The 138,781-nt window shown below is 48.2% G+C and overlaps 4 protein-coding genes, 1 non-coding gene and 2 pseudogenes across 28 annotated transcripts in view; 6 read left to right on the forward strand and 1 right to left on the reverse strand.

Moving 5' to 3' along the window:
- The first annotated feature begins 4,312 nt into the window (after positions 1-4,312).
- Positions 4,313-17,167, forward strand: CERCAM (cerebral endothelial cell adhesion molecule). Of its 3 annotated transcripts, none has more exons than XM_043469721.1 (13): positions 4,313-4,731; positions 7,136-7,246; positions 7,401-7,518; positions 8,181-8,315; positions 8,453-8,657; positions 11,912-12,031; positions 12,347-12,423; positions 12,522-12,628; positions 13,772-13,904; positions 15,225-15,352; positions 15,534-15,737; positions 16,121-16,373; positions 16,649-17,167. In XM_043469721.1, the coding sequence occupies exons 1-12, from the start codon at positions 4,358-4,360 to the stop codon at positions 16,371-16,373; spliced, it is 1,965 nt and encodes a 654-aa protein (XP_043325656.1). In that variant the 5' UTR covers positions 4,313-4,357; the 3' UTR covers positions 16,649-17,167. The 3 variants fall into 3 exon arrangements, with proteins under 3 accessions (XP_043325656.1, XP_043325657.1, XP_043325658.1); XM_043469722.1 differs by lacking the exon at positions 4,313-4,731 and adding an exon at positions 4,918-5,178; XM_043469723.1 differs by lacking the exon at positions 4,313-4,731 and adding an exon at positions 5,495-6,474.
- LOC122442776 lies at positions 6,323-6,418 on the forward strand (annotated as a pseudogene).
- Positions 17,168-17,413: 246 nt separating the features above from the next.
- LOC122442528 lies at positions 17,414-21,077 on the forward strand (annotated as a pseudogene).
- A 13,466-nt stretch (positions 21,078-34,543) lies between these two features.
- On the forward strand, positions 34,544-64,458 carry ODF2 (outer dense fiber of sperm tails 2). Of its 6 annotated transcripts, none has more exons than XM_043469727.1 (22): positions 35,017-35,698; positions 35,911-36,144; positions 37,503-37,593; positions 38,449-38,565; positions 38,777-38,902; positions 43,182-43,352; positions 44,271-44,431; positions 45,148-45,277; positions 45,828-45,959; positions 49,837-49,908; positions 50,972-51,043; positions 51,178-51,294; positions 51,914-52,099; positions 52,626-52,735; positions 54,402-54,537; positions 56,845-56,955; positions 57,109-57,213; positions 58,146-58,304; positions 59,620-59,720; positions 61,354-61,516; positions 61,924-62,049; positions 62,514-64,458. In XM_043469727.1, the coding sequence occupies exons 2-22, from the start codon at positions 36,113-36,115 to the stop codon at positions 62,700-62,702; spliced, it is 2,607 nt and encodes an 868-aa protein (XP_043325662.1). In that variant the 5' UTR covers positions 35,017-35,698; positions 35,911-36,112; the 3' UTR covers positions 62,703-64,458. The 6 variants fall into 6 exon arrangements, with proteins under 6 accessions (XP_043325659.1, XP_043325661.1, XP_043325660.1 ...); XM_043469729.1 differs by having other exon boundaries at positions 38,777-38,845; XM_043469724.1 differs by lacking the exons at positions 35,017-35,698; positions 35,911-36,144 and adding an exon at positions 34,544-34,787.
- Positions 64,459-65,861: 1,403 nt separating this feature from the next.
- GLE1 (GLE1 RNA export mediator) lies at positions 65,862-91,396 on the forward strand. 2 transcript variants are annotated; one of them, XM_043469732.1, is made up of 16 exons: positions 65,862-66,093; positions 71,242-71,463; positions 76,464-76,574; positions 78,503-78,651; positions 78,900-78,960; positions 79,145-79,399; positions 80,899-81,046; positions 81,703-81,815; positions 81,981-82,050; positions 85,257-85,399; positions 85,501-85,691; positions 86,263-86,392; positions 87,184-87,288; positions 88,405-88,487; positions 89,379-89,442; positions 91,044-91,396. In XM_043469732.1, exons 1-16 carry the CDS (start codon positions 65,995-65,997, stop codon positions 91,110-91,112), a joined length of 2,013 nt encoding a protein of 670 aa, XP_043325667.1. In that variant the 5' UTR covers positions 65,862-65,994; the 3' UTR covers positions 91,113-91,396. The 2 variants fall into 2 exon arrangements, with proteins under 2 accessions (XP_043325667.1, XP_043325665.1); XM_043469730.1 differs by having other exon boundaries at positions 65,863-66,093; positions 80,815-81,046.
- A 9,775-nt stretch (positions 91,397-101,171) lies between these two features.
- SPTAN1 (spectrin alpha, non-erythrocytic 1) overlaps positions 101,172-138,781 on the forward strand; it is a 59,487-nt gene continuing 21,877 nt past the window's right edge. For 4 of the 16 annotated variants that reach the window (XM_043469735.1, XM_043469742.1, XM_043469744.1 and 1 more), the window contains exons 1-30: positions 101,172-101,321; positions 112,290-112,529; positions 113,531-113,656; positions 117,374-117,514; positions 117,699-117,845; positions 119,166-119,299; positions 119,466-119,610; positions 119,693-119,847; positions 120,636-120,771; positions 122,147-122,248; positions 123,110-123,247; positions 123,733-123,843; positions 124,529-124,606; positions 124,715-124,870; positions 125,086-125,290; positions 125,806-125,987; positions 126,340-126,583; positions 126,775-126,897; positions 127,425-127,642; positions 128,379-128,471; positions 129,054-129,188; positions 130,268-130,416; positions 131,491-131,550; positions 132,645-132,843; positions 134,233-134,337; positions 134,770-134,793; positions 135,334-135,369; positions 137,459-137,506; positions 138,236-138,327; positions 138,641-138,781. The exon at positions 138,641-138,781 is cut by the window's right edge and continues 4 nt beyond it. In XM_043469735.1, coding sequence (XP_043325670.1) covers positions 112,293-112,529; positions 113,531-113,656; positions 117,374-117,514; positions 117,699-117,845; positions 119,166-119,299; positions 119,466-119,610; positions 119,693-119,847; positions 120,636-120,771; positions 122,147-122,248; positions 123,110-123,247; positions 123,733-123,843; positions 124,529-124,606; positions 124,715-124,870; positions 125,086-125,290; positions 125,806-125,987; positions 126,340-126,583; positions 126,775-126,897; positions 127,425-127,642; positions 128,379-128,471; positions 129,054-129,188; positions 130,268-130,416; positions 131,491-131,550; positions 132,645-132,843; positions 134,233-134,337; positions 134,770-134,793; positions 135,334-135,369; positions 137,459-137,506; positions 138,236-138,327; positions 138,641-138,781 — 3,860 coding nt within the window. In that variant the 5' untranslated portion in view covers positions 101,172-101,321; positions 112,290-112,292. Of the gene's footprint in view, positions 101,322-104,003; positions 104,056-112,289; positions 112,530-113,530; positions 113,657-117,373; positions 117,515-117,698; positions 117,846-119,165; positions 119,300-119,465; positions 119,611-119,692; positions 119,848-120,635; positions 120,772-122,146; positions 122,249-123,109; positions 123,248-123,732; positions 123,844-124,528; positions 124,607-124,714; positions 124,871-125,085; positions 125,291-125,805; positions 125,988-126,339; positions 126,584-126,774; positions 126,898-127,424; positions 127,643-128,378; positions 128,472-129,053; positions 129,189-130,267; positions 130,417-131,490; positions 131,551-132,644; positions 132,844-134,232; positions 134,338-134,769; positions 134,794-135,333; positions 135,370-137,458; positions 137,507-138,235; positions 138,328-138,640 lie in introns of those variants that run through there. The other 12 variants (XM_043469740.1, XM_043469734.1, XM_043469739.1 and 9 more) reach the window with 5 other exon arrangements.
- Positions 119,899-120,000, reverse strand: LOC122442747. The gene has a single exon (XR_006269741.1). It is a non-coding gene; the product is annotated as a U6 spliceosomal RNA (small nuclear RNA).

The following is a 138,781-nucleotide window of genomic DNA, read 5'->3' on the forward strand; positions in this document are numbered from 1 at the left end:
ATATATGAGTGTCAGTAAGAATACAGGTGCTTGATCAGCCCACCCTAGTCAGTAACATCATATTTCTATTGTGAGCCCACCCAATGCCTGGCTAGCCCTACTGTAGGGCTGGGATAAGTGGTGAAGAAGGCAGACAGGTCCTTGCCTCAGAACTCACAGCCAGGCAGGTCTGGCGTGTGATCTTTCCACCTGCAGGTCTGATAAAAGGCAGTTCACAACAAGGTCCAGTGCGGAACCTGGTTTCACATTCTACTGCCCCTGCATAGATCTTCCCCATTCAGTCCCAGCCCACATCACACACTGTGAGTCACCTGACTCCTCCCTCCATTTCTCACATCTAACCCATTGTACATCTCAGTCCTGCCCATCATCAACTCTCCTGGTTACATGCTTTCCTGGGCTTCCATCTTTGCCCCCAGAGTCCACCCTCTGAGCTGCAGCCAAAGTGATCTTTTTAAGACAAACCATGTTACTCCTCTGCTTACACTCTCCAATGTCTTCCTATTGCACTTTGCACCGACTACCCTGGTCTCCTTGCTTGTTCCCACCACAGGGCCTTAGCCCCTTCTCCATGTGCAACAACGTCTCCCAGATCTCCTCTTGGCTGGCTCCCTCCTCCGGCTGGCTCCAGAACGTCTTCACTGACCTCTCTATTCAATGTTGCCTCCCACCCTCAGATACTCTCTGTTCTCGTTAACTTGTTTTACTTCGTTCATAGCATTTACTGTTCTCTGAAGTTATTTATTCATTTGTCAGTTTGCTTGTCTCCTGTCTGTCTTCCCTCATCAGAATGTGAGCACCCTAGGAACAGAGACCGAACCTCTGTATCCCCAGTACCTAGAATTCTACCTGCACATGCCATGTGCTCGATAAATATTTGCTGAGTGAATGGGACTATATAGGATGCAATGCAGGGGTAGGTCCCCCAACATGACATTGGGGAAGGCTTTCCAGAGGGCCTGGAGGAGTTGACCAGAAAGAGAAAGACCAGTATAAGCTGAGGAATTTTTTTAAAAAAAGGACATGGGAAAGTCTTAAAGCATGGAATGTTCTGGAAACTGTACATAGTCCAGTTTGGCTGGGGCAGGAGATAGGGAAGAGGAAGTCAGAGAAGATGGAGAAGCATCAGGCAGGCCATGAAGGATCTCCTTGTTCCTAGAGGAATCTGAGCTCTATGCTGAGGGCAGTGGCCGCCCCCAATGGGTGCAACATCATGTCGTTTAGAAAGGACTACTGAGGGAATTCCCTGGTGGTCCAGGGGTTAGGACTTGACTCTTTCACTGCAGAGCGAGGGGCCCAGGTTCCATCCTTGGCTGAGGAACTAAGATCCCTCATGTGAAGTCACTCAGTCATGTCTGACTCTTTGCGACCCCATGGACTGTGCCCACCAGGCTCTTCTGTCAATGGGATTATACCAAACAATTATACTGGAGTGGGTTGCCATTGTCTTCTCCAGGGAATCTTCCCGACCCAGGGATGGAACCTGGCTCTCCTGCATTGCAGGTAGACTCTTTACTGTCTGAGCCGCGAGGGAAGCCTCTCATGCTGTGCGGTGTGGCCAAATTTTAAAAAAAGAAAAAGAAAGGACTGCTCAGTGCAGAACGGTTTCCAGGTAGAAAGCCTGGGGTAGGGGTGTGAGTGCTGGGAGGTGCAGTGGCCCGGGGGAGTGGTGCTGACGCTCTGAGCCACACGTGTGCCCACATGCAGGAGACACTGAGGTGGTCTGGCCACAGCGAGAGTGTGGAGTGGGCGGAGAGAGAGGCACTTATCGTTAGGTCCCCAAGTTGGAGGGAGGCCACTGGAGTGGGAGCCAGTTTGGAGGAAAGACTGGGGTTCTATTTTAGACAGATGGGTCCAGGTGGGAAGTGGAAACACATGTCAGTTTTGCAGAAAGAAGGAGTGGTGTATGAGGTCAGGTGTCGGAGGGAGCTCTCCTGTATGAGGAGGAATTCCACTCCGGGAGGGGCCAGGAGGAATGCAGGTCTTGGCAGGAGCAGTTTGGCTGGAGAGGCCTTGGTGTGTGTCAGGCAGGGAATGAAGGTGGGGAAGTGAGACCAGAAGCAAAGCATAGGTCACATCCCCCTTTCCAGAGGTTTGGAGGGAAGGAGACAGATAGGGCTGCCGCTGGGGGCCAGCAGGCAGCTAACTGTATTTCATATTTTAAGTTGGGGGAGCTTTAAGTCCTTTGGAATGTTGAAGGAAGGATCCAGAAGAGAGGGGTGTTGGTGATCCAGGAAGGGCAAAGGGATGGCTGTTTTTCTGAAGTCCAAGGATGGTTCTGTTATGAGAAAGGGGTGCTCTTCCACGATAACAGGTGGTGATAGAAGAGACGGGTTTGGTGGCAGGGGGTGGAAGGTTTGGAAGCTGGAAATGAGAGTTCACAGGTGATGGCTTCTCTCTCTTTTATTAAAAAAAATATATATTATTTTGGGTCACCAAAATTATTTTGCTGCGCGGACTTTTTCTGTCATTGCAGTGAGCAGGGGTGCCTCTCTAGTTGCGGTGTGCAGGCTTCTCATTGCGGTGGCTTCTCTTGTTGCAGAGCAGGGGCTCTAGGGCGTGCGGGCTTCAGGAGTTGCAGCTTCTGGGCTCGGTAGTTGTGGCTCCCAGGCTCTGGAGCACAGACTCCACAGCTGTGGGGCACAGGCTTAGTTGCTCTGTGGCATGTGGGATCTTCCCGGATCAGGGATCCAACCTGTGACTCACGCATCGGCAGGAGGATTCTTTACCACGGAGCTACCATGGAGGCCCCCCTCACTCCAAAAAATATTTATTTGGCTGCCTGGGGCCTTAGCTGCGACAGACACCAGACACGCAGGCTCTTTGTTGTGGCTAGTTTTCTTTGTAAACCTAGTTTGGCCTGGAGGCATGTGGGATCCTAGTCCCCCCACCAGGAATCAAGCCCAGGTCCCCTGTGTTGGAAGGCAGACTGGTAACCACTGGACCACCAGGGAAGTCCAAGGTGATGGCTTCTCTTTTCTCCAGGAAGGGCAGGGAGATGTTCACTGGGGTAGGGAGAGGAGAGTGAGGGCGTCAGAAGATCAAGCTGGTGAAATACCACTGGGCGGGGTGGGGAGGCGGGAGGGAGGGCAGGAGCCCAGGGAAACCGAATTGTTGGGCTCAGTGCAAGGCCAGTGGGGAGTGGAGATCCGGAGTGTGCCCCAAAGGAAGATGGCTATAGGGTTTTTCCAGGCAGGAGTGATGGGGGAAACCTGGGGCAAGGGAGTCAGCAACTGGCTGGACCACTGCGTGGGCTGGGGAGGCAGAGAGGTGAAGGTGGGAAGGGTCAGTGCATTGGGAGAAGAAGGACGACTTGAGGTGAGGGAAGAATCTGGAAGCCCCCATGACTAATAGCATGGGCAGAAGCTCTGGGATAACCCTGGGATGGGTGAAGTGAGGGACGCTGCTTTGCTTTACAAGAGAGTATCCTCGGGACTTCCCCTGGCAGTCCAGTGGTTGGCTCCTTGCTTCCAATGCAGGGGGCAGTGTGGGTTCAGTCCCTGGCTGGGGAACTAAGATTCCACATGCTTTGCAGCTTGGTTTGGGGGTGGGCTTCCCTTGTGGCTCAGCTGGTAAAGAATCCACCCGCAATGCGGGAGACCTGGGTTCGATCCCTGGGTTGGGAAGATCCCCTGGAGAAGGGAAAGGCTACTCACTCCAGTATTCTGGCCTGCAGAATTCCATGGACTGTATAGTCCATGGGGTCACAAAGAATTCCATGGACTACAGTCCATGGGGTCGCAGAGTCAGACACAACTGAGCAACTTCCACTTCACTTCACTTCTAAGCCAGTTAGGGGTGGGGGATAGAAAGAAGCAACCCTGCAAGGGGAGGGACTCATTTCCCCTTGATGTTTTGGGGGAGGGACCTCAGGCCTTCCATTGTAGGGCCACCGGGGTGAGGGGCTGAATGGAAGGAGAGTCTGGCTTCTCCAGTCCTGGCTTCCAGCCCCAGGAATTCTCCCCTGCCAGGCTCCATGCATAGAATTCAAGTGCATTCACGCTCTCAAGGAATCCTTGCTAGATGGGCGCTGTTACAGCCCAATTCTACCCAGGAGGACCTGAGGCTCAGGAGAAAAGTGACCTACCGGCAGGCCCCACCACTGGTGCCTCCAGGGCCCTCCTCTTCCCTAAGAGAGGCTGGATACCCAGCAGGGGCCTCAGGACTCCGACTCTGACCAGACACTGGAGTCACCCTGCTTTGGAGGTGGGGGTCTGTGAGGGGCTGTGTGGTGCCCCTTGTTCTATACTCAGTCTAAGAGTAGGCTTTGCTCTCCTAAAGGCTCGGAGCGGTGCTGGTGCTGGCGACGGAGGAGGACGATGACGCGCGGGAGACGCCAGGCTCGGACCGCGGCGGGATGGCGCTCGCAGGTCAGGGGAACCCCACCTCCCGCTCCCCGCACCCCTTAGCGGGTCTGGCTCTGCGAAGTTCCGTCTGGGCCCGCCAGAGGGCGCCCGGGGACGGGGCGGCGGAGGAGCCGGGAGCCCGGGAACCTGGGAAAGGGCTGTGGCGGTGTCGCCGGGTCCGCACGCAGCTCAAGTCCGAGGGTCGGAGGGATGGCCAGGCAGTCCGGATTCAGGGGAGTTGGGCGCTCCGTGAAGCCGGATTCCGGGGATTGCACGCCCCGGGGGGGAGTCGTAGTCGAGTTATTCTGAGACGCCGCGGCGGCTCGGAAGCCGTCGCCCCACGACCCTCCAGCCGGGAAGAGGCTGCTCCCGGATCGCGTCTGGGGTGGGTGTCCGGGCCCTGGTCCTGCGATGCCCCGGGCCGAGGAGAGGACATCTGAGAATCTATGGATAGGGATGGGGAGGGGAGTGGGAGCCTTCTTGGGAGGGGGTGGTACATCCCCCCACCCCACTCCGGGCCCGCCTCGGCCCCGCCCCGGGCCCAGGCCCCGCCCCGGGCCCGGCGGCACCGCCCACTCCCCTCGGCGCGGCCGGGAGCCCCGGGGGCCGCCGCCGCCGCCGCCCGAGCGCCCGCCATGCGCGCTGCCCCCGCCGCCCCGCTGCTCCAGCTGCTGCTCCTGCTGGGGCCGCGGCTTGAGGCTGCGGGAGCCGCGGAGCCGCCGCTGCCCACCGTGGTCCTTGCCATCCTGGCCCGCAATGCCGAGCACTCACTGCCTCACTACCTGGGCGCGCTGGAGCGGCTGGACTACCCCCGGGCCAGGCTGGCCCTCTGGTGAGATAGACCCGGGCTTTGGCACCCACTGGGCATCTACCCCCCGCCCCAGCCCCACCGACAGCCCGGGCTCCAGCTGGCCCCATCTGCTCCCTGCCCAGACACCACCCAGACAGGCCCCTCCCCTCGCAGACAGGCCCTCCAGCAACCCGAGCCCCCTGGCGGGTCCCCTTGTCCCCTTGTACCTGCAGACTGACCTTGGAGGCCTTGGGTTGGCACAGGGACACCCATCCCTCATTCTGGCCCCTGCTCCTCCTTCGGGACCTCCTCTAGGTGTAAGTTGGGCCCAACCCCTCTTGCTCCAGCCCACCAGAGCTGAAACTTAAGCCGTGGGACCTGTGGTTGGCCTGACAGAGTGGGGCCAACGGGAGCAGCTGGCGTCCCCTGGGGCCCGATGTGGCAGAGTTCAGCAGGCCTGGGAGTTCCTGGGGAGCCCGTAGGGGTGTTGTCAGTCCTGGGCTCCATGCTGCTCTGTGGTGGTGGGGGGGTCACACCAGCTCCCCCTTCCCCAGGGCTGGTTCCAGCCTCTCTCAGAAGAGGGCTGGGTCCTGCCGGCCAAGGACAAAGCCCCTTCGTCTCTCCCCCTAGGTGTCCCTACAGGGCCCTGGAATCAGAGGCCACAGTCTGTGGAAGCCAGAACAGGGAGGAGTCCCAAGCTGAAGTTGGGGATAAACTGAGAGAAATGACCAAACTACTCTCCCCAACTCACCCGAGTTGGGCTGGGGGTGGAGCTGTGGCCTGGGGAGGCCGCCCACAATTACCAGTCTGGGAGTTTAGTTAGTTCCCACCCCCAAAAGACTTGACACGTAGTTAGTCTTCAGTTCTGGAGACTTGGCTTAAAGGGGCAGCATCACCGAAAGCCTGGGCTCTTGGCTAACGCCCCCTCACCCCCCTCTGTCGTGAGAGCCCCTTCGGAGAGGCTGTGCCTGGTGACCTTGGAGCTCAGGCCCATCAGGTCTTCCCAGGGATGCTCAGGGTGTGGTTTGGTCCTTATTACAACTTCCTGGTGGAGGGAAGCAGCAGCTCCTCTGTCCAGTCCTGATTCAGAGAGGGGAGGGGACTAACCTGAGGTCACACAGCAGGCAAGGAAGAAAACCAGGGAATATGGCGGGGGTGTTCCTCAAAGTTGAGGTCCTTCTCATCTTTCAAAATGCATTTGAGTGGATGCAGACAGCCCCCCTGGGGAGCGTATGCGGCCTGTTGCCCGTCCAGGTTGCCCTAAGGAGCCCTGGAGACAGCCCTTTCCAGTGGACATTCGTGACTGGCGTGCTGTCCCCAAATCTAGGCTTCAGACTGGTAAGTGTGGCAGAAAGCCCCACGACACAGTGGCCAGGGTCCACACTGACCAAGTAGTAATGTCCATCTGTACCAAGCTTCCGAACAAGGAACATGTGACTGAGGCCCTCCCTAGGGCCAAGTTCAAGTTCCCTGGCCGCCAGTCGATCCACATCTCCAAGAACTGGGGATTTACTAAGTTTAAGGCTGGTGAATTTGAAAACATTGTGGCAGAAAAGCAGCTCATCCCCGATGGCTCTGGGGTCAAATACATCCCTCCCTCTGGACAAATGGCAGGTCTTGCACTCATGAGAGCCTTGGCGCTGTCCCCTCCTTATTCATGGCCACCAATAAATCCTAGTTGCCTGTCCAAAAAAATAAAGAAAGAAAATGCATTTGAGTTCTGTCATCTCAGCCTCTGAACATGCCAGGACGGCTTTTAGTTACAGAGGGAGAAAGTGAGTCCAGAGAGGGTCTGGAGCTGCCTGGGGTCACACAGTGGAACACAGACCTATGATTGGGGCCTGGCTGTCCGCCTTCCTCTGTAGCACACCTACCTCCTCTGCTTCCAGGAGAGGCCAGTCCTGCAGGGGATGGTGCTCCAGGGGTCAAGGCTGCCTCAGGGTTTGGTCCTTTAGTGGCTGTGCCACCCCCCCCACCCTTCTTCCTCCTGTCTCCCCAGGTGTGCCACGGACCACAATGTGGACAATACTACAGAGATGCTACGGGAGTGGCTGGCTGCTGTGGGCCATGATTATGCAGCTGTGGTCTGGAGGCCTGAGGGGGAGCCCAGGTGTGGCCTGAGGGCCAGGGTTCTGGGGAAGATGGGCAACAGAGATGGGTGTAGCCCAGAGAGGGAAAGGGACAGCTTTGAGTCACAGCCTCCAGGCTAGGGCTCTGACCACATGCACCTACCCATGGAGCATCTCATCTCTTTACCACCTCAGATCCTACCCAGATGAAGAGGGCCCTAAGCACTGGACCAAAGAAAGGCATCAATTCCTGATGGAGCTGAAACAGGAAGCCTTGACCTTTGCCAGGGACTGGGGAGCAGACTATATCCTGGTAAGAAAGCCTGACCTACGATCGGGCTCCCCACAGGTGGTGGCACCTGTCTTTAACAGAAATCTGGGTGCTATTTAACCATCTATAGGCTGGACCCTTCAGCTAGCAACCTGGATCAAAACCCAGATCAAGTATCGAGCTGGGATCCCTTTGCTTGAGCTCAGACTCTATCCTAAGCCTGGATCCCTGAGACAGGGCTCAAGGTGTATATTGAGACTCGATCCCTGGGCTAGAGTCCAGAGTATAAACTGAGCCTAGTTCCCTGGACTGGAGATCAGGGTTGTTTTTGTTGTTGTTCAGTCTGCTAAGGCTAAGTCATGCCTGACTCTTTGTGACCCCATGGATTGCAGCACGCCAGGCTCCCCTGCCCAGAGGAGATCAGAGTAGGTCTTTGAATTTCCTTCCTAAGGCTTCAGATAAAGTTCTTAGATCAGCAACTCAGGCATAATCTCTGGACCTAGTCCCCGAGCCAGTGCTCCAGACTAAATCCTTGGTCTAGAAACAAATCTCTTGGTTTATAGGTTAGAGCTCTCTGAGGGAACCCCATTGGATTGTGGGAGATATCCTGGGTCCCTGGATATCTGGAGGGATCCCACTCAGTCAGTCCTTGGGAGGCTGCTGCCCAGACAAGGCTGGGGCCTGTGACATCCCCATCCCCACAGTTTGCAGACACAGACAACATTCTGACCAACAATCAGACGCTGCAGCTTCTGATCGAGCAGGGGCTGCCTGTGGTGGCCCCGATGCTGGACTCTCAGACCTATTACTCCAATTTCTGGTGTGGGATCACCCCCCAGGTACGGCCGGGGACACGGGCCTCGGGAACCTTGAGGTCTGGGAGGAGGGACGTGGAGGGCAGAAAGCCCCGGCTGGGGAGCAGTGTCCTGGGGATGGAGGGGCGCCCTCTCACAGCCTGGGGCTACCCCTTCCCCAGGGCTACTACCGCCGCACGGCCGACTACTTCCCTACCAAGAACCGCCAGCGCCGGGGCTGCTTCCGCGTCCCCATGGTGCACTCCACCTTCCTGGTATCCCTGCGGGCTGAGGGGACAGCCCAGCTGGCCTTCTACCCGCCTCACCCCAACTATACCTGGCCCTTCGACGACATCATCGTCTTCGCCTACGCCTGTCAGGCAGCTGGTAAGGTCAGCTCTTCTTGAGCCTTTTTTCGAGGTCTCTGGGCCTTTGCACATGCTGTTCCCTCTGCTCTGCCTGCCCTTCCCCACTCCACAGTTTATCTTGCTAATTCCTAATTGTCCTTTGGATCGTAGGCTTTCTTGGGCCCACTGCCCCAGTAGGTTAGATGTCCTTCTGGCTGTGCCCACCATGGCACTTTCATGTATTCCTTCATTAAGCACATATTTATGGGACACCTACCAGTGCCAAGGGCTTCCTAGGTGGCACTAGTGGTAAAGAACCCACCTGCCAATGCAGGAGACGTGACACACAGATTCGATCCCCGAGTCGGGAAGATCCCCTGGAGGAGGGCATGGCAACCCACTCCAGTATTCTTGCCTGGAGAATCCCATGGACAGAAGAGCCTGGCGGGCTAAAGTCCACAGGGGTGTTAAGAGTTGGACATGACTAAAGCAACTTAACATGCATGCATCAGGTGCTAGGCACCAGGGAGACAGTGGTGAATAAAATCAGGTGGTCCTTGACTTCCTGGATCCTCCAGTCCAGTCAACCAAAGGATCACACAAATCAGTGTCAATCACAATGACAGGAAGAAGAGCTTCTTGATTATAGGTGTTCTGGGAGCTTAGACTAGAGTTGACCTGGTCTCCAGGGAAGGCTTCCTGGAGGATGTAATCACTGGGACTGAGACCTAAAGTATGGGCAGGCATTAACAAGGCAAACAGAGCAAGACAGAGCATTTCAAGCAACAGGACCAGCAGATGCAAAGGCCCTGTGGTGGCTGCGGACACAAGAAGGCAGGCGGCTAGAGCGCGGTACACAAAGAGGGGGCGTAGTGCAGGCTGAGGCAGGAAAGGTGGGTGGAGGCCAGCTTGTGGGGACTTGATGGGCAAGGGTCTGGCCGTTAGCCTGTGGGTGTCAGGTAGCCATCAGAGAATCATCCAGTTGGACTTGAACACTGAAAAAAAATCATTCTGCTGTGCATAATTAATTTTAAGATGAAAGTTACAAGGAAGTATTTGGGTTTGCGGAATTCCCTGGTGGTCCAGTGGTTAGGACTCTGTGCTTTCACTGCCGAAGGCACAGGTTCAAGCTCTCGTCAGGGAATTAAGATCCCGCAAGCCATGCAGCATGGCCAAAAAAAAAAGAAATGTTTGGATTTGGATCAGATAAACCGCAGTCCTAGGAAGAACTGAAGTTGAGAGCAAGACAGAGATGCTGCTGTTGGCATAAGGACCTTGAGAAGGCGGCAGAGAATGTAGTTCACGGTGTGCACTCATGGGTGGTGAGAACATGAAGGCTGTCCGGTGGGTGCAGAACTTTGCTCATGGTCAAGGTGAATTAGAAGTGATGATTCAATCAGGAAATGTTGTACCTGGGCAAGCAGCGTGTGAGGAGTGGCCAGGGAGAAGGGTGTCGTCATCATTATTTTGTGCACCGTGAGGTGACGTCTACCGTGCAGACGTGCAGGAAGAGAAAAGATCTTATCAAGTGCAAGACGTGAGTGAAGGTGAAGCAAATACATGGACGGAAAATGAGAAGAAGCACAGATATTTTCTTTTTTTTGCCACACTGGACAGCTCTTGAGATCTCACTTCCTCAACCAGGGACTAAACCCGGGCCACGACAGTGAAAGCACAGAACCCTCACCACCAGGCCACCAGGGAACTCCCTATTTCCTTATTTCTTCATTCCTACCTCTATGTGTGCCTCAGCTGGTAAAGAATCTGCCTGCAGCTTATCCGTTATTAACTGGTTGGAATATAACCGTGGGCTTATTGATTATTAACTGTTTGAACACATAACACGTGAATGATGGGGTTATTGTGATTGTATTTACCCTTCCTTTGTAAGCCTCAAGGGATTTGGGCTGGTGGGTTTGGACACGTACACATGGGGTATAAAAGATTTTCACAAATGCTGGTCGGGGTCCTTGGCTAAGAGGAGACTCTGCCTTGGGCCCGCCGGTGTAATAAACTGCACTCCACTATCAAAAAAAAAAAAAAGAATCTGCCTGCAATGTGGGAGACCTGGGTTCGAGCCCTGGGTTGGGAAGACCCCCTGTAGAAGGGAACGGCTACTCACTCCAGTATTCTGGCCTGGGGAATTCCAGGGACTGTATAGTTCTTGGGGTGGAAAAGAGTCGGACATGACTGAGCAACTTTATTTGTTTACCGCTACTTGAGTATCAGCCGCTGTTTACTGATTCAAAGGAATTTACTGGTTCAAAGGAATTTAGTGAATGATTTTGTAAAGTTTTTTATTTATATGCAGATATCAATTTTTTTTTTGCGTCATATTGTTTATTTACTTATTCGGCTGCATCGGGTCTTCGTTGTGGCTTACGGGATCTTTTGTTGTGGCGTTTGGGCTTAGTTGCCCCGCGGCACTTGGGACCTAGCTCCCCAGCCAGGGATCAAACCTGCATCCCCTGCACCGGAGGGTGGATTCCCAACCGCTGGACGACTAAGGAAGTCCTGTGAACGGGGGTTTTGTCTCCTTCAGTCACGCTTCCAACCCCTGCACTCCGCCGGGCTGTTTACTCAGTGCTGGGCCTGGAGTTCACTTTTCAGTAGACACCGTGCTTTGAGCGAGCTCCGGGATGGACAGGGAGGCCTGGCGTGCTGCAGTCCACGGGGTCGCAAAGAGTCGGACACGACCGAGTGACTGAACTGGACTGACTGAGCTGCCCTGGAGGATTCACAGTCTGTAGAAGACAAAGGCTAAATAAATGATTATAATAAAGATGACAAACACTGAAGGAATTTAAAAAAAAAAGGCCACTCTGGTTGCCAGGTGGAGGACAGCGCGGCAGGGGCCGGAGATGGGGAGGGGTTAAGTGTAGGGGTCTGGGCCAGAGGTGATGGTGCTGGATTGGGTGAGGGGGATGGGCAGATTTAGAGGGTGGAGCAAGGCCCCGTGGCATCAGGTGGCCATAGCCAGGTGGGAGTTTGCCTGCTTCTTCCTCACTTTAATCCTCTGAGGGCAGGGACGGTCTGTCTTGCTCACTACTCTCGCCCCTGCCCCCAGCTGGTGCCCTGGAGACATCTGTTGAATGAATATATACCATCTCGGCAGAAAGGTCCCTGAGATGTTGTTTGAGCCAAGCCCTATCTCCCTCCAGCCCCACAGATGGGGACATGGGGTCCCAGAGAGGATTCCTATGGTGGTACCGGTAGGACTGGGACTCACACCTGCCGTCTGGGCTCTGAGATCCCCGCCCTGCAGGCCAGCACTCACTCGGTCTCTCTCCACAGGGGTCTCAGTCCACGTGTGCAACGAGCAGCGTTATGGGTACCTGAACGTGCCTGTGCAATCCCACCAGGGGCTGGAGGACGAGAGAGTCAACTTCATCCACCTGATCCTGGAAGCGCTGGGTGAGGCTGCCAGCTGGTGTTGTCCCTCCTCCCCATCACTCCCCGCCCCTCCCATGGGCCCCTTCTCCTTGGCCCCAGACCTGGCTGGGCAGGAATCGGAGCTGGAGTCAACTTCCCCTTCATATCATTCCCTGACTCCAGGCAAGTCGCTTTCCTTGCTGAGCCTCAGTCTGCCCCTCTGAACAGTGGAGGCAGGTGGAGTCTGTGATCTGCTGGGCATCCTGCCAGTGGGGCAGGAATGAGGGGGGCCTTGGACTCCAGGGTGCCGCTGACTTGAGCCAGTGGGGACTCGTGACAGCGGGCTTTCCTCTGCAGTGGATGGGCCCCCCATGTGGGCCTCGGCTCATGTGTCCCGGCCCCCAAAGAGGCCCAGCAAGATGGGGTTTGATGAGGTGAGTCCTCTCGGCCTGCAGGACCGGGGTCAGGAGGCAGGCTCTCCCCTCCACCTGCAGCCTCCCCCCTGCCCCTCCTGCCCCCCTGCCTCCTCCAGGTGTTTGTCATCAGCCTGGCCCGCCGGCCCAACCGCCGAGAGCGCATGCTGACTTCGCTGTGGGAGATGGAGATCTCTGGGCGGGTGGTGGACGCCGTGGACGGCCGGTGAGGCTTCCGGGACGGGGACAGGGCCCTGTGCAGTGCAAGGGGCCCAGGGTGGCCCATTGGGGCTCCCTGAGGGTGGGAAAAGCAGATGATGTGTCGAGCGAGTTTCCTGTTCCAAGGAGTATTCAAAGAGGGCCTGCGTCATTGTGTTTCGGGGAGCCCAGGGCAGACAGAATGGGACAGAATAGACAGAAGGGACCCTTCCTCAGCCCAGAATAGACAGAAGGGGCCCTTCCTCAGCCCACCCGGGGGAGGAGGGTGCAGTGGTTAAGGCCCGGGGTCTGAAGCTCCTGAGCCTGGTCACCAGCTGTGTGGCCTCCGGCAAGTCCTCCCATCTCTCAGCCCTGCTGCGGAAATGGCGAGTAGCTGCCTTCCTCTTAGGGGTTTATAAGGGTTTAGTGAAGATTTCTCCAGGGCCTGACACACAGTAAGTATCCCAAAGGTTAATGGCGTCTTCATTCTGATTATCAGGGCTCTTCTTTTCCCTCCTGAGCCTAGATCCCTGATGGGAGGGGTGCGGGAGCAGGCCACGCACGTTCCCCCAGAGCCAGGGTTCACACGGCCCCCTTGTCCACTGCTCTTGGCTGCATGTGCCCCAGCCTGGTGGACCGCAGGATGTCCAGCCTTTGCTCGGGCCCCTGCCTGAGAAGTATCTGCCCTGCATCCTGGGTGTCTCCTCCTCAGACTGTCTGGCTCCCCTTAGGATTACCCACCCCGCCCGAGGCAGCTCCAGCCCCCTGGTCCAGTCATGATGACTTCAGGCCACATGGAGCAGTAATCAGGCCTCCTCCCTCTCTACTGGGAATCCCTGGTAGTTCAGCAGTAAAGAGTCCGCCTGCAATACAGGAGACCGCTTGCAGTGCAGGAGTCTTGGGTTCAGTTCCTGGTCGGGAAGATGCCCTGGAGAAGGAAACGGCAACCACTCCAGTTTTCTTGCCTGGGAAATCCGATGGACAGAGGAGCCTGGCAGGTTACAGTCCATAGGGTCGCCACGAGTGGTACATAACTTAGCAACTAAGCCACCACCACCGCCACCTCCTTCAAACCAGACTCCAGTGTGACGGTCCCCAATTTGCCCAGTGCAGGCGGCCCTGGGTGGGTCTCTGACGGGCACCCCTGACCCCGTGACACCGTCTCCCTCAGGATGCTCAACAGCAGTGTCATGAGGACCCTCGGCGTGGACCTGCTCCCTGGCTACCAGGACCCCTACTCGGGCCGCACGCTGACCAAGGGCGAGGTGGGCTGCTTCCTCAGCCACTACTCCATCTGGGAGGAGGTGAGGACCCTGCCCCCTCGGCCCACGCCCTTGGGGAAAGCAGGGCACCCCCTCGCCACTCACGACTCCATGCCAGCACTCATGTGACTGGTGGGTGACGGAGCACACCCATGAGGACCCGGGCAGCAGCTGTCAGCCTCCTGTGGGTGCGACCCTTACTGTGTTCACCCCGCGGTATGTACTGAGCACCGGCTGTGTGCTGGGACAGCCTCCGCTCCGAGAACACAGAGGTGAACGCGAAGAATACAGCCGCGCCCTCCTGGGGCAGAGGGACCAGAGCAGGGCGCAGAAATGGAGAAAGAACTCAGTTTACCCTGATCCAGGGAGGTACCGGCTGTGCGAGGGTGTGGACAGGCCTGGCCTCCTGGCCTCCGGTGGGGTCAGCGTGGGCCTCACTGGCGATGGGCTGGGAGAGGAGCCTTCTCAGCAGAGGAAGACGGTGCAGGCCCAGACCCCTGGGGCTGAAGGGGTGGAGGGTGTTGTGTGTGAGAAGAAAGGCCCAAGACTTGGCCAGGCAGCCCCGGCCCGGGGCTGGGGTGTGAGTGCCCGGGAGAGGTCACTGCCTGGACTTGGCCCGAGAGGACCGGGGATGGGGCCCTCAAAGGGGCGCCCCCTCCAGGAGGTGAAGCATAGACACCCTCCTTGTTTTCATTTTCTACTGTTGCCAAAATGCGTTGCGTGTGAGCTTCTGTTTCTGATTTTCTGAACTGAATGCTGCCTCTGAATAGATCAAAAGGTCCCCATTTATTGAGCCGATTTCATACTCTTCTCATACCTCCAAACGTTACAGAAAGTATTTCTTCTCAGGGTGTTAGGAGCTAGGGTCTCTGCCCGACCCCAGCCCAGCCTCACTTCCTTGAGGAGGCGGAAGTGAGGATCCTGGCTCTGTAACCCAGCAGATGCAGGCTCAGACCCCAGCTCGGCCACGTTCGGGCTGGGTGTCCTTGGACTACCGTGGGGTCACTTCCCGATGTCTCCATCTCCCTCCTGCCTCCCGAGGGTCCCTGGAGACGAGCCCTGGGGCCCCTGAGATGAGGCCATACTCAGTGACTGCAGCAAGGGTTCTGATTTCTCTCCTGATCTGCTTGGAGGGCAAGACTGGGAGCCTGGAGGCCCTTGATTACTAGAGCCCCGTGTTGGGGTTTCGATCCCCAGGCCATGGGAAGCCCCAGTAGGCTTTGGAGCAGCTGAGCGACATAGCCAGGGCCGAGCACTTGGCCTGTAACCGAAGCCAGGAGTGTTTGTCAGTGTCAGCCAGGTGGAAGGGGACGACAGCCCGGGTCTAAAGAGCCACCCTCCCACACCCACCTTGTGCCTCAGGTTGTCGCCCGGGGCCTGACCCGGGTCGTGGTATTTGAGGACGACGTGCGCTTTGAGAGCAATTTCAAGGGGCGGCTGGAGCGGCTGATGGAGGAGGTGGAGGTGGAGAAACTTCCTTGGGACCTGATGTAGGCAGCCTGGGCCCCCAGGGGCCAGGGAGAGGGGTGGACCTCCTGGGGACTGCCTTCTCCTTCAGGGAGCCCTGGCCAGCCCCCCACAACCCCGGGCTTGGCTCTGTAGATGGAGTTGGGGACAGTGAGGGCCCTGGGACATCAACAGTGACTCCTGGACCCCTGGTGTCACCTGTAGCTACCTCGGCCGGAAGCAAGTGAACCCCGAGGAGGAGGCAGTCGTGGAGGGGCTGCCGAACCTGGTGGTGGCCGGCTACTCCTACTGGACGCTGGCGTACGTCCTGAGCCTGGCGGGCGCCCGCAAGCTGCTGGCCTCCCAGCCGCTGCGCCGAATGCTGCCTGTAGATGAGTTCCTGCCCATCATGTTTGACCAGCACCCCAAGTGAGTCGCAGGGCAGGGCAGGGTCAGCCTGTCCTCAGAGCCCACCTCAGCAGGTAGTAAGTCCCCTCATTGGGCAGCTGGGGAGACCAAGGCTGGCAGGCTGAGCCACTTCCAGTCACCAAGGAAGAGCCCAGCTTAGCCTTGGCATCAGACCAACCTCTGTGTGAATTCTGTGATGCCCTGTGGTTTCCAGGCAAGCGATTTTCCTATTCTGCACCTCAGTTTCCCCATCTGGAAAATGGGGATAAGAGAAATGCCACCTCAGGATTAGATGCGGAGGGCAGTCAGGTTCCTCGGGGCTGAGGTGCCCGACTCCAGGCTGGCGTGGGTCTGGGGTGGGACGGTTCACCCCAGCCCCCCTGAGCCCACCTTCCCCCGCCCAGTGAGCAGTACAAGGCACACTTCTGGCCGCGGGACCTGCAGGCCTTCTCAGCCCGGCCCCTGCTCGCGGCCCCCACACACTACGCAGGGGACGCCGAGTGGCTCAGCGACACCGAGACATCCTCGCCCTGGGATGACGACAGTGGCCGCCTCATCAGCTGGACCGGCTCCTACAAGACCCTGCGCGGCCCCCGCCTGGACCTGGCGGGCAGCAGCGGGCACAGCCTCCATCCCCACCCCCGGGATGAGCTCTAGGTGAGGGCGGGGCCTCGGTCTTCTCTCCCCGTCAATGGCTGACTCTGTGTTTGGGTCTCAATTCCCCTTCTCGGCTGTCTCCTCTCCCCCTCTCTTTCTTTCTGTGGCTTTGTCTCTGTTTGCATCTTTGTGTCTGCCTTTCTCTGTCTACCTGCTCTCTCTCTAAGCCCATCTCCATCTCTGTCTCTGACTGTCTCTGTGTCTGCATCTCTCTCCATCTCTCTCTATCCAACTCTAATCTTTTTCTACTCCTCTCGCCTCTCCTGTCCCACCAGGGCTAGACGGTGACTCCAGAGGCACACCCGGGAGCAGACCAAAGCTGTCCAGGGGGCACAGCAAGAGCCACCCCCAGGAACCACTGACCCAGTAGAGACCTGGCTGTCCCCTTGGGCATGGCCTCTCTGCCCTCTGGACCTGTCTTCCATCAGGAGAAACCACTGAGATGGGTCCCCTTACCCCAAGGCCATGTAGCCCAAGGGCAGGGCTCATAGGCCCTCTTCCTTGCCAATCTGATTCAGGGCCTGGGGTGGAGGGAGGAAGGGAGGCCCCACCCCCCCATCCTTCAGCATCAAGCTGGGCAGACCCAGGAGGCGTGCCCCCCACTGAGGACCCGGCTGCAGTGGCCCCTCTGCCCCCTTCTACCTCGCTGTCAGCTCCCTACCCAGCTTCACAGCTGTGTCTAACCGGCCACCCTCTTGCCTGGCCAGTGGGAAGTGCAGGGAGATGGGAGGAGGACCTAGCACACAGTAGGCTCTCAATAAAAGCTGGCTGGTGTTGCACTTTTTACTTTTTAACTCCTGGCTGAGCCTCTTTGCGTGTCCTAAAAGGGCTGGGAGGGGGGAGGCGTTCCCTATCTGTGGATGAACAGGTGGAGAGACAGGAGAGGGCAGCCTGGGGGGGCGGAATCAGGTGATCTGGCGTCACCTCCTTAGCCTGCTCATTGGTAAAGGGGCGGTGGGAGCAGAAGTACCTCTTGGGCTGGGTGGGTAAGAAGGAGCTGGAGCCCAGTCCACAGCGAGTGCATACCCACTGCGGCTGGCATGGTCATCGCTGGCCTCGCCTTGCTGGCCAGGGTGGGCCCAGGCCAGACCCAGGGCCACCGGGGCCCCGCTCCCTGTCTTTGGACATTCCCCTGTTTAGTTGGAACCGCTCGCTCTCCTGGAAGTGGCAGGGGAGATCCAGGGCTCCCTTCCCGCCCTGACCAGTGTGGCCACCAGAGGGCGGCAGGTGGCGGAACCTGGACCTTGTGATGCCAGGGCGCCCTCTGCTGGTTTGGTGCCAACAACGGGAAGGGCGCATACCATGCGTGCGTGCCAAGTAGCTTCAGTTGCCTCAGACGCTTTGCGACCCTGTGGATTTGTATAGCCCGCCAAGCTCCTCTGTCCATGGGATTCTTTAGGCAAGAATACCGGAGTGGGGTGCCGTGCCCTTCTCCAGGGGATCTTCCCTACCCTGGAACTGAACCTGGGTCTCCTGTGACTCCTGCATTGGCAGGCAGGTTCTTGACCACTAGCGCCACCTGGGAAACCCATGGAAGGGAGCCTGGGGCTTCTGGAATCTGCCCATTGTCCTCTGGATTACCCACAGTGGCTTCAACTTGTGCTCTCCTGCTTGGAAACTGCCGGCCTCCCTCCCTGCCCACTCCTGGAGGGCCCAGCAGTGGAGACTCTGTGGGTCTCCAATGCCTGCACGCAGGCAGCCGGAGGGGTGGGGAGGTGGCTCCTTGCCTTGCCTCCACCAGTGCAGACCTCCCTCCAGCATTGCAGCCTTCAGGTTTCCTTCTTCGGAGGATCCCCTGCCCCCATTCCCCGCCTTGGCTTGGTTTGTGTAAGCCCTCCTGGCAGAGTCAGTCAGACATCCCCTGGGGGCTGGGCATTCCCTGTCAGTCCCAGGGATGAGGGCTCACTGTGGTTTTAGCCCCAGAGCCTGGCATGGCTCTGGGAAGGACTTTGGGCCAGAGCTATGGAATCGATGCTTTGTTCCTTCCAAGACCAAAAGCCATTGATTCTGGATGGCCATGACCTTGACTAAGTCTCTTCTCCTTCCCAGGCTTCAGGCATCCCTTTCATTCATTAATGTGAACTTTGGTTTTTGCCTGCCCGGCTTGTGGGATCTCAGTTCCCCAACCAGGAATTGAACCCGAGCCCTGAGCAGTGAAAGCTTGGTGTCCTAATCACTGGATCACCGGGGAATTCCATAAAGTGAACATTTATGGAGGACCCTCTGTGGGGCACGTTTGGTTCTAGGGATACAGTGGTGAATACAAAGTTCCCCAAAAAATCACTGACCTTGTAGAGTTGACATTCTAGTGAGGGGGACAGACACAAACAGAGAAGTAAATATTGGAGGGTGGTGAGTTCTACAGAACAAAATTAGGAAAGATCAAGTATGATCGAGACATGAAGAAAGGGGACACGCTATGGGAATATAGGGAGGAAGACCATCCTAGGCCAAGGGCGGAGCATCTGCAAAGATCCTGAGGCAGGAGTGGGCTTCCCAGGGCTCAGATGGTAAAGAAACTGCCTGCAAGGCAGGAGACCTTGGTTCAATCCCTGGGTTGGAAAGATCCCCTGGAGAAAGGAACGGCTACCCACTCCTGTATTCTGGCCTGGAGAAGTCCACGGACAGAGGAGCCTGGTGGGCTACGGGCCATGGGGTCGCAAACAGTTGCACATGACTGAGTGACTGACACTTCACTTTCACTGAGGCCAGGAGTGGGACTGGCAGGTTTAAAAGACACTGAAGGGGTCAGTGTAACTGGAGCAGAATGAGCAAGGAGGAGCCAAGGCCTGAGTGTGACGGGACCAAGGTTGGGGGCCGGAGCAGGAATGTCCTTGGTGGTCATTTTGGCTTTTATTCTGAGGTAACTTATATGCAGAGTACATCATGAGAAATGCTGGGCTGGATGAAGCACAAGCTGGAATCAAGATTGCCGGGAGAAATATCAATAACCTCAGATATGCAGATGACACCACCCTTATGGCAGAAAGTGAAGAACTAAAGAGCCTCTTGATGAAAGTGAAAGAGGAGAGTGAAAAAGTTGACTTGAAGCTCAACATTCAGAAAACTAAGATCATGGCATCCAGTCTCATCTCTTCATGGCAGATAGATGGGCAAAGAGTGGAAACAGTGGCTGACTTTGTTTTTTTGGGCTCCAAAATCACTGCAGATGGTGTCTGCAGCCATAAAATTAAAAGATGCTTACCCCTTGGAAGGAAAGTTATGATCAACCTATACAGCATATTAAAAAGCAGAGACATTACTTTGCCAACAAAGGTCCGTCTAGTCAAGGCTATGGTTTTTCCAGTGTTCATGTATGGATGTGAGAGTTGGACTGTGAAGAAAGCTGAGCCCCAAAGAATTGATGCTTTTGAACTGTGGTGTTGGAGAAGACTCTTGAGAGTCCCTTGGACTGCAAGGAGATCCAACCAGTCCATCCTAAAGGAAATCAGTCCTGGGTGTTCATTGGAAGGACTGATGTTGAAGCTGGAACTCCAGTATTTTGGCCACCTGATCCGAAGAGCTGATTCATTTGAAAAGACCCTGATGTTGGGAAAGATTGAAGGCAGGAGGAGAAGGGGACAACAGAGGATGAGCAGGTTAGCTGGCATCACCGACTCAATGGACATGAGTTTGGGTAAACTCCAGGAGTTGCTGATGGACAGGGAGGCCTGGCGTGCTGTGGTTCATGGGGTCGCAAAGAGTTGGACATGACTGAACAACTGAACTGAACTGAAGGAGTTGAAAATTCCATGAACAGAGTTGCCTGGCAGGCTACAGTCCATGGGGTTGCAAAGAGTTGGACACGGCTGAGCGACTAACACTAAAGGAGCGAGCACTCGGAGGGTTTGAGGCAGTGCGTGTGTTCAGTCACTGAGTTGTGTCCGAGTCTGCGACCCCATGGCCTGTAGCCCACCAGGCTCCTCTGTCCATGGGATTTCCCAGACAGGGATACTGGAGCCAGTTGCCATCTCCTCCAGGCTGAGGCAGAGAATGATACAATCTAATTTTTATTTTAATGTGAATATCCTGGCTCCTCTAATGAATTGTAGTTGGGTCCAGGGTAGAAGTAGGGAGATGGGTTAGGAGCCCATCGTAACAATCCAGGGGAGACATGATGGTGCCTCAGACTGGGGTGTTTACCGGGGGTGGTGAGAGGCACCACCAGCAGAGACACCTGTGGACCACAGTGGGGAGCCCCCCACTGCCGTGTCTAGTCAGGGTCAACCCCACTGTGGTTCTTCCACATCGTCAGTGAACCCTTGGGCTGCATCTCTCTCACGCTGTTTGCAGGCAGAGTTTCAAAGACAGCAAAAAAAAAAATCTTGCATGCTCAGAGCACTGGGGAGATAGGGTTTGGTTATGAGGGTCCTGCTTTCACAGAATTCCAGGATTTATGTGTCATGGTGGTGACTTTTCACACTATCACGGCACTGGTGGGGTCCAACTACAGGAGAAATTCGATGAGAATTTCACCCTGAAGCACGGGTCCTGGCATCTTGTCTGGGGCAAATGCTGTACCTAACACAACGGGTTCCCGGTTTCTCATCGGCGCTGCCAAGGCTGAGTGGCTGGATGGTAAGTGTGTGGTCTTCGGCAGGTGCAAAGGGAGCATGACATGGTGTGGCAGGAGTGGAGGGTTCTGGTTCGAGGAACGGCAAGACCAGCACGAGGCTCACCATCGCTGTCTGTGTTTCATCTTGAGCATCAGCCCTTTCCTTCCGTGACTCAGGAGAGCATTGCTCACCTGTATCTGCTGGTGACAGCCTATGATCTTTGGGCTTTTGCTGCAGTTCCTTGAGTTTCATTATTTGCCTTTCCCTCCTCCAAGTCTAGCTGGATTCCAGAGTTAAGTTTATGATTAGGAAATAAAATCTAAACAACTACAAAAGAAAGAGACAGATTGAGCATGATGTCATAGTTTTGGAACCACATTATTGGAAGAATGGTATTGCCATCAGCTGAAATGGAGAAAACTAGAGTGGGGGGGGCAGAGCTGGATTGAAGCTGGTCTGGGGATCATTTACATCAATTTTTAAAAAACTTAAATTTTTAAAAAACTTAAAAAAATAGGAATTTAGAAAGATGGTAACAATGACCCTATAGGCAAGACAGCAAAAGAGACACAGATATAAAGAACAGGCTTTTGGACTCTGTGGGAGAAGGCGAGGGTGGGATGATTTGAGAGAATAGCATTGAAACATGTCTATTACCATATGTGAAACAGATCACCAACCCAAGTCCGATGCATGAAACAGGGCACTCAAAGCCGGTGCACTGGGACAACCCTGAGGGATGGGGTGGGGAGGCAGGTGGGAGGGGGGGCTCAGGATGGGGGACACGTGTACACCCATGGCCGATTCATGTCAATGTATGGCAAAAACCACCACAGTATTGTAAAGTAATTAGCCTCCAATTAAAATAAATTAATTAGTTTTTTAAAAAACTTTAAAAAATTATTTATTTTTGGCTGTGCAGGGGTCTTCATTGCTGTGAGGGCTTTTCTTTAGTTGCGATGAGTGGGGGACTACTCTCTAGTCGTGGTGCACGCGTTTCTCATCGTGCTGGCTTCTCTTGTCATGGAGCATGGGCTCTAGGGTGCTCGGGCTTCTTGGTTGTGGCTCCCGGGCTCTAGAGCACAGGCTCCGTACTTGTGGCACACAGGCTTAATTAAGTTTTGATGCACGTGGGATCATCTCGTATCAGGGATGGAACCCAAGTCTCCTGCATTGGCAGGTGGATTTTTTACCACTGAGCTACAAGGGAAGCCCTTATCATTACTATTTTTAATTTGATTTATTTTTGGCTGTGCTGGGTCTAATATCCCACATATTGCACAACGTGGCCAAAACAAGGAAAGTTTCACACACACGATTTCATGTAATTCCATAACCCTTTTCCGTGGACAGAGGAGCCTGGCGCGCTGCACTCCATGGGGTCACAAAAAGTTGGACACGACTGAGTGACTAACAGTTTGGGGGCTTCCCTGGTGGCTCAGATGGTAAAGAATATGCCTGCAATCCAGGACACCCAGGTTTGATCCCTGGGTCAAGAAGATCCCCTGGAGAAGGGAATGGCTACCCTCTCCAATATTCTTGCCTGGAGAATTCCATGGACAGAGGAGCCTGGTGGGCTACATTCCATGGCGTTGCAAAGAGTCAGACACGACTGAGTGATTAACACTTTCACTTTTTCCCTCCCTCATCCCCCCCTTCCCCTTCCTTCTCCCTACTAGTAACCTCTAGTTTGTTCTCTATGTCTCTGAGTCTGTTTCTTGTTTTATTCACTAGAAACCACAATCAGAGAAAACTAACCAATCTAATCACATGGACCACAGCCTTGTCTAACTCAATGAAACTATGAGCCACGCCAGGTAGGGCCACCGAAGACAGATGGGTCATGGTGGAGAGTTCTGACAAAATGTGGTCCACTGGAGAAGGGAATGGCAAACCACTTCATTATTCTTGCCTTGAGAACCCCATGAACAGTATGAAAAGGCAAAAAGATAGGGCACTGAAAGATGAACTCCCCAGGTGGGTAGGTGCCCAATTTGCTACTGGACATCAGTGGAGAAATAACTCCAGAAAGAATGAAGAGACGGAGCCAAAGCAAAAACAACACCCAGTTGTGGATGTGACTAGTGATGGAAGCAAGGATCGATGCTGTAAAAGCAATATTGCATAGGAACCTGGAATGTTAGGTCCATGAATCAAGGCAAATTGGAAGTGGTCAAATAGGAGATGGCAAGAGTGAACATCAACATTTTAGGAATCAGCTAACTAAAATGGACTGAAATCCAGTCCAATGGGTGAATTTAACTCAGATGACCATTATATCCACTACCATGGGCAAGAATCCCTTAGAAGAAATGGAGTAGCCATCATAATCAACAAAAGAGTCCAAAATGCAGTACTTGGATGCAATCTCAAAAATGACGGAATGATCTCTGTTCATTTCCAAGGTAAAGCATTCAATATCACAGTAATCCAAGTCTATGCCCCGACCAGTAATGCTGAAGAAGCTGAAGTTTAAAGGTTCTGTGAAGACCTTTTAGAACTAACACACAAAAAAGATGTCCTTTTCATTATAGGGGACTAGAATTCAAAAGTAGGAAGTCAAGAAACACTTGGAGTAACAGGCAAATTTGGCTTTGGAGTACAGGATGAAGGCAAATGCTAATAGAGTTTTGCCAACAGAATGCATTGGTCATAGCAAACACCCTCTTCCAACACAGTTCAGTTCAGTAGCTCAATTGTGTCCGACTCTTTGCGACCCCATAAACCACAGCACGCCAGCATGCCCTGTCCATCACCAACTCCCGGAGTCCACCCAAACCCATGTCCATTGAATCGATGATGCCATCCAGCCATCTCATCCTCCGTTGTCCACTTCATCTCCTGCCCTCAATCTTTCCCAGCATCAGGGTCTTTTCAAATGAGTCAGCTCTTCCATTCAGGTGGCCAAAGTATTGGAGTTTCAGCTTCAGCATCAGTCCTTCCAATGAACACCCAGGACTGATCTCCTTTAGGATGGACTGGTTGGATCTCCTTGCAGTCCAACAGACTCGCAAGAGTCTTCTCCAACACCACAGTTCAAAAGCATCAATTCTTTGGCACTCAGCTTTCTTTATAGTCCAACTCTCACATCCATACATGACCACTGGAAAAACGATAGTCTTGACTAGACGGACCTTTGTTGGCAAAGTAATGTCTCTGCTTTTTAATATGCTGTATAAGTTGGTCATAACTTTCCTTCCAAGGAGTAAGTGTCTTTTAATTTCATGGCTGCAATCACCAACTGCAGTGATTTTGGAGCTCCCCAAAATAAAGTCAGCCACTGTTTCCACTCTTTGCCCATCTATCTGCCATGAAGAGATGAGACTGGATGCCATGATCTTAGTTTTCTGAATGTTGAGCTTCAAGCCAACTTTTTCACTCTCCTCTTTTACTTTCATCAAGAGGCTCTTTAGTTCTTCGCTTTCTGCCATAAGGGTGGTGTCATCTGCATATCTGAGGTTATTGATATTTCTCCCGGCAATCTTGATTCCAGCTTGTGCTTCATCCAGCCCAGCATTTCTCATGATGTACTCTGCATATAAGTTAGATAAGCAGGGTGACAATATAGAGCTTGATGCACTCCTTTTCCTGTTTGGAACCAGTCTATTGTTCCATGTCCAGTTCTAACTGTTGCTTCCTGACCTGCATATGGGTTTCTCAAGAGGCAGGTCAGGCAGAGAAGACTCTACACACGGACATCACCAAATGGCCAACGCTTAAATCAGATTGATTATATTCTTTGCAGCTGAAGACGGAGAAGCTCTATACAGTCAGCAAAAACAAGACTGGAAGCTGACTGTGGCTCAGGTCATGAATTCCTTATTGCCAAATTCAGACTTTAATTGAAGAAAGTAGGGAAAACCACTAGACCATTCAGGTATGACCTAAATCAAATCCCTAACGAATATACAGTGAAAGTAAGAAATAGATTTAAGGGACTAGATCTGATAGAGGGCCTGATGAACTATGGACGGAGGTTCGTGTACAGGAGATAGGGATCAAGACCATCCCCAAGAAAAAGAAATGCAAAAAAGCAAAATGGCTGCCTGAGGAGGCCTTACAAATAGCTGTGAAAAGAAGAGAAGCGAAAAGCAAAGGAGAAAAGGAAAGATAAACCCATTTGAATGCAAAGTTCCAAAGAATAGCAAGGAGAGATAAGAAAGCCTTCTTCAGTGATCAGGGCAAAGAAATAGAGGAAAACAATAGAATGGGAAAGACTAGAGATCTCTTCAAGAGAATTAGAGATACCAAGGAAACATTTCATGCAAAGATGGGCACAATAAAGGACAGAAATGGTATGGACCTAACAGAAGCAGAAGATATTAAGAAGAGGTGGCAAGAATACACAGAAGAACTGTACAAAAAAGATCTTGATGATTCAGATAATCATGATGGTGTGATCCCTCACCTAGAGCCAGACATCCTGGAATGTGAAGTCAAGTGGGCCTTAGGAAGCATCACTACAAACAAAGTTAGTGGAGGTGATGGAATTCCAGTTGAACTATTTCAAATCCTGAAAGATGATGCTGTGAAAGTGCTGCACTCAATATGCCAGCAAGTTTGGAAAACTCAGCAGTGGCCACAGGACTGGAAGAGGTCAGTTTTCATTCCAATCCCTAAGAAAGGCAATGCCAAAGAATGCTCAAACTACCGCACAATTGCACTAATCTCACATGCTAGAAATGTAATGCTCAAAATTCTCCAAGCCAGGCTTCAATAACCATGAACTTCCAGACACTCAAGCTGGATCTAGAAATGGCAGAGGAACCAGAGATCAAATTGCCAACATCAGCTGGATCATCAAAAGAACAAGAGAATTCCAGAAAAAACATCTATCTCTGCTCTATTGACTACGCCAAAGCCTTTGACTGTGTGGATCACAGTAAACTCTGGAAAATTCTGAGAGATGGGAATACCAGACCACCTGACCTGCTCTTGAGAAATCTGTATGCAGATCAGGAAGCAGCAGTTAGAACTGGACATGGAACAACAGACTGGTTCCAAACAGGAAAAGGAATGTATCAAGCTCTATATTGTCACCCTGCTTATTTAACTTATATGCAGAGTACATCATGAGAAATGCTGGGTTGGATGAAGCACAAGCTGGTATTAAGATTGCTGGGAGAAATATCAATAATCTCAGGTATGCAGATGACACCACCCTTGTGGCAGAAAGTGAAGAGGAACTAAAAAGCCTCTTGATGAAAGTAAAAGAGGAGAGTGAAAAAGTTGGCTTGAAGCTCAACATTCAGAAAACTAAGATCATGGCATCCAGTCTCATCACTTCATGGCAGATAGATGGGCAAAGAGTGGAAACAGTGGCTGACTTTATTTTGGGGGGCTCCAAAATCACTGCAGTTGGTGATTGCAGCCATTAAATTATTTTTTTTTTTTCTTTTTTTTTATATATATATATTTTTTTCTTCTTTTATTTTTTTGTCTTTTTTCTTTTTTATCTTGTTGCAGCCATGAAATTAAAAGACACTTACTCCTTGGAAGGAAAGTTATGACCAACTTATACAGCATATTAAAAAGCACAGACATTACTTTGCCAACAAAGGTCCGTCTAGTCAAGACTATGGTTTTTCCAGTGGTCATGTATGGATGTGAGAGTTGGACTATAAAGAAAGCTGAGTGCCAAAGAATTGATGCTTTTGAACTGTGGTGTTGGAGAAGACTCTTGCGAGTCTGTTGGACTGCAAGGAGATCCAACCAGTCCATCCTAAAGGAGATCAGTCCTGGGTGTTCATTGGAAGGACTGATGCTGAAGCTGAAACTCCAATACTTTGGCCACCTGAATGGAAGAGCTGACTCATTTGAAAAGACCCTGATGCTGGGAAAGATTGAAGGCAGGAGGAGAAGGGGACGACGAAGGATGAGGTGGTTGGATGGCACCACTGACTCAATGGACATGAGTTTGAGTAAGCTCCGGGAGTTGGTGATGGACAGGGAGGCCTGTCGTGCTGTAGTCCATGGGGTCACAAAGAGTCGGACTGAACTGAACTTGTTGTATTTTTTTTAGATTCCACATGTAAGTGATATCACACAGTATTTGTCTCTGTACTTAGATAATATTTCACAAATGTAAACAGTCACGTCACCACTACTACACAGAAGATGTGGAATATATACACCTGTCCCCCAAACCTCCCCTGTGCCTCTCTGCCATCAGTTCCCTTCTTCCACCCCAGTCCCTGATAACCACTGATCTGTTTGCTGTCCCTGTGATTTTTGCCTTTTCCAAACTGTCACCCGGATGGAATCATGCAGTGCCTGGGCTTTTGTGTCTGTCTTCTTTCACCCAGTTTTATTTGGAAGCTTTATACAAAACTGAGCTTTAAAATCTTCCATAATACTTTATACTAGTTTCTAATCCTAACAGATATTATGAGGGATGAATTTTGAAACTTTCACTAAGACTTTCAAACATCCCCCGAACACCCACTAGACTACTCAAATGCTGTGTAAATATTTTGTTTTTCTCTGTGTGCCCAGCTGTGAAAAAATGCTGGGATACCTTGCCCCAAGGCACACCTACTGCTTGGGGGATGCCTGGAAACTGAGAAAGTGAGAGAGGGGACGGGGGCAGGGGGCAAGAACAGGTCTCCTCCTCCTTCCGGGTGGACTACTTCTAATCCGCTCTGCCTTTCCCATCTGTTACCCCCCCTCCACCCCCACCACAGGTCAGTACAATTGTGTGTAAACCAAGAGACAAGGGGCTTTGTTAGGCATAAAAGGCAGGAGCTTTGGGCATTGGCTATTTGCCAACTGTTTTGCCTGCTTAGGGAGCATTTTGTCTTCCTTCCGGTTTCTTAGTCAAATTGTAGATGCTGGAGAAGAGGGACTTCCCTGGTGGTCCAGTGATTTAGGACTCCGCTTTCACTGCTGAGGGCCCTGGTTCATTCCCTGGTGGGGGAAATGAGATCCTATAAACCAAGGGGTAGCCAAAATAAAAAAATTAAAGGATGCTGGAGAAGAGCCCTTCCTGCAAACCTGCTAGCCACAGCATAGGTGCTGGGGGCAGAGAAACCTAGTTTGAGTTGTCTCAGCCCTTTCTAACTCTGTGAGCAAGGGCAAGTATCCTGATTTCTCTCCAGGTTCAGTTTTCTGCTCTGTAAAATGGGGTTACACTCAAGCTAGCCTCACCAGATATCTGGAGGATTCATTGATTTAATGCAGGTGAGTGTGGTGCCTGGCACAGGGTGACCCTCCAGACAATGTCAGAGAATCAGGATGAATGTGGGTGGTCTGCCTGAGTCAGAGGAAAAAGTGGGATGGGGCAGAGGGTGGGGGGGTGTCTCTGGAAACAGGTAAATTCCAGTTTGACCTTTGCCACTTATGACTGGATGATCTCACTGACTCAATGGACGTAAATTTGAGCAAATTCAAACTCAGGTCCCGGAGATGGTGAGGGACGGGGAAGCCTGGCGTGCTGCAGTCCACAGCGTCGCAAAGAGTCGGACACAACTTAGCAACTGAACAACTTAATTATCTGTGGCCTTCAAGCCTGCTCCTTCTCCTCTCTTTGAAATGCCTGTTTCTCTTTATTAAAATGAGAATGACCGGATTTGCCTTCCAAGGTCCCTCCCCGATGGTCAAGCAAGTGGTTCTCAAACTCTACAGTGCGTCTGAATTACCTGGAGAACTTGTTAAAATAAGATTGCTGCCTGGGAGAAATTTCTCTGCCTGCTCAGATCTATTCAGGACTTGAAATCTCTCAAATTAACCTGAAAGAAAAAGCCAGACCCCGTTTGGAGCACAGATTCCTTCTCTCCTGGGCAGTGTTTTGGTGGTTGCATCAGGGCCCTGGAGGAGGTGTTCCAGGAGAGAGCTGGTAATTAGGCCCTTGGCAAATGGAGAGCCCGCTGCAGAGCCTGAGGACCCTTCAGGGAGCCTCTTGCAGGGCTGGGGCCAGTGCTGGGGCTGACAGCTCCTCCTTCATCTGTGATTATTCCTAATGAGCTGGAAAAGCTCATGTTCATTGTTGAAATTTAGAGGAACAGAATGAGGAAACTCAAATGGTCAGTATTAACATTTTGAGATAGTACCTTCTGGGTTAAAAAAAATTTTTTTTAACCTTTTATTACTTAAGCTGAGTTGTGGCTCCATTAGTGTTTGTTTCATTATACATCTTTTTTTTTTTTTTGCCATACTGTACAGAATGTGAGAATTCTAATTCCCTCACCAGAGGTCAAACCTGGGCCCCTGCGGTGGAAGCTGGGAGTCCTAACTGCTGGACCACCAGGGAAGTCTTGATTTTTATTGTATATCTTTATATGGAACATAAGTATTACGTTTGGGTTGGACTGTGTCCGTGAAAAGTTAATATGTTGAAGTCCTAGCCCCCAGTACCTCAGTTCAGTCTCTCAGTTGTGTCCAACTCTGCGACCCCATGAACCACAGCACGTCAGGCCTCCCTGTCCATCACCAACTCCCAGAGTCCGCCCAAACACATGTCCTTCGAGTCGATGATGCCATCCAACCATCTCATCCTCCGTTGTCCCCTTCTCCTCCTGCAGAATGCGATTTTATTTGGAAATAGAGTTGTTGTAGATGGAACTAGTGAGGATGAAGTCATACTGGAAAAGGATGGGCCCCTAATCCACTGCAACTACTATCCTTATAAAATGGGGAAATTGAGAAGCAGACAGGCACGCACATGCAGAGGGCCATTGGTAGGCTGGATTCTGCTGCCTAGGAACTGCCAAAGCCTAGGGGTGAGCCCTGGACTAGATCCTTCCCAACACCATCAGAGGGAGCGTGGCCTTGCCAAGACTTTTTTTTTTGTTAATTTTCTCTTATTTATTTTTGGCTGTGCTGGGTCTTCGTTGCTGCTCGCAGGCTTTCTCCAGTTTCGGTGACCAGCCGCTACTCTTCCAAGCGGTTGGCTGGCTCCCCGCTGCAGCGTCTTCGCTCACAGCCGAGCACAGGCTCTAGGCGCATGGGCTTTAGTCGTTGTAGCATGTGGGCCCAGTAGTCGTGGCGCATGGGCTTAGCTGCTCCGCAGCACAGGAAATCTTCCCAGACGAGGGACCGAACCCACGTCCCCTGCTTTGGCAGACGGATTCTTATCCACTGCGCCACCAAGGAAGTCCCTGGTCAACACCTTGGTCTCAGACTTCTGGCCTTTGGAACTATTGTTTGGCTCTGTGTAGTTTCTGTTGTTTTTGTTCACCCAGCGCGTGATACTTTGTCACAGCAGCCCTAGCAAACTAATACACTTTACATACCCACTTTCGTTCATAATTTTTAAGAGAATATATAAGAATAATACAAGAAACATCCATGTATCCTCTAGCCCAAATTTTCAGTTTTTTTCTCTATGAATATATATATATATATATCTTCAGCCTCCCAAATATATACATGGTCTTATACTGAACTTACTGTTCCTACAATATATTTTTTCAACCAATAGATCATGATTATTTTTATCCAACAAGTTTTTGATCTGTTGATTTTTTTTCTGACTAGAAACATATCCCTTTGCAAAAATACTTAAACATGATAGAAATTTACATCTTACAAGTGAAAATCTCTAACTCTACCTTTCAGAAATAATCAGTCCTGAGAGTTCAGTGTGTAGTCCTCCAGATTTTTTTTATAAGTATGTATCAACATGCTGCTGCTGCTGCTAAGTCACTTCAGTTGTGTCCGACTCTGTGCGACCCCATAGATGGCAGCCCACCAGGCTCCCCCGTCCCTGGGATTCTCCAGGCAAGAACAGAGGAGTGGGTTGCCATTTCCTTCTCCAATGCATGAAAGTGAAAAGTGAAAGTGAAGTTGCTCAGTCGTGTCTGACTCTTAGTTACCTCAGGGACTGCAGCCTACCAGGCTCCTCCGTCCATGCGATATTCCAAACAAGAGTACTGGAGTGGGTTGCCATTGCCTTCTCCATGTATCAACACACACAGGTTATTTTCCTACACAAATGGCATCATGGTTGACTTACAGCTTTGCAGCTCGCCTTTATTTTTCTCAGCTCTATATTTGGAGATCTTTATACCTCAGAACAATTGATGTTATTTTTAATGGCTCAGTCATCTTTCCTTGAATATATGTAATGTAATTTATCAAGTGGGATTCCCAGGTGGCTCAGTGGTAAAGAATCTGCCTGCTAATGCAGGAGATTTGAGACGATGGTTTGATCTCTGGGTCAGGAAGATCCCTAGGAGGAGGGCATGGCAACCCACTCCAGTATTATTGCCTGGAGAGACCCATGGACAGAGGAGCCTGGTGGTTTACAATCCATAGGGTCGCAGAGAGCTGGATACAACTGAAGTGACTTAGCACTCATGCACAATTTATCAAGTAGCTAAAATTCTTAATCCTTTCACAAATATTAGTCATTTCAGTGAGACCTCAGGTTAGACAGATCTGTAAGCTGGGATCCAGAATCTACAAGCGCCCCACCCCCACCCTACCCTAACTAGTCTGTATTCTCAACTGAACTGGACCAATCATTCTTTTTTCTTTCTTAATCTTTACTTAGCTGTACAGGTCTTAGTTGCAGCACACAGGATCTTCAGTCTTTATTGTGGTATGCAGGATTTTTAGTTGCAGCATGTGGGATCTAGTTCCTTGATCAGGGTTCAAACCTGGGCCCCCTGCATTGGGAGAGTGGAGTCTCAGCTACTGGACCACCAGGGAAGTTCCTGAATCAGTCATTCTTGCACCAGATTTCAGATAGAATATGCACAGGTGTACACTAGTCTTCCCAGGCGGTTCAGTGGTAAAAATTTCACCTGCAATGCAGGAGGGCTGGGTTTGATCCCTGGGTTGGGAAGATGCCCTGGAGAAGGAAATGCAACCCACTCTAATATTCTTGCCTGGGAAATCCCATGGACAGAGGAGCCTGGTGGGCTACAGTCCATGGGGTTGCAAAAGAGTTGGACATGACTGGGCACACACTGGGTAAATACATACTATCAATCATTTTTTTTTTTTTTTAATTCCGCTTTTGCTCTGAATCATACAAAGTTTCCTTTTCCAGAAGTCTGGACCACATGGATCCCTTTTTTTGCCTAGTCTATAGGTGAGCTTGAGGGGATTCCTTTCCCCCTTTTCCCCTGAGTCTCTCACCTCTTGAGAAGGTAAAGAAGGGGGAGTTCAAGCAAAGCCATGTTAAAGACAACAAGGGCTGAAGGAGAATTTCTCTTTAAGGTCGAAATCTTCATATACCTCCATGGTTATTCCATTAAAATATATTCTCAAGTGTGTAATTTCTGGCTCAAAGAGGATGTTGAGTGTTGGGTTTTTGGAGTACAATGCTCAATCATCCTATCAAAAGGTTACATCAATTTTTAAACCTACCAGCCATGTATGGGACTGCTTGTTTCCCAACATCATCAGTGTTGGGTGGGCCCCTTAAAAAAATAACAAAGGGGGTGGTGCTGACCAGGCTCAGAGTGGCTTGAATTCAGAAAATACAATCCATCACTTCTTGTCCTTTTGGCTAAGATAAAGTGCATAAAACACGATCCAGATCCAAAATGACATCAGGGAATTTCCTGGCAGTCCAGTGGTTAGGACTCTATGCTTCCACTGCAGGGGGAAGTGGGTTCGATCCCTGGTTGGGGAACTAAGTTTCAGCAAGCTGCATGGTGCAGCCAAAAAATATCAGAATCATTCGAATTCTGTACCTGCATTTTTCAAATACCACAAAAGGGACAGATATCCAGACCACAGTTATACTTTAAAGTCCCTCTTTTCTTCCCAACCACATGACCTTCACACACTACAGGTGTCCCTGTTCCCCTGTCTTCAGCACCCCACCAATACCTCTCTGTTCCCCTTCTTGTAAGATTTTCCTCATCTTCCCTGTCACTCACCTCTAGTGTGTGTGTGCACATGTGCGTGTGTGCATGTTTGTGTGTATTAAGGGGGTGACCTCTCCACCTTTCTCTATCACAAAAGCCCCAAAGAACCGCACCAACTCAGAAAGACCCTCCTCAGACGGTAGGTAGGGGACAAAACCACAGGCAAAATCCTCCAGTGGGTGGGGAGGAAAAAGCTTTAAGCATCCCATCTGGTCATGCTAAAGTGGTTGGCTGTGCACTCCTTGAAGGCCAAGTGGGACATGTTAGTTTGGTGTCCCTTACACTGGGCTTAGCACACAGTTAGGGACTTAATGTTCGTTCATTCAATGTGGGAGCACTGAGAATCGATCAACAACTCTTGTGCTGGGGGTTGCAAGACATTCCACAGAGATGTTTGACCTAGGCCTGTAAACAAGATTACCTCCGGCTGCTCAGAATGACATCACTTCCTTTCAAGTGGGGGATAAGGTGGTGGAAGTTAAAGGTGAGGGAAGGTGAAGAGAAGGAGGAAATTCCACTGGATGGCTTTTTTTTCCCCCTCTATGAAAAAGGAGAATTGGTGTATGGGATGCGGAAGAGGCAAAGATTTGGAAAAGCCAGTGTGGGGAGGTGGAGGACTTCAGGAATGAATTAGACACTTGCTGGACCGTGGTAAAGATTCATCTGAGGGTGAAGGAAATGATTTGTGCGTTTGATCTTTGGGGAGACTCACTCAGGTGGTTGGATTACAGTAGTGATTGGGGCTCCATCACTTAACAGGGAGAAAATGAAATGGATAAAGGGAGTGGATGGCTCCCTAACACCGATGAATGACTACACATTAGACAGTGGGGGATGGGGGGCGGACAGCATAAGTAGTAGTTTTGTTTGGAGTGGGGAGGGGAGCTGGAACTTGAGATTTAGAGTGAACCGGTGTGTAGATCTTCGGCCTGCACGGCTGAAGTGCGGGCAAAGTCATGGAGATGATGTTAAGGAACTGAGACCAGGCTGGCACTGAGGATGTCCAAGTCTTCCAGAATCCAGGGTGGGTCCATGAGCCACGTGACAGCCCCCCCCCACCCCGATTGGCTGACAGTGAAGCATAGTTGAGAAGATGGCGACTCAGCGAGAACTTCAGCGGAATAGGTCTGTACACACAGCGGGCGTATACTGTGCAGGAGGGCGGTGAGGATCTTGGGGAACGCGCGGTCCCTTCCTCCAGCCTGGACGAAGACAGACAGTGTGGGACGGCGAGAGAGTCTGGGTGGTGTGCAGAAGTGGGGGTCCATCTCTGCACCAACGGGGGGGGGGGGTGGGGAGAAGAGACAGGACTGTATTTCCAGAAGCAGTGCGCAGCAGCTGCGGACACACAAACTTACTTGGTGACCCCTCTCTAAGCTTAGACGGTAAAGCGTCTGCCTGTAATGCGGGAAGACCTGGGTTCGATCCCTGGGTCGGGAAGATCCCTTGGAGAAGGAAATGGCAACCACTCCAGTCCTCTTGCCTGGAAAATTGCATGGATGGAAGAACCTGGTAGGCTAGTCCATGGGGGTCGAAAAGAGTCGGACAGGACTGAGGGACTTCACAGGTTCACTATAAGCCCATTGGCCCAATACGAAGGCGGGCTGGAATTTGGTTGCTACCCTAAGTGAGGGAAACCGAGGACTACAGGGTGAAAATGGCGGAGGCGGGGGGTTAAGCTCGGCCTTGAACGGCTAGACTAGCCGGGGCAGGGCCCTTCGGTGGCGTCGCGCGTCTCCATGACGACGCGGCGCGGCGCCCGGAAGAGGGCGGGGCTTCTGCTGCAGCTGCTGCTGGCGAGGCATCTCTGTGACGCCGGGGGCTGAGCCTAAATGGCTAAACCCGAGAGGCTCCCGGGGGGGTTTGAACTGGCCAATGGGCGAGCTGCCGACCGGGTGTCGGAAAAGGAGGCGGAAGCGGGGAGGAGTCGCCGCCGGGGCCGGACTGCATCCGCCGCGGCGTCTCCATGGCACGGCCCTGGCCTCCGACTTCAACGACTTCATAAGGCGGCGTTTCTGGGCGCAGCCGTGTCGCTCCTGGTGAGAGGCCGCCGGGAGGCGGGACCCAGGCCGCTCCGGGTTGGGGGGGCGCCCCCTTCGGGATCGCTGGATCCCGCTGCCCAGACACCCCCCCTGACCCACCCAGGCCGCCCCCCGCCTGCACGCTTGTCCCGCTCGGGTCAGAATCTGGACGAGCACCCCCCCCTGCCCCGCCCACCGGCGCGGGCCTTCTCCTCCCGCTAACGGGCGGGCCTCTCCTCACCTGGCCACACCGGCAGGGCGCTCTGCCACCTCCTCCTCTGCTGCCCTCCGGCAGGGCTTCGCCCTCCTCTCTATGGGCAGAAACGGGGCCCCTCCAGCCCGCTGGTGGGTGGTCGTCCTTCCTCTCTCCGCCGACGGAGACTGGGCCCGCACCCTCTTTTGCCCCGGCCGGTGGGCCCCGCCCCGTCCTCCTCGCCCTCCCTGGAGCGCATCGGCCCGACGGTTATTTGGGCAGGGCTCCTCGTAGGCAAGCTCTGTCCTCGGGGACCGCCTCCCGACCTAGTTTAGAAGGGCCTCCCTGGTCCGGCGGGCTTCCCTCCTGGGGAATCCTGCCCCCGGCTCCCTGCCACAACCCGGCGTCGACCCCGCTCTTAACTCGGATACTAAAATCCCAGCGGCCGCCGCAGCTGCTGTGCCCCTGGAGCAATTTTTCCCTCCGCCGTCGGGGGGTGGCCCACTCGCTGCCCCCTTTGCCCCGCCCCGGCAGCCTCCGCTCCTCCCTCCTCCAATTGCTATTGGCCTTCTCGGGTGTCTATTCTGCCGGGAACGCCCCTTCTCCTAGGAGACTGTTGCCTTGGCCCCGCCCCGAATGTCCCTCCAGCTCCCAGCGCCGGTTCCGGCCCTCTGGGGCCCACTTAGGGCCTAGCGGTTTTCTCCCAACTTCCTCGCAGCGCTAGCCAGCATCTCAGGTTTCCACCACTCCCGCCGCTGGTGACCACCCCACCATCCCTCTCGCTGGGGGGCCTGGGTGTGGTGATCCTTTTCCCTCGAAGTTCCGCCCCCTGTTGTCCCTCCCTAGGGAGCGGAGCTCTCACCGCCCTTGCCCACCGGGTCGCTCAGCCTCTCTCCTATCTTCCTCCCCACCCCACCCCCACCCCACCCCACCCCCCAACTTCGGCAGGACAGTTGCTGTGCGACCTGGACAGTAGAGGAGCGTCTCCCAAGTTTTCATCCAACAGCCACCCCTAAAGCTTCCACCCTCCTCCCCTGAGAGGACGTTTGATGCCGGGCCCCTGAGATTCTCATTGACAAGCCCCTCTGGGTCCCCCTGAGCCAGAGCCTGCTGACCCATTTGCCCACCTTTGCGGCTTTGATGCCTAACCATGTCTGCCTCATCCTCAGGCGGCTCCCCCAGGTACTGCCGTTGTGGGGGGCACCTCTGCCAACAGGGCAGGGGAAACGTGGGCAGGGGCTCCCAGGCGGGGCTGGCTGAAGGATTCTTTTCCCAGCTTCCCTGTTTCTGTGTACTGAAGGCCTGGGCCAAAACATTCAAATCTAATTTTTAGGAGGAAGGAGGAAAATGCACTCACATGCCCTCTCTGCCTCCCTCTGGCCCTCTTTCCTCAGGTGCCCCAGTTCCTGGTAGCAAATAGGATCACCATTGTTGTCACTGGAATACTAGGCTCAGATCTTTTTTGAAAGGAGGCTAGGTGTCAGTAAATAACCATGTAAGAGGTGGATGTCGCAGTTACCCGTATCTTGATGGAATCCAGGTAGTCTGATGGAAAGCCTACTGAGAAAGAGAGCTTTTCCACATCTATTGACTTTTAAGTGTTCACAAATGATCTGAGGAGGAGAAACACCTGTCTACCCAGGTTTGGTAATTCCTTTGCTAGATGATTAGTAGGACTCTATTTATTTATTGTTTTCTTTTTTACCAAGGTGTGACATACATACAACAAAGTGTGTGCTAAAGTGCTTGAGAATTTTTCGTTGCATTTTTATATTGTGTTTTTTTCCCCCAAAATAAGGGAGGGTGAGGACAAGGTCGTATTTTGGGGTCTGTCTTTTAGGCAGTGGGATGGATCACATGTACTTTTCAAGTCCCTTCCTGTCTTGGAGTTCTTGGATGTACTGCTGCCAAAATTTGGAGATTAAATATTTGCTTTATTTGCATATTTGGTGAGGGGGCCATTTATGTATAAGTAAGATATGGTATTACAAAAAATAATAATAACCCTACCTCTTAGGTGCTTAAAGGGTAGCAAGTGAAATATTTTAGGTAATAATCATTTTTCATCCTCTTAGTTGAATATTTGATGATTAGTTTTATGAGACTGAGTCACAGAGACTATTCCAGAGCCTATGGCTCTGTCTTTTCAGGTCAGTCGTTCCCTGAGCATTGTCCCAGGCAGTATTCTGGGCACTTTCACCCTCATCCAGGCTACTGTGTTGACTGTTACCCACATGCTGTCTGCTTTTTGTCTCCTGAAAGGATGACAGCTGGGCTTTTCAGTAAAAGGTCACAATAGTGTGACGCAATGGCAGGCTAAAAAGCCAGCGCTGCGACTGCTCACTGCCCCGTGTTTCCATCCTCCTGCTGGGCACACCATGAGTGTTTGGTGCTCGTGTCAAGGGAGCCAAGTAATTTCAGACTGGCTCTCCTAGCCGTGAACTCGTTAGCCACCATATATATATATAACTTCGGGAGAGCTAAGAAATAAAAGAGCCCTAGTTTTCTGCTTATAATCTGGTTCTTGTGCCTGGGTACAGGTTTCCATCGTGTGGAAAGAACGGAGTAACGAGTCTCACGCAGAAAAAGGTCTTGAGGACACCTTGCGGCGCACCCAGTGTTACCGTGACGGTAGGTGACATGCGCTCGGAGCAGCCCCTCCACCTGCGGTCCAGCCACAAAAAAAAAAAAACGCATGCTTCTGCTGGCACCCCGGTGGCCAGGCGCTCTGTTAAGTGCCTTCACACATAGACTGCTCATGGGTGAATTCAGTTTTGCCTGTGGTAAGGCTGCTGGGTGTGAGGAGGTTGTCTTAACCTAATCTTTCCAGACAAATTTCAAAAATAATGAAACAAATTTTCAAAAAAGAAAGAAGGAAAAAAAGTAAAAGAACGGGGATTGATAGGAGCTGCTGGTGGGCAGGGGGTCTGTGTTTGGCCCTGCTTATGTTGTCTTTAGAAGCTGTACAACCTTCTCATCTCGGCATTTGTTCCAGCTTTCTGTCTTGATCGTCTTTTACCTGCCTGCTGCTTGTCGTGTCTTGCACCCTAACCCGTCTGTGTATTTCCCATGCTAATCCACATGCCCTGTTCAGAATCCGGCGTGGCGGCCCCACCCGCTTTCCAGCTGTGCTGTGCTGCATCTCAGGAGGAGCCGTGCGTTCCAGCAGGCTTGCAAAGAGATGGAGCTCTGAGGACCCCTGGGCCTTGGGTCTGGGACTCTTGTGTAGAACCTGTGGGTCGCTCAGCCCCTTTTCTTGGGCGGCCTTGGGTCTCCCTTCTGGTCTTCAGTTGGCATCTCTGCATGAGCCTGCTGAACGGCACACCCGCCTCGCTTCCCACCTGCATGCCAGTAGTGCTGGTCGCTGTTCTGCTCGCTTGGTGGCTAGGCTTTCAGTGGCCCCCAGAGGCTGTGAACTCGGTTTTTATGCCCAGTTTACTCATCCGCAGATCAACCTTTTTTGTGTTGTCCTCCCCCGCCTGCCAGAAGCGAACCATGAAGGACCGCTCTTCAACTCCCCCCTTACATGTTCACGTGGATGAGAACACCCCTGTCCACGTCCACATAAAAAAACTCTCCAAAACGTCAGCGACCAACAGCCAGGTAGGAGCATGCCAGGGGGGTGAGGCCAATGCACTCACTGTCAGAGGTCGGTCGCCTGGTTGGAAGGTAGGCAGGACAGTCACCCAGAAAAGGCAGCAGTAGCCTTAGTCAGAAGAGGCTCCCCTGCAGAGTTGGAAGTGGACGCCACTTGCAGAGTGACGCCACGGCCAGCTGTGTAGGGAAGTGACCCTGGGTTTGTCCCTTTCCACAGAAATCTCATAAGCGCGGAATGAAAGGGGACACCGTGAATGTGCGGCGGAGTGTCCGGGTGAAAACCAAGGTACCTTGGATGCCCCCTGGAAAATCATCCGCCCGGCATGTGGGATGCAATTGGGAGGTAGGCTCATTCTTGTTCAGGCTTTTCTTCTCGGACTGGTCAGGTTTTAGCAGGCCTTATGCTCGGTATGGTTCAGGGTTGGCTGTAGCTCTCAGAGATGTCCCAGTGGGTCCCGCTCACTGAGTGCTTTGCTAAACCCTGAAAGTACGAGAATCTTCTCAAGTCCTTCCAACACCGTAATGTGGTAGCTGCACCCGCTCTCCCGAGGTGCAGATGAGAACCCAAGGCTCAGAGAGGTGAAGTGTCACAGAGGGAGTAGCAGAGCTGGAGGTAGGACTCAGGGTGTCTCATCCTAGAGGTGGTACCCATAGCCTCTCTGATTTGTATGTGAGGATCTAATACTGTGCTAGTGTCTGAAGCAGACTTGACAAATGTATACCAGAATGTACACATCCAGGAAGGCAGCTTCTCTTTTGTGGATAAGTGCATAAGAGACCATGCACTTACTCCGTAGATAGAATCAAAATCACTGGAATAGAGACTTGCCTGGTGGTGCAGTGGTTACGACTCAGCCCTCCTAATGCACAGGGCACAGGTTCTATCCCTGGTCAGGGAACTAAGATCCCACATGCTGCGTGGAGTGGCCAGAAACTTAAAAAAACATACATTGGAACAATCTCCTGAGGAATAATTGCCTTCAGTATTAGTTGCCAAGGTACCAGGAGAACTGTTGTCTTTTTTTGGCCATGCCTCAACACGTTTTGCTTGTCCATCCATCCTTCTGTGCAGTAATTCATGCATTTCTTGAGACATTTCTTGCTGTGCACTGGCAGCTCTGCCCTCTACGCTTACATTCTGGTCAATTGCAGTGAAGAAACCCAATGATAAGACAAGGCCTATGGCTGTGTTTTGGACCCGAAGTCTCATGATTGAGACGAGTAAAGGCCTTGAGACTACAGTCAGCCCACCATATCCGCTGGTTCTGCGTCTGTGGATTCAACCATCCAGAGATGAAAAACAAAAATCCAGAAAGTTCCAAAAAGCAAAACTTGAATTTGCTGTGTGACAGCAAATTACATAGCATTTCCATTGTATCAAGTATTATAAATAATCTAGAGAGAATTTAAAGTGTACAAGAGGATGCGCCTAGGTTACATGCAAATACTGCACCATTTTACATAAGGGACTTGAGCAGCCTCAGATTTCAGTATCCATGAGTCTTGGAACCAATCCCTGTGGATACCGAGGGGTGACCATATCTTAAGAGGATGATGCCTGCTCTGTTTTGAAAGATTTATCCTTTTTCTGAGAGCTTATTACTTTTAAAATTAGAAATAATTGTAATTACTTTGAAGTTTAGAGTCATACTTCATGCTCTTCACTCCCTGATTCATTTAATCCCTAAGAGACAAAGGGAGTTTGGTATTCTCGGGAGTACATGACAAGTGTTCTGACATCTCTCTCCCAGGAAGATTGGAATTAAAATGATTTCTAAGATTTTTCTACCGTGTGTACCTCACTAGCAATCAGTGAAATGTAAATTAGAACCAACTACATTTTCGAAGAAATAGCAAGCTATCATTTTTGTTGAGTGGAAAGAAGTTGAACAGATTCAGAATATCTTCTGTTGACAAGCATATAGGGCTATCACCGAATCTTTTTAGATAGTTTTTGAGTGGATGGTTTGGCAGCATTTATCTAAACATGGATTCTGTAGTTCTGCACTTGAGAATTGATGCTCAAAAAGTCACAGAAGAGCACAGGAATCTGTGTGTAACAGGATGTTTGCTGAAGCATTGTTTGTATTAGGGAAAAATTAGACGCCATCTAACGGAGGGTATTGGTTAAAATTAAGATGCATCCATACAATGGAGTGCCACACAACCACTGCTAGATGGAGGCGGGTGTCTCTATAAGCACCACGTGGCACCGCATGGAGGGTGTGGCCCTGTCTGTGCAGAAAAGGACATCTGTGTACAGTCCACGTGTGTGTGAATATGTTTGTATGTACAAACATGTTCTGGGAGGCAATACTAGAAGTAGCAAGCAGTGATTACCTCCGGGTGTGGGAGGCTTTACTGCTTTATCTTTTTGTGGTCTGCCTGAATGTCTTTATCACATAATATATTTTATAGTTTAAAACACTTTTTTTAAATTTTTAGTGAAGAGACTTAGGTAGTTTTTTGGAAATATAAATATCAAAAATCATGCCGCTGTGGAAATGGACTTCCTGTTGACATGGGTTGCTAGGAGCCATGGTCCCCTCTAGAAAGCTGAGTACCTCTTCCAGGCCTGGGGCCACAGAATCCTAGAAATGGAGGGGCCCAGAGATGTGGCCGACCATCCCTTGAGCAGTAGCTGTCTCTCATGCTGTCCTCTTGGACTAGCTCCTCTCCACTTTTCAGTGGCCTCCCATGTTCCCAGCAGGCCTCAGCCCATCCTTACATTATCGACAAGAGAGAAAAGACCTTAGGAGGAGGAAGTTTGTGGTGGAGCTGGACATGGACTCCAGTAGCTGCTGTGTGATGTGGGGATTCTTGTTTGATTTTTTTTTTTTTTGATTCTTGTTTGATTTTTAAAACCTCTTCTGGTACCTAAGATATCTTTGGGAGAAAACACGTCTGGGTTTTTTTCCTCTGTTATTAAGCAAGTCATCTGTTTTTATGATGGAAAGTTGAAAATACTATAAAAGAGACAATCACTTGTAATTCCAGCACACACATCAGAAGCGTGCTGCTTGTTGACTTTTTACAAACTGTGTAACTATCACCCACCTCCAAAATCAGCATCACCAGCTTCCCCAGAAGGTCCTCTCTGGTCTTGTTCTTCTCGCTCCCACCCTTGAATGAAACCAGTGAAACTTACTATTTTGGTACATTTATTATCACTTTTTCTGATGCAGAGTTTTTTCTTTTTTTAAATTATAATCATATTATCTATATATTTTTCTATTGTCCTCCTTTTATAGATTAAGAATAACTTTTTTTTTCTTATAAAAGCAATGCATAGTCATTGTTGAAAAATCAGAAAATCAAAATCAGCCCAGGGAAGAAAGTAAAAAAGACCTGTAATTCTACCACCCCGAGAAGACCCCTGTAACTTTAGGTGCCAGCTTTCCGGATCCTTTCTTGTGAATATACTCATTCTTTTGATTTTTGTAGCAGTGGGATTATATTTTACTTATTGAACAACCTTTTTTCCCTTATATTTTGACTATATTTACATTGTACATTATTTTTTTAAGGCCTTATTCCATTGTATGTACATTTGTGTACTGTTAAGTTTTTAACCTGTACTGTCTGCTTGTACATTTATCTATATCCTAACCTGAATTTAAATATTGATTCACATTCTTAGTTATTCTTGATAAATTCCTCAAAATAGAGTGTACTGGGGTAAAGAGCACATACATTTTAAAATTGCACCCTATGTGTCTTATTTGTTTGACATAACCAGCTACACGCTTGTAAAACACATCCTTTATTCCTGATAGCCATCGTCTTGCCCTAGAAATTGGCACAGAAGTTTAACCACCTTAGCTTAAGAGAAGCAAAAAACTGCAAATAGTGAGAAATAACAATTACTTAATGCACTGGAATAAATGTGTAGAATGAGAGAGTCAAAAAGTTCAATGTATCAAATCCCCATGGAAATGCTGGCCCCCAGATTAGAATTTCTTTTTGAAGTCTCAAAGGTCTTACTCAGCTTTACATAAACTTCTCCTAGGGGGACATGCATTTTAAAAAAATTTTTTTTTCTGTTGATATATTTAAGTAAACATTTTCCAGACACACTATTTTAACCCTAAATTAGTCTGTATGCTTTTCTAATACCATTTTCTCCATGCCAAAATAACAATGATTCATCCTGAAAACTTCATTTCTATTTTTTTTTTTCCAAACTTCATTTATTAATCATATAGTGTTGGGTCAAACTTCAGATCTCCACTTGTCCTTAAAATACCTGTTATAGAAGCTTTGTGTGCCTTTGCAATGATCCACTATCATGTATTCATATTCTTTTAAAAAACTTGCCATATTTCATGAGTCTTGGTTATTACTGGTTTTGCCAATTTGTTATGTCCTTCATTTTAAACTTGACACTGTAACGCAGGCTTTTTATTTCTATATTAGAAGAGCTTCAGAAACATCATTTAAATGAGGGTAGGTAATGAGATAACGTTCCACCAAGAAGGTTGGTGTGTCCTTTCCTCTGGGGTCCCTGTGGTTGCCCTTTAGCGGTTTTAGCTCTTCCTGCCCAGTGGACAGTCGGGGCTGGTGGGACCAGTGGCTGCAGTTCTGCCTTGTGAGTGCATGTATTTCTCCCTCCTCTACATCAGAATCCACCTCACTGCCTGGAGATCACGCCACCATCTTCAGAAAAGCTGGTCTCCGTGATGCGGTTAAGTGACCTCTCTACAGAAGATGATGACTCCGGTCACTGTAAAATGAACCGTTATGATAAGAAGATTGACAGTTTAATGAACGCGGTTGGTTGTCTCAAGTCTGAGGTGAGGGAGGTAAGGGGCTGGACTGCCTAGTGTCCCGAGGCCACTGGAGACTTGTCAGGTGGTGTCCTAGTGGACACCCCCTTCCAGCTGCCTCTGCAGGCCTCCCAGGGTTTCAGATGCCCTTGTGGAGGTAGTCAGGGCAACCTGGGATTCCTCTCCATCAAGCATTTAGCCCGGGCCTGGCCCTGACCTTGCCAGGTGCTCTGTATGGATGGCCTGGTTTGATTTTTTTTTTTTTTTTTGGCAACAGTAAATGAAGTCGATGGTATTATTGTCCCTGTTTTGGAGATGAAATGACTGGAACACTAGGGCCTCTTTTCCGTTTTTATGCAGAAGTTTAAAAAAAAAAACAAAGCAATTGCCCAGAGAGGCGAAGGAAGTTTGTCCTCAGTTGCTGGGCTGTGTCTTTGGGTGGGACCTGGAAATCCAAGGGCCCCCAAGTACGAAGCTGGCGGAGTGGCCTCAGACTCCAGGCTGTGGCTGCTGGTGGGGCCTGTGTCCTTAGCCTCCGCTACGCCCAGGGCCCACCGGCCTCCCCAGAGAACCTGGGGCTGGTGGCTGTCTGGCAACAGGCCCGCCTTTCTCCACAGCCTGCGGGGCAGGGGCCTTTTAGTGATATCTCCTCCGGTGGTGTGCCAGCTGAACCACCGTTTGTATCCTGGCTCCGTCCCCAAGCAGAAAGTCACTCAGGCGCTGCCCCCTCCATTTCCTCAGTGACGAGATGAGAGGAACAGTGACCGCCCAGGGTCTTTGTGACGCCTGACTGAGCTGCGGCCAGAGGACCCCCTCTCCCGCCCCCGCCATGACACTTGAGCGCTCAGTCCGAGGTGCCCTCCGCTTGGTCCCGAGCGATGGGCCTCGAGATGTGGGGAGGGGCCGCCTCCCCTCAGTGGCCCCTGGCTGCGTGCCCCCACACAGGTCAAGATGCAGAAGGGAGAGCGCCAGATGGCCAAAAGGTTCCTGGAGGAGCGGAAGGAGGAGCTGGAGGAGGTGGCCCAAGAGCTGGCCGAGACCGAGCACGAGAACACGGTGCTGCGGCACAACATCGAGCGCATCAAGGAGGAGAAGGACTACACCATGTGAGCGGCCCGCCCCCGGCCCGGCCCCAGGGTCAGCACGGTCACCAGTGCACTCCTGATCCCCTGCGGAGTGCAGTGGGGGAGGGCATCGGGGAGATCTTTGTGTAAAAAAAAAACAAGAGTCCCTCAGGACACCTAGGAGCCAGGCAGTGGGTATGAGGGCAGAAGACGCGGCCGGTCGCAGGATCGTGTTCTGGGAAGGCCCCAAGGAGGGAGGCGTCTGTGACTGAGAAGTAAAAAAGCAGGCCAGAGCGAGGGCAATAGGGTGGGCCAAGGGCAGGGGTGCCACAGGTTCGCAAGGGCTCTTGGTGCCCACTTGGAGGCATTTGCATTGAGGGTGCTTGGGAGCCACTGAAGGGTGATGGAAGCAAGGGAGCGGTGTGACCGGACGTGGGGAGAGCGGAGGGGAGAGCTCAGAAGTGGATCTGAAGATGGTGGCTAGGTGACCTTGGCAGTGGCCGGGGGCTGCGGTGACACTGGTTTCTGAGAGACAAGCAGGTGGCAGCACGTCTCCTGGTATGGAGGCCCCGCTCTGGTGACCGCATTTCCTTCCAGAAGGCCGAGCGGGCCTGAAGGGCCATCCCTGCCCCCCTCCCCCACTCCTGTACCCTGACCAGGAGATGAGGCTCGCAGGGCATTGTGAGGCGAGCCTCGCAGCTTCAGGTGGGCAGGGCCCTGGGGGGCGGCTCACAGGGTCCTGTTCTTTCTGGCCCCAGGCTACAGAAGAAACACCTCCAGCAGGAGAAGGAGTGCCTCATGTCCAAGCTCGTGGAGGCTGAGATGGATGGGGCTGCTGCTGCCAAACAAGTCATGGCCCTGAAGGACACCATCGGGAAACTGAAATCGGTAAGCGGCCGCCAAAGCCGCCCAGCCCGGGGCTGGGCCCAGAGATGGGGCACCTGCAGACTCTGGCGGGGTCTTTACGCAGTCATCATGCTGACTTTATGACATCTTCAGGCCAGGGCAGGGCACTCTTAACTCCTCAGCCCCCCCTTCTCACTTCTGGGGCCTGACCCTCGAAGATGACCTTTGGTAGCCGGGGCCTCCGAGGAGATGTCATCATGGGTCTCCTGGGATCACAGTAAATCCAGGCATCTGTCTGATTCTTGCAAGTATCAGGCACCAAGTATATCGTCCAGGAAGTGTACCTCTTCCAGGAAGCCTGCCCTAACTGCTCTTGCCCACACTGAGCTCTCCGGCCCCTTTCTCTGCCTGGCACTCTCAGCAGGCTCAGCTCCAGCCCATCCCTTCTGGTCTTCCTCCTGCAGCTGCCTTGCCCAGCTCTTCTTGCCCAGGCTTCCTGGCACCAGGGACTCCTAAGTTCCCCATGGAAATTCCCTGTGCCAGCTCTTCCATTCTCCCCTTGTGCCTGGCAAGATTGCCTCCTGTGTTCCAGGAGAAACAGATGACCTGCTCGGACATCAACACCCTAACGAGGCAGAAGGAACTTCTCCTGCAGAAGCTGAGCACATTTGAAGAGACCAACCGCACTCTGCGAGACCTGCTGAGGGATCAACACTGCAAAGAGGTGAGGGGCGGCCCCCGCCCCACCCAGGCTCCCATGCAGAGCCTGGGCCCTTCCAGCCCTGCAGGCTCCTGTCTGTAAAAAGAAAATATTCTCGGTGCTTGCTGACCTGAGGGGTCATAGGAAGATTGGCTGAAATCAATCACATGAAACGCCGGGCATCTGGTAGACAGACTGCCTTCCTTTTTGAAGCGGGCCTGGCAGTACAAGAAGGACCTTGGAAGTCAGAAGGGCAGTGGGGAGTCAGGGAGGGGTTTTAGCCCATCCCAGGGTTCCTGTGGCAAAGCAGGCAGAGGAGGAGACCTGAGTTTTAGGAAGTAGGAGGCTTAATGGCTGGCAGATACATTGTATGATATCACTTTGTTTTCTTAAAAAAAAATGGTCTCAAATATATTTTATGTTAGCAAATGATTCTGAAAAGACTGACAGCATAAATAGCTCTCTTCCCACTTGGTTCAACCCAAAGGGGTACCTGGAGTCTCAAAATGCCAGTCCTGACAAGATGGTATTTTTCTTAGATTTTGTTTATTTGCTTGTTTAGGACTTTTTTTTTTTTTTTGGCTGCTTCGTGCAGTTTGTGGGATCCTAGACCCCTGACTGGGGGTCAAACCCACACTCCCTGTCATGGAAACTCAGAGTCCCAATGACTGGACTGCCAGGGAATTCCCTATTTTTCTTAGTTTACCATCTTTTTTTTAAAAAGCAGTGTCACCTTCCTTTGCTTTTATTCTAAAAATTAACGTTTAAAACAATAGTGGATCTGCTATCCAACTTTCTAAACAAAACCTTGTCCACATGACTGAATCCGTCTTGGTCTCCTTTGTCAATAACCTCATCTCCCTCCCATCAGAGGGGAACTTTATCTGCGTTCCGATAGTTTTTCTCTTGGGTATGCATCCTCAAGCAACGTATGGTATAGTTTAGCATGTTCTCAGACTTGACATAAATGATATTGTTCCATGTGTATTCTTACTTTGCGTTTTTCAGTCAATGTTTTCATGAGATCTATCCATTTTTATCCTTGAAACCTAAGGTGGTTCATTTGCCCTGCTCTATTCCGTTTTGTGACAGTACCACAACTTATTTACTCACCCTTCCGTTGATGGAGGCAGTTTTCAGTTGTTTGCGCTCACAAGCAGTGTTATTTTGCACATTCGTCTGGACTATTCTGGTGTTCTTGAGAGTTTCCAGAATATATTTCTATGACTTTTACTAGTTACAGCTAAATTATCCTCTTAAAATATTTCTGTCTCATTTCTAGTTCAGTGTTCATGGGTGGGTGATTTTTAATCTCTCTGGGCCTTGGATTTCCCACCTATAAAATGGGAATAGCATCTTTCACATGGGGTGGTAAGGGATTTAGAGATGTTGCCTGGATGAGGATTGTGTGTACTCCCGGCACGCGGTGGGTGCTTGGTAAATGGTGGCTGAGGCTACTGCTTGTCTTGGGACTGGAGGGGCTTTCAGAAAACTTCTTCCTACCAGTTGTTTTCCCTTTTTGCCTTCTTACCTCCTATTATACCAGCCTGGAAGCCCAGACTCTCCAGTTGGAGGTGAGGGGTCAGCTAATTTAAACTCCCACCCATAGCAGGTGTCCCCAGTTCTATCCAGGTGCTCACCTCCTCCTGCCTGTGCGGCCCTCGGGACTGCACCCCCACCTCAGTGCTTCCTGGGGAGTGCTCAGAGCGGTGGGGGCAGTGTCCCGGCTCTGGAGTTCTTTGGCTTTGGGCACAGCTCTGCCTTTTCCGACTGTGATCTCAGGCAGCTGACTTCACTTCTCCCAGCCTCAGTCTCTTGGTCTGTGAAGTGGGCGTGGTGACAGTGCTTGGCTCCACAGGGTGGGGGATTTGCTGTGGTCACGTGCTAGTCTGTGTAGAGTCCCCCAGAGGCTCAGAGGGCGTCATGGCCTATCCTTTGGATCCCCGGTCCAGGCTTTCATCCTGTGTTCTTTGCCTCTTGTTGCCAGAGAAACCATAGTGCTGTCTTCTTTCAGTTCCTGGGTCCCCGGGAAATTTCGGGATCAGGGAGCCCTTTTCTCTTGGCCCGTTAGGGTGAACTGAGGGACTGAAATGGAAAGAGGAGTGAGCCTTCTTCTAGGGGTACTTTGTTCAGGTGCCCGGGAGGAAGGATAGAGATGGTTCACAAAGACACAGCCCAGTGTGAAAGTGGGCAAGGGTGTGAGCGGGCAGTCTGGGGAAGGGGAAGCCTAAATGGCTAAATAAGCATGAGAGTTATTTAATAATTCAGTAATTAGGGAAGTGTGAATTAACAGAAGGGTTCATGCTGGCAAGACTGGCAAGAGGTAGAGGCTGGCTGCTGCCCGGTGCTCTCAGATCCTGCTTGAAGGTGTGTGAGTCAGTGCAGGCATTATGCAGGGCATGTCAGCTGTCACAAATCACAAACCTTCTGGCCCAGCCATTCTTACCCTTTGTATCAGTCCTGGAGAGACACCATGGTATATGCTCAACATGTCTATTGCTGCAGTATTTTACAGCTGCAAAACCTGGTATTTATTGTTGCAAAACCCAGGAGCCACCTTATTGTCCAAAAGTTATGGGGGGAGGTTAAAAATACCGCTGCATTTTAGAGACAGAAAGCAGATTAGGGGTTAGGGAATTCCCTGGTGGTCTAGTGGTTAGGCCAGAGAAGGCAATGGCAACTCACTCCAGTACTCTTGCCTGGAAAATCCCATGGACGGAGGGGCCTGGTAGGCTGCAGTCCATGGGGTCGCTAGGAGTCAGACATGACTGAGCGACTTCACTTTCACTTTTCACTTTCATTTATTGGAGAAGCAAGTGGTAACCCACTCCAGTATTCTTGCCTGGAGAATCCCAGGGACGGGGGAGCCTGGTGGGCTGCCGTCTATGGGGTCGCACAGAGTCGGGCGTGACTGAAGCCACTTAGCAGCAGCAGCAGCAGCAGCCAGTGGTTAGGACTTGGCACTTTCACTGCCAGGGCCAGGGTTCAGTCCCTGGTCAGGGAACTAAGATCCTGCAAGTCATGTGGCATGCCACCCCAGCCCACCCCTACACACTAAAAGCACAGATTGGGGGTTTATGGGGGCAGGGAGGAAGAGAAAATGGAGACTGACTGCTTGACAGGTGCGGGTTTCTTTCTAGGTGATGAAAAAATTGTGAAAGTAGATAGTAGTGGGTCTTCCCTGGTGGCTCACACAGTAAAGAATCCTCCTGCAATGTAGGAGATCTGGGTTCGATATCTGCGTTGGGAAGATCCCCTGGAGGAGGGCATGGCCGCTCCAGTATTCTTGCCTGTAGAATTCCATGGACAGAGGAGCCTGGCAGGCTATAGTCCATAGGGTCACGAAGAGTCGGACACGACTGAGCGACTAATACTTTCACTTTTCTCTTTCAGATGGTAGTGACGGTTACATAGCATTGTAAATGTACCATATGCCACTGAATTTTACACTTAAAAATGGCGGCAAAGTTTGTTATATTTTACCAAATATACCAAAAACTGTTGAATTGTACATTTTAAATGGATGACCTGTATCTGAATTTATATCTCAATAAATGTGTTTTTTAAGAATCCAGTTGTAGACAGAATTACAGTATGGTATCATTTTGGTAAAATTACACATTAATTCCTTCCCACCCCTTACCTCCCAAAAGATAGTTCTCTAGGTGTAGCTCTGTGTAAATGCAGAAAGAAAGGAAGGGCAGGACAGTCACCAAACTCGCCACTGTAGGACTGGGTTTGGAGGTGGGGATGAGGGCTTCACTAAATATTTTATGATGAGTATATAATTCATTACTTCCATCATGAGAAATATAATTTTCAGGAAAGGAATAGGATCTAGAGGAAGTAGACATCTCAGTTTATTGGTTAACGAGTTGGCTTTTCCTGCCTTCCCTTAAAGGATTCCGACAGACTGATGGAACAGCAAGGGACACTATTGAAACGGCTGGCGGAGGCGGACTCTGAGAAAGCGGTAACACACAGCGCCCCCTGCCTGCCAGAGCGGGTATAGGCGACAGCATAGAGGTGCTGAGCGGCTGCAGGAGGGCTGGAGCCCTGCTCCGATATTTTTGGGGGGCTCTTAGTTTCATGATCTGTAAAAAATATGAAGCAGATATTCCCATCCCTCCTGCTCCACTGGGCTTGTCTAGCTGCTCACTTGAGAGCTTGAATCACCAAGTTGGACGCCAGCCTGAGGGATGGTGATGGTGGTGATGGATTTGTAAGCCATCAGTTTGTTCTCTGAATTTCCTCGTTTGTATTACGGTGTAGACTTCTTGACCCCAAAATTTCAGTTCTCCTAAGGAATCTCTGCCAAGGCAGCATGTTCCAAAGTCTGTTCCATGGAACCCTGAGTTCCTCAAGTGTTAATGGGTATAAGAAACAAAAGAGGGGGGGAGTGATACATGGCCAAATAAATATGGGAAACTACTGACCAGCCTGAATGGCACATTCAACAAGCTGTTTAACTTCAAGACTTTCTGGAGCATTAGACGTATTAATGTCTGTTGTGAGGTTCTGAGAGAGAGAAAGAAATAGAGACCATGATTCCCAAGGTTTGGCCCTTGGTGCCTGGCTGAACATCACTAGGATTCAGCAGTCATGGTGATAATGCCTGAATGTGCATTCGCAGCTCGAGAGCCTTGTCAAATTACGATACATCAGTAAATGGAAATACTAAGGTGCTTTATCAAAAGATACATATTTAATCACACTATGGTAAACATGGTCATACAGCAAAATATGTACTTGGCTTTTTAGTCTGTGTTAACAGTGGTTATCTCTGGGTGGGAGATTGTGGGTATTCCTTAGTGTTTTTTGTGTGTGTCAGTATTTCCCACAGTTAACATTATTTTAAATTGTTATTAAAAAAAATTGTGATACAGATGTTAGGTGCTTCCTGCTTGATCTCTGTGACATGGGCCAGTGTCTTTGGGACTTGAGCCCAGTGGCCAGGCACTCACAGGAGTCTTGTCCTCCCTGGGCTGAGCCTCCTCTCCCTTCCCAGGGAGCTCATGACAGTCTTTTCTCCCCAGCGCCTGCTATTACTGCTGCAAGACAAAGACAAGGAGGTGGAAGAGCTCCTCCAGGAAATACAATGTGAGAAGGTACCATCCCCGACAGTCGCTCCTCCGTGTGGGCCGGGAGAGTGCGCTCTTCCAGTTCGTGGGTAGAGTGTGCTCTGGAATTGCAGAGCTGGGTTCAAATCCTGGCTCTTGTCACTTTCTCTGTCTCTCCAAAGGCTCAAGCAAAGACAGCATCTGAGCTTTCCAAGTCCATGGAGACCATGCGGGGGCATTTGCAAGCACAGCTTCGGTGCAAAGAGGCGGAGAACAGTCGCCTGTGTATGCAGATCAAGGTACCGGCTTGGCCCCACTGGTGGGAAAGGGAGAGGGCAGGGCCTGGCAGTCCAGGGACTGTGGCCTGGCCAAGGTGCTCACATTCAGGATTTGCCCCTAAAGGTTTCGGGGGTGCTGCTGCCAAAGCACTCTGAGCCAGTGGCAAGGGACACTCTGGGCCAGGGGCAAGAGCAGGGGTTTGGGTGTTCTTCCCAGCAGTGACCAGTGGGTGCCATGCTCCTGAGCCAGTCACGTAATTCCTTAGGCCTCCAGTTCTCCTAACTACCCATGGGGTGGGTAGGGGGTAGGGGGTGGGCTGACGTCTTTGAGCCAGGGACCCTCTAAGGTCACAGCTCTGCTGAGTAACTGAGGAATATCTCTGACTACTGGGAGTTCAGGGAAGGATGCCAGAAGAGTTCTATTTTAACACCAAGACCCAGCGGGTTCCGTGATGGGAGAGGTGTTTTGGGGAGCTGGGCAGGGCCCTCACATCTCTGGTCTGTATCACCTCCCACACAGTTGACCTGATTTCTGTCTCCCTCATTCCTCCTTTTTGCTGCCCGCCACCCCCCCCCCACCCCGCACCGCACCCTTCTCCGGACTTCTTGTCTCTCCTCCACCATTGTCCCTGCCTCCCAGAACCTGGAGCGCAGCGGAAACCAGCACAAGGCAGAAGTGGAGGCCATCATGGAGCAGCTGAAGGAACTGAAGCAGAAGGGAGAGCGAGACAAAGAGTCCTTGAAGAAAGCCATCCGAGCCCAAAAAGAGAGAGCCGAGAAGAGCGAGGAGTATGCTGAGCAGCTGCACGTGCAACTTGCCGACAAGGTAGTGGCCTCCCCGAGGAGGGCCGGCGACGAGGAAGGGACGGGGGTGGGGCGGTGGATGGGCAAGGAGCAGCTGGGCAGGTGGAGGCGAAAAGCTCCAGAGAGGTGGCTGGGTGGGCAAATGGAGAAATGGATGGCAGTCGAGGGGGTGAATGAGCTGGGAGGACGGCTGGCTGGCTGGAGGAAGAGGCAGTCAGGGAGTAAACAGCTAAAAGGATGGTGATGGGGGAGGGCAGCTGGCTGGAGACAAGTGGAGGGTTTGTGGGACATTCTAACCACAGCAGTATCGCGGGTGGGAATGATGGTTATGGATTTGCAGTCAAGGTGCGTGTGATGCTGGAAACTGAAAAGTAGCATCTGGCTGCTGCTTTAGTCTCAGCGCTTCTAGAAAGGAATCTCAGGAGTGGGGTTATCAGGGGTTATCACGTTATCAGGGTGAGGGGTGTGGCCTGGGATGGCCCTCGGCTCCCTGGGCCTCAGTGCTGACACCTGACCGACGGACCCTGTCTACTGTCCCCTGTTCCCAGGATCTTTATGTCGCTGAAGCTTTATCCACTCTGGAGTCATGGAGGAGCCGCTATAACCAAGTTGTAAAAGACAAAGGAGACCTTGAGCTGGAAATTATTGTCCTGAATGAGTATGTCTATTGAGGAGAGGGCATGGGGCCGGTTGGAGGAGGGGGTGAGCCGGTGCGAGGTGCCAGGCATCCCGAGGCAGCTCATGTGGGTCACACGGGTGCCATCTGGTCTCCTCTGGTCCAGGGCCACATTGGACTGGCCCGGAGGTAGGCCCTGGTTCCAGCCCTGTCCCAGGGTCCTAGCCCCTGGTGGGCAGTATGGACGGACCTTCTCTGCTCATACCTGGCCAGAGCGGGGCCCTAACCTGCACGGCAGAGAAACAGGCCCAGCCACAGTGGTATCCTCCTTCCAGTTCTTGAGGGACAAGGCAACTGGTTTCTGCCTTTGCCCTATCTTCTCTCAGCTTCTCTTTGTCTCTACCAGTCAGTAGGTCAGAGATATCGCCTGGGAGTAGTGGGCAAAAGTGGCCTTAAGTTGAAGGTGACTGAACACACCTTCCTTGTCACTGGTGAACTATCAACAGTGACCATTCTCCGGCTCAGCCGTATTCATGTGTTCATTCATTTGTTTATTGAGCAACTACTATGTATCAGGCTGTGTGTTGGCCTTTAAGGTTACAGCAGTTAAAAAACAAATGCATTGCCTTCCCCATGGAGTTAACCCTGTACTGCAGTAGGAGACAGGGCTACAGAGACCTGGACTCCCTGGGCTAAGGGGTCACAGGGGAGCTAACTTGGTCTCTAGGTCAGGATTGTTTTGCCTGAGGAATACCTTTGGTTGTTTTCAACTCAATTTGGCAAACATATCCTGGGAAACCCGCTAAATGCCGGGCCTTATGCCAGGCACTATCCTTGGGATTCTCCATCTAGTGGGAGAAAATGGATAGTTAAAGCAGAAGGATCTGAGGTACAGACGAAAGGGATCAAGGAAGACATGTCCTGAGGTGGGAAGTCTGAACTGGGTTTTTCAAGTTGAGCGGGCGTTTGCTGGTGAAGCAATACAATGTGTTTGCTCGGGCCTAGTCAGTACTTAGAAAACATTTGCTGAATGGCAAACTATAATTTCTCAATACTCAGAGCACATGCTGTGCAAAGGCGCGGTGGTGGATCTGCAGTCAAGAGCCCCCAGGCTCCTCCGAGGCCTCAGACTCTGTTTTTGGATTAGAGCCCCTGCTAAGGGCCTCAGGGTGGGGGAAGGGGACGAGGGCGGGGGTGGGGTGGGGGGAGCCGGGTGCCTTTCTACTGCTTTGTGGCACCCGCCCTCACCTGAGGGAGACGGAACCCCAGTGTGATATGTGTGTGAGGGAGATGGATGCCTGGGGGTACCCCTGACCACTGAGCCTAGGAGTTCTGTCCTGACTTCAATTCCTGATGGGCTAAGAGATCAGGAACTGCTGTGGAGAGCTGGGAAGGGACTGCATTCGTGGCCCTTGTCTTTAGGGAATGTCTCAACCTTGTGGGACGATTAGAACAGAGAAGGCTTCTTGGAGTGGTAAGGGAGGCAGACCTTAAAGGCTGTTATATGAAAGCAGGCTACCTGGGAACGCCATGGGTGCCAATGCAGGGGCAGCTGCTCTTTGCAGTGGAGACTGGGAGTGGGCCGGGTGCCAAGGAGAGGGACATGGGTGACCTGGGAAGGAGCCCCAGGCCCCACTCCACACAAAGACGCAGGCTGCTCACAGCCTGCGGGGTTGATTGTGTCTGCTTTCGCTTTGTGACCTTCCAGCCGGGTGACAGATCTCGTAAACCAACAACAGACCTTGGAGGAGAAGATGCGGGAAGACCGGGACAGCCTGGTGGAGAGACTACACCGGCAGACTGCCGAGTATTCCGCATTCAAGCTAGAGAACGAGAGGCTGAAGGTGGGTCGTGAGAGCCGGGCCCGGGACATTCGGGTAGAGAGCAGATGGCTGGGTACTTCTGGTTGGGCCTGGAGATGACCACTGGGGCCTCCCAAGGGCATGGAGGCAGCAGTGGGCTAAGAGGGCTTCCTCTGGAGTCGGGGAGACCGAGATTCAAGTCCTGACCAAACCTTGTAGACCTGCAGGACCCGAACAGGATGTCTGCCATGCTGTTGCTGCAGTTTCCTTAGGGGGAGGAAGTGAGGTCTGTGTGGGGGGTGAGGCAGGCGAAGTGCCCCACGTGACACTCAGCCTGTTCACGTGAGGTAGATCTGACCTTGAAGTTAACACTGATGCTCCTGGCGCACTGCTGGGGTCATCCACGTGCATTCACTCTCACTGTAACCTCCCAATAATGTGATAATTACTCCACTTTCTAGAATAAGGAGACCTCTTAGAGCGAGTTTAAGTTTCTTGCCAAGATTCTGCCCTTGGAAGTATTGGGAGTTCGGATCTGAACTTCAGTCTGACCCTGGGGCTGTAACCACTAGCTTTTAACCACTCGCTCTACACCCTCCAGCAACCCGGTGGTGAGAGGCACCGAACAGAGGTTGACATTGACATTGCAGAGCCAGGTTGATCTTGCCTTTTAACCGATCTGGGCAATAATGTCCTTTTTTTTTTTTTTTAAACTGATTTTTGTTAAGTAACATAGATTTAAGGAAGTATAATACAGAAAGGTACACAAAACAGACATACTTTGTCCACCAGTCGCCCTGATGGAACCTTAAAGCCAGCCACCCTGGTGACCTCACCTAGTTACAGATACCCCCTGCTAACGGAGCAGTTATCCTGACTTCTGTCACTCCAGATGAGTTGGCCTGGTTTTGAGCTCCGAGCCTGGCCCTCGTGGCTCTTCCTTGGCGTTCTGTTTGTGGAAGTTATCCACGTCGTGTGTGCTGGTCCATCCTTCTCTGTGCTGCGCATTTTGCCATTGCAGGAATTACACCACGACATGTTTATCCATTCTGCTGTCGATGGACGTTTGGGTGGTGCAGCTTCCTATACCTTGAAGTAGAAATGCTCGGTCATCGGTGGTACATTGACCTTTGGTAGATGTCAGCAAACAGTAAAGCAGTTGTACAGATTTCCACTCTTATCCGGGGTGTGTGAGAAATTTGCTCCGTGTCTCCTCAGCAACACTTGGCATTGTCCACCTTTTTCATTTTAAAAAGGTGGGCGAGCACTAGTGTGTCACTGGCTACAGTGCAATTGTTGCATAAATGACAGACACCCCCACGTCCAACAGTTACCTGGGGTAATGTCTGAAGGGTGGTATGTCTGTGTGGTGAAATACAGTGTGGCTCTTCAAAATGTTTGTAGAAGTATATTTTCCTAGACATCAATTACAAAGGTAATCATAATTACACAGGTAAAATATGCTTGTATGAAAGTTGAAGACATCACAGAAATGTGATAGCAGAACTGAAGGTCTCTTAACCATATATGTGCATTTATTCCAGTTTTTTTACCCTGATATTAACTTGCATATTCAAACATATGCACATTCATTCATCCATCTGTTATTCTGCAGCTTGATTTTCCCACTCAACCTTATTTCATGGATATCTTTTTTTTCTTTTGTTTTCTTTCTTTTAAATGAGTGCTTATTATTTTATTGAGATACCATGACTTTATTTTGTCCCATCTGCTAAGGTGAGCATTGGGTTATAGAACATTTATTGATGAGAGAAGTAGTTCTCAACATACTTGTTAATTGAAGAGTTTGTTGCAAAGCACTGGATATAATATAATGCCATGCTTATTGGAAAAATAAAATATCTACACAGCTGTCAATATATGGCCATATACTAAGGAATCATGATTTGTTTTTCTGGGTTTTATCTCCATTTTCTTTAATGATAATGTGTTGCCTTTTTTCTCGTTTTTTTCTTTGTTTTGGTCATGCCACAACAAATTCGGGATCTTAGTTTCCTAAAAATGGATCAAATCCTGGCTCCCAGGAGTCAAAGTGCTGAATCCTAACCATGGGACTGCCAAGGAATTCCCAGTAATGCATTGCTTTTGTAATAAGAACAGAAAAACACGGGAATCTCTTATTTTCATCTGTATTCACTTGAGTGGATCATATCAGGAGCCCCGCCGTGGTGCCTCTCTGCAGAAACCTGCTGGCAGGGGTCAAGTAGGTGGGGCTTCCCTTTGCCAGCCTCTAGGAGTAGGAGCCAGGGCTTGGTTTGGCCACCTGCTCCGGGACCTTTCCTGCTGGTTACCCACGAGCCAGTTAACCTTAACCTGGTTCCCTTCTAGGCTAGCTTCGCCCCAATGGAGGACAAACTCAACCAGGCGCACATCGAGGTCCAGCAGCTGAAGGCATCGGTTAAGAACTATGAGGGAATGATTGACAACTATAAGAGTCAGGTAGGCCGTCCGGTGCCAGCGGCCCTGCGAGGGCAGCAGCGCCTCCTGCTATGGAGGGAGGTTCACCCCAAGGCCTCCCCCCAGAAAGGTGTTGTTGTTTTTTTTTTTTTTCCACCAAAACTTGGCTCTACCCAATGCTTTGTTGGTCCGCAGGTGATGAAGACCAGACTGGAGGCTGATGAAGTGGCTGCCCAGCTGGAACGCTGTGACAAAGAGAACAAGATCCTTAAAGATGAGATGAACAAAGAGATTGAAGCGGTATTGCTCCCCGTGCTCACCTTCTTCCCCTCCCAGTCCTGGGCCTGCAGTCTGTCCCTCCTGTCTGCCCTTGACGCTTCCGATGTGCTTCTCATCTCTTCTTTCTCTCTCCTGCTTCCTCGTTATTCCTCTTTCTCATCCCAGTTTTCCTTAAAAAAAAAAATTTCCCCTGCTTGGAACACTCAGGTGGATTCACATCCACAGATCTGCCAGGCCATAGGTGTGCCTGTTGCATGCATTCTGTGTGATGTCTTTATTTTGTGCCAGCCAAAAAATTGCCTCCTGTCCCCTTCCCCCCAGAAAAGCATCATTCTTCTAGAGACAGCTTTGCTGTCTGAAAGCAAAGGGATCATCTTAATAGTGACCTTGGAGACAGATTGAGTCCAGGCTCAGCCAGTACCTGGCTGCATATCCTTGGACACATCAGCATCCCTCTGCAGTCCTCAGGCTCCTCCTTAATACAAGGATGGGTGAAGACCAGATAGGTGATAGCTTTCCCTCTGACCCAGAGCGCTGTGACTGCCTTCCTCGGAGCTTTTGGGTTACACTAGACTTGAATCCTGGCTCTGCCAGTCTCTAACTGAGTGACCTTGGGCAAGTGATCCTCTGATCTTCAGAGTCCTTAGGTGGGGCCAGCAGCACCTGCTGTGTAAGTTGTATCAATTCAGGGAGTAATGCCTGGGTCCTGGAGTTTGTTACATGATCACCATTATTCTTCATTGAGTGAAGGAGTAGCAGGCTGCAGTCACCAAATGGCCAAATGCGTCCCCCCAGAGAACAGCTAAGATGTTTTTAGTGGCCTGCTGGGAGGCTGCACTTCTGAATCCTTTCCGGGGGACTGAGGGCGGCCTTGCCCACACTCCCAAGGAGTTTGTTTGGTTGCTGCGGCCGCCAGGCCCTTCCCAACCGTGGGTTCCTCTCTCCCACTACAGGCGCGGAGGCAGTTCCAGTCCCAGCTGGCTGACCTACAGCAGCTGCCCGATATCCTTAAGATCACAGAGGCTAAGCTGGCCGAGTGCCAGGACCAGCTGCAGGGCTATGAACGGAAGAACATTGACCTCACAGCCATCATATCAGACCTGCGCAGCCGGGTAAGGGACTGGCAGAAAGGGTCCCACGAACTGGCCCGAGCAGGGGCCCGCTTACCAAGATGAGCTGCACGCGCGCCCACCCCCCCCCAAGGGAGGACCACTTCTTTTTCTTGGCTGCCGCTTTCTGAAAGGAGTGAGCTATCATCAGTGCTGTGAAATAAAAGTCTGGTGTGCCAAATGCCTTGTGTTTGCACAGAGTGATTGTAGTTATAGGAGCTGCCGGGCCCTCCTGCTCTCGCCGCTCCCCGAGTGCTCCAAGTCTCCGCCGGCTTCTGCCCTTCAACGCTCCGCTGCTGTCTTCAAGCCTCGTGCCTCCAGCGGACACCAAGCCATAGGTTTTCTTTGTCTCCGTCTTTCTCTTGCTTTAGCTGCCTTTCCCTAGTCTGACTAGACCCCTTGCCTGAGCTTCTGTCCCGACAGAGGACTGCTTTTCTCCCAGAGGCAACCTGCCTTTGGGTGCCTGGAACCAAGCCGGCGAGGTCTAAGAAACGGTACGCTTCTCATCTGCACTGTGACATTGGGTGAGACCCTTCCCTTCTCTACACCTGCTTCCTCGCAGTAACAGTGGAAGTAGCTGCCATTTTTTGAGCACGTCCTCTGTGCTCCGGCTTTCTCTCATTTAATTCTCCCAGGAACTTTGCGAAGGGTCTTATTTCCCCCATTGTACAAAATGCAGCCGAGGGCAGAGAGGGGGAGAAGTCATTTCCTGAGGTCACAGAGCTAATGCTTGTCAGCAGGGACTGGAAGCCAGCCAGCTCCATCTGGTTCCCAAGCCCATGTTCTGAGTACTTTAAATCACCTGCCTACTCTTGAACCTGAGTGTTCTCAGGGCCTTTCAGGCCTGGATTTCTGAGTCTTCTGGATAACTTCTCAAACCTGCCAGTCTGAAGGACTTGATAGGTTCCCTGTGGCCTTGCTTGCACTGCTCCCCAGTTAAGGAGAATGACATCAGCGGTCCCACCAACGTCCTTGGTACAGCTCGGTAGTGGGTTGCGTGGACCAGTTAGGCCTGCTGTCTGCTTCTGCCTTCTCATGTCTGCCCAGATCCTACTGACTGGCCTCTCCTGAACCAGAATGTGTCATCGTGGCTCTTCAGGATCGAAGCTGGCTTCTCAGCGTGGGAGAGCCTTCGGTTTCAGGGGTCGGGCCTAACCTGTCCCCACTCTCCTCTCTCCTCCAGGTCGTGCGTTGAGACTTGGATGCCTGCTGAGGGCAGCGCGCCTCTCTCCTGGGTGTGGATGACAGGTCACAGGGATAAGGGAGGGCTGTACCTGGAGGTTCTTTAGTAAACCGGTCTGTGTTCCTGTCATTTTAGATCGAACACCAGGGGGACAAGCTGGAGATGGCGAGAGAGAAACATCAGGCTTCCCAGAAGGAAAATAAACAGCTGAGTCTGAAGGTGGATGAACTGGAGAGGTTAGAGGCACTTGGTCTGATCTCTGTCCTCTTCCTAGGACCTGAGACTTTTCTGCCACTTAGCTGCTTTGGGCTCAGTGTGCAGAAATGTTTGAGGGACTCGAGGCCCTGGAAGGTACTAGGCAGACCTCAGAGGAAAAGCTGTTTTCACTGCAGTGGTAAGCATTGTGGGAGAGAGGAAGGTGGTCTCTGGCCAGGGGGGATGCTCCATGACAGTGTGATCAAGATCAGACCACCCAGTGGTGGTCCAGTGGTTAAGACTCCGCGCTTCCACTGCAGAGAGCCTGGGTTCGATCCCTGCTCGGGGAACTAAGATCTTACATGCTGCATAGTGTGGCCAAAAAGTAAAAAAGAAAAAAAGGATCAGCCCACCCGTAGGCACCACCTATCAGAAAGGCATGCTTTATCCAAGCAAACCAGCAGAGCCAGGTGCTGCAGTGGGGACACTCCCCCGCATTCTGCTTTTTGTTCCTGGTCACCCTTCCCAAGACCTTTCTGATCTATTCCCTGTTACTTACAGACTATTGGAGGCAGTCAGGTAAAGAGTTCACATTTTGGAATCAGAATCTCTGGCCTTTGATCACAACTTGGCCACTTTACCTGCATTGTGATCTTGAGCAAATCACTTGATCCTTTTGAACCTCATCACCCTGTTTACTCATCTTGAGAAAAGGAACAAGGTAGGGAGAACAGCCCAGTTCTTGGGGTTGTTGTGGATCTTCCACGAGATAATCCTCAAAGGGCAAAGCATGTTACCTGGTGTACAAAATCACGCCATATAGGATAGTATATATGAGTTGGTATTATCTCCATTTTAGATACAAGGAAACTGAGCTTGGGGAGAGGTTAGATGACTTGCCCCAGATCACATGGCTGGTACTTGGCAAAGCTGTGACTTAGACTGTCTTCCTCCAGAGCTTTTAGTGTTCATAAAATGAGGGCTGGAGCCCTTGTTTCAGTGGTGAAAGACTTGGGGAATCCCAGGAGGCTACAATTGGCCCACGTGGCTCACACAGCCTGCCAGCAGGGACTTTAAGCAAGTGGTCTCCCCTGGGCTCCACCTCTACTCTGCTGGCCTCAAAGATGCAGCTGGAAAGCTTAGGACTTACAGAGCTCCTGAGATTGGAAGGTGTTCTGGAAGCACAGCAGGGACCATGTGTGCACACGAGATGGTCACTGCTGCCCCGTGGCTGGTCACAAATGATGTTGAGTGGTCCAGCTGAAGTCCCTTTGCTGAGGGTGGCAGCAATGAAGAAGTGAGGGTGGGGTGGGGCATGGGTTTTGGTGACAGACCTACCAGCTGTGGTGACCTTGAGTCAGTAACTTCGCCTCTCTGTGGCTTGGTTGCTTCATTTGTAAAGTGGGGATCAGAATGGAACCCACATTCCTGAGCTGCAAGGTGCTGTGTTACATGTGATGACATACGTACGCGGCACAGCCAACGGTCAGCCTGTGCTTGCTCCTCCCACTCTCCATACAGCTTCTTGCCGTCATGATGATCAGCAGATTTCTTTGATTTATTCCTGTTATTCCCTGGAGATTCTTGGTGTGATGTGAACCCCGGCAGCCCCCGGCCGTGTGGAACAGGACACATAGTGGGATGGCAGACTCTTGACTGAGTGCTTTCACCTAGGAAATTGGAGGCGACCAGTGCCCAGAATATCGAGTTCCTACAGGTGATTGCCAAGAGGGAGGAGGCAATCCACCAGTCCCAGCTGCGACTGGAGGAGAAAACACGGGAATGTGGAACCCTGGCGAGGCAGTTGGAGAGCGCCATTGAAGATGCCAGGAGGCAGGTCAGTCTCACATCTGTTGTCAAGTAGCTCTGTGTCTTTGGGCACATTGCTTAACTTCTCTGAGCCTTTCTCCGCATCTGAAAAATGGGCATATTGTAGTAGTACCTGCCCCCCCAGATTCATCATAAATGATTGTAAAGGACTTGGCACTGGATTCACAACTGCTCCTGTCATTGCTGCCGGTGTGGGCCTCAGACAGGTGTTTCACATCTGAGGTGGTGACTCATGGAGCGTTGGCAAAGGGCAGGTGAAGCAGGCTTGCAGAAGTTGTCTCCATAGCTAGCTCCCGCCCTGAGGCTCCAGAGACCTCCACAGTGAGACCGGTTCGTGGGAGCGGCCCAGCCTCTTCTTTTCCAACTGTGCCCCATGTCAAGTAAGCCAGCCCCACCTCTCTGCTTTCTGGGCAGGTGGAACAAACCAAGGAGCACGCAGCCTCCAAAGAGCGCGCAGCCCAGAACAAAATCCTGGACCTTGAGACCCAGCTGAGCAGGACCAAGACTGAGCTCAGCCAGCTGCGGCGGAGCCGGGATGATGTGAGTCTTGCTGGGGGTGGGGGGTGAGAGCAGACAAGAAGGGCGTGGGTTGAGGTTTGAGCTTCCTGGGGCCCGCAGGGCACGGGCAGGGCAGGGCACGGGCATGGGCAGGGCATGGGCAGGGCCCGGTGTTCTGTTGTTTTTATGAATATGACATGGTTTTATTTTTCTCCCATCACTTTCCCATCCCTTCAGGATATTCCAGGCCCATCCCCTTTTTATTACCAGCTTTGTTAAGACGGCATTTACCATAAAACTCTCTCATTCAGATTGTACAATTCAGTGGTTTTGAGTACATTCTGAGTTGTGCAGTTATCACCACAATCCAGGTTGAGAATATTTTCAGAAAGAAAGTGACCCATTAGCAGCCACTCCCGTTCCCCCTGCCCTCATCCCCTGGCCTCTGGGGTTGGTCTGTTCTGGGCGTTCCACACACTTGGCCCCTGCCCTGTTCCTTCTCTCAGGCTGATCGCCGCTACCAGAGCCGTCTGCAGGACCTGAAAGACCGCCTGGAGCAGTCGGAGAGCACCAACCGCAGCATGCAGAACTATGTCCAGTTCCTCAAGTCGTCCTACGCCAATGTGTTTGGGGATGGTCCCTACACTTCCTACCTGACCAGCTCTCCCATCCGCTCCCGGTCTCCTCCTACCTAAGCCGCTGCTCTTGGGCTAGGAGCTCAGATGAATGCCGTGGCAACAGAGGTGTCGCTAAGCCATACCTGGAAAGCCTGTTGGTTTTCCTCTCTCTTCCTGAGATGAAGTATGTTCAGGATCTTGTCTTAGCCACTAACTCCAGAAAAGTGCCTCGAGCAGCAGGGGATGGAGCCGAACCCACTTAGTTCTCTCCTCTCCGATAGCATCACCTGATGGAAATTTCTAATTACCCCAACAGGCCTTAAAGCTACTACTGTTAGGGTCAGGTTTTAACTCACTGTGATTGGCTCTTTTGTTTCTCAAGAGAATGTTTGGCCTGGACTTTCCCTCCAGACCCTTTTACAGCTCTCTTCTGTTTTAGGACTCTCTCTCTCTCTCTCCCTCCTTCTCTCTCTCTCTCTCTCTCTCTGGTTTTCCCTGACCCAAACCAGCAGGAGCTGTTAGGCAGAGGTCCTCACCACGCCACACGTTCACACGCTGGTTTCCTCGTTGCATGGGTACGGTGTCCTCTCCAAGGTGCTTCCCTCCCACCTGTGGCCAAGTTTCCTCAAGGCCACTTGCCCTCACGCACTTCCCTACAGACACTCGAGGGCTTATGCTTTACAAGTTCACCTTGTAAAAGTACTACCCCAATCTCCCTGATTTTTCTCTTGGCTAGGTTTGTGTCTGTGGAATGCATTTATTCTTGAAATGTGTGTGTTTTACAAAAAGCTTTTATAATCAATATTTAAGGTTCCATAGGATGGTCTCCTTTAACCACACAATCCCTCTTCTACAAGTGATTCAGTGAAACACTGCAGAAGAGCCAGTAAACGTTTTTTAAAGGACGTGGTACATGGAACATAAACTATTTCATTTTGACTGGGTTGGCTCTTTCTCCTCTGCATGCTTTCACTTTGCAATCCCATGAAAGGACCGGAGGAGATATATGGTAAGGTGCTGCTCGGTGTGTGAGGGCAGATGACTTTAGCTGTTAGGAGGAAGATGGGTTGTGTCTGTCTTACTATTTTTTAAATGTTCATTGCTTTCTGAAAGATGATGGGTTATTTTTGTCCTCCTCACATGTTCCTGTATTTAAAAGAACAACATATTCTTTAGAGAGAAGAGAACACACTTGGTGTTCTCTGCTGAATCCTAACCTTTCCATTCTAGATGGTATTGGCCTCTGGGTGATCCAGTCTGGTCCCCTCTCAGCCACTCTAACCCAAGTCCAAACCTCTGGAGAATTCCCCTGTGTCCCCAAAAGCAGTGGTCCCACACAGGCATCTGGGTTGCACTCCCAGAACCGCACCCCACCCCACCGCCCCCAGTTTTGGAGACGTTTGTAGTTTCCAGCTTTCAGTGGTTTGTTTTTGTTTGTTTTCTTCTTCAATTTTATCTTCAGCTTTTAATTTTGCCAAGGAAGGTCCCTGAAATTACTACCAACAGCTACCATTGCCGTGAAACCATGCCTATTTTCACATCTTTAACATAGACTTGAACTTTCATACAATGTATGAAAGATCTTCCTAAGAAAACGTAGTTGATAAACTTACACCAATGTGCATACATTTCTGTATAATTCATCATTATCGTCAAGCTAATGATAACCCCCTCAGTGCAGGATTCTGCTGTCTGTGGTGATGCTGTAGGAACACCTCTCTTTGGGTTCATGGCTGGGATTCTCCCAACAATGTTCTGTTTTTCTTTGTAAAATATTGTATTACAAAAAGTCCAGAGATTTTGTGAAAATGAAAAATGTTTATATTGCTTCAAATTTGAGAGTTTTCCTTTCTGCCTCAAAAAGACCCCATGAAATGGGCAAAAGGGTCAAAAGTTAGTGTCCTAGTTAAAGCTAGCCTCAGGCAATGATGAGCTTTTCATTTATTGAGATAGATTTATTTCACTCTTTTAAAGTGTATAATTCAGTGGTTTTTAATATATTCAAAGTTGTGTGACCACCACACACAACTTTATCTAATTCTTGAACATTTTCATCACACCCAAATGGAACTTCTCCTGAGAAGCCTGTATGCACGACAAGATCTAACAGAACTGGACATGGGACAACAGACTGGTTCAAAATTGGGAAAGAAGTACATCAAGGCTATATATTGTCACACTGCTTATTTAACTTCTACACAGAGTATATCATGCTAAATGCCAGACTGGATGGTTCACAAGCTGGAATCAAGATAGCCAGGAGAAATATCAACAATCTCAGATATGCAGATGATACCACCTTTATGGCAGAAAGTGAAGAGGAACTAAAGAGGCTCTTGAAGGTTAAAGAGGAGAGTGAAAAAGCTGTCTTAAAATTCAACATTGAAAAAACTAAGATCCAGCCCCATCAGTTGATGGCAAATAGATGGGGGAAAAGTTGAAACAGTGACAGGTTTTATTTTCTTGGGCTCTAAAATCACTGAGGACCGTGACTGCAGCCATGAAATTAAAAAATGCTTGCTCCTTGGAAGAAAAGCTATGACAAACATAGACAGCATATTAAAAAGCAGAGACATCACTTTGCTGACAAAGGTCCACCTAGTCAAAGCTATGGTTTTTCCAGTAGTCACGTATGGATGTGAGAGTTGGACTATAAAGACAGCTGAGGGCTGAAGAATTAATGCTTTTGAACTGTGGTGTTGGAGAAGACTCTTGAGAATCCCTTGGACTGCAAGGAGATCAAACCAGTTAATCCTAGAGGAAATCAGTCCTGAATATTCCTTGGAAAGACTGATGCTGAAACTGAAGCTCCAATACTTTGGCCACCCGATTCGAAGAGCCATCTCATTGGAAACGACCCTGTTGCTGGGAAAGACTGAGGACAGGAGAAGGGGGCAAGAGAGGATGAGATGGTTGGATGGCATGCAGAAGCTTAATGCCCTGACCTGGGATGGAACCCAAGCCTCCCCTGCAGTGGAAGGGCACAGTCAACCCCTAGACCTGCCACACTGTCTTCCACAGGAGCTGCCTCATCTTAGAGTCCCACTGGTAGTGTATGAGGATTCCAACTTGTCCACAACCTCATCAAACCTATTCACTTTTCTGTAACCTATAAGGCCCACCCAACTGAAGACCCCAGGTCTGAAGCCACGGCAGGAAGCAGGAGCCACAGGCCAAGTCCTGTGCGCAGGCGCATGGGTGGGCGGGCTTGGTACGAGAGGCGGGGCCACGCAGCCGTTGGGGGCGGGGTTGAACTGTGCTCCTGCCTGTGCGTCCCGGAAGCGGAAGGTAGAACCTGCTTCCGGGCGGCTGATTCGAGGACTTGTTTTGTCACAAGCGGTGCATCTAAAGATCTCTAGCTGGGCGGGCCATGCCTTCTGAGGGTCGCTGCTGGGAGACTCTGCAGGCTCTGCGCAGCTCCGACAAAGGTCGCCTCTGCTACGACCGCGACTGGCTGCTGCGGGGTGAGGTGAGCAGTGGCCCCTAAGCGGCCGGCGGTCCCACCCGCCGCTCGTCAGGGGCCTCTGTGCTTCCTTAGCCTTTGGCAAGCCCTCCTCCGAGGCCCTGCGTTCTTTGTCACAACACGCGTCCGCTTCTTGACTCCTGTGTGTGCGTTGCCGTGTCCTAGAGCTTCTGCTCTCTCTCCCCCCACTATTCTAGCTTCTCAGGAGCTCCCCTTCAGAGATGCTCTTCTCTGAAGTCTTCATTGCTCCCCGCTGCCGAAGTTAGGCGCCTCAGCTCTGGTTGTCAAAGCAGCCCTGGGCTCCCTCTCAGGGTCAGTTTATTACTGCGCGTCTCTTGTGTTAGGAGATCCAGATTGAGCGGTGAACGGTTGGTGGTGGTGGCTGTTAAGTCGCTCTCTCGTGCCTGACTCTTGGCAACTGCAGTACGCCAGGCTTCCCTGTCCTTCGCTATCTCCCGGAGCTTGCTCAGACTCACGTCCATTGAGTCAGTGATGCCGTCCAACCGTCTCATCCTCTATCGCGCGCCCTTCTCTTGCCCTGACCAAATTTTTAGATGACATCAGGCAAACCTGGAAACCTTAATGGGGGCGTGGTCGCTGCATCTAAGATGTGCTAAGCCCCGTAACAGACCGCGCAGGTGGGGAATGTCGAGATATTTAAGGCATAGCCTTTTCCCGAGTTGCTCTTAATCTAGCTACAGGTATGAAGTCTCTTCAAACGAAAATATATAGCACTTATAAAGCATTTCTCTGTTTGTCTTTGACAGTTTTAAAGACTATATATACCTTATATTCTATAGGATGAATTCCATCATGAGTCTGTTTGTTGTCGACTCAGGTTATGCATTCTTGGCAGGAATAACGCAGAAATGATGAGGTGTTCTCAGTAACTCAAACCCGTAACACATAAATGCTTCAGCCCATCCCAGCACTGGTGATGCTAACATTTATCAGTTGATCACAATGGTATCTGCCAGATATTTCCACTTAAAATTCATCATTTTTCCCTTTGTACCCAATTAGTATTTTGTCAAACCTCCACTCTTAGCGTTTATTGGTAACTTCGCCCTTAATCAACCATTTCTCTGATGTGCCCAAATGGTATTAAGAGCCAGTTTTATATCTTTATTTTTAAATTGCCAGTTTATATGTCTTACGCTCATTTTTCACGTTTTCTTGTCGGGGTTTTGCCAGTATTTTATAAGTTTTTTATGTATTAGGGATAATAATATTACTTTATTTTTTTTATTTTTATTTTTTTATAATATTACTTTATATGAGATACATATTGCATATTTTTTCTAGTTTGTCAGTTAAAATTTTTTTCTGTTTATGGTGTTTTTTGTGTTGTGTGGTTTTATTTTTACATTTGAAGCATTGCTTCTGGAATTTATTTTGGTTTAAAGAATGAGGAGGAAGTTGTCTCAAATTCAGCATCCATTCATGACAAAAACTCTTACCAAAGTGTGTATAGAAGGAACATATCTTAACATAATAAAAGTTACTTATGACATACTCACAAGCCAGCACAATACTTGATAGTTGTAAAAAGCTGAAAAACTTCCTACTAAAATCTGGAACGAGACAGGGATGCCCATTCTCACCACTTCTGTCTAATATGGTATTGTAAGTCTTAGCCACAGCAGTCAGTCAAGAAAAATAAAAAGGTATCCAAATTGGAAGGGAAGAGGTAAAATTGTCATTATATACAGCTGCCATGCTACTGTATGTAAAAAAACCCTAAAGACTCCACACAAGAACTACTTGAACTGATAAATGAATTTAGCAGGCGAGCAGGATATAAGATTAACACTGAGAAACCTGTTACATTTCTTTACACTAACAATGAAATATCAGAAACGTAAAGTAAAAAAAAAAAACAAAACACCTTTTGAAATGGCATCCAAAAAGAAAGGTACTAGGATTTGTAAGATACAATTTGATGACTGTAGCTAACACAGCTATACCATATATAAGAAAGTTAAGAGAGTATATGCTGAGAGTCCTTTTTCCTTTCTTTTGATTTTATCTATATGAGAAGATGGGCTTTCCAGGTGGCACTAGTGGTAAAGAACCCGCCTGCCAGTGCAGGAGATGTAAGAGATGCGGGTTTGATCCCTGGGTCAGGAAGATCTCCTGGAGGACACAGCAGCCCACTCCAGTATTCTTGCCTGGAGAACACCATGGACAGAGGAGCCTGCCAGGCTATAGTCCATGGGGTCACAAAGAATTGCACACAACTGAACCGACGTGGCACGCGTGCGCTCATGTGATAAGATGGATGTTAGCTGAACCTATATAATCATTTTATAATCTATGTAAATCAAACCGTCATGTTTACATCCTACACTTTTATAGTTATAGGGACGTATGTCTGTTTTTCAATAAAACTGGAAAAAAATTGAATCTTATATAGAATTCAGTCAGCACTTTTAAATAACTAATATTCACTGAGTGTATGTGCCATCAGTCAGTTCAGTCGCTCAGTCATGTCCGACTCTTTGTGACCCCATGAATCACAGCACGCCAGGCCTCCCTGTCTATCACCAACTCCCAGAGTTTACTCAAACTCGTGCCCATCGAGTCAGTGATGCCATCCAGCCATCTCATCCTCTGTTGTCCCCTTCTCCTCCTGCCCCCAATCCCTCCCGGCATCAGGGTCTTTTCCAGTGAGTCAACTCTTTGCATGAGGTGGCCAAAGTACTAGAGTTTCAGCATCAGCCCTTCCAGTGAACACCCAGGACTGATCTCCTTTAGGATGAACTGGTTGGATCTCCTTGCAGTCCAACAGACTCTCAAGAGTCTTCTCCAACACCACAGTTCAAAAGCATCAATTCTTTGGCGCTCAGCTTTCTTCATAGTCCAACTCTCACATCCATACATGACCACTGGAAAAACCATAGCCTTGACCAGACGGACCTTTGTTGGCAAAGTAATGTCTCTGCTTTTTAATATGCTATCTAGGTTGGTCATAGCTTTCCTTCCAAGGAGTAAACGTCTTTTAATTTCATGGCTGCAGTCACCATCTGCAGTGATTTTGGAGCCCCCCAAAATAAAGTCTGACACTGTTTCCACTGTCTCCCCGTCTGTTTCCCATGAGGTGATGGGACCAGATGCCATGATCTTAGTTTTCTGAATGTTACGCTTTAAGCCAACTTTTTCACTCTCCTCTTTCACTTTCATCAAGAGGCTTTTTAGTTCCTCTTCACTTTCTGCTTGGAGAAGGAAATGGCAACCCACTCCAGTATTCTTGCCTGGAGAATCCCATGAACGGAGGAGCCTGGTGGGCTACAGTCCACGGGGTCCCAAAGAGTTGGACACGACTGAGCGACTTCACTTTCACTTGCTGCCATAAGGGTGGTGTCATCTGCATATCTGAGGTTATTAATATTTCTCCCGGCAATCTTAATTCCAGCTTGTGCTTCTTCCAGTCCAGCGTTTCTCATGATGTACTCTGCATATAAGTTAAATAAGCAGGGTGAGAATATACAGCCTTGATGTACTCCTTTTCCTATTTGGAACCAGTCTGTTCCATGTCCAGTTCTAACTGTTGCTTCCTGAACTGCATACAGGTCTCTCAAGAGGCAGGTCAGGTGGTCTGGTATTCCCATCTCTTTCAGAATTTTCCACAGTTTATTCGATCCAATCAAAGGCTTTGGCGTAGTCAGTAAAGCAGAAATAAATGTTTTTCTGGAACTCTCTTGCTTTTTCGATGGTCCAGCAGATATTGGCAATTTGATCTCTGGTTCCTCTGCCTTTTCTTTTTTTTTTTCCCTCTGCCTTTTCTAAAACCAGCTTGAACATCTGGAAGTTCACAGTTCACGTATTGCTGAAGCCTGGCTTGGAGAATTTTGAGCATTACTTTACTAGCGTGTGAGATGAGTGCAATTTTATGGTAGTTTGAGCATTCTTTGGGATTGCCTTTCTTAGGGATTGGAATGAAAACTGACCTCTTCCAGTCCTGTGGCCGCTGCTGAGTTTTCCAAATTTGCTGGCATATTGAGTGCAGCACTTTCACAGCATCATCTTTCAGGATTTGAAATAGCTCAACTGGAATTCCATCACCTCCACTAGCTTTGTTTTAGTGATGCTTTCTAAGGCCCACTTGACTTCACATTCCAGGATGTCTGGCTCTAGGTGAGTGATCACACCATGTGATTATCTGGGTCATGGAGATCTTTTTTGTACAGTTCTTCTGTGTATTCTTGCCACCTCTTCTTAATATCTTCTGCTTCTGTTAGGTCCATACCATTTCTGTCCTTTATTGTGCCCATCTTTGCATGAAATGTTTCCTTGGTATCTCTAATTCTCTTGAAGAGACCTCTAGTCTTTCCCATTCTGTTGTTTTCCTCTATTTCTTTGCATTGATCGCTGAGGAAGGCTTTCTTATCTCTCCTTGCTTTTCTTATCTCTCCTTTGGAACTCTGCATTCAAATGGGAATATCTTTCCTTTTCTCCTTTGCTTTTCGCTTCTCTTCTTTTCACAGCTATTTGTAAGACCTCCTCAGACAACCATTTTGCCTTTTTGCATTTCTTTTCCATGGGGATGGTCTTGATCCCTGTCTCCTGTACAATGTCATGAACCTCCATCCATAGTTCATCAGGCTCTCTGTCTATCAGATCTAGTCCCTTAAATCTATTTCTCACTTCCACTGTATAGTCATAAAGGATTTGACTTAGGTCATACTTGAATGGTCTATTGGTTTTCCCTACTCTCTTCAGTTTAAGTCTGAATTTGGCAGTAAGGAGTTCATGATCTGAGCCACAGTCAGCTTCTGGTCTTGTTTTTGCTGACTAAGTTTACTTCAAAATTACTCATGTGTTCTTTTCCATTCCAGTGTTTTAGATTGCTTTCAGGTCTACTTTAATGACCATCTTTGTGAATTGTTCCTTTTTCTGCAGTTAGGATTGTTTAGTCTGATACTCTAAAAAGATAGTAGTCAAGATCATTATCAAGAAACTACTGTACTTTCTTTTCATCTCTGATTGTTAATACAGTTACTTTGGGTCTTGGTATGTAGGTATATATTAATGTTTATTAGGACTTCTAGGTTTTCAATAAAGCATATAGTGGATTATAAGGACAAAATTATTTTTTGGTTGCTTAGATCAGTTGACATGCAAGTTGGACTTAACTTTTTTCTTGTCTTCTAGGATGTTTTGCAAGAATGTATGTCTCTTCCCAAGCTGTCTTCTTACTCTGGATGGGTAGTAGATCATGTCCTGCCTCACATACAAAAGAACGCACCTCCCTCTGAGACGTCAGCATCCTCTGTATCTACTTCAGCCCTCGACCAACCTTCATCTGTTCCCAGATCTCCTCTCAGAAACCCTGCCTTCTCACCTGTCTCCTCAGCAACATCAAATGGAACCAAGGTAAGGTTTTCACTCAGCTTAGGACAGAAGACAATGGTGGCTGCAGAGTTGAAGTGTCTACTTATAATATCATTGTCATACTACAGTGACTTTACTCTGAGAAAGTAATGATTGCTTCTTCTTCATGTAGCTATTTGTAGGAACAGTGTTTGCCACATCTTTTTATGAAGACCCAGAGAGGGAAATTCCTCTCTTAGTACTAAGAATAGTAGTTAATTTCTTGAGGAGTTGGATTGTTTTTTCTCGTAAGCATTACATTTGTTTAACTCTTAAGGTCTCCCTTTCTGTTGTTTCCTGCTGGAAGACTGAGAGTAAATTTTATACTTGCTCTTAGATTTACATACTTTGTCATTGGTTCCAAATGAGTTTGTACCTTTTTGGTTTGATTTTGTTCCTGCCTTCCTTTCTCCTACTTGTTGTTATTGTTGTTCAGTCGCTGACTTGTGTCCAGCTCGGCAATCCCATGAACTGTAGCACACCAGGCTTCCCTGTCCTCCACTATCTCCTGGAGTTTGGTCAAACTCACGTCCATTGAGTTAACGCTGCCATCTAACCATTTCATCCTCTGTCACCTCCATTGAGGGCAAGAAGAGAAGGGGGCAGACAGAGGATGAGATAGTTCTCCCACTTAAAAACAAATTGTTACTGATGCTCTGCTGTGCTTTGCTCTTCTCTTTCTTCCTGTTTCCAGAGTTTGCTTGTATAAGTACAGATATACAAGAACATATGTATTTTCTTTTTAGTAATTATGTTGTTAAAATTAATCTATTGACCACACCGTGTGGCCTGTGGGATCTTAGTTTTCTGACCATGGATCAAACACTTGCCCCTCCATCAGGAGTGCAGAGTCTTAACGGCTGGGTGGTCGGAGAGCTTCCCATGTGTGCTGCTTTTTCTTCAGTTCTGTTTGTTTCTTTCTTTTTAAACAAAGTTGCTAGAATATACTGTTGTGTATCTTGTTTGTTTTCATTGGTTTCTGTTTTTCCACTTGACAATATATCTTACAGATGATTCGTTTTCTATCTGTGTCTCTATATATCTGCCTCATTCTTATTAATATGTTTTCTGACTTTTAATTTGTGCTTGTTATAGTTTATGTTCTTTATAAGCTGCATTAAATCCTTTCTGGATCAAAGTAAGATATAGGAAGTAGTATTTGGCCTAAGAATATAAAGAAGAAAAGCCTTCTAAACTAAAATAATGCATTACAGCATTATTTTGCTTTCTCAAGGTTTTTGTGTCAGCAGAATAAGACTAGGCAACTCTTTAGAAAGGTAGAGATTACATTTTTCATGTTTGGGTTCCAAAAGACAAAGTCCTTTTTGTTCATACTCACTGAAAATTTTTGGTTACTGAAAACATGTTTTCGTTGCATCAGAAGGAAGAAGTTTAAAAAAAAAAAAGGGGGAAGAAGTTAAATCTCCTTATGATCTCATCGTTTCAGTCAACAGTTACTCCTTTCCAGTCTCATAAGTCTGCATCCTTATACCTTGGCATAATTAAATTGTATGTGTACTTTGGTGTTCTAATTTGCCTTCCTGACTTGACTTTGTTAGCAAACTATTTGAATTATTTGTTCATGTTATTTCCACCTTTGTAAATATCTGCTTACAGGATATATAACATCCTGTAATTTATTGAACTATTCCTTTATTATGTAGCATTTATGTTTTTCCATTTCATTGCTTTTAAAGATACTCCTCTGAAAAACTTTCTGCATAGAGATCTTTCTCTTTTTAATCTTAAAGTATATCTTCTAGCTGTCTTAAAATAAATGCCTGTATAACAGGCATCAAAGATAAAAGGGTGCAAACGTATTTTTTAATTAGTAAAATATTCATGACATAAAATTTACCATTTAACCATTTTTAATGTCACAATTCAGTGGTATTAAGCACATTCATAGTGTTGTATAACCATCACCACTATCCATCTCCAGAACTTTTTCATCATCCCAAACTCCTGATTTCCTCCCAGGCCCAGTATCGAAAAACCATCATGAATTTGACAGTTCTACATACTTCATATAAGTGAATCGTATATGTCATTTTGTGACTTGTTTATTTCACTTAGCATACTGTCTTCAGGGGTTCATCCATGTTGTAGCAAGTGTTAGAATTTCCTTCCTTTTACAGCTGAATAATACTTCACTGTATTCATCTGTCACTGAACATTTGGATTGCTTCCACCTGTTGGCTGTTGGTGACTAGTACTGCTATGAACATGCATGTACATCTGTTAGTTTGAGTAGCTGTTTTCAGTTCTTTGGGTTATGTTCCAGAAGTGGAATTGATGGATCATGTGGTAATTCTTTTTTTTTATTATTATCATTCTATGTTTAAATTTTGAGGACCCATCGTATTGTTTTCCACAGCAGCTGTACCATTTTATATTCCTACTAGCAGTGCACAAGGGTTTCAGTTTCGCCATACCTTTGCTAATATTTGTTATTTACTGTTGTTTTTTTTTCCCCCCCACAGTAGCCATCCTAGTGGGTAAGAAGTATATCTCCTTATGGTTTTGATTTGCATTTCCCTAATGATTAGTGATGTTGTGTGTATTTTCAAGTTCTTATTAGCCATTTGTATAACTTCTTTGGGGAAATGTCTTTGTGAGAGTTATTCGCAATAAGTAACAATTTATCGTACAGTAAATAATAATCCTAAAAAGTAATATAGGACAGAGATGGTTATTCATATTATGAAAGACTGCATGATTCCATGCATAAGAAGTTTATTTTTTAGTTTATATTTTGCACCTCATCTTTAAAAATACTAGGCTTTAAATCTAGCAATTGAACATCATAGGTGCAAAAATGAACTTCAACCTAAACCTCATAACTTACATAAAATTTAACTCAAAATGTAAAACTATGAGACTTTAGGAGAAAAAAACATAATCAGAACTTAGGGCCAGTTGAAGGGTTTTTAGATTTGACACTAAATCCATAAAAGGAAAAATTAATACATTGGACCTCATCAAATAAAAAACCTTGGAACTTTCCTGATGGTCCAGTGACTAAAACTCCTCACAGTACGGGGGGCTGGGTTTGATCCCTGGTCAGGGAACTAGATCCCGCATGCTGCAAGACCCTGCACAGCCAAATAAATAAGTAAATATTTTTTAAAAAATTCTCAGTAGAATAATAATAAACTCATGACTGGAAGAAAATAGTTGCAAATCACATGTCTGACAAAGGTTTATATATCTAGAATATATTTTTAAAACTCTCAAAGGTTAAACAGAAACTTTCTAACCTTCAATTAGAAAATGACCAAAAGATATGAACAGACATTTTCACCTGAGGCAATATACAGATGACAAAATAGGTACACAAAAATATGTTCAATCAAAAAAAAAAAGAAAATATGTTCAATCATTAGCCATTAAAGGAAATGAAAATTGAAACTAGGATGACGGCTTCCAGTGCAGGGGTCACAGGTTTGATCCCTGGTTGGAGGATTAAGATCCTACGTGGAGCAGCCAAAAGAAAAAGGATTATGTGCCATGTGGTTCCATTTATTTAAGGTTGTTGAAATACTGTCATTATAGAGTTGAAGAACAGGTAAGAGATGTAAAGATGTGGAACCAGGGATCTCTGTGGTGAACAGTTCTGCCCTTTATAATCATGGTTATACATGAGATAAAATGGCATAAAACTACACATACCCAAATGAATTCCTGTCAGAACTGGTGAAATCCAAACAAGTTATGTGACTTATACCACCAGTTTACTGTTTTTGATATTTTACTGTATTTATGAGAGATGTTACTATTTGAGGAACTGGTAAATATAGAGTGCATGAGCCTCCCTGTACATTTTTTGAAACTTTCTGTGAATTATAATTATTTCAAGATTAAAAAAGAAGCTTCTGTGAGCAGTTTCTCAGAGGCAGCAGTTTCTAGTTCTGATCCTCCCAGTATTGTGGCGTACCCTCAGACTGTTCCCTACAGTTTCTTCCCTCTTTCCCTCAGTTTCTTCGTCTGTAAATCTGGTACTGGACTAAATTGTTGAGGGCCTCTCCGGGTATAAAATTCCATAATTCTTAAGGTTTAAGTAAAGTTTTGGATGGCTTTATATAACAAATTGTATCATTAAGAATTTCTGGTATTTAAGTAATAGAAAACCTAGTTTAAACTAGCTTAAACAAAACAAAGGGGTCAGGGGAGAAATTTAATTGCTCATACAACCAGGAAGTCTAGGAATATGGAATCAGTTAGATCTGGAGGATCTATTTTCTGCTTGTCTCTCCTTGATATTATTTCTGACTTGATCCAGTGACTCAAACACGGGGCTTTGCTTCTCTTCTCTCAGTTCTGTGTAACTCTTCTTGATTTCATCTTTCAGATAGACTGTGTGGCAGGATGTCTGTTGATAGCCTTAGACAGATACCTTCTTAGGTTAGCGTCCCCAGAAGAAGAGAAAGCCCTCCAAAATAGCTCTATCAGAAAAGTTCAGAAGTTTGTAAAGCGGTCATCAATCAATTAAAAATAAATAAATAAAATTATATATATATAAAAGAAAAGTTCAGAGGTAGACTTTGGCTTAAGTCATAAGCCTCATTCCTGAAGTAGACACTGGGTACAGAGGGATAGAGTACTTTGATTGCTGGGCTGATCTCATGCCTACTGACCCCTGAGGCTAGGGGGCATGGATGAACTGGGGATGTGGGCTGGGGTTTCTCCATCCAACCCACCCCAGCAAAAATGGACACTTATTAGAAAAGAAAAAATGGGGGGAAATATGGTGCGCAAATCAAAACAAAGAAACAAGCAAAAAAATAACACAAAAAACTGTCCAAAGCAAAAACACCCACTTAATTTGCTAAGGAGAACAATTAGAGTAAGGTCAATATAATGAAAAGCACCCTGGTTCTAACTTAAATTGTTTTGTTGTTATTGGTTGCTGATTGTAAGCAAGGATGTGGCTTTTGTTCAGACAGAATAATACCAACTTGACCATCTTAAAAGCTTAATTTTTCTGTCTTCCGTCTATACAGGACAAACATGAGTCTCCACATACAGAACCTATGGTACTTCAGTCCCCCCGGGGGATGAAAGTGGAAGGCTGCATCCGAATGTATGAGCTGGTGCACAGAATGAAAGGAGCAGTAAGTAACCCATGAAGTAAGGCAGGCTTGACATTGACCCTCAGGAGCCACATTCACATGCAATTCCTCAGGGACTAGGAATGTCTGCCATATGCTGATCATCCTGCCCTACCTGCTAGTGGCTTCATTTCTGTTAGGGAGATAGTTACAATGTAACAGTCACGAGTAAACTCTCTGAAGTCAAAACTGGTTTCAGGTCCTAGCTCTTCTATTTTACCTTGAACTTAGGAAGATTACTGAGACTTTCCTGGTTTCCATTTACTTTTCCAAAATTTGAAGATGATCTGCATTGTCAGATAAAGTTATACTGAGAAGATGGACCTTAACAGCCTCTTGAGAAAAGAATAACACTATTTTAATGTTTATTTAACTTTATTTTCTTTTTTTTTAATATCTATTTTGTACTAGGGTATAGCCGATTAACAGTGTTTTGATACTTTCAGGTGACTTTACTTTTTTTATTAGAAAAACAATACATGCTTTTGTAAAAATTTTTACAGAGTAGGTGAGTTTATAAAGTGAAATTCTAGCATCTACCCTCATCTGTTTATTCATGGAATCACCAAATACTTATTGAGCACTTCTGTTCTAGGTCTAGATAAAACATTGAACAAAGGACACACAATCCATGTCCTCATAGAGTTTATTTGTTGGAGGGAGAGGCAGAAGTAAGCAAGAGAAATGAGTGAAATATAGTTAGAAGGCTATTATAGTCTGAGTAAGAGAGAACAACACTTATTGAAGCCGTCACTTTGACACTGGATGAAAAAGGATGATGGTTGCTTAGATTCAAGGATGTAGCAGTGGAGATGGTGAGAAATGGTTAGAAAGAGAGACAGAGGGTGTTTGTGTATTCAGGTTTTCTCAGCTCTGCTCTGTCAGTCATCACTTGTCCATGGACTTTCTGTCTTCCAGACCTAAGTAGAAAGTTTTTCACTGCTGATAATCTCCCTCATGTTGCAAAATAAGTTTCAGAATAGAATAGCTTAGTATCTTTTAACAGTATGTTTTGATATATCTCCATGTCAGTATATATATATAGCATGTCATTCTCTTTAAAGACTGCAGAGTATTTTCTAGTATGACTTCCTATATTTACTTCCCTGTTGATTTAAATTGTTTCAAATTCATTGCCATTATCAACAGGGCTGTAATGAACATCCTTATGCATATATCATTGCACACATAGGCAAGTATTTCCTCAGGACAAGTTCCTAAAATGGAACAAGTGTCAGAGGATATGTACACTTTAAATTTTGATAGTTAAAATATCTAATTGCCCTTAAAAGTCAAATGTGAGTACTCTTGTGAATAATAAATGAAATACCTGGTACCTTTAGATGTATAAGAAAGGGATGTTCCTAAGTGAAGATGGAGGAAAAGAATCTAGGCAGAGATAATAACTTACAGAAAGAAGTGAGATAGGAATAGCATAATAGAATAAGAATTTCTTTAGATGACCCTGAAGCCCTCATCAGAATACACAGGATGGAAATTCCCTGGCAGTCCAGTTGTTAGGACACCTTGCTTTCATTGCCGAGAACCAAGGTTTGATCCCTGGTGGGAGAGCTAAGATCCCACAAGCCACAGGGCATGGCCAAAAAAAAAAAAAAAAAGAATGCACAGGATGGAAACTTAAAAGTGCAGGGCTATTTGATAATATATTGGTAAAATCCTGTCCATTCTTAGCTTAGGCTGGAGTGACAGGAACAGTGTGGGGCAAGTTGGGAAGGCTTTCCACAACAGCTGAATTTAAAGATCGACCCAAAGGGGACAGGTGACTCAAGCAAAGATTTTGAGAAGTAGGAAGATGATTCCATGCCCCGGAGTATCTTCGATGGGGTTGAGGCCTGATGGGAGGACATCTCACAGGGGTAGACAAGCAGGGTATAATGGAGCTCCAGAGAGCAGGTGCTGATCCTTTGCAGGAGGGCTTGAGGCAGTGGCAGGAGGAGCAGGAGAAGAAGGTGCGGGCCCTTTCTGAGATGGCATCTGAACAGCTTAAGCGGTTTGATGAACGAAAGGAACTGAAGCATCATAAAGAATTCCAGGACTTACGGGAAGTAATGGAGAAGAGGTGAGTCTCCCTGAATTACAAGGGGAATGTCGGCGTGGTCAACCAGAGCTCTTTCCCAACATAAAACCCAGAGGGAAGAATCTGAGTCCTTACGTACCAAAATAAAATAGCCAGAGAAGCTTATAACCTAGAAAAAGGACCAACCTTGGAAAGATGACCAATGCAAATCAAAGAGAGGAAGCTTTTAGGAGAGGCAGAACTATTTTAGGAAGCATCCCTGACTCTTCCTCCCTCCATTTTTCTTTCAGCTCCAGAGAAGCCCTGGGGCAGCAAGAGAAGCTGAAAGCCGAGCATCGTCACAGAGCAAAGGTCAGCGCCCGGGAGAACCCTTGTGGGTGTTCACTGTCTGGCAGTCGTAGAGGACCCAGCCCCTGTCATGCCGCGCTGTGGCTGACTTGGGGCCTATCTGTGAGAATAGGCAGTCTGCGTGGGACTGGAGGCATGTAGAAGGAGAAGTCCCAGGAGCCCCTTAATTTGACAGCCCTTTCTGTAGATCCTCAACCTGAAGCTGCGGGAAGCGGAGCAGCAGCGCTTGAAGCAAGAGGAGCAGGAGCGGCTCCGGAAGGAAGAAGGCCAGGCCCGCCTGCGCAGCCTCTACGCCCTGCAGGAGGAGGTGCTGCACCTCAGCCAGCAGCTGGACTCCTCCGACCAGCACAGGGCCCTGCTGCAGGTCGACCTGTCTGCCTTCCGGACCCGAGGCAACCAGCTCTGCGGTCTTGTTTCAGGGATCATCCGGGCCACTTCTGAGGTGAGGGGGCTTCAGGAACACACTGTCTCCTGTCTTTGAAATGAAGAGCCTTAAAAGCAAAATGGTTTTGTGATTTTAAAATATTACGTTCTTATTATCACTTGTCATCCTCTTACCTGGAGATAACCACTGTTAGCATTTATTTTTTCTCTGACAGAGTGTGTGTGTGAGATTCCCCACCCTAATTGGCCTTCTATAGATAGAGAGTTTCTTTTCTTTTTTTTTTTTTAATATATATTCATTTATTTGGCTGCACCAGGTCTTAGTTACAGCATGTGGGATCTAGTTCCCTGACCAGGGATTGCACCTGGGCCCCCTGTATTGGGAGCTCAGTCTTAACCACTGGGCCAGCAGGGAAGTCCTGATAGAGAGTTTCTTACCTTAGGTTAAAAAAATATTTGTTTCGTCTAATTGCCGAACACTTTAGTTCATTAATATATACTGGACACCTGCCATGTTTATGATAAAAATTAAAACCTTACAGAAATGTATATTGCTTTTTTCAGTTAACATGATATTTTGAAAGCATAATTACTATAATCATGACAAATACATAGCTGGCATATTGAGTGCAGCACTTTCACAGCATCATCTTACAGGATTTGAAATAGCTCAACTGGAATTCCATTACCTCCACTAGCTTTGTTCATAGTGATGCTTCCTAAGGCACACTTGACTTCACATTCCAGGATGGTTATTTCATTAGAGATGGTAAATTTTAAGTTTTTCTATCATTTTTCCATATTTTTTAGCTAGAATTCTACTACAAAGAAAATTTCCCCATAAACTATCTTAAGTACAGTCTATATAGGAAAGGAAGGATAAATATTTGAGTCTTTCCTTTGATCAGTTTTCAGAGTATAGAGTTGCTTTCCTAGCATTTTCCCACAGTGACTTGAGGTTTTTTTTTTTTTACTATCATTAAGAACATATGAACTTTATATAATTGATGTATAATATGTCATCTATTATAGTTTGTTATTCAAATTGTGTAATGGGAACACCTTCACATTGGCTTCTCTATCCCTTGGACATGGGACAGTTGTAGTTGTTGCAGCAGAAAGCAAGCAAGCTGTTTTCTACTTCATCTTGAACATTTTCTTCTCCAGACCTAAAATTGGGTGTTTCTTCACGAAGCCTTATCACTTATTAGTGGGAAAAGGTAGTAGAAAACACAGGCTGGTTCCCAGTGTTGGTGAGAGCATTGAAAGATCTACCCTTCAGTACTGTGAATGTGATGGTAAATCAGTATTACCTTTAAGAGAACAGGAAAGCAGCAGGTATCAACATGCTGACCGTGGGTACTCCCTTGGCACAATTCCAGTTTAGAAATACATGGACTTGTGTGAGGTATGATTCAGCACCTCAGGTGCTCAGGAAATAACCACTGAGCTCTGCCTCTGTCACCGTGACAGAACGGCTTTCCCACAGTAGAGGACCAAGCTGCGGCTGAGGGAGCGCTACGGGAGATGCGCGACCTCCTCTCAAACTTGCATCAGGAGATCTCCAGGGCCTGTGAGGAGAAGAGGAGGCGGGATGAAGAGGAAGCCCGGATAAAGCGGCAAGAGTCACAGATGCAGCAGAGGCCGGAGGCCCACAAAGAGTCACCCGTTCCCAACCAGGGCCCAGGGGCGAAACCGAACGAAGGTGGGTCTTGGTGTGGAAATGGTCCTTTAACATGATGTGTAATTCAGAATGTGAAAAGAAGCGAGAACATGTTTTGAATACTATATTAAGCTACAGGACAATTTATCAGAACTTTTACATAATGTAAGATTCGGTACTTTTAATGATTTCCATTCAGTTTTGATTGATGTGGAGCCTGGCTTCAGATTCCAACACTTGCCATGAGGACTTGAAATTCTCCATAATCCTAGTAGATATATTATTCCACATATTGCTGTTACTGAGTATTTTATTTTATTTTATTGAGTATTTTAAATAAGTGTGTACAGAATATATGTTTAAACACGAGGGAATCGATATAGCATAATGGTTGAGAACACTGCTTTTGGAGTCAGATCCGTGGGAATCTAGTTTTTCTATTTCCTGGCGTTGTATCTTTGCCGAATTACCTAACCTTTCCATGCCTGTTTCCTTATCTATAAAACGACAATGATAGAATGCACCTTATAGGCTTATTATGACAGTGAAAGCAGTTAACACATATGTAATTAGAACAGTACCTGACTCATATTAAATGTTCAATCAATTCTACTTAAGTTGATTAGAATAGTACCTAGCTCATATTAAGTGTTCAATAAATTCTCCTTTTATGGAAGTATCTTTCTTTCATTCCTCAGACCTCCAGGTGAAGGTGCAAGACAGTACAATGCAGTGGTACCAGCAGCTGCAGGAGGCCTCCGGTCGGTGCGTGCTGGCCTTTGAGGGCCTGAGCAACAGCAAAGACAGTCAGGTAGGAGGGACAGGAGTTGGGCATTCTCTGGGCCTGATGGCGCCCCCCCACAGCCTCATGTCCCCAAGAAATGTAGCTCGCCTGTCACATCACATCCCTAATCCTAATGGCATGTACTCAGCTCTTCAAAACGCTGTTGGCCTTCTCGCTGCTTTCCTCTGGCAGGCCAAAAAGATCAAGATGGACCTCCAGAAGGCTGCCACGATCCCAGTGAGCCAGATCTCTACCATTGCAGGTTGGTCAGAGAGTTAAGAATGTGGCCCTTCACCTCATTGTACCAGTGTTTATTGAGATTCCAAATCCACTTGTCTGTAAGGTTCCTATAAATAGATTATGTCTGAGCAAATGTTGACTGTTGGATCAGGTGTATAAGCTATGTGCCTTGGCTGGTTTACTCTCTGCATGTAGAAGGTAATCATTATGTGTTTGTTGACTCTTTTTTCTTTTTAAATAAGTTATGTATTAGTAGTAAATTATTTAGGAAGACTCTTAGCTACGATTGGAAGTTACTGCGGAAAGCACCCCTTAGGGAGCCTAGGATGTAACTTGCATTCTTTGTTTTTGTCCTACAATGTTAGCTTTTCCAGACTCGAAACCTGCTTGTTAATACATGAGAACGCTGAGATTGCCTACCTTTTTTCTCCAGAGCCTGAGATTTAGAGAGGAAGAACCACACGGAGACCCCTCTTCTTTAGAAACAGAGGTTCATTTTCACAGAGCTCAGATGTGGAAGCCTCCACAGTATAGACTGTGCTGCCAAGTGGCTGGGGAGCTTGTGCAGCTGGGAAGCTGCTCTGACGTAACCTCCACCCGGGTTCCCTTGATTAACTTGTTACCCAGAAAGTGTGGGAAGTTGCCCTTCCTGCCTTTGAGAGGCTCTGTGACTGAACTTACATATCACTTTGCTGCCTGGAATTCCTTCTGGAACAAAGCAAGGTCTAAATAAATAAATATGTATCACTTTCTAGAACTGAAAATGCCATTTCCTTTAATAGCCATGGCAGTGAGGGGAAAGGTTGACCAGACAGTTGTCCCACACCTTCCCTGGTCTCCTCAGGTTTGTCCTTGGTCTTTACCCCTCAGTTGACCACCCCTGCCTCCTCCTCTATCTGGAAAACTGAGACCTCAGGTGTAAGATCCTCAGGTTCACCCCTCAACCCCCCAACCCACCCACTGCAGTAGAACACAGCTCTATTTACCTGCTTTGAAACCATCCTGTTTCAAAGAATGCAGTACCCTTCCGGCCCACACTTCCCCTTCCGCCTTGGCCCTGAATGAGCCTCGGGAAACTTATCATCCCCTCCTATCCCCCTCAAGAGACAGCTCTTCTGTTTTTTACAAAATAACTTTCTTTACAAGGTCCTTTCCCTTTAAACATGCTTGTCACTCACATTCTAAAACCTGTTTCTTTTGATTTTGTGTTTTCTTAGTCTTTTCTAATCTTCATGTTACCCTTTGGCCCTGTTTATTATTCCCTTCTCTATCACTTCTAGTCCTCTGGCTTCTGAGGCAACATTAATTTCCAGCTTCTCCTCCTCCCCCCTCTCTTTCTCTTTTGTGGGTTCCTCAGTCTCCTGCCTCCACCTTGGTGGTAGGTGTGTCCTGGGGATGCTTTCACCCTGCAGTTCTCATTCTGAGACCCCCCTGGCTTCAGACTTCACCTCTGCACACATGACACCCAGCTCAGTCTCTGGGTCATTCCTTTCTTCTGAGCTTCAGGTTACCTTGCTCCAGCTACCCGAAGGGCAGCTCTGCCTAGATATATCTCAGCTTCCTCAGGTTTAGCATGTTCCAAGCTGACCTCTCATCGTCCTCCTCTTGGCTACCGTTTTTCCTGTTTGCTCTCAGTAACCAGTACCAGCACCTTATCTACTCAGTCACCTTAACTGAACCCGAGAGTCATCCCCATGACTGCCTCCTCTAGTTCATTGTCTGTACCTGATTAGGCTCTAGTTTTGCTGTTCTTGACTTTCCCATCTGTTTCATAGCTGTGTCCCTGTGTTCCCATCATTATCGTAAGCTCTATGAGAGCTTACAGCCTGGTCAGACACAGACATTCTGCAGAGTTAGTGCTGAGGAAGTGTGGAATGACTGAGAAAGAGGTGACCTAATTCCTGCCTCTTTAGAGGTGCATGTCCATGAGTAGTTAAATGTGGAGCAGAATTTAAAGACAGATATGGTGCCATTGTGGCATACGGGAGGTGGGAGGCCATGTCAGACACTGGGCTGGGATCTGATTTTCCTAATTGGAGGGGCTCAGGGAGAGGGGCTGGATGGGGATTTGGCCAGTGGGGCCCTCTGAAACCTTCAATAAAGATATAGTTGGGTTATGGGTTGGCAGGAATGTGAGCTGAGTAAATTTGTATGGAAACATACATATTTTAATGTATCAGGTTAGAGTCTCTGCTTCTGTTTTCAGGGGATTATTGGCCTTGAAATTTCTATGACATTATTTAACTCTTGGTTTCTTCCTTTTTTTCTTAATTCCTAAGAAATGTGCCACCCCTCTTACCTGTTTTTTCAATGAAACTGAATCAGTGGTCTGGGGAGGATATTTCTGAGATTTTTAAAACATTTCTTAAAATGATTATGAACTTGGCACAGGGTATTAGGAACTTGGCAGGTAAATTGGAGATGCTGTATTCATTCAAACATTGATTTTAAATAATGGAAACTAATTAAGATCTGCTTAAGCCAAAAAAAAGGAAAGGAAGGAGAAATAGGTAGAGTAAGGGGTTTGTCCTAAAGATAAATCAGTTTCCTATGGCAGGAGTGGAGCTGGATCTCGGGAGCCAAAAATGTTATGACCCTTTTCTCTCTTCTCTTAGGCTTCCCTCTGCCCACCTTCATTCTCCTGTAGACGGCTGTTCTTTGGTCCACGTGACAGGGACAGCACAGGACTGGCCACTTCAGGGAACTGACTCAGTCAGCTGGCTGATTAGCTCAGCTTAACTCGTCCTGATCTAACTAGCCAGTGTGGAAGGTGGGGCACACAGGGTCTATAATGTGAATGTAATAATAGCTTCTGTGGAGGAAGGTGGGTCCAAGAGAAGGAGGGGAAGCCACTGTGAATTGGAGATTCTTTAGAAGGTTTTCCCTGGAGTTACAAGTGACTCCTTTAGGGACATCAGCCACACCCATCGCATCTGGAACAATTTAACACCTATTTCTATACTATTCATCTCTCTGATGTGTCAGTTTCAGAATTAATTCATTCTACCAATGATAAATTCCTTCAAAATAATACCACACCCTGTGTACTTTCGCATCCTCCACAACATGCATTTGATTGTCATATATTTTTCTGCATCTGTATTTTGGCTTTAGGCTCTGAACTTCTGTAGGGCTGGGTTTATACAGAGGCTTTGTTATTGCAGTGATGAAAAAAATAGATTGACTGCAGTTGTATCTTATCACAGACTCTATCTCTGTCATACCCAGGCTCGAAGCTGAAGGAAATCTTTGACAAGATCCACAGCTTACTTTCTGGAAAACCTGTTCAGTCTGGCGGGCGCTCCGTGTCTGTCACACTTAACCCACAGGGCCTAGACTTTGTCCAGTACAAACTGGCAGAGAAATTTGTGGTGAGAAGCCTTATTGCCAAAGATATGGGAAGAGGCTGGTGCCTAACCTTTAAGCCTTTCTCAAGTATTAACTTACAATCTCCCCCTCTCTGTGCTCCCAGAAACAAGGGGAGGAGGAAGTGGCCTCCCATCACGAAGCAGCGTTCCCCATTGCGGTTGTGGCATCCGGGATCTGGGAGCTCCACCCCAGAGTAGGGGACCTCATCCTGGCTCACCTGCACAAGAAGTGTCCTTACTCTGTTCCTTTCTACCCCGCATTCAAAGAGGGAATGGCTTTGGAAGACTATCAGAGGTGAAGTGGTGTTCTCCTTACTGTCCCCAGGTGATGAGCGGAAGAGAGAGCGAGAGAATTGAGATTCATTTCCCCTCCTCAGAGCATCGCTTATGTACCTTGAACATTCTGTCAGAGAATACAGTGTCTTTCATGCAAATACATGTCTTTCATGGGTGGCTTTTAGGATTTGTGGATTTAGGTATCAATAATCAATATAGTACAGCGGAAAGAATTCTGGATTTAGAATCCAGAGGTCTTAGAATTTTACCCTTGTTTTGACTATTAATAGATTTTCAAAAATGGGGAGTTTTTTCACCTCTTTAAAGATTTTTTTTCATTGTTTGTAAATGGGGATAATAATATTCATTACCTTCTGGGAATTTACCTCTCAAGGTTTATATGTTGCAGATTTGATAATGGATGTGAGTGTTTTGTAAGCAAAATTACATTTACCAATGTAGTCATGTGTAATAATGTATTAGTAATAATGCTAAATGTAATGGTATGTTGTTAATTTTAGCCATAAATAGTAATGGATTGGTCACCCTCACTTTGACTCTATCACATTGAATTTTTTCTTACCACATAGGATGCTTGGCTACCAAGTAAAGGATTCCAAAGTAGAGCAGCAGGACAACTTTCTAAAGCGCATGTCTGGGATGATCCGTCTCTATGCTGCCATCATCCAGCTCCGGTGGCCATATGGAAACCGACAAGAGGTAGCAGAGAAGGGTTACTATGGATAATGAGCAGTTGGACCAGGGTCCATATTATTATATCTTACCTGAAGGAAATACTGACCTTTCAGAGAACAGTCCCATCATGTGATAAGTTAAAGAATAGCGCTGCTTCGTAGGTATTCTTTAGAGAAGTGGGTATTGATTATTAGGAAACTTTTGGATCATCAGAGTCATTTGTTCAGAGACTAATTGGTGCCCTAGAGACCAATTACATACCAAGGTTACATATGTTACTTCACAAAGGGGCAGACGGAGGCTTAGCAAGTTGTAATGATACACACTTGTCAGAGCCACAGCAGAGGGCCAGGGCTTTGACCTGCCTGCCTAGTTCATTTTGCAAGGAATGGAGATTAGAGAGATGGAGAAGTTAGTGGACTTGGAAACCCAAAGAGAAAAGAATATAAGCTGATTGAGTCTAGGAACTTGTTACTGTGCACCTGCTGTGTCCCAGGTGTTGTGCTGCAGGTACCAGGAATAATTAATAAAATGTCAATAATAAAGAACTGTTTATAAGAGTAACTAGAATTCCTGAAACTGAGGCTGACAGCTGTGTGTTGAAGGAATCCAATAAAGAATGTGTGGGTCCCAGTGTGTTGCAATATTTAAAAACAGAATTTGTTCGGCCTCTGTTGTTTCTGCCCTGTGGCATGTGCTTAGGTTAGGTGATCAGGGGGTTCATGTTCCCTTGGTAATGACTGGGTGATAACGCTGGCAATTTAGACCTCTTAATAAAATGAGATTAAATCCTGACCAAGCCTCTCTGCTCGCAGACTCACCCTCATGGCTTAAATCATGGTTGGCGCTGGTTGGCACAGATCTTAAACATGGAGCCCCTGTCAGATGTGACGGCTACCCTCCTCTTTGACTTCTTAGAGGTATGTAGTACAGTCACCACACGGGAGAGCACCAGTGGGCCGCTGCGTGACATGATGAATAGACAAATAGAGGCTAACAGTGAACACCATTAGGGGCCAGTGTTAGAAGTTTTTTCCCAAGCCCCGAGAGAAAGCTAGCTTTTGACTTTTCTTCCCAGTGTACTTTCCTTCTCTGTGTGGATGTCTTGTCATTATAAAGAACAGAAAACTACATCCCAGTACAAGTGAAAAGGAATTTGCTTTAGGGATATAGAAGTGACTCACTCAGAGAATGGAGGGTAGTATGCACAGTTGAACCTCATCAGGGCCTGGAACCAGGAACTGGAATGTCCCCAGGGACCAAGGCAGCCTCTCTCTGGGACCGCATGGTCTTTTCATGTTTGCTCTTCCTGCGGGTTGCCTCCTACTTGCTCTGTAGGCCAACTTTCTCTGCTTCTCGGTACACAGTGGAGAAGATGCTCCTGGGCTGTATCCCTCAGCCTCAGTGTGGTCACCCAGTGTAGTGGAACTAGTGTCCCATCAGTGGGACTGCTAATAGACAGGAGAGAAAATAAGATTAACCAGCTTAGGTCAGGTACCTGTCTCATCTAGAAGGCTGTGTACAGTCCTATCTGCCTATAAGGGGCCCCCACTATAGGGTAAGAGTAAAGGTTTCTGTGAAAAGGAGACAGTTCTTAAAGAATAAATGCTTGGAGCACATGCCGTAACAAATCTGAGACCACTTGGCCCATAATGCCAACAGTTTCTACTCACCTGACAGCTCCTGCAGTCATAGTAAATGAACATTGATCCTGAGTCATTGAAAACACGTGGTATTCCTTCTACCCTGATTACCAAGGTTGGGAAGTAATGCTGTTCCTTTAAAATCAATAGTAAATTAAGTTTGAGTCACGACCTCTGAAACACCTGGCTACCTGGCGGTCTGGTTAAATGGAGGTATTGCCATATGTGAAAATGCTTCAGAAGAAAGTTGGATTTTAATTCCCTTGCTTAGCTGGCTGAATGGCATTGTGGCTGAAATTCTTGATAGGAATGAGAGGCAAAGGGCTGATTATCCTTTATGACTGAGTGTCCATTTTCATTCCCTGCTCTGATGGTGCGCACCTTCCCCTCTAGGTGTGTGGGAATGCCCTCATGAAGCAGTACCAGGTCCAGTTCTGGAAGATGATACTTCTCATCAAAGAGGACTACTTCCCCAGGTATTAGACTTGTTGAGTAGACACCAGAGAATTTGGTAGGTGAAAACTCATGAAATCAGATGCCCATGGCTGCTGTCACATGCTGTTTCTTTTTTTAAAAAATTTATTTTATTTATTTATTTGGCTGCACTGAGTCTTTGTTGCTGTGCTCAGGCCTTCTCTAGTTGTTCTGAGCGGGGTCTCTCCTTTATTGTGGTGTGCAGGTTTCTCGCGGAGATGGCTACTTTTGTTGTGGAGCACAGGCTCTAAGGGCGTGAGCTTAGCTGCTCTGCAGCATGTGGAATCTTTCCAGATCAGGGATCAAACCCCTGTCCCCTACAGTGGCAGGCAGACTCTTATCCATTATACCACCAAGGAAGTTCAGATATTGTTTCTGACTCAATCAGAAGCACTTGTGTTGAGTGAGACATCAAAAAAAGAATTAGGAAGATCTTGGATTCAGATCCCATTTAAAACTCTCTTGTTTTTCAGACTCCCCCAGATAATCTGGGATGGTGACAACATGCAGTCATGAAGGAAGCCAAGGAGTCTAACCCCCTCAGTAAATCAGTTGGTGAATCTGATTGATCAGCCAGTTTGCTTGACTCTTTTGAGGGATTCAACTTCAAGGCCCTTTCTCATCCCTCTCAACTCACTGAAGGGAGAAAGGCATTGGCAACACCCATCTCAGCTGATGACAGAGACCTTGGGAAGGAATAGTGCTCTCTTCTCCTTTACCCTCTTGTCTGAAATAAAGTGCTGAGACCATTTAGTAGAGTGACAGCATCCTAAGTCTAGAAGATATCTCTGGGAATCTTGCGTTCTGCCACTTCCTCCAGATCAGCAGGTCCCTAACCCCTCTCCAAAAGATATGTGTGAACCACAGGTACTGTCTTCTTTCTCTCCTTGTAGGATTGAAGCCATCACAAGCTCAGGGCAGATGGGTTCCTTCATACGCCTCAAGCAGTTCTTGGAGGTAAGGTGCCCTTAGACCAGCATATCCGAAACTGTTGTCAGCCTCCAGTGTCTGTGTCTGACAAGTCTTGGGCCTCCCCTCCAGACTGACTACAGTCTCTTAACCTTGATTTTTCTGAACCCTACTTTTTTTTGGCCATGCCGTGTGGTTTGTAGGATCTTCATTCCCTGACCAGGGATTGAACCCAGATCCTCGGCAATGACAGCATGGAGTCCTAACCTCTAGGCTACCAGGAAACGCACCCACCCCCCCCTTACTTTTTGTACATCATTCCCTCTTCACCTTAAGGGTGCCATTTCATTATTTTCCTGTGTGTCATTGTCCGTACTGCCTGTGCAGAATAAAAAAGATGTAAAATATATTTAGTGAATCTTAGCTCACTGATACTTTTTTTTGCATTTTGTCCAAGGTTCTTTTCTCAGTCTCAGATCTAAGGAACTGGTCACTTTTCTTCATGAGAACAGACTGTACTTTGAGTTAGACTCCTTTCCTTTTTCCATGTGCCAAAAAAGTTTAAGAAGTGAATTCTGACAAATCATTGAGAACTCTGTGGTACATCTACCAAGACAGCCCGTTGACTTCAAGTTTCCAGTAGCTCAGTTGGAGAAATAGCAGTAGTGGACGGTGAGGCCAGGTTGTGGAGATGAGGATGGGACAGACATAAGGATAACCTGACCTTTGTCCTCCACTACAGTTGATGCAGAAGTAGAAGTCTTATACACAGCCTTTCCTTTTAAACTAATTTTTACTGGAGTGTAGTTAATTTATAATGTTGTGTTGGTTTCTGTTGCATAGCAGAATGAATCAGTTATACATATACATATATCCACTCTTTTTTAGATTCTTTTCCCATATAGGTCATTACACAGTATTGAGTAGAGTTCCATGTGCTATATAGAAGGTTCTTATTATCTGTTTCATATATAGTAGTGTGTATGGGAGAAGGCAGTGGCACCCCACTCCAGTACTCTTGCCTGGAAAATCCCATGGATGGAGGAGGCTGGTAGGCTGCAGTCCATGGGGTTGCTGCGAATCAGACACAACTGAGTGACTTCACTTTCCCTTTTCACTTTCATACATTGGAGAAGGAACTGGCAACCCACTCCAGTGTTCTTGCCTGGAGAATCCCAGGGACGGGGAGCCTGGCGGGCTGCCGTCTCTGGGGTCGCACGGAGTCGGACGCGACTGAAGCGATGCAGCAGCAGAAGCAGCAGCAGCAGTGTGTATATGTCAGTCCCAATCTCCCAATTTATCCCTCTCCCCTTTCCCCCTTGGTAACCACAGTTTTCTGTATCTGTGACTCTGATTTCCGTTTTGTAATCAGTTCATTTGCAACATTTTTTTAGATTCCACGTATTAGTAATATATGATTATCTTCGTCTGACTTACTTCCGTCAGTATGACAATCTCTAGATCCATTCATGTAGCTGTAAATGGCATGATTTTGTTCTTTTTATTTTTATTTTATTTTTTTTTATTTTGTTCTTTTTAATGGCTAATATTCTACTATGTATTATGTACCACATCCTTCTTCAACTATCAAGTGTTGGAAGCAGTGTTATCAGAGAATCATTTGGTTTTCTTTGTCTTTGCCTGACCAGAAATGTCTGCAGCACAGGGAGATTCCTGTCCCCAAGGGCTTCTTGACTTCCTCCTTCTGGCGTTCCTGATGTCACTCCAGCACCCACCATCACCGTTTTGTTGCAGAGGGGCAATAATAAAGCAACTGAAGACAGCTGTACATGGGAAAACTCATGTCAATATGTGGTTTGTGTATTTGTATCTTGTGACTAAGAGGAGATTTCTATGGGTCACAAACCTAAGAGGTCCCTTAATAGATCTGGTGACTCCTTAAAGAGGTCCGCACGACAGAGTAAACAAAATTGGCCTTTCTCATTTTTATGGAAAATAAGAAAAAAAAATTATGAGAATAAAAGGTTAATGCTTGATCTTACCCTTTATTTCCTTTGTCTCTTAAGTGTCTTTCAGAAATTAGGTTAATACCTTGACTGTTTCACTCTGAGCTGAAGTGACCCACTGCTTTTACTCCCCTACACCCAACCCCTTCCTGCATGCTGCCCCTTTTCAGAATTTCTGGAATGAACAAAGACTTGAGGTCCCTTTTAAAGCAGCACTTAATAGTTGAGGCCCAAATCTTCACATGCAGGCCTGGGTTATGGTTGTTTTGCCTCAGTTAGCTTGTGAAGTATTTATAAATTCAGAAGAAATGCCTGATGTAGACATGGACTAAGTCCAAATTGCATCAGAGATAGCTTAGTGTCTGGGATTAGGACTGTTAAAACATATTATACTGAACCACGAAGAACTATTTATCCTCTTACTTTGGAATTTGGTTCCTGGATGACTCGGGATGCACGAACCAAACTTTGTTTCTCAGTTTGAATTAAGATGGGCTGAGATGGGGCTTGCAGCATTGTACTTGAGCTGAGCATCTGTAAGCAATGAATCAGGGCCTTATAATTCTTTACATGTTCTGAGCAATGGATGACAGATTTGCCTGACTAACGCCACTACAAAAATCCAGAGTCTGGCTGTTCAGATAAGAGTGGAGATTTGCTCTATGAAAAGACTCCTTCATTCTGCAGAGGCGGCGGCCATGAATCTGTTCCTCTGTTCTAAATGTTGTGTGTGGGGGTGTGTTTGTGAGGGGGTTCCCTGGTAATCTTGAACAGCTTGAAGCGACCCATTCTGTGAATTACTGACTATGATGCCAAAATATAAATAATAAAGCTTGGTTTTTAAAAAACGCCCATTGCTGTATCCAGTTGGTTCGGTATGATCACTTTTGTGTACCTGGAGCTGTGTAAATCATTAGGGGTATGGTGGTATCTGAGTCTGGGTATAGAGTAGTATGTTTTTTCCTTTTTTTGGCCTTCTTGACCTTCACCTTGGGAAAACTGCTTTTTTCTGTTTTTGGAATTATATGCTGATAACTGACCCTGTTTTATCCAGCAGATGGGAAAGTATTTTTTGATGTGGGCACAATACTAGGAAAGGAGTCAGGAGACTTGGACTCAATTCACTGTTATGTCCGTGACCTTGAGTAGGTCATTCACCCTCTCTGAACCTCAGTATCCCTACCTGCGAAGCACAAGAATTGGGACCAGTCACCAGATGAGTAGTTTTCAAATTGTGCTTCATAGCTGTGCCTTAGGGCAGAGCCTTCCTGTGTGTCCGGGCATATGGATCTCCCGGCCACTTGCACTTGCTCTCTACCTATGCTTGACAACTGACAGTTTTCTGTGCATAATGACAGAACAACTTAGGAGCCACTGACTTCAGGGTGTTGAGGGAATAGGATTGAGCATATGGAGGCTTTGTGCAAATTTTTAAGACTTTCCTTCAAGATTCTACTGCCATCTGCTGGAAAAATGTCCTATTAATAACTATGAAAGTTGACACCAGGAGGTGAGCAGTGCCTCTTAATGGAGTTAAGCAACTCACATTTGCACAGTCTTTAGTGGAACTAATGGGCCCACATGGAACTCTGGGGTTCTCTCCACCACAGCATTTTTGCTTTATGTGCTATATATATTGGAGTTCTTTGGAAGATTATACACAGCAAAGTTTTGCTCTGCCAAAAATGAAATTATGAAAGGTCACTGGACAAAATGATCTCTTAAGTTCTTTTCCACTTTAAATTTGTACCACTCCATAGAAAACACCTCTTACAGTATTTGAAACTGCTTTCTCTAGACATGTTTAACAGCCTTGCAAGCGTCATTTGATGCTGGTATTCCTGTTGGGTTCTTGATGGTAAACCAAGAAAGGAGAGCATCAGGGAGGCCAGGTTTTTGATGCTCACTGATAGCGTTGCCTCCAGAGGTAGAGATTGCTAGCTGATAGCAGCAACTTCTGGTGGGTAGTCGCATCAGATTCCTTCGAGTTAGAACACCCAGGACTGCATTCTGTTTTTAAATTCAAGTACTCACTTGCCTGCTTGCTTCCTTTCAAGTTTGACCTCATTTCTTAGGCTGAGTGCCTGTATTTTTGTCTTATCATTGTCCTACATCATTTTAAAGCAAATTTGATGGCAAACTGAAAATTCCAATGGCAGAGAAACCCAGAGCATGCCTTGGTTAGAAGAATGGAGCTGTTCTGGAGTCTGCCCACCCAGACTGCGGGCTTTCTCCCACTTGTCCAGCTTCCTGTGCTGACGGCAGTGACATGATTAGATTTGGATCTCTTCTACCTCTGCCAGGAAAAGCAAAAGAGCCACAGAGCTTCACACAGGTGCCTTATCAGGCCTGGCCATTCATTTCCCTTCTCTCTGTGCCACCGAATGAATCCCTGTGCATTCATTCCGTTTCCTGTGGACCTGCAGAAAGCAGAGCTGAGCATCCCCATGGTCTCCCAGAAGCACCCATTATAGAAGAATTCATCATCTCATTTACAACCAGGCTCCATTAAAAAAAAAAAAACATCAGGCTCTACAGATGATGTATTCGAGAAATGTTTTCCTTTTATCTTCTTCAGGATATTTATACTAAGTATAGTACATGGTCCTGGATTAGAAGCTGGTTCAGAAAATGATCTGTGTGTTTGTCTTGTACAGGACGTGGGGACAATTGGCAAAACTTGAATAGAGTCTATATGTTAGATAATAGTATTATGTTGAGACCTGCTGGCAGTCCAGTGGTTAAGACTCTGTGCTTCCTCTGCAGTGGTTGCAAGTTCAATCCCTGGTCAGGGAACTAAGATCCTGCATGCCTCATAGTGCAGAAAAAAAAAATAGTATTATGTCAATGTTAATTTCCTGACTTTGTTCATTGTATTGTGGTTATAATAATGAAAGTACTTGTTCTGAAAGTACTTGTGGGTAAGTAGACATGATGTCCTCAATTTATTCTCAAGTAAATTCAGGTGGAAAATATATATCTACACATATGTATAAGAATAATAGAGCAAGTGTGGTCGAATGTTAACACATTGATAAATCTGGGTGAAAGTGTATGGGATTTCTTTCTATTATTGTAACTTTTCTACAAAGTTGAAATTATTTCAAAATTAAAAGATAATCCTCAGGGTTTCCCTGGTGGTAAAGAATCTGCCTGCCAATGCAGGAGGTGCAAGAGACATGGGTTCGGTCCCTGGATGGGGAAGGTCCCCTGGAGTAGGAGATGGAAACCTGCTCCAGTATACTTGCCTGGAAAATTCCACAGACACAGGAACCTGGTGGGCTACAGTCCATGCTGTTGTAAAGAGTCAGAGATGACTGCGCAACCGAGCACATTAAAGTCCGGCAGCCACAACTGCTGAGACCACCTGCCACAACTACTGAAGCCTGTGTGTCCTAGAGCCTATGCTCTACAACAAGAGAAGTCACCACAATGAGAAACCCGTGTGCCTCAACTAGAGAGTAGCCCCCACTCCCCACAACCAGAGAAAGCCATGCACAGCAGTGAAAACCCAGAACAGCCAAAAATAAATTTCAAAAAAATGTTAAAGATCATCTTCTCCCCTCCTTAAAAACAACAACAAATTAGGCCTACAATTCTGATGAGGTGACAAATTCAACCCTGAAAACAGGATGGTGATACCAAAGGTGACGGTGAAGTCATCAACCTATACCACCGATGGAAAGTTGAGTCTAAATCAGATTTTGCAAATGCTTCCTTCTTAAACTGAAATAGGTGACATGGTGGGTAGAGTTTTAATTCAACGGAGAATGATTTATGTACTTGCAGTGCTTGATGGTTTGAGCTAAAAGTGACAAGAGCATTGAAGATAGCTCCATTTCATTTAGGGCAGCTTTTTCCAGGAAGTTTTTCTGGAGGATCCTAAAAAAGAGTTCAGAAGTCAATGAAGTTCGGCAGCTACTGTGTTGAAGGTAAACTAGGTGAAGTACTGGATGAGATAAGAATGGTAGGAGGTTGATGTTGGTTGAAGCTGGGTGACAGGCAGATGGAAGTTCATTGTACTATTACAATTCCTAGGTTTATCTTTGAAATCTGGGTGTCAGGAAAGAAGGACATTCCAGTTTAAGGGGGAAATTATGAGCAAAAGTGTGACATTGGAAAAATAAATAGAAGCAGCCAAGTTCAGGTCTGGAGAAGAGTATTAGGAAATTTTGCTGTGGAAAGGTACATTGGCACGTGTCTGTGGAGGCTCCAGAATATTAAAATAGTTTGGGTGATTCTGTAGGCAGTGGGAAGCTACTAGAATTTTTGAGAAGGTTTCATATAGTTTATGAAATGAATTCTGTGTGTTTAGGATGAAGAGGAAGGAGAGAGACACTCATGGGACTTAAAAGGTCAGTGGTTAAGACTGAGTTTCCAATGCAGAGGGCACAGGTTCGATCCCTGGTGAGGGAACTATCCCACATGACTTGCAATATGGCCAAAAAGAAAAAAAAAAAAAATCCCATGAGAGTACTTCTGAGGAATAAGCAACCTGGATCAGGAATATGTGCCAGGGAGGGAGGGGTTCACCTCCCTGCTTTCTCCTACCATCCTGTTAACCAAACCAACCTGTCAAGTCCATGCTCCCAGCAGCTATCAGTCCTCTTCTCTAATCTGGCCCCTGATTAAAGAGGAAGTCATCAGAATAAGGTAACATTAACAGTTTAAAATTTAACATGAAATTTACAGTGTAAACCTGTGTGTGTGTGTGTGTGTGTGTGTAAACCATTTTCAAGTGTACAATTCTGTGTATCAGGCACACTCAGACTGTTGTGTTAACCATCAACACCATCCATCTCCAGAACTTTCTCATCTTGCAAAAGCCACTCTGCCCCTTGCTCCCCATTCTCCCCTGCCCACAGCTCTGGCAGCCCCTGCTCTGTCTCTATGAATTTGACTGTTCCAGAGTTCTTCTGTAAGTGGAATCATACAGTATTTGTCCTTTCGTGTCTGGTTTCTTCCACTTAGCAGAGTGTCTTCAAGGTTCTTCCTTCCAGTCACTGTTTTGAAGAGTTGTGCTGTTCCTTGCCAGCTCTGACACTGCAGAATCTCATCTGGGAAGAATACAGTCCACTTGCCAGTGTGACTTTCCACTCAGCTCCCTTCTTGGGGGGAAAAAGAGTAGTGCTTACCTGTTAATTTCCCCGTGTGTGTGTGTGTTTTAGAGAGAGAGAGAGAGAGAGAGAGAGAGAGAGATTCCCCAGGGAACTTGGGCAGGTAACTTCCCATGGCCAAAGTAAGTGAAAATGTCAGTCATTACAGGCTTCCCTGGTGGCTCAGTGGTAAAAAATCCACCTGTCAATGCAGGAGACAAGGGTTCTATCCCTGATCCAGGAAGATCCCACATGCTGCGGAGCAACTAAGTGTGCCCCACTGTGCACCCCAGCTATTGGGCCTGTGCTCTAGAGTTTGGGTCAAAGTGACACTCGATCAGTTGTGTCCGACTCTTTGCGACCCCATGGACTATACAGTCCATGGAATTCTCCAGGCCAAAATACTGGAGTGGGTAGTTGTCCCCTTCTCCAGGGGATTGTCCCAACCTAGGGACTGAACCCAGAACCCGCACTGCAGATTCTTTACCAACTAAGCCACCCAAGAATACTGGAGTAGGTAGCCTATCCCTTCTCCAAAGGATCTTCCCTAACCAGGAGTTGAACCGAGGTCTCCTGCATTGCATTGCGTATAACCTCAGATACACAGATGACATCACCCTTATGGCAGAAAGCAAAGAACTGAAGAGCCTCTTGATGAAAGTGAAAGGGGAGAGTGAAAAGTTGGCTTAAAACTCAACGTTCAGAAAACTAAGATCATGGCATCCAGTCCCATCACTTCATGGCAAATAGATGGGGAAACAATGGAAAAAGTGAGAGACTTTATTTTGGGGGGCTCTAAACTCACTGTAGATGGTGACTGCAGCCATGAAATTAAAAGACGCTTGCTCCTTGGAAGAAAAGCTATGACCAACCTAGACAGCATATTAAAAAACCAGAGACATTACTTTGCCAAAAAAGGTCCATCTAGTCAAAGCTATGGTTTTTCCAGTAGTCATGTATGGATGTGAGAGTTGAACTATAAAGCTGAGCACCAAAGAATTGATTCTTTTGAACTGTAGTATTGGAGAAGACTCTTGAGAGTCCCTTGGACTGCAAGGAGATCCAACCAGTCCATCCTAAAGGAAATCAATCCTGAACATTCATTGGAAGGACTGATGCTGATACTGAAACTCCAATACTTTGGCCACTTGATGCAAAAAACTGACTCATTGGAAAAGACCCTGATGCTGGGAAAGATTGAAGGTGGGAGAAGAAGGGGACGACAGAGCATGAGATGGTTGGATGGCATCACTGACGTGATGGACACGAGTTTGAGTAGACTCTGGGAGTTGGTGATGGACAAGGAGGCCTGGTGTGCTGCAGTCAACAGGGTCTCGAAGAGTTGGACACGACTGAGTGACTGAACTGAACTCCTGCATTGTAGGCAGATTTTTTTACCAGCTGAGCTACCAGAGAAGGCCCTTGTGCTAGAGCCTGGGAGCCACAATTAAATGCTGAGTTTTTGTTGCTGCATGGACTTTTCTCTAGTTGTGGTGAACAGGGGCTACTCTCTAGTTGCAGTGTGTGGGCTTCCATTTGCAGTGACTTTTCTTTATGTGGAGCACAGGCTCTAGGGCACACGAGCTTCAGTAGTTGTGGCACATGGGCTCATTAGTTGTGGCTCCTGGGTTCTAGCACATAGGCTCAAAAGTTGTGGCCCACTAGCTTAGTTGCTCCATGGCATGTGAGATCTGATCAGGGTATTTAACCTGTCTCCTGCATTGGCAGGTGGATTCTCTACCACTGAGCCACCAGGGAAGCCCCTAAAATAAAATTATCTTAAAAAAAAAAATCATTACAGTTAGTGTGTTTCCCAATAGTTGACCTCTTAAATGACATGAAAAGGTTTTGAGACTACGTAAATGCCTAAGGGCACATATCAGTTCAGTTCAGTTGCTCAGTCATGTCCGACTCTTTACGGCCCCATGTGCCAGGCTTCCCTGTCCATCACCAACTCCCGGAGCTTACTCAAACTCAAGTCCATCGAGTCAGTGATGCCACCCAACCATCTTATCCTCTGTCATCCCCTTCTCCTCCCACCTTCAATCTTTCCCAGCATCAGGGTCTTTTCCAATGAGTCAGTTTTTTGCATCAAGTGGCCAAAGTATTGGAGTTTCAGCTTCAGCATCAGTCCTTCCAATGAATATTCAGGACTGATTTCCTTTAGGATGGACTGGTTGGATCTCCTTGCAGTCCAAGGGACTCTCAAGAGTCTTCTCCAACACCACAGTTCAAAAGCATCAAAAGGGCACATATCAAACCTTCCTAAAACTGCTAGAATAGAAAAAGGAGCTTGGAGGAGTGCCCTGGTGGCGAAATGGTTAGGATTCTGGGCTTTCACTTCTGTGGCCCGGGGTCAATCCCTGGTCCCTGGTTGTGGAACTGAGATCCCACAAGTTGTGCAGTGCAGTCAAAAAAAAGAAAAAAGAAAGAAAAAGGAGTTTGGATTTGGTCATCCCCCACTCTCCTCTCACTGACTTTTCAAGAGGCTGGGATGGACATGACTGGATTGGTTACAGAGCTGCTGTGCTGTTCTTTTATTTTTGTTCTGAATGAGCGTCTCTCAGAAAACAAAGAGGGCCAGTATCTGCTTTATCATCTCCCTCCCCACACCTAGCAGAGTGTTAGGCATGTGGGGAAACTGGTGGGAGGTGAGGGAGGCAGACAGTAGAACATGGGCTTTTTCAACTTCTTCTTTCCAGAGCTTCTTTCCAGATGCCGACCAGGGCAGATGAGTGGGTGGGCACTGCAGAGGGCTGGAGAGACTGGGTTTTGGCCATGGCTCAGATCAGACAAAGGATCAAAGAGAAAGATTTTCGTTTCTGTATCAAGCTCTCAAATCTGTTTTGCATCTGGTAAATGCAGCCAAACCCCCTATCACTAAGAAGCCAGAATGATTTAAAAGAAAAATCCTTCCCTTTTTTTTTAACAGCTTCTGTCTATGGCCTTGAGACTCGTTCTTTGCTGGAGCAGGAGGTCTGGGGAATTTTGGAGAACCATGATTGTGTTAGCCATTTTGCACCCAGACCTGAGTACTCAATTAAACATTTTGCTGCTACCCACTGGAGGAAAGGCCTTGGACGCCATCAGCTGTTTCCAGAAACGCACACCCCAGGGAGGAGTTACCCAGGCCTGTTTTCTCGGCATGGAGGATTGCAGGAAATGCCTCTCGGCCTCCTACGTTTTTCCTCCAGATTCTGTGAAGCTGCTTTTGGGGTGTGGCCACTCCTTTTCTTTTCTCTGCACTCTGGGGGAGTGAGGGAATAGGGGAGTTTTTCTTCATGATCAGGGCTCAAGCCAGAGTAGCTTAGAAACTTGATTGCAAATCCCAGTTACAGGGAAGAAGCCAAAACTACTGAGGACCAAGAAGGTCAGGGTTGGGCCCTGGGCCCAAGTCCTGGTGCAGTGCCTACTGCCTTTATATTTATTTAAAGGGGACGGTGCTTGGTAACCAGTAAGAGGAGGCCTTCCTGAGCTGCGGAGCTCCTGGTCTGCCTGACTGCACAGCAATGATCTGGGTGTTACTCTCTATGGCTGAGGCCCAGCTGTCGCCAGGAATGGGGGTGGGGAAAAGGCTTCCTAATCGAGGGCTTCTAGCTACAGAGCCAGGCCCTTAAACGGCTAAGACCCCCTTAAACAGCTAAGACCCCCTTAAACAGCTAAGACCCCCTTAAACGGCTAAGACCATAATGAAGAGAAATTCCAGAAATCCTCTCTTTCTCTTTTCAGCATCCTAGCATCCACCATCACGATGCCTCCCTTTCCTATGGCAAAGCACACTGTTTAAGAAGGTTCTGACTGCCCAGATTCAATCCTTGCTTTCCTCTTGCTAGCTGCCTGACCCAGGGCAAGAGACCCAGCTTCCATATCAGAGTGCTCTTTTGTAAAATGAGGAAATAATACTTGAATCATAAAATTATTGCAAAAAGATTTTTCAAAAAGGTAACACACTTGACATGTTCAGCATAGTGCCTGGTACATGAAGGAAAGTCAATTGTGACAAGAAGAGTCTTTATGTCTTATTCGTAAAATAGAACTAATGCATCCTATTCTACTGGCGAACTGTCAAAAAGCTCTTGAGGTAAGAATATAAAAAGTCATTAACTCTTCAAATTTCAGAATGACGGACATAAACTGCATCCTTGCCCCAACCTCACCAGAGAGAAAGCTGACCTGAGTCCCGGGCACAAGCCTTCTCCTAGGGAAAGGGCACAGGAAGAAGAGAAGCACACAGTGATCTCACCCTTTGGGACTGGGTGTTTTTCCGGCTGGGGCGCGCAGCATCCCCAGGCCGACTGCAGCAATGGCCCTGCCCCGCCCTTCACTGCAGTCCTGGAAGGGCTCCCAGGGGCGGAGGGGTGGGGGTGCAGAAGATTTTCTGCAGGGCGGGGAAGGGCAGGTCTGGAGGATGCTAGCTGCGGGGAGGGAGGTGAGGCTGGAGCATCTCCACCAGCCCGGGCGGAGGCAGCGACCTCCACTGCACCATCAACCCCCACCCGTGGCGCGCGCGCTCCTTGCCCATCCTCCCGCCGCCCTGCATTGCCGCTTCGGCTCCGTCCGGGAGCGCTCGGCCCTTTCCGCCGGGTGATCGGGCACCGAGCAGGCGGGAGCTCCGCCCCCTTTGCTCCGCCGGCGCTGCCCGCCCCCCGCCCCTCGCGCCGCGCCAGGGCGCTTCCCCTGCGCTCGCGCCCGCCCGCCGCCGGAACGCGCGCGGCCGCCTATAAAAGGGGCGGGGCGCGCGCGTCGCCGCCACTACCCGCTGCGGAAGGGAACGGCGAGGAGCGGAGGCCGCCGAGCCCCGTCAGTTCCCTCAGCACCCCCGCCCCCGGCCCGACGCACCCACTGCCCTCACCCCCAGGAGCCGGTGAGAGAGGGAGCGAACGAACTCGGGGCGGGAGCGGGGCCCGAGGGCGGCCGACCCCTGAGGGGGAGCCGGGCAGCCCCTGAGGCGGGGCGGGGCCGGCGCGCGGACAGGTGAGCCCGGCAGGCCCCGCCGCTCTCTCAAGTGTGGAGCGGGGAGCCGGGCGAGCCGGCCGCGACCCGCTGGCGGTGCGTGGGCTGCGGAGGAGCTTCGGGGCAGAGTCTGGGCGCTGGCCGCTGGAATGTCATTGACTGGGCGGAGGGGGCGGCGAGGCCGCCGAGTCCCTCCCCCCCCCACCTCACCCCACCCCCGCCCCGCAAGCCTGACTGCGGCCCCGCCCGGCCCCATCCGGCAGCCGCAGGTGGGGCCGGGGCTGTGTGGCCCCGATCGTTTGGTTTCTCCCATCTTTCTCCCGTCACAATGCTCCCCGCCCGCCCCCGACCACCGCCCCCAGTCCCTTCCCATGGTGGGAAGCCACTTCTGCAGCTCCTTTTCCCAGCTCTCCGCCAGCAATGCCGACCCAGCCCTGGATGGAGGAAAAACTGGGAGTAAAGGGCTCTTTGACCTTAATTTCATCCTTTGTGGCGGATCTTTGGCCTTCTGTGGACGCCGAAGGGTCCAGGACTGGCCATCTCCGTTTCTTTCCTGTAATAAACATATCTTCCTTCCCCACCTGTGATTTGCGTGTAGATAGCAGGAAAATGCGACGCTTGATTTTATATGAGACGCAAATCAAATAACTTAATAGCTTTAAGAGTTCTCCGCCCCCCCTCCCCGCCCTTGCCGAGAGAGTAGAGGACAAGATATTATTTGTATAAAATTCTGCAGCCTTGCCGGTGTTGAATGACAGAGCAGCCTTTTGTTTGAAAGAGGTCCCTGCGAATTTGATTTAAACGCTTACCAAAGAAAATTGCTTTGAAAAGTCTCTCTGATGTACTCGGATAGAATGTATTTTAAACAAAGGGCTTGTTAAAGTTAAGGGTTGAATGTGTCTTAAATTAAAAGCTTAAATGGCTCAGAAAGCTGGGTTGAGATGGTGCAACACCTTATCAAATTTCTTTTATATAATAGATCCTAAACTACTTAGGCCCTTTGTTCTGTCTTCCTCTTGGTATTTTAGAAGAACTTACCATGATGGCTGTCATGGAAGAAGAGAAGAGAGAGCATATGAAATATTTTCATAATGTGTTGAGAAATGGCGTCGTCATAGCAATTGGACTTAACTAAAACAGAATGTATCAAAGATGGAAGGGTGGGGGTGTCTGCAGCCAGGAAACAGAAAATCTGAAGAACAGCAGTGGGAACACTCAGCTGTATGAAGCCATGGAGCCAAGGTTCCAGCTCATCAAACTAGTCATGTATTTTCCCTTTTGTTTGCAGCTAATGTCAGCTTTTTGAAAGGTCAGATTGAAGTCCAAGTTTTAGAAATATGCTGCAGGAAAGGCCTCTGCAGGAAATTAGCTATAAGCCTTTTTTTAGTAACTGGGCCAGTATTACTCCCAGGGACCCTCAAAGTGTGTTAGCTGTTATCCAGGGACCTAGAAGGAGAGCCGAGACTTGCAAGGTGGATTCGCTCTTTGCTGGACAGGTGTGAGGCAGGCCTGCAGTAAACCATCAGCTGGGTAACATTCTCTGATATGTTTTTGGTCTTTGGTAGAGTGTTTGTAGTAATCTAATAATTAGAGAAACCTGATATGTCACAGACTCCGAATATGAGCTTGTCAAGCAATCTGATGAGCAGGTTTAGATGGGGAGGGCTGGTTTTTAAGTATATCTTTGGGTTCCCTGGGCTAGAATTTCCTCTGCTCTTCCTTTACCTGCCTTCTTCCCTTTGTGGGGGCTGCCGACTGCAGGTGCTGAGAAGTGGGTGTCAGGAATAGTCCACAGTCCTGGCATTGCTGAACCTGCGCTAAGGACAGTGGGCGCGAGGCCGGTCTTGTAATCTATCTTCCGTGGGCTATGCGAGGACTCTGCTAGTCATGCGCTGGGTCTGCTGCGGTCCATCAGCTGTGGTCAGAGTAGGTAGCAGAATGCAGTGTCCTGATGGCAAATGCTGACTCCAGGAATGCGGGGGAGGCACGCAGAGTGAGCACTTGGGACCAGTGGACCTGAACAGCTGCACTTGTACCTCCCTTCCACCTCTTTTGCATGTTCCTTTCAGAGGGGCTTTGAACAGGAAATAGTGTTTTGTGAAGGAAGTGTCCCAGTAAACTAGGCCCAGGTTAGATCTCTATAGCTTGAGTTCTTTCTCGTTTCTGATGATTTCCCAAAGTTATACTGTTTTATGACTGAATGGAAGGGAATACAGAAATCATCTAGTACTGGCAATCCCAGCTCATTTATCGGGATGTGGGTTGGGCAGGAGGGCATGTCTAGTGTTAAAAAGGATACTCAGTATTATTCAGGATTATTTGAAAAGGGGGGAGACTGAGACCCAGAAGAGAGTATGCCTTGGCCAAGGCAGCATCTCTGCTAATACAAGGGAACCTTGGTTCTTTCTCACGTTTTAAGTCCCTAGTGGGATTTAGAAACTCTGTAGAATGAGAAGGGTGCTGGGAGAATATCTGAAATTTGATTTGTACCCGTATTCATGTATCTTTCAGGATCTGTGTTCTTCGTTTTGAAATCACTGTGTTCAGTTTGCTCTTAGAAGCTTGTTATCTTGCTCTCCCTGCTCCCTCTTTAGACACCACATTCTTCCATCATGCTGTCATCGTTTCGTAAACGCAGAGTCCAGGTATTTGAGCAGCATGCAGGAGATGTGTTACTTTTTCGGTTTGGCCTGGCTTGCAGTGAAGACACATATGTGTCACAGAGGTTGAATGATCCTAAGAGAGGGGGTGGAAAATCCCTGCCTGCATGACCTTTCTGTTAAGCAGATTGCATAGGGTATGGGCTTTTTTCCCCCTCTGCTGTTACTTGAACAAAAGTCTTAGTAGATTTATTCTCAAATTTGCAAAGCTTTTTGTTTTTTTACCTTCCTCTTATTAAGGCATGAATATATTAATTTCTTACCATCCTACTGGTGTTTGCATGTAGTGTTTGCTAATTTTTTAAATTTTAATTGATGGTTACGTGGTTCTTAAGAACCAAAGGACTAAACACATTACCTTAGATATTTAGAAAATATAATCTGAAAACATGTGAAAATAGTGTTTTTCAGTTTGACAAATATTGTAAACTTGGGTTTGTTCCCTGTTTCCATTGACTTACTTTTTTTTGCCACAGTTCTTGAAATGGAGCTTGCATTTTCTTGTTTTAAAAAAAGCTCACCATATATGTTTTTATACATGTACAGTATTTGAGTGTTTGCTAAATTGGACCTTTTTCCAAAAGAAAAATGCTTAAAATCAGTGTCTTGATATCCCATAAGCAGAACTCTAAACTCCGCAAATTTCCTGTGATTACGGGTGATAAATCCAAGGCAAGCCCTTTTATAAATCAGACTGGTTAATTAAGCAAGGTTTATAAAAATGGGCACATGATACCTTTTTCCTATTTTGAATCTCAGTAACAATATTTTGCACTTAAATACCTCTCATCTGAATTTTACAGGTTATAAAAGGTAAGTAGCAGCAAGGTAGTGTTTGAGGCATTCAGGAGTAAGTTTTCTTAACCATGTTTCTAGATTTTGATGCAGTGCAGTATGAATGAATCTTTTGCTGCTTTAAGCTGAATCCCTGCTCACCTCTGCCAAATCCTCCTAACAAGTTCAAATGAATTAACCAAGCTGAAGGCTGACGTGCAGATCTACAATCCTGATTGGAATGTGGTTTAAGCAAAAATATTTCTGGCTTTCCCATGGTTGAAATTCTTAAGTTATATATTAGTTACCTCTCTGCTTACCCTCAGGCCTACCACTAAAATCTGTAGCTGAGCTGGTTTTGAGTCAATTCACTTAATTTGAGAATCAATTAGCATCAAATTTTATGGGTGCTGGCACTAATTAATTATTTGGTGCTTTGTTCTGGGGGAGCCCTTCCACATCCATGGATGTCGTTCTCCTGCTTTGGAAATGTGCTGGCTTTCTAAGCCAGGGAGAAAGGGCATTGTTGGTTCTGCACCTTTGGGGTCTGACTAAGCAACAAACACAAAACCAATGGATGCTTCCTCTGACCTTTTACTCTGGGTGATGTTTATTAATTTTTCTGTAGAGCCAAATGTTCTCCTCATCCTGTTAGTCCCGAAAACCCCTTTGCTCCCCGCCCCCCCCCCCCAAAAAAAACCACCAGTGTATCTGGTGTCCTGCCTGGGGTCTAAATTCATTCTGCAGTGCTCTAAATGCCCCTGTCCGCACGGCAAGCTCAGCTGGCTAAGATGTTCAGTTCGCTAAGATGTCGGTAGTCCCCACCCTTTGTTTCCAAATAGTGACTCCTCTGGCCTTGGACACAATTGTATTCTCTTCTGAGGTTCCATAGAGAAGCTCTCCTGACTGGATTTTTCCACTCTCTGAGATCTGCGTGAAGGTGTCCTAAGCTGCTCTTTCACTGCAGGTGCCTGGTGTGCAGGGTTCAAAGTGTTGGACCTTTGGTTTGAAAGTATATGTCTCTGCAGTCTTTTCTGTTGCTTAACAGTATCCTTCCCTCCCACTCCCTCTCCCCACTCTCCAGAGACAGACCCCTCCCCTCACACCATGGTTTTGTAGCCTCTGTGGATTAGGGTAAGGCTTTACAAAATTCCCTAGATACCAAGGACTGCCTCAAATAGCTGTCTGTGGGTGATCATCAGGAAGACAAAGATAGGAATTAATGGCCAGCTTCTTTCATAGGAATCATTTCCAGTTGATAATATGTATTAAGCTGGTGTTGGTTATGAGGAATCCTTCTCATGCATGGCTTTGGATTGAAACTAGAACTTTCTAGCCAAGATTCACATCTTTAGACACCCACTTTCTTCCCAGAGATCTAGCAGTGTTGTACGAATGCTGACAAGTCCTTTTTATTTATTACAATAGAGGACATAGTTGTAATTCCTGTGTTATCCCCGGTGCTCAATTCACATTACTTGCTGAATGATGCAGCTAACACTCTTGCTGCATTGCAGCATTTTAAAATAGTCGGTCTGCTCTAATAATTAGTTGCCAAAATCTGACCTTTTTTCCTTCAGTTACCTTAAATGGGAAGCTGACCTTACATAGAGAATACATCCAGCCATTCATTTCCCCTTCTTCATTCTCCACAAACATAGGCCTGATTGACAAAATCAGAGTCCTTCTGGTGCTTTGAGATAAGCAGTCTCAAAGAGAGACAGTTGATCACTGTCCTGGAATTTGGCTCCTTTGCGGTTTTTAGGCAGTTAGTGGAGCCTGTAGATAGGTCTGTATGGTTGGAGATTGGTGTGTGTGTGTGTGTGTGTGTGTGTCTTTTAATGGCACATTTCCCAAAGTTTTCCTTTCTAGCTCTCTAAAGGTGTTAATCCCATTAAGGCTGGGAACAGCTCAGAGCTTTCTCTGTGGAGTCATCTTATCAGTCAGCTGCGAATTTCTGGCTGGGGGCGGAGTCCTTGCAGTGTGTGCAGCACCCTGGCGGAGGGCAGAAAATTCCACCAACTCAGTTTTGGGCCAGAGGTCATAGTGCCTTTGAGTGGCAATAGTTTGTTATCGATACGAAATTTGTTCTGGTGTTCAATGTAGTCTGTGGAAATGACCCTCTTAGGAGCCAAAGAAACTGGAACTTGTATAGGGACAGCTCCCTGTCAGGCGAAGGGGTAGCAGGAGCTGCCGCGAACCTGTCTTTGATGTCTGGTGTGATTACAGCGGAGGGTGAGCGCGGCTGGCTTGCAGATGCCCGACTCCCCAGCGACTTGGCAGAGCTCCCACCTCCTGACGTCAGCTGATCTACTGCAGGAAAGAAAAGTCCATTATTGCCTGCCCAGAGCACTTGGTATAGAATTGACTCGTTCTACTTCACTGGGGTGACAAAGAGGGCCTTTTAGGTTGGTTAATTTCAGCAGGGCCTCACTGGACTGTCTCCCTGGATTGGTAGGGTCAGATGGGCAAGTGGAACCCTCCCAGGGGGGCTTGCTCAGGGGGACCCTTTGCAGTACTATGTTGGGCATTCTTTTATTCATTGTAAAGGGCTGCTTCCAAATGTGATCAGAGATTTCCATGACAGCTAAAGGAAGTGCAGTGAATCCTGTGATAAGGGGTGGCAGGACAAGCACCATAGATGTTGATCCAAAGACTGGGACATCTTGCAGGAATGCACACACAGTGGAGCTGTTGTCACATGCATAACTACCTGTACATTCCTTGGAAATTTTATAAGCAAGCAAAGTAGACACACAGTTTCCTACTGTTTCTCCATCTTAACTGTTTCCGGAGAGATGAGAACAAAGGAAGTATATAAATTATTCTTAACCCTAATTGTTTACTAACTTTAAGAAGACTCAATCTTGAGACTTTGCTGGCAGTCCAGTGGTTAAGATTTCACGTTCCAGTACAGGGGGTGCAGGTTTAATCCTGGGTCAGGGAGCTAGGATCCCACATACCTCGTGGCCAAAAAAAAAAAAAACCAAAGCATAAAACAGAAGCAATTTTGTAACAAATTCAGTAAAGACATTAAAACTGGTCCACTTTAAAAAAAAAAAAAAAAACTTTTAAAAAAAGGAAAGACTCAATCTCAAAAAAAGTAATTTTGGTTTTTTATAAAATAATTCATATATCGTCCTTCCTTTTTCCTCCCCTCAGGTGGGGATGGAAAAGATCAGCGGTAGTAAAAGGAATTAAAAAGTAACAGCATCAGCTCCGATCACGTTAGAATACCTATTTCTAGCATGCTGTTCAGGGAACCAGAGCATCCTGGGTCACCCTAGCTCCACCACTTGCTTATTAGATGACCTTCTTTCTCCTGATCACTTAATAATGAAGTGACAGCAACTTCTTTATTTCCAGGTTCAGAATGTAATTGACTCTCTAAATAGGTGCCAAGTTCTGTGGTCAGAGAGTAAGATAAGGTCTTTTTTTAAATAGTTCCTTCAGTTCAGTTGCTCTGTCGTGTCCCGACTCTTTGCGACCCCATGAATCGCAGCATGCCAGGCCTCCTTGTCCATCACCAACTCCCAGAGCTTACTCAAACTCATGTCCATTGAGTCGGTGATGCCATCCAGCCATCTCATCCTCTGTCGTTCCCTTCTCCTCCTGCCCCCAATCCCTCCCAGCATCAGGGTCTTTTCCAGTGAGTCAGCTCTTCGCATGAGGTGGCCAAAGGATTGGAGTTTCAGCTTCAGCATCAGTCCTTCCAGTGAACACCCAGGACTGATCTCCTTTAGGATGGACTGGTTGGATCTCCTTGCAGTCCAAGGGACTCTCAAGAGTCTTCTCCAACTCACTGCCCTTATGGCAGAAAGTGAAGAGGAACTAAAAAGCCTCTTGATGTAGTGAAAGAGGAGAGTGAAAAAGCTGGCTTAAAGCTCAACATTCAGAAAACTAAGATCATGTCATCTGGTCCCATCACTTCATGGGAAATAGATGGGGAAACAGTGGAAACAGTGTCGGACTTTATTTTTTGGAACTCCAAAAAATAGTTCCTTAGGAACTCTAATTTCCCCAGTTCTTGTGGTTAGTCGCTCAGTCATGTCCGACTCTTTGCGACCCCGTGGGCTGCAGCCCATGGGGATTCTCCAGGCAAGAATGCTGGAGTGGGTTGCCATGCCCTCCTCCAGGGGATCTTCCCAACCCAGGGATCGAACCCAGGTCTCCGGCACTGCAGGTGTCTTCTTTACCATCTGAGCCACCAGGGAATTCCCTAGAGAACTTACCAAAACACAAGGGGAGAACAGTAATCACATGGCAGAATGGGACATGGTGATGCTCTAAGAGGAGGAGAGAGAGAGAGAGGGCGTCTGCTTCAGGACCGCAGAGAGGACAAGGCAGCTGCCTGAGGCTTGGAGGGGTTGAAAGGTATTAGATGATCCGGTTGGGAGTGGGGGAGGAGAGAACACTTGAGAGGGAACTTTCTGGTCAGGGAAGTGGGCGCGCCCAGGGTTGATGAGGAAGTCTGATGTAAGATTGGCCTGAAGCAGAAAACACAGGTGAATGAGTGAAGTGTTTACATTCTAGTAATGTGGCGGACACGATAGTGATTCTTGTCAAGATCCTTGTGGGAAGTCAGCCTTCTCCCAAAGAAGCTGATGATCTAGGGCTGCAGCGTGAGCCAGAACCACCCTGTTCTGAACAGATGTTTAGTTTGCCCAGATCACCGTTTTTGGTTTGAAGGACTCTTGAAGCCTGTTTTCAGAATAGAAACTACTGTTTCAGACACGGGCTATCTATTCATGATACAGAACTGTGCCTTAAAAAAAAATTTTTTTTTAATTAAACTTTATTTTGTATTGAGGTATAGCCAGTTAACAATGTAGTGATAGTTTCAGGTGAACAATGAAGGGACTCAGCCATACATGTGTCCATTCTCCCCCAAACCCCCTCCCATCCAGGCTGCCACATTACGTTGAGCAGGGTTCCCTTACCATACAGCAGGTCCTTGTTGGTTATCCATTTTAAGTATAGCACAGTGTACACGTCCATTCCAAACTCCCTAACTCTCCCTTCCCCCAGCCCCTCCCACCAGCAACCAGATGCTCAAAACTGTGCCTTCTCGAACCAGATTTCCTAAGGTCCCACCCTGCCAAGGTGAAGAGTGCAGCCGTCCTGGGTGTGGGCCACCCAAGCTCAGTAATTCAAGTCTGGTCATTAGGTTGACACCCCGTGGTGTAGCTTCAGTCAGCACGTTCTAGCAGTTCATTCAGTCCCAGAATCTAGCTGTTAACCTGGACAATATGGAAAATGAAACTCAGGTGAACTGTTGAGCGCTCTCTTTACCTTCACCAGTGAACTCCGGGCTGCTGCTCCAGGAGCACTCAGCAAACATTTGTTAATGACCTCTGTCTGCTAGGAATCAGGACACAACAGATACTGTGTTGCTCAGTCTTAATTATACTGTGGGAAGTATGTGCAAGTGCCATGTAAATCTACAGAGAAGTGTGATTAAATCCGAGAAGGAGGGAGGGAAGAAGTGTCAGTGCAGCTTCCTAAGGAGGCAAGATCCTGCAGTTCCTCATTTCAGTTCTTACTGACTTGAAGGGGAGTTATCTGGACAGAGGGAAGACATTCTGTCAAAGGAAGCCTGAGCAACCAGCCTGGAGTCTTTAGAGAGGATCATGTGTTTGTTTGGGAGGAGAGTATTTCTCTGTGCCAAGAGGGAGGGTGGGGGGCATGGGTGAGACCTACCAGTCAGGTGTGTTGGGCCAGGTTGGAAGGTCCAGCTAAAGTTTAAGGTGTGTTCTTTCCTCTCTGAGACAGAGCCAGGAAAGGTTTCAAAATGTGGAAATGACGTGGCAAAGAATCTGTTTCTCTTCACAGTCAAACAAATAAATAAATTGGACTTTGTGGTAGGAAAATAACAACTGGTTGCCCTGTGGAGAGGAACTTGGAAGAATGGTGGTGATAGGGCTGAAGTGCCGTCGTGTTCTTTTCCCTCAGAAGACAGGTCTCCTCACAAAAAGATAGTCCTCAGAGTTGGCTGGGTGTATGCCCGTGCTTTTCTCGAAACCTCTTGAAGCTGCTTTAATCTCTCAAGAGCTGGAAACTGCTCGGAGCTCAGCAGTGCTGTTTAGCTCCCAGCTGATGAGGGCAGGGAGTGGAAGCACACAGGGGCCTCCATACCTAATCCTTGACCCGCTGATCCTTTCCTATTGGCTGGGCGAGACGAACAGGATCACAGGAAGAGCTCTCAAATGTTTCTCAGGCAGCACAATTTTTCTGTCTTGTATAAGTTATGCAAAAACAACTGGAGAGACCATAAAGCTTATCTTTTTTTTTTTTTAAACACAAGTCACAGACTCTTCACTGTCGAATATAAAGTTAGAAGGGTCTTGGGACCATCTCACTATCACCTGGCAGTTTTAGTCATCTAGGAAATTGGGCTCAGGGCAGGAAGGCCGCTCAGACAAGGTTACGTGTTGCAAGCATACTTGCTCATTGTTGTTAGTCTGCACCTGTTTCCTTCTGGGCGTCCTTCCTTGGTTAGAGGATAAAATGGCTTATTCCTGAGATGAGCAGGTACTGTTTTCTGCCACAAATAGGTCAGGTTTTCTTTTTGACATTAAAGTTTGGTGAAACTCTGGAAATCCGAATTTAAAGTTGACGTGAATTGAGTGTTGTGGGGAAGTACCACCTACTCAGTTGACCTGAGTTTGTGGTTAACTGGAGCAGGTAAGAGTCAGGTAGGACAAATTTTTCATCTTACCTTTTTTGTTGTTGTTTTTAATATATACTGTGACTTTTAATTTTGTGCACCCAGAGGAAGTAAAGCCCATTTGTTGCCCAGGCTCTTGGCACCCCTATGAAGACTTGTAGGATTGATTTTGTTTTGCAGTAACTGAGAAATCCACTACTTTAGGTAAATTCTACTGGTTTTTGATGTTAAAGACTCAGTTACTTTATTTTTTTAAGGGGACTTATTGTTTTATTTTTTAACACCAAAAAAAGGCTGTTACTTTATAATCATTTCCCTTTTCTTCATTGAGTTAACAGGCTGAGATGGAGAAAGATGGAAAAGCTGAGTTAAGAGTAAATGTTCTCTAATCTCCACATCATGAAATGCACAGGGCAGATGAAAGGACTGTTGAGTGAATTTCTCAGTAATTCTTTGAGCTCCAAAGTTGGTGTTTCCTTTGAATTCTCAGAACTCTGTAGAATTGACAGCACAGATCATAGTTCTCTCCTTCACATCTCTCGCCTGGTCTCCTTGCAGTGCTGGTGAGGTGTCCTCTGAGGGGCCCACGTGGGCAGCTATTCTTTACAAAGCATGGAGTCTGGGCTTCACTGAGCCCAGAGAAGGGACGGCCTTCAGTTCATTTATCTGCTCAGGCTCTCGGAATTCTTTATTTCCTTCCAAGAGGCTAATTCCATTAAATCTCCGTTCAGTCTATTTTGGTGTCTTGCACTTACCTCAGGGCTTGCTGCCTTTTCAGAAAATGGACCCAAGCGGGGTCAAAGTGCTGGAGACAGCCGAGGACATCCAGGAGAGGCGGCAGCAGGTCCTGGACAGATACCACCGCTTCAAGGAGCTCTCGACCCTGAGGCGCCAGAAGCTTGAAGACTCCTACCGATTCCAGTTTTTCCAAAGAGATGCTGAGGAGCTGGAGAAATGGATTCAGGAGAAGCTTCAGATTGCCTCGGATGAGAATTATAAAGACCCAACCAACCTGCAGGTGCGTCTGAGACGTGAGCTCAAATCATTGCTCAAAATTTGTACGAAGATAGGTACTGAGTTATGACCTTGAGAGATTGAGTGGCAGGGAGAATGTAGGCCAGACATCAGGAAGGACTGACTCACGATTCTGAAAAGCCCTTAGTGATTGTATCAGCGAGCATGAATGTGGAATCCTGCAGGTTCTAATTTCTCTTATGGGGCTGCTTTGAGCTGATGGTTCTCAGTCCACTGCTTGACAACCATTGGTGATCCTTACGTTTTTTTCAGGAAAGATGGTTGGTCTTTTGGAGTATGTGTTTTTGAGATGGGTATGCTAACTCAGAGTGTTGTTGCTGGTGAAAATTTTTGAAACTGTTTTTTAAAAAAAGACAAAGCCTTTCTTCTTGTTGATTTTGGTGAGAGAGTTCTTTTTAGTAAGTGGCGCAGTGGTTGTGCCCATGGTTTTTTTTACTATGCCAGAGTCATCTGAGAAGAGAAAATGATGAACGCTGGTGTAGGGGAAGGCCCTGCCCAGCTCTGCAGGTGATTAAACAGAGGTACTGAGAAATGGAATGTATCAAATCAAGTCAATCAAAGAGTATGGCTTCTAAAGCAAAAAAAAAAAAAGTGTCATGTAATGAATGAATGTGAGTGGATTAGTCAAGGATAAACACTACATGCCAAGAAAAAGCTCTCAGTATGGTTCTGTACTTCTGAGAGGGATCAGATGTCCATAAAGGCTAGTTTCCTGACAGAGAAGCAAATGAAGATATTCTGTAGCATCTTGCTATCTGCCAAGTTGTGGTCAGCAATGGCCAGGCTTCAGGGAGCAGGTGTAGATGCAGGCGGAGCTTTTGAGTAATTGAGGATGGTAGGGGGATGGGTGGGATGCTGAGTGAGGGTCCATCGTGAGAGGAAGTGGGATGCAGGAGGGGAGGAATAATAGGGGCTGTGGGGGGTGGGGAGCAGAATGACGTGTGCCAAGGGGCAGGTATGGCTCACTTCACGATCCGCCGGCAGGGCAAGCTGCAGAAGCATCAAGCCTTTGAAGCCGAGGTGCAGGCCAACTCAGGTGCCATCGTGAAGCTGGATGAGACCGGTAACCTGATGATCTCAGAAGGGCACTTCGCGTCCGAAACCATCCGGGTGAGTTGAGGCCCTGCTGGCGTGATGGCCTGCCTCTGTCTGGTTGGTGGATGGGTGTGGTTTAATGCTTACCCATAGTGTTTGGGTTCCTGGGGAAATAAGATTTTCCTAGTTTCTTAAAGGAATTTGTGAAGTATCCTAATGGAGCTCCCCAGATCCTGCCTTTGTAATACAAAGACTCCATATGCCTGTAAACAAGCATGCATGTACTCGGTGAGGAAGGTAATGTTCTCCTTATGGAAGTAACAAGGATGCAGTTAGACTGTAAAGAAGAGTGATGACTGGATAGAAGAACATACTGGTGAATTTAGGGATTAGGACACAAAGATGAGTAGGATCAATCACAGACACCATCAGGTTCTGTGTCGGGAAGCTCACTCTCTGTATCTGGGTGCCTTGCCCCAGGAGGGTTTACTGAGGTCTGGTCAGCAAGCTTGTTAAAGGTCCGGCTGTGAGGAATGACCTCACAGTGTGGTACCTGTTGGTCGGTGACCATGGCTGTGTAACTGACTATGAAGCAGGAGTCCTCAGACTCTTTGTCTGACTTGTTTGGGTGCCATTCATTGGGTTTGGGCCCATAATTGGTTTTTCTCTGTTTTGTTTTGACATTTCCAATACCGAGGTATTAAGGGAAAACAAGACTCTTTAGGGTGAGGTGTGCAGGCTTAATTTCTCATGACTGGATGCTCTCTTCTGTCTTTGATTTCTTTCTTATCTATGTGTTTTGTTCTTTATCATCCAAAGTCTCATTCCATTGAAGGACCAGCCTTTTCAGTCCTTGACGTGTCGAGGCAGTCCCAAAGACTGAGATGGAAGCTACATTCTTAAGCCCCAGCTAGAAATGTTCCTTCCTCCGCAGTTCCCTGAATGAGATCCACGGTGGAACATCCACAGGGACGTCATTCCCTTAGGATCTCGTCTAGTGGTTTTCAGCAGTAAATACTTGTGTCTCTTTTGCTCTCATGTACTCTGCAGTCTCATATTGAAGACTTGCAGTTAGCCTTATATTGTTAATAATAAACTGTTAACTAGGAATGATTGTAAATAGGAAGTAAAAGTAAATTCTAAATGCCATATGACCAATCATTTAATTACTACATTCAACCTATTTGGGCAGTGTAATACATGTCTCTGCAATTAAATACAAAGACATAGGACTTCCCTAGTGGTCCAGTGGTCAAGACTGCTCTTTCACTGCAGGGGGCCACGGGTTCAATCCTTGGTTGGGGAACTAAGGTCCTGCATGCCACGTGGCACAGCCAAGAATATTGGAGAGATATCTGCCCATTTCCCCACTCTTGTGTATAGTCTTTCTGTAAATGCGATCAGCCAGAGTGAATGGGGCTGCTCTGGGCTAGTTTAACCAGGTTACAGACAGGGAATGTGAGATACAGATCACGTGTTTGGCTTTAGTAATCAGTCCGGGCGCAGGAGACCCAAAGCTCCCTTCAGTCCCCTCTTCCCTCTTAAGAGATCTTATTAAAGCAGCATTAGAAAGCACTAGCTACTCTTTGTTGAGAAGCTGTGAGTAGCCATTTAGGTGCAAACACTTCACCAGGATTTTTACGTCCGTTATCTCTAATCTTCATGGGAAGCTTGCGAGGGACCCGTAGCCTGGAAGGGTGGGAACAGAGGCTTAGAAGTCTGAGTGACTTGCCGAGGTTTCCACAGCCAGTAGGTGACAGAACCGGTGTTTCAGTCTACTCCTTTCTTCCTCCAGTCACAATTACTCGCTTTATTTTCCCAGCCCATGTTTCACTCCTACCTGCTTTCCTTAATTTCTCCTGACTGCCCCTCAGAGCTGCCGCTGCTTGCTCAGGCTTCTGTTGAGAAACCCACCTGAGTCAGCCAGGAATTCCACTCCACCCTGCCAGCTGTCCGCGCATTTCACCAACGCACCTGCCGCCCTGCCCACTCCCGCTCTCACACGCCAGTAAGCTTCTGAAACTGGCCTCTTGTCAAACCTGTGGTGTTGACACAATGAGACACGAGGCAGTGGGAAAGCTGCTCAGTCCTGAAACAGGCCTGGCCCCGGTTCTCCCTGGAGGATGTGGTAGTGAGAGATGTGAGGGACTGGCAGCTGACTTGTAGGGAAGGATTTTCTGAAGCCTTCTGTGGCCCCATTTTAATTTGAGTGAAGTGAGGATTTCCTGGGTGGTCCAGTGATTAAGACTTCACGCTTCCACTGCCAAGGGCACAGGTTCAGTTCCTGGTTGGGGAACTAAGATCCCACATGCCATGCAGTGAGGCCAAGAAGTTAATGAAGAAATTTTTTTGTTTTTTCCTTGAGCAAAAGGTTCTCATAGAATCCCTATGTTCATGCTCCCAGATCACACAGTCATTCCACTTGCTAATTGGTCTGGCCCAGTAACTTAGTAGCCTAGTTTGGGCAGACAGTGTTAACACAGAGGATGGTGGGTGGTGTGTGAAGGACCATGTCCTAGATAACCTGTCTGTCACCGGTTTAGACTTTCACACCATACCGGACGGCATGGCGCCCCATAGTGACTGCCACCCACGTTGGCTCCCACATCCGAGTAGGTGGACATGGACTTGCCGTTGGTTGCCGTTCCCCTGCCTGCCTGGGAATGCCTGTCACTTCCTTTGCAGTGGTGGACTCCAGTTTAACCATCTGCGATGAAAGTGATTGTTGTGGTGGACGTTGAATTGTGTGAGCATTTATTTTCCTCCCACTGTTTTCTCCTTTCAAATGAACCACCCGTACTTGTTTCTGAGAGAATCCACCCACGTTGACTCGCCTGTGGCTTTTACCCTTTCAGTTGGTGGGGAGTGGCGTCTCAACGATGGGTGGACCCCAGGCTTCTCTCCTGGTGGGGGTGTGTGTGTGTGTGTCACTCGTTTCTGTCTGTGTGACCCAGAAACTCCCAGTATCTTGGGTAGGCATAATCAACACCCTGAGATTGGATTAGAATGCCAGAACACATCACCTAAGCATGAATTGATGATAATCGCCCCAGTTCCTGACTAGTCCTTACTAGGGCTGTACTGTAAGAACCCAAGATACTGGGAAGGGACTGTTTGGACCTGTGGCTGTCACCCTTTCTTGGGATGAACTGTGCACCACATGCTGTATCTTTTCACAGAAGCACCAAAACAACTTAGGCCATGAATCCTCTTTGAGAATTGACTGTGTTTCAGGGTGCCATCTTTTTTTCCGTTGTACTAAGGTTTTCCTCTTCACTTCTGTGTCGTAATTATTTCTTTACACGTATGATGCCTCTAGGACCTCTTGTTCTTTCCTCTTTACCTCCGTGAATTCAGGACACACCCTTCAGTGATTCCTGCTGCTGTTCCTCGATGACACCTCATCTTTCCCTCCCCAAGTCTTCTGACCTAGAAATCCCACCTTTATAGTTTAACAATAAGAACTAAAAACATTACCTAAAAACTTACCGATAATATATTAATAATAATTGGTAATTATAAGATAATAGAAGTCCTTTGGAGTAAACTAGAATACACATACTTAGAAAAGGTCAATTGTTTGGTAGGTCAACTTTAAGACCTACCAGAACACTGTGAAGTGTATGTGTTTACGTACAGTTCAGTTTACTGTTTCCCTTCAGTGTAGGCATTATCTTGAAAAAGACTTGTTCAGAGCTCTGGGAGGTGTCTAGCTGGTTGGAGCTCCGTGGAGGAGCCAGGTCCCCCAGATGTGGCTCTCATCTGGGGGGTGTCGGGCTCTTTAACCTCCAGACTCGTCTGATGGAGCTGCACCGCCAGTGGGAGTTGCTTCTGGAGAAGATGCGGGAGAAAGGCATCAAGCTGCTGCAGGCCCAGAAGCTGGTGCAGTACCTACGGGAGTGTGAGGACGTGATGGACTGGATCAACGACAAGGTGTGTTTGAGCAGGAGGGAAATGCCATGACCCTGACCTCCTAACTAGGAGAGGAACACACAGTAAATTGCGCGTCCCCTGAAGCGGCTGTGGCCCCTCTGGCATCCATTTCATGATAGGTTTTGGGAGCCACTGTGCCCGAGTGTGTCTTGGTGACTCTGGCTTTGCTGTGGTCCCCAAACAGGAAGCCATTGTGACGTCTGAGGAGCTGGGCCAGGACCTGGAGCACGTGGAGGTGTTACAGAAGAAATTTGAAGAGTTTCAGACAGACATGGCTGCCCACGAAGAGAGAGTCAATGAAGTGAACCAGTTCGCTGCCAAGCTGATTCAGGTAAATGGGAAAGTGCTGTGTGTTCTCATAGCAGCATTATGTTAACTGCCTTTACATTAACGTTAATGTGATACAACTTCATTAATTTTTCCAGAAACTTTTGATCAGGTGCCTGATTTCTGGGTGAGCAGGTTTTGATAAAGCATTTCTGAGTCCTGTTTAGATCTCAGTAAGGCAGCAGTACTGCTCACTCCTAAATTAGAAAACACTTTTCAACTTGTGGCTGTGGGCAGGAAGGGCAGAGTTCATTTGATCTCTTTCCTCCGCCCACTTTCAGGTAGGGTTTGGTGAAGCTTTTATGGGCTGTTGAAGTTGGGCGTCAGGGTTTCTCAGACTAGGGTGTGGTGGCGAAAGCTGCAGAAGGTTGGCAGGCGTCCACCGCCACCTCAATGCTCTTCTTGAGTCAGAGCTTCCCTGGACTCCTGGGAGCTGGGGAGCCCTGTAATGAAACAAGGCTCTCCCCTGGGAGCTCTGCAGCCAGAGGGGAGTGGGACTGCCTGTCGCTGCTGCTTTATCTTCGCCCACCCTTCAGGGCTCTGGAGAGGTCCAGTACAGTGACCGCAGGAGTTTTTGCTTTAAGGAAAACTTGCTTTGCGGGGGGGGGGTGGGGGTGCAAACTTTAAACCTGTAGATCCTTCGGGGTTGGCACTTGTTTCCTCTTGGCTCAGTGATGAAAGGAGAACCAGCATTTCTCAGACATAACCTCGCCTTCCACATGACAGGCGAGCCACCCCCTCAGGATCCTGGGCCATCCCCAGGTCGTGCCGAGGAGAGCAGGCGGGCCAAACCCCAGATCCCACAGGGGCTCCCACAGCCCAGGAGTGCTTCACCTTATCACTTTACCTGTTATTTTATTTAAACAAGACAATGTGGTTAGTGAGGAAGGAGACTTTGAAAGGAGTGTTTCCAGTGTGGAGTCAGGAACAGATCTGAAAGCCATGTTTCTGGGCTAGCGTGCTTCTCGGTAGCCTCATGACGCCGGACACCCTGAACTTGGAGCAGATGGGCAAGCAGTCGTTCATGAGGCGCCTACACAGGTGCCGCTGCAGGGTGTCAGCGCAGGGGCTGCTACAGATGTCCAGAACCGCTCTGGAGACACACCACATGACTCCTGGGCTCAGACAAGGGCTCTCCCCTTTTTATAGAACAAGAAATGAAGCTTCCGTGGAAGGAGCTTCCCTCCATTCCACACAAAAAGCCGGTAATTCTTCAGAACAGTCAGGTTTGCTGAGGCAGACATGTCAGGGAGCCAAGGCCAGGTGAGCAGTGACGGGGCCGCTGGTGCGGGTTTGAGTGTCGTGTCTGCCCTTTCTGGCCCAGGAGCAGCACCCTGAGGAGGAGCTGATCAAGACAAAGCAGGATGAGGTGAATGCGGCCTGGCAGCGGCTGAAGGGCCTGGCCCTCCAGCGGCAGGGGAAGCTGTTCGGGGCAGCTGAGGTCCAGCGCTTTAACAGGTACCAAGCCGAGGGGGCTTGTGGGAATGGGATTTCCCAACTGGGTGTGGTGAGGCCCATGGGGAGTCAAAGAAGGTGTCAGGCCGCCTGGGTCTCTGCCCTGTGTGGTGCCCCAGTCCCGGATGGATGACATAGCTGCAGACTAACAGGTGCCTCTGTGTTGGAGGGATGTGGATGAGACCATCAGCTGGATTAAGGAGAAGGAACAGCTAATGGCCTCTGATGACTTTGGCCGGGACCTGGCCAGCGTCCAGGCTCTGCTGCGGAAACATGAGGGTTTGGAGAGAGATCTTGCTGCCTTGGAGGACAAGGTGGGTTTGGAAGGCAGCTGATTCTGTGAGTGAGTTACTCGCCAGGGTCGGGAGAGCAGCCCTGACAAACGTGTGTCTCCAGGTCAAAGCCCTGTGTGCTGAGGCCGACCGCCTGCAGCAGTCCCACCCTCTGAGCGCCACCCAGATCCAGGTGAAGCGAGAGGAGCTGATCACCAACTGGGAGCAGATCCGCACGCTGGCCGCAGAGAGACACGCGCGTCTCAACGATTCCTACAGGTAGACACGCTCCTCCAGGGCTCCGCAGCCTGTACCGTGAAGCTTTTGTTTTAGAGTTGAGAGGTCAGAATTGCGTGTCGTCATTGCGCAAGGGCCATGCTAATCTTCTCTGTATCGTTCCAGTTTTAGTATATGTGCTGCTGAAGCGAGCACAAGAGTTGAGAGGTCAGAACTGATGGTTGGTTCTCTGTAACAAGGAGAACTTATTATAGCTTCATAGCTTTCCTCTAGTAAGAAGATGCGGAAGACTTTCTCTTACTATATTTGTTATATATTTCCTTGTTGTATATTAATGTATTTCTGTATTATATTTAGAGACTTAACAACTTTGTAGTGTTTGCATGTACACGCACAGTATTGATAACTTTATAAATATCTTTTTTCTAGCCTAGATCACTTTGTTAGAGCCAATATAAATGGAAATACCTATTAGCAATAAGTATTTAGCAATCTGAGCATCATGTAAAATATTGTTAAAATTGCATAAATCAGGGATTGAAAGGGAAAGAGTATTTCTTAATGGTAACTAGGAGTTGAACTTGGGGACAAGGAAGTTGAACATAAGGGACAAGCTCAGGGAATTACAGTGATGGACAGAGCCTAAATTTTGAAGGATTGATTTCAGTCGTGTTTTGCTGATCTAGATTGGAAGAGTCCTCCCTTTCCCGGGGCTAGAGTTTGTATGCCTCATTAGACTCTTGAGGACATAGAATTCGGAGCTCTGGGGCGGCATCTTCTACCCGGGGCCTCCCCTGGAGACCTCTGCTTATGGACTTTTGGTCTTCCAGGCTTCAGCGCTTCCTTGCCGACTTCCGAGACCTCACCAGCTGGGTCACTGAGATGAAAGCCCTCATCAATGCAGATGAACTTGCCAACGATGTGGCCGGAGCCGAAGCCCTGCTGGATAGGCATCAGGAGCACAAGGTAGGGTTTCCAGGATCTTCCAGAAGTAAAGCCATGAGCTTACAGTGCATGGCTGTAGCTCTGTCACTTCCAGCCCAGAGTGGCTGAAACCTTGCTCACAGGTAGCTCTCACCATGGGGATTGGGGCTGGTTTTGCCTTTGAAGTCTTGCTTTTTCTGCTTCTGATAGATGGTTACTCTCCTGATATGTAACTCATTTAACCATGATTCATAAAAGCAAAGGGCCAAGCTCTAGCAGGGTGGAGATGCTGCTGTTTTGCATATGTATCCTGTGCCATCTTAAAAAATCTTTAAATGCTGAACTTCATGGTTGGTTTGAGTAAATCTAAACTTCATAATCTGCTCTTTCTCCAAAAGTATGTCCATGGGAAATTAGTTTTATGAGATCTTAACAGGCTTTATATTTTAAGAAAAGGGTTTTCTGTGGCTAAGTAATTTTGGAAAACACTGTTAAGGTTTAAAAAATTATTACTATAAATCTTCTGAGGTGCTGGAAATAAAAAATATACAAAAGTCAGACAGCCCCCTCTGGACTAGCAACAGTTAAAAGCGTAATTTTTAAAGATACTAATTATCGCATGAGAAAATATAAAGTACTTGGGAATTTAACAGAAGTTGTTTAAGACATCAGGGGAGAAAACTGTACAGTTTTGAGGAAAGGGGAGAAACAGAATAAAGGGATGGGCATGGATAGAATGATTGCTTGTAAAGGTACAAATTCTCCCCAAGATGTATACGTTCATTGCAGTTCCAGGCAGAAGCCCAGAGGCCTTTGTTTCTGAAATGAAACATGCTGATTTTGAAATAAATTTGGAAGGGATTTCCCTGGTGGTGGTCCAGTGGCTAAGATAACGCACTCCCAATGCAGGGGGCCTGTGTTCAATCCCTGGTCAGGAAACTAGATCCTACGTGCCACAGCTAAGAGTACACATGCCACAACTAAGACCTGGTAGAGCCACATAAATAAATAAATGTGAAAGTAATTTAATTTGGAAAAAAAAAAACCAGCTGAGACAATTATGAAGAACAGGGGAGGGACTTTTCCTACCAGTTATTATAAAACCATAAGTTTATCTGGCACAAGAAGACCCGAAATAGACCAACGGAACAGATAATGGAGAGCTCGGGCCCTGTAGATATGTGGACACTTGATGGTTTGACAGATGGCATGAAAAGCCAGTAGGAAGCAGACTTCTTAGTAAGCAATGCTGTCCAGTTTGGTGACCTGGGCTGATACTAGCAAACCTGGCGTCATCTTTGGTTTGTTCCTCGTTCTAGATGTGATATTCCTGATTTGAATGGTTATACAAGATTCAACAACTTACTCTTTGTTACAAAGTGCTGGACATAAATTGTCCTTTTTTTTTCCCCATTAGGGTGAAATTGACGCTCATGAAGATAGCTTTAAATCTGCAGACGAGTCTGGACAGGCCCTGCTTGCAGCTGGTCACTACGCCTCAGATGAAGTGAGGGAGAAGGTACGAGAGAAGAAAGGGTCTTTTACTAAAGTCTCTGGAAGCTGTTATCCATCCTTAAATATTCAGACATTGCATTCACCAGTGTCAGAGAAAATGCAGGAGATTCTGTCTGGAAGTTGAGGAGCAGCAAACACTTTCAGAGATTTAAAAAGAAGATGCATGGTGATTGATTAGAGAAAGTTCCATTTGTGTGGGCCACATGCAACATATGTCCTACTTAAAGGGGACTTTGCAGGGAGCTGAGGCCTGCATTAGTAGTTGGAGTTGAGAGGAAACATTAAATTACGTGTATGTGTATATAATTCTAAAGTTTCAAAGTATTTTCTTAAAGATGGCTGAGGCACATTAGATAATGATTTTTATGTTTTTAATACTATATAGACCAGGAAGAGACATTTTAAAGACACATTTTATTGTTGTTAACTATACAGCCTTAAAATTAAGTCTTGGGCATTGATGGATCTAGTCAGTGTATTCTGAGGAGAACCCACTCAGTTGACATCTCTTACCTAAGAGTCCCTGCTGCTCCTGTGCTGCCTCACTTTTACATAGATGCCCTTTTTCTTCCACCTGAAGTTTACTTGTCATGTCTGCCTAACATTGTATGTGATAATATGGCAACAAATTATTAATAATTCTAGGTTCATTCTAACAGGGCCAACTCTTAGGTTTAACATGACCATGCAAACCCTCAGGATCTGTGATTTTTTTTTTTTTTGGTGACTTGGCTGACACGTGCAAGTGAATGCTATCCTTCTTGTGCAAGTCAGAACCAAGGCCTGAAAGTTAGCAGAGGATTAAGAAATTCCGGGAGCCTCTGTATCTGACGTCCCCTCCCCTCCCCTGTCCCCACCCCGCCAGCTGACCATCCTCTCCGAGGAGCGGGCCGCGCTGCTGGAGCTCTGGGAGCTGCGACGGCAGCAGTACGAGCAGTGCATGGACCTGCAGCTCTTCTACCGCGACACGGAGCAGGTGGACAACTGGATGAGCAAGCAGGAGGTGAGTGGGGTGGGGGCCGGCCATGCTGCTCAGCTGGCCCGTTCTGTGCAGGTTCGGTTCTGCGTCACGTGGAGGGAGGGGTTGCCGGCTTCCATGGGCCCTGCCAGCACCATTCCTGTTGCTGAGACTGAAGGGCCCTTAGGAAAGGACCCGGTTTTTCAGAGGACTGTGATGGTGTAAAGTTTTTTGTTAGATTTTCTTCTCCTTAGAACTTTGCATTTTGTGTGATCTAAATCGACTAGAGGCGACAAAAACTGTTGAAGCAAAGTTTCAATAGAGGGTAGAACGAGGGTTTCATGCTCTTGCTGGATTGGTTTTAAGCAAATCTAGAAGGACCTCTGGCTTCCAGGGGAGACCCGAGAGTTTCATGGCCATAGTCTCTCTTCCTCTCCTTTCTGTATTTTGGCCTCAGCAGCCTTTGCTTTCCAGCCCTGAGAAGGGAAGAGCATCGAACATTATGTCAACACTGTGTTTCCTTCTGTAAGGCGTTCCTGTTGAATGAAGACCTGGGCGATTCCTTGGATAGTGTGGAAGCGCTTCTCAAGAAGCACGAGGACTTTGAGAAGTCCCTCAGCGCCCAGGAGGAGAAGATCACAGTAAGACCCCTTCCTGGCGTCCGTGCCGTCATGTGATCCTTAGCGTCAGCGGAGGTCTCTTTGGTTCTGAGAGGCTTCCAAGCAGAGTCAGAGAAGTCTCCGGGTGCTTACACTCTCACGGGGGTGATCAACCACCTTGCTGGAGACACAGCACAGCTTCTAGAAAGATACTGTTCTCTTGTTGTAACCCTCCAGGTTGAGACTTCCTCCCTGTTAAAGTAGTTAAGGACTAAGGGAAGAGGTTTTTCCCCACTGAGCACTGATCTTGGAAGTAGGAATTGAGGACTTACAGTGGTTACGATGCTCAGCTTCCACTGCAGGTGGTATGGATTCGATTCCTGGTCAGGGAACTAAGGTCCTGCATGCTATGTGGTTTGGCCGAAAAAAAAGAACTAGGAATTGAAAGGCTGTTAACCTGTGTCCAACCCCGTCAAATCCTGCCCTGATGTTAACTGCAGCCAATGTCTGCAGTCCTGAGTGAAGCTAGCATTACACTTGAGCCATCTGTTGGAGGACATCAAGTAAAAACTCAGAAGTTAAGGGATGAAGGTTGTCATAGCAAACCTCAGAGTGAAGTCCTTGACATGGTCTAGAGCGTTTTGTGCTGTGTTCTGCACTCCCCTCCCCTCCGGGGGCCGAGCTGTGATGAGCCCTCACCAGTGACGGACCTTCTTCTTCCTCCTAGGCCTTAGATGAGTTTGCCACCAAGCTGATTCAGAACAACCACTACGCGATGGAAGATGTGGCCACCCGGCGAGACGCGGTGAGTGCACAACTTCCTCACTAGCCTCCTTTCCACCCGTGGGTGTCCCTCTCAAGGCAGGTCAGCTAGGGGTGAGAGTAGAGACTCACAGGGGGCCTTGCCTTCCAGCTACTGAGCCGCCGCAACGCCCTGCATGAGAGAGCCATGTACCGCCGTGCCCAGCTCGCAGATTCTTTCCACCTGCAGCAGTTTTTCCGTGACTCTGATGAGCTCAAGAGTTGGGTCAACGAGAAGATGAAAACCGCCACAGATGAAGCTTATAAAGTAAGATCCTGTTGGCAGTGCGATGTAGCCCTTGCTCAGTAAGCCAGACACTGTGCTCACAAATAAACGTAGCTAAAGAAAGAGATTGGAAATTTCAAAAACACACTACTGGGTGTAAGCTGGCGGTTTCATACGTCCCCTGTGAAGATATGTGTGAGTGTGGTGCAGCGTAACTTGCTGTCCTCAGGTTTGAGAGAGAACCTCTTTCTTGGCAGGACCCATCCAACCTACAAGGAAAAGTGCAGAAGCACCAGGCCTTTGAGGCCGAGCTCTCGGCAAACCAGAGCCGCATTGATGCCCTGGAGAAAGCCGGGCAGAAGCTGATCGACGTTGACCACTATGCCAAGGATGAGGTGGCGGCTCGGATGAATGAGGTCATCAGTCTGTGGAAGAAGCTGCTGGAGGCCACAGAGCTGAAAGGTGAGGGGAGGCGTGCACGGGGTTGTGGTGGGAGGTTTGGAGAATTAAATGCTTGTCCCTGGTTCCCTGGTTTAGGTCCTTGGGCCTCCTAGGCAAGCTGCACCAGGTGACTGGGCACTGGGGCTCACTTCCTGAGGGAGTCAGCTGCGTGGGTACCTAATGATGTGCAGGGTTGGCGGATGTGACTCTCTGTACTGGCCGGTGGGGCAGCCTGAGAGAGAAGAGGCTGATTTGGCCAGTGGGCTTGGTTGACTGGGGCCTCTTCAGTGGAAGAGGTCAGCTGTGAGCCTAGGGCACCTAACCATTCATTAGCACTTAACCCATGGGGCTCATTCCAGCTCTGCATCTGGAAGGCAGAGCCGAGCTTGCAGTTTTCCTTCACCTTGTGATAGACATTGAAGCCGTCACTGAAGCCCTGCCCCATCGTGGTCCTTCCGAGAGGTGCCGCTGTTTACAAACAGCGCTGGCAGAAAGGTGATACTCTCTCACAGACTCGACTTTGCCCCCTTGAACAGGCATAAAGCTCCGTGAGGCTAACCAGCAGCAGCAGTTTAACCGCAACGTTGAGGACATCGAGCTGTGGCTGTACGAAGTGGAAGGTCATCTGGCCTCGGACGACTACGGCAAAGACCTCACCAACGTCCAGAACCTCCAGAAGAAGCATGCCCTGCTGGAGGCTGACGTGGCAGCGCACCAGGTACGGGCCCTGGATGCGGATGTGGGGCCATGCACGCCGGGGAGAGAGGGGCCGGTCAGCCAAGGCCAGTCAGTTCGGGGGGGATGAAGTGTGTCGGTGCCTTAGAGAATCGTGGTTGCACTACTTGCTTCTGTTCAGGTTGGCCTGCTTGCCCTTGGAGCTTCCTGGGAGCCCAAAATGGGGAAAGGACGGCTGGAAGCATACTCCAGGGTGTGGGGAGACAACTCTGTGTTATTTTCTCAGTGTGTGATCAAACCACACCTGAGGTAATAACATCAGCCAAGAAATGTCCAGAACCATCCTTGGGCAGCCCCAGGCCAGGCTTTCAAGACCCTGTCCTTCCTGTCTCCAGGATCGCATCGATGGCATCACAATCCAGGCCCGTCAGTTCCAGGACGCAGGCCACTTTGACGCTGAAAACATCAAGAAGAAGCAGGAGGCCCTGGTAGCCCGCTACGAGGCACTCAAGGAGCCCATGGTTGCCCGAAAGCAGAAGTTGGCTGATTCCCTACGGTTGCAGCAGCTCTTCCGTGACGTTGAGGATGAAGAGACGTGGATTCGGGAGAAAGAACCTATTGCCGCCTCCACCAACAGAGGTCAGCCTGCTTCCGTCAGATGGAAGTCCAGTTAGGAACGGGCCTACCCTTACAGCAGGAGGGGGACCCATGTCCGAATGAGCAAAGTCAAGTTTCAGTTGAACTGGGTTTTTAAGTGAAACTGTGGGGAAAGCCAAGAGTGACGGGGGTTGACTTTTCTCTCGATGACTTGGGAGTGGTTCCTCTTTCAGGCAAAGATTTAATTGGAGTCCAGAACCTGCTAAAGAAACACCAAGCCCTACAAGCAGAAATTGCTGGCCATGAGCCCCGCATCAAAGCAGTCACACAGAAGGGGAACGCCATGGTGGAGGAGGGTGAGTGTTGTTGGGAGGTAGCTTCGTTCTCATTCCTCGTGGCGCTCGCTGAGTGCATGGACCCGAGTCAGGCTGAGCTAGGGGTTGAAGACCATCCCCCTGCCTCCTGACTGTGACCCTGACTAGTCTGTCACCTTTCTGAGCCTGAATTCCACCCCTCTCCCCCCCCCACCAACTTCTCAACTTCTCCCACAGTTGAGAAGACTAAATGAGGTTAAGTTTTGAGGAGCCTGAGACAGTGCCTGCCACTCATGAGTCTCCATGACAGAGGATCAGAGGGGGCTGTTGGTTTTATTGTTTGTTTATGATGATATCACTAATGCCAACTAGGGCTGTCTGCTTAGAGTCTAGACAGACATCGTGGTCTGAGGAGATCTGTTAAAGGGTTGGAACTTGGGCCTTAAGTAAAACTGGGACCATGAAGGGACCTGGCTCCCTGGACATAGTGTCACAGGGGCTGTGCGCGCTCAGAGGACCTTGTTTGTCCCCATGTTTCTCATTGTCCTCCTTCCCTTGCCACCCTACAGGCCATTTTGCCGCCGAGGACGTGAAGGCCAAGCTCCATGAGCTGAACCAGAAGTGGGAGTCGCTGAAGTCCAAGGCCTCCCAGCGGCGGCAGGACCTGGAGGACTCGCTGCAGGCCCAGCAGTATTTTGCCGACGCCAACGAGGCCGAGTCCTGGATGCGGGAGAAGGAACCCATCGTGGGCAGCACCGACTATGGCAAAGATGAGGACTCGGCCGAGGTGATGCATACTGGGGATACCAGGCTTGGACTGGGTACGGTTAGGAGAACGACCACATGTGCAAGGTGCAGTCTCATGGCTTTGAAGGTGTTTCAGCATCTCTTTCCACTTTTCTCTGTGGTAATTCTACTATGCTTACAAAACAGAGAAGGCAGCCTTGGCCTTTCACTGTTAGCTGTGACCATGTCTCCGTTCTTATTTCGTTTTTTCTGCATACACATGTATACATAAGCACAATTTTTTGTTAGTCATCTTTTCTGAATGGAACTCTTAAATTTTATTCATAAAGGTCTAGGTATAGCTGTGTGCCTGCCTTTTCTTGCCTGTCTTCACATAAACCGTCAGGAGCTGAATATTGACCCGACCTGATAGGATTTGGAGAAGTAGGAAGTATGGAGGGTGGTGGGAAGGGGCTTCCTGGAGGAGGGTGGCGTGTGCCCAGCTGCCACTTAACCAGGAGTGTTCAATTCTAAGGATGGGTGGTGGATCTCTGTACGTGTGATGATGTTCTTTTTGACCCTTTGTCTGTTTCAAGGATTGCATAATTAAGTATGGATGAAAAGATCATAGAAAACATGATATTTTCTCTACATTAAGTGTTTATCAAATAAAGGGAGAGAGAGTGATCAAGTCACTGGCTAGCTAAACAGATTTCAGAGGCAGACAGCGTGTTGGGGAGGCAGGGGGGCAGCTCTGGCTCCTTGCTCAGGGTCGCTGTGTGTGACTTGGATTTCAGGCTCTGCTAAAGAAGCACGAGGCTTTGATGTCGGATCTCAGCGCCTATGGCAGCAGCATCCAGGCCCTGCGAGAGCAGGCCCAGTCGTGCCGGGTAAGTGAGGCTTTTCTTGTCAAAGACTGTGAGATGCCAGGGGTTGGGTGGGGGCCAGGGAGCAGGGAGGCCAAAAGACCCAGATGCTGACAGCAGGTGGCATGGTCATAGGTGATGTTCTTTTATTTTTGTATTTTTAGCTGTTGGGTCTTCATTGCTTCGTGGGCTTTCTCTAGTTGCAGAAAGCGGGGACTACTCTTCCTTGTAGTGCACAGGCTTTAGGGCGTGTAGGCTCAGTAGTTGGGGTGCCCAGGCTCAACAGTTGAGCGCACAGGCTTAGTTTTTCCAAGGCATGTGGGATCTTCCTGGACCAAAGCTCAAACCTGTGTTTCCTGCATTGGCAGGCAGATTCTTAACCACTGACCCACCAGGGAAGCCCCCATAGGTGACTTCCCTGTGACCTTAAAGGTCCCAGACAGCTGGGCTTCCTGAATCAGATCTTCTTGGTAGCTTCAGAGAAGAACTGTGTCTAGTGTTTGTTTGGTGAATGTGGGTCTCCTGCTGAGGTTGGGATCTACAGTGGCTGAGACAGCACTCCAGAGACATCCCATAACTGTGTTTGCCCTTCCTTTGGATTTTTAGCAACAAGTGGCCCCCATGGATGACGAGACTGGGAAGGAGCTGGTCTTGGCGCTCTATGACTATCAGGAGAAGAGTCCCCGAGAGGTCACCATGAAGAAAGGAGACATTCTCACCTTACTCAACAGCACCAATAAGGCAAGCACAGAGGATGACTGGGGGTTGGTTTCCATGTGTTGGGTGTCTTGGGAGTGTGTCTTTCCAGGATGAGGCTGGTTTAAAACTTGAAGTTACTATAGTTTCCATGTCAGTCTCCCAAGTCATGTGGGTTTACTGTTTTGCCTGTGATTGAAATGACCAGTCTGTTTCCATAAATACCTGAGAGCTAGGGTAGTGACTGTCACTCTCAAGGAGAGCTTTTTCATTATGGACCACTTCCAAGTGGAATTTTTTTCTCTTTTGAGCCAAAGTCTGCTTCTCTGTCGCTGGTACCTGTTCTAGACTGTAGGGCCACAGAAGAGGGTTGAAGACAGGTGCCAGCATTACCTTGTAGGTTCCTCCTTCTCGTCTTCTCCAAGTTCAGTGCTGCCTGGTTCATCAGTCTTTCTTCCTTAATGCATTCTGATTGACCGTGGCCTTGGAATGAGGCCATGAGCCTCCACGTGTCATCTGACGAGCCCCCCAAGACCCCCAAGATCCTGCCCCCTGTCTTGGTGTAGGCTGGAGAAGTGTTAGGCACCTTTTTTTCCCACCCCCTTGACTCACCTGTTTGTGGGTCTTTGAGGAAACCCTGGCCAGTGTCATTCTGCTGACCTTAAACCTAAACTAACTGCCTGGTCTGACTCTGGTTTACTCAAGAGCAGCCTCGTCCAGTTGAAGCTGTGGTGATGGCAGACTGTGTGTCTTTGTTGGCCCCACAGAAGCCACTAGTCACAGGTGATCACGAAGGGCTTCAGAGGTGCCTGAGCAGCTGAGATTTTATTTAATTTCATGGAGTGTGGCTCGAGGCTGCCATGTTAGCACAATTCTGGAGCATCTATACGAAGAGAAGGTGGCCTTCCTGCTCCAGTGAAGTCATGGCTGCCTCGCTCATGACCATCCCCATACACAGCAGGTCACAAGGGGACCAAAATTCCCATCTTCACACCAGGTGACTTTGGCACCGTCACGGGGCCCTCATGCCGTGACTGGAGCTCTTTTTCATGTGTGCACAGGCCTCCTTGGGTTCTCCCTCTGTCAGGGGAGGAACTTGCAGTGAAGAGTCTCTTTCTGTGTAGGACTGGTGGAAAGTGGAAGTGAACGACCGGCAGGGCTTTGTGCCGGCTGCCTACGTGAAGAAGCTGGACCCTGCGCAGTCGGCCTCCAGGGAGAACCTCCTAGAGGAGCAGGGCAGCATCGCACTGCGGCAGGAGCAGATCGACAACCAGTAAGGGCCTCGTGGGCGGTGGCGGCGGGCCGGCGGAGGGCTGCGTCGTGCGGGGCCAAGGTGGAGGCCACCCTGAGCTAAGGCTCCAGGGTGAGCGCTGTCCCGGCGGCCGTCTGCGCTCAAAGGTGTACTCTTCCTCCCGCCCCCACAGCATAGCTTACCCACACAGCTCTGATCCCTGGAACCTACGATCCCTGACCCATCTGTTTTTTTTTTCCTTTGGTTTGTTGTTTTCCCTGCATTTGCCAGTTGCTTTTCCTAAACAACATTTGCTAATTATCACCATCTGGATCTTTGTTCTCCAGTTCAGGAGGTGCTTTCTGAAAAGGGGTTTTTAGCTGTTCTGTATCCCTTGAGCTCTGTTCTCTGCCAAAGGCCGCATGGAGTGTGTTTCTCTATCGTGGCTTTGTGCTCTGAGTGGAGTGTATTTTTTAGGAAACAGCTCTGCCCTCTTTCCTGTGGCTAAGCTCCCTTAAAGACCGGTGTCCTTCTTTTAGGGGACATCTTACACCACTAATGAGATCTAAAGCTCTGGACACCTGGAAGATAGTCAGGAGGTACACTCTGATGAGAGGTTGGAATGGTAGAACTTTTTTGACCCTGTTTCTCCCTACAGAGGTCAGTTTTTCTACACTTACCAATGCTTTCTGTTACTGCTAAGAATGAGAAGTTTTGGCCTGGATCATAAATATGAGAGCAAAAAAGTGGACTAGATACCTGACTCCAGTTGCATGTCAGCCCTCAGGAAAACCTCTTCCTCGGGGCGGTTGCTGTACCCCTGGCCTGGCTCTTTGAAGTGACCAGTGTCTCTGGCCCAGGAACGTTTACTGCCTAAAGCATGGCAGACAGGAAAGCAAACGGGAACTGACGCTCTCGTGTCATTGGGTTTGATTTTCCTGGTCTTTCCTTACTGTGACTTCACTCCCGGCCTAGCCTGCTTCCAAGAGCTCTCGAATGACTCCGTCACTTCCCCCTTGAAGTGTCCACCGTCCCGGCCCCCGTCGGAGCTGCTGCCTCCACCCCGTGGATTAACCCACTAATCCGTGCGTGCTTTTGCTGTGCCCCCCTGTGCAGGACGCGGGTAACTAAGGAGGCCGGCAGCGTGTCTCTGCGTATGAAACAGGTGGAAGAACTGTGAGTAGGCCGGAAGCCCTGCCGAGCACCACCCGCCGCCCCTGTCCATCCTCCCTGTCCCGCTTCTCTTGAAGGCGCTCACTGGTTGAGGAAGGCGAGGTGGCGGGAGGGCCCGTCTCCGGCAGCAGCTTTGGCTCACGAGGGAAGGGGTTCGGGTGACGCCATGTCAGCTGTGGCCGCTTCTCTCGTTGGTGCTTCTGTGCAGCTGTGCGTTCAGAGCCTGGTCGGTTTGCCTCCTATTGGCTTTCGTGCTGGACTAGCCACTGTCAGCAGACTGGGCGGCCGGTACCCTAGTGTTCCTCTGTCGGCAGGAAACCAAACGCCTCTTAAAAGTCTCTGATTCTTGGTAACGCGTTCCTGTTTTATTTCGCTTTGGGAAACTTAGATTCTATTCTAGACCTTTTTTTAACTTTCAACTCGGTTGTATTAAGTTTGCTATTTTCACATCTACAAGGATACCAGGAGTTCAGCCTTTTGTATTTTGGTTCCCAAGGGTTCGAGTGTTGTTGGATTTTTCATAAGAAATCAGCTAGCAAAATGTGCTTTACGTGATTTCTCCTTCCAAAGTGGCCAAAACTTCCTGAGAAATAAGTATATTAACATAGAAACAGTAGGAATTCCCTACTGTTCCAGAGATACTAACATCCTGAATGAGGCTGTGATAAAGCTCAGTGTACCTTCCCCCACCACCTGGGGGCTGCTGGCAGAATCATACGACAGGAGAACAGGCCCTCTGTATACACCGCGCCCAGCAAATCCATCTCTCATCTGGCAGCTGTAGTCGCATGGAGCCTGTGTTGTGCTGAACGCTTGGTTTTGGTCATTTGTGGTTGTGGTGTTGTCAGGGTACACGCGGCCCGGAGGCTGCCCCCGCCACCCCATTGTGAACAGTGCAGTGCGTGCTTGTCCCGGAGGCTGTCCATGGGTCCTCGGGGCCTGCGTCTTCACCTGCTGTCTGATACTCTGCCACCACGGCATCATCCTTATCAGCACACAGCCTTGGACCACCTCTCGGAGACACTGGTGGTCTGCCTCCATAGGAAGCTAACCCGCCTCCTCTCCCTCCCTCTTGTCACCCTCTTGAATTACTTCAGGTACCATTCTCTGCTGGAACTGGGAGAGAAGCGTAAAGGCATGTTGGAGAAGAGCTGTAAGAAGTTCATGTTGTTCCGTGAAGCGAATGAGCTACAGCAGTGGATCAATGAGAAAGAAGCGGCCCTGACAAGTGAGGAGGTCGGTGCGGACTTGGAGCAGGTTGAAGTGCTGCAGAAGAAGTTTGACGACTTCCAGAAGGTATGGGAAGTCTTGCAACTGAGCGGAAAATTGTTCAAAGATTTGGATCTCTTGACATTTGACTGTGGATTTCTGGAATGAAAATTACAGAGATTATATTCCTCTGTCTCTGTAGCCATTTTAAAACAAGTTTAATCATAACTTTTCTTGCACCACTTTAGTTCTGAGAAGACATCAATACGTGCAGTTTTCTCTACGTGTTGTTTTCAGAACTTTCCTAATCTATCATACAAAAATGTGTAAAAGTAGTTTTTCTAATTAGGGTTAAATTCACATAACATTGGGCTTCTCTAGTGGCTCAGTTGGTAAAGAATGTGCCTGCAGCACAGGAGACCCAGGTTCAGTCCCTGGGTCGGGAAGATCCCCTGGAGAAGGGAGTGACTACCCACTCCAGTGTTCTTTCTTGGAGAATCCCATGGGTAGAGGAGCCTGGCGGGCTACAGTCCATGGTATCGCAAAGAGGCGGACATGACTGAGCGACTTTCACATAACATACAGTTAACTATTTTAAAGGGTATAGTTCAAAACATTTGGTTCATTTACAGTGTTCTATTACCGTCACTTCTGTTTCCAAAACATTATCATTTTGAAGGGAGACTACAGACCCATGAAGCAGCCTCTCTTTATCCCCCTCCCCGCCTCCACACCAGCACCTGGCAAACACCAAGCTGCTTTTTGTCTTTGCATGTATGTGTCCTGGACATTTCATATAAATGGAATCAAGTGTTACGTTACTTCGTGACTAAGGGCTTCACAGAGGGTTTTGAAAGTCCTGTCATTATAGATGGATCAGTGATCTTTTAGTGTTTATTGGCTAATGCTCCGTGGTGTGTATATATATACCACATCTTGTGTATCCATTCCTCCAGTTTAAAAATACTCTTGTGGGACTTCCCTGGCCAGCCAGTGGTTAAGACTGTGCTTCCAGTGCAGGGGGTACGGGTTTGATCCCTGATCAGCAACATCCCAGATGCCTGCATACTGTGGCCAAGAAGCATGTATATATTCTTATGACCAATTCAGTTGGATGGGGGAGTGCCTCGCTCCTGTAGTGGCAAACTTTAAAATTTCATCACATTTTTAACATGCGTCCTCTCCCCCACAAAGGAAGGTTTTAAAAAAATTCTCCAATCAGAATAGTTTTTCATTAGCTACAGTTACTTTAGTAAGTAAGAGACAGGCTGTTTCCAATGCCATGTGGTTTTCTTAACTTCCTCAATAGCAGCAAGCAGGATTTTCTGATTTAGGTCACTGTAAAGGAGTAGAAAAATTCCTTATGGGATACCTGTTGGAGAGAAATTTATGGATTCAGGCCATAGTTCATGAGTATCTGTGGTCCTCCTTTGGATTGCTGTTGTGAGTTCTAGACGTTGTCTTTGTTCTTTGAAGGATCTCAAGGCCAATGAGTCACGGCTGAAGGACATTAACAAGGTGGCTGAAGACCTGGAGTCGGAAGGTCTGATGGCGGAGGAGGTGCAGGCCGTGCAGCAGCAGGTGGGCGTCTGGCTCCTGCGTGGAGCCTGCTTAGGAGCAGCTTGGCTCCCCCGCAGCCTGTGTTGTAGCCCAGCTCGCATGCCCCATAGTGCACAGTGTGGCCAGCGTGCAGGTTCTCCATGTGACCTGCACTATCTTGTTTACCTTCGATGGGAGGGAAAAACAGGTCTCCTTCTTAGGTCCCTTAAATATCATGGCAGTTGTTGAATCTTTCTTTAGGCCTTAACTGGTAATAAATTAATGTAGTTCCTTAAATAAATGAAAGGTTCTGTGTAGAAACACTTGGTCACCCTGTAGACTTTAATAGTTCCTCTGGCCAGTCACCTTGCCTGTCTCTCTGTAATCTCTCCCACGCCTCCAGTTTGACTTGACAGTGGTAGGTGTTACTGATGTTTCCTCTAATAACGTGATTGTTTTATTTTCTGCTTGTAGGAGGTGTATGGCGCGATGCCCAGGGTAAGTGTCAGTTGCCCCATCTATAACTTGAACTTGAGGATTAACTTTTGGGAAGAGTATACAGTCAAGAGTCCCGTAAAGATTTCTGTTCTTGAACCTCAAGAGATGCGTTTTATGTGTAAAAGCCTGTGCAAAAGAAATAAGTTGATTTCTGTTTGCCATTCTCCAAAAACCAAAAACTTTTTCTCTGTCCGGTTTCTTAGAACTTTTCCCCCAGCAGTTACTTAGGTTTATTTATCCCTTTGCAAAGAATCCTCTGAGAATGATAAAAAGAGAAGCTGGAGATTTTATTAAATTTCCTCATTCTCTCCATTTCTCCTACTGCATTTTTAAAAAAGGCTTTTTCACTCCCGTTTGATTGCTTCATTTCACTCGGCCAGTCCCGCAGTTTGCTGCCAGCCAGTGATATGTTCTGACTCGCAGTGGGGAACACTGTTCTGATTCCTCTGAACCTCCCATCGTTCAGAGGAAAAGCTGATGCAGCTTTGTTTTGTGCTCAGTTTCTTGGCTCCCTAAACTCGTCCCTTTTTCTTTGAATAGGATGAATCTGATTCTAAGACAGCCTCCCCATGGAAGGTAAGTTTCTTTGCAAATATGTTAATACTAAAGGTTTTCCAGTTCCAGAAACGCTTTGTGTCCTTTTCTAGTGTGCCTGTTTCTTAGTAGTTAGGCTTCTCTGACTGAGCCTGTGGTCATTTCTGACCTTGTGTGGCCTGGTGTCTTTCTGACCCTGGTGTTAACATTCTTTGAATCGGTCATGTCTTGAAATGTGATGCTTAATAACACAGAAGCAGCATGTCTTCCTGCAGATGCTCAGCACAAGTTCAGGTAGGGGTCGAGCTTGTCACACACCGTCTCTGCCAGAGTGTACAGTTGGCCATCCATGTTTGGATTCAACCAACCAGCAATTGAAAATGCTGTCATTCGATCCATGGTTGGTTGAATCCAAGGATTCAGAACCTGAGCATACAGGGTGCCAGCTCTGAGGGACTTGAGCATCCATGGATTTTAGTACCTCGGCGGCGGGGGGGGGTCCTGGGACCCTTCCTCCTTAAGTACCAAGGATATGAGGATGACTGCACTTTGCAGAGGTCACACTGCATAGTGAGGCATGGTCCCACCAGTAGGACTGCAGCCCAAAAGGAAATGACATGAAGATTAAAAGGGGAGGAGACTTTCTTCTCAACATCCACCTGACTGCTCTTTCCGGGTGCCTAAGAAAGGCTTGATGGAAAGTCCATGTCCTGAGGAGAGATGTTTACAAGCTGCAGTAGACATTGTTCCACAGAGACTGGGATGGTGCTTAGCCAAGGTGGACATAACTCTGACCAGCAGGACCAGGGAGCTTTCTCATGTGTAGTGCTAATAGCCATGATTATGGAACTAGCTGCTCAATGCCAATTGGAGTGTCTTTCCTCCTGACTTAACTCTTCAGGAGTATGTCCCTTAAGTTATAGATAAGCTGGAAAAAGCAGGTTTCTTCATGAAGTCATACCTTCCTAAAATATAAAGAAAGCATGAAAACCTAAAAACAGCCTCTCACACCAGTCCCTAGTTTGGTACTTGCCAGCCCTATCACCTGGCTTGTCGTGGGGATCTAGGTTGAAAGGGATTTGTTTCTTTGGCCTTCTTATCTCTCCAGGCTCTGACCATTCTGCTTATTAAATAGACTGCAAATTGCTTGGAAAGATGCATGTTTCGTTTTATTCCGCTTTTTCCTTTTTTCTCTGTCTTAATTTCCTTACATAACAAAATTTAATCATTGGTGTCATGAATGGGCAGCATCCTTAGCTATGTGACATCTGGCAGAGTTTGCCAGAATTTTTCTGGTAACATATTTTTTCAGAAATACATGTCAGATGAGTTGGTAAACACCAGTACTTCCTGATTCTGAAAAGAATGAGAAACAATGGGTGTCTGCTTTCTGACCCCTGTACACACCCACACTGGTTGAAAACATCATCTGGGTGTGTCCCTGGAACATTTGAGGAGCCCGACTTCCCTGCATACACACTCGGCTCCTTTTTGTTATGTACTTGAGGATTACAGGCCTCACATGCCTGCCAAGTAGGGTTTCTTTCTGCTTAAACCAGGTAGGCTCTGAGAGCCCAAGGGCACGATTTTTAAAAGTGACATTGATGAGAGGAAGCTAATTCATCAGTGTCTTTTCTTTCTCATCCAGTAAGGTGGTTGTTTCCCTTAGTTCAAGGGGCCACTGTTATAAGGAGCAATGATCCAGTAACCATAAATAGAAATGAAATTATTGGTGCACTTGAGTGTTTAAATAGTCTCAGCTGCCAGCATTTCTTACATTGAGTGTGTTTTCTGGACTCTTTTCCTGTAGTAGGAATAAGAAAAAGACACCAGTCAATAGTCTTTGAGCCTCTCTTTTCTGTCCGGTCAGCTGTTTTAATTGTGATTTCCACTGTTCTTTCACTCTTCTGTAAAATTAATCATGGAGTTGGATGTGATTGTGCACTTGGGTTTTGGCCTGACTTTTTCCTTGTTGGTACTTTCTTGCTGCTTTGTTCAGAAATTTGACAGTATTCTTTTACAATCATTTGGTGGACAATTGGGCCCTAATTAATGGCACTTGCATCTCAGATTTCTCTTGTAATCAGCAGACACGTGATTAGTTTGCTCTTCTGCTTCCCTCCCCACATAGTCTGCTCGCCTGATGGTTCACACCGTGGCCACCTTTAATTCCATCAAGGTAAGACACCAGAGCAGCTTCCCTGGTCTTCCCTGGTCTCCTTCCCCATGTCCTGCTCCCGTCTTCAGCAAGGCTCTTGTCCTCACGAGTTGTGTGAGCTGTAGCAGTTGTCACTCTCCTGGCTCCAAGGGTGTCCTGGTCATTGTTACTCTCTGTGCATCAGGAGCTGTGATCCACTCACCCAGTCCTGCCAGTGCCTCCAGGAGGGCTGGGAACTGCGGGGAGCGTGTTATCCAGAACACAGTGAAGGCCTTTCCTGACTCCTTTTTGGGCCCCAGGCCGGTTTGTCTTCTGAGGACAGGGTCCTGCAGCCACGCTGTGCTCAGGCCGCTTCCCTCCCCCCACCACTGGTGGTGCCACCAAGATCAGTCTGGGGCGGCAGACATGGGGCTCTGTCCGCTTGGCAGTTGTTCTAAAGCTGATGCTGTGAGGCAGGCACCAGGCTAGGCGCTGAGATGAGGACAGATCAGCCTCCTCTCTCCTGCTGCTTCCACGGCCATTCTAAGCCGGGTGCTGGCGGAGTGTTTGCACCGTGGGGTCTGGCGAACTGGGGCCAGATCTGATTTTCTGGACTCTGGCTCTCTTGTGTGCTCACTGATTGAACTGGGAAGGTTGGAACCAGGAAGTCCTCGGTGCCCCAGGCTTTCTTTTCTTATGAAGCCACCAGGCCTCTGGTTCTGCCCTTTTCCTGGAGTCAGGTGTGGGCTGACGCCTCATGTCCTCCGGCAGGAGCTCAATGAGCGCTGGCGGTCCCTGCAGCAGCTGGCTGAGGAGCGGAGCCAACTCCTGGGCAGCGCCCATGAAGTGCAGAGGTTCCACAGGTGAGGGGTGGCTCCATGGGCAGGAGTGGTCCTGCAGCAGTGGGGGGTGGGGGGCAGGCTCCACAGGTGAGGGGCAGCCCGGGCTGGCAGGAGAAGGAGCCGGTGACTATCAGGTTCGCCTCGACGGGATCTTGTCAGTGCCGGTGCTCTGGCACTTGATGGATGCTCAGTCAGGACTGCTGAGCGGGTGGACATGTGCTCCATGCCATTTAGAGCGCAGTTGGTGGGCCGCTAACACGTGCCAGTGAAACACACCGGGGTCAAGGCAGCCAAACTCTGCATTCATGAATGTGAACGTGCGTCTTACCTACAGAGATGCTGATGAAACCAAAGAGTGGATCGAAGAGAAGAACCAAGCTCTAAACACAGACAACTATGGCCATGACCTGGCCAGTGTCCAGGCCCTGCAGCGCAAGCACGAGGGCTTCGAGAGAGACCTTGCGGCCCTTGGCGA

Source organism: Cervus canadensis, chromosome 5, assembly GCF_019320065.1.
Source record: "Cervus canadensis isolate Bull #8, Minnesota chromosome 5, ASM1932006v1, whole genome shotgun sequence".
In the NCBI taxonomy this organism is placed as follows: domain Eukaryota; kingdom Metazoa; phylum Chordata; class Mammalia; order Artiodactyla; family Cervidae; genus Cervus; species Cervus canadensis.

Coding starts and splice junctions, on each gene's coding strand:
- GLE1 (XM_043469730.1), top strand. CDS start 65,995: ATGCCTTCTGAGGGTCGCTGCTGGGAGACTCTGCAGGCTCTGCGCAGC. Junction 78,961..79,144: donor AGCATCGTCACAGAGCAAAG/GTCAGCGCCCGG, acceptor CCCTTTCTGTAG/ATCCTCAACCTGAAGCTGCG. Junction 82,051..85,256: donor CCAGATCTCTACCATTGCAG/GTTGGTCAGAGA, acceptor TGTCATACCCAG/GCTCGAAGCTGAAGGAAATC.
- CERCAM (XM_043469721.1), top strand. CDS start 4,358: ATGGCGCTCGCAGGTCAGGGGAACCCCACCTCCCGCTCCCCGCACCCC. Junction 8,316..8,452: donor GGTGTGGGATCACCCCCCAG/GTACGGCCGGGG, acceptor CCCCTTCCCCAG/GGCTACTACCGCCGCACGGC. Junction 8,658..11,911: donor CTACGCCTGTCAGGCAGCTG/GTAAGGTCAGCT, acceptor CTCTCTCCACAG/GGGTCTCAGTCCACGTGTGC.
- ODF2 (XM_043469724.1), top strand. CDS start 34,624: ATGGGCGAGCTGCCGACCGGGTGTCGGAAAAGGAGGCGGAAGCGGGGA. Junction 44,432..45,147: donor GAGGAGAAGGACTACACCAT/GTGAGCGGCCCG, acceptor TTCTGGCCCCAG/GCTACAGAAGAAACACCTCC. Junction 51,295..51,913: donor GCCTGTGTATGCAGATCAAG/GTACCGGCTTGG, acceptor CCTGCCTCCCAG/AACCTGGAGCGCAGCGGAAA.